Source organism: Temnothorax longispinosus, chromosome 9 (genome assembly GCF_030848805.1).
Source record: "Temnothorax longispinosus isolate EJ_2023e chromosome 9, Tlon_JGU_v1, whole genome shotgun sequence".
Classification (NCBI taxonomy): domain Eukaryota; kingdom Metazoa; phylum Arthropoda; class Insecta; order Hymenoptera; family Formicidae; genus Temnothorax; species Temnothorax longispinosus.
The window spans coordinates 16,750,871-16,872,766 of NC_092366.1; the positions used below are offsets into that span (position 1 = coordinate 16,750,871).

The window sequence follows — 121,896 nt, forward strand, 5'->3', positions numbered from 1 at the left end:
AAATAAAGAGTTTACCGTCCGTCACTAAAAGCATCATCGTCCTGCACGATGCATCCCAGGAAATCCCCGAGATCCGTTTCCGCGGTTGTGCGGAACGCACGCCTCGTAATTATGCATTATATACTTTCCGGCTGCGCTGCTCCCGGGTGGACGCCGCGCGCGTCGCCCTTTTTTTTCGCTCTCGGTTTTTCGCGTTTTCAGTCATCCGGTAAAATTTTTATTTATTTATCGAAGAGAAACCGAAAAAAACTCCAACTGTCGCGAGAAATGCTATTATATCGGAAATTTTTATTTAGAACGCTTACCAGCGGCAATAATGCTCTATTAACCACACAATTCCAACCGTTTCGTACTAAAAAAGAAAAAGTGAAGAAAAAAATGTCGGAACTCGCCAACGCAACGTCGAAATTCCTTCCGGCCGATACCACCAAGAATTCCGTTCTCTACGAGAATAACCCTCGATATTCCTTGCTCGACCATTATCGTCGCGGCAAACTTGCTCGGTTACAAGAGCGACGCGTTTCCGTTTTATTAGTGTTATTAGGTGAATGGTTCTCCCCCACGGAAACGTGGCCCGTCGTCGTGAATCGCGGGGCCGATCAAATCGAAATTTCCTGGGGGCGAGGGACGGGAATATGCGACATCGGGATCACTATATTCGCCCGACGCGACGGTCCGGAGGTCGAGGGGCCGTCGCTTTCAACGGCGGCGGGGCAATCCATACTCAGGATGCCACGGCGATCGTGTGGAAACTGTAAGTCGCGGACGTGAGCCATCGGCGATACGTGATCCCGCGAAGTGGACCGTCCCGTAGCACGTACGGCTATTGCAAAGTAAAGCTGGTTTATACCCACCCCATCCTTCCCGAAGCACCCTTTAAGCCACTATCGGCGATACACGACTATCGATTGAACGTCCGTTTGAAAAAGAGATTCCACCGCGAACACTGACGGCGCGGGATTAACGGCGGCGAGAAAAGAAATTGAAACGATGACGATACTCGACGGCAATAAATGACATCAATAGCGATGTACAGTTAATTAGTAAAAAGTACGCGGATAATAGCTTTTTAAAGGTGGACAAACGACGAGTATTCGCGAACTATCCATTTCAAACTCGCTACTTTTCGCAGTGTCGCTATTCCTAATAGCCAGACTTTATTAGCACCGGGAAAGAAATTATGGTAATAAAGAGAGTGAGATCCTTCCGTAATACGGAGAATGTATACATGTCGCGTTTAAGCGCGTTCCCATTGCCGATTTAATTTCACCCACGGCTTCTTCCGTCCAAAGTTCGTTCGCAAGTTTAAATATGAGAACGTAGAAAAAGAGAGAGAGAGAGAGAGAGAGAGAGCCTCGATTATCTCCAAGGGAATTTATTTTAATATTTTTTTTATTTAAAACGCAACTTCAATACTTTGATGCTGTTGGAAGTCGCAAATTCTGTAACGTGTGCTGTGTGAAATACACTGAATAATCCAGCGTGCTCTGAGCAGCATACTGACGAGAGAGAGAGAGAGGGCGATGGTACAAAAATGGGAATTTAAGAGTTACTCCATCACACACGACGCTCATGGGATATGAGTACTTCCAGAAAGTATTAAATTTCATTTTATTTATTCATTTGTTACGCTCCGCATATATCCCATTGGATAAAATGCCGGAGTCTTTTCAGTTTGCTTCAGCGTTATACGCGGGTACTTCAGCCGCTTATAGCGAGAGAGATACCAATTAATTTATACGAGAAGAAATCGCGAGGTAAATCGCGTGTGGATGAAATCTCCCTGCGTTCCCGGCGATATCTAATTTTTTTTTTTTTTTAATAGATTTTGTGCCAGGAATATCGCGTCGAGGGATTCTTCGCCACGATTCGCGTTCGCTCGGGCATCAGAAGTCTTCTCGTCGCGGACGTGGAAAACGTCTACGGGAGAGAGGGCACGTCACGGCGTGCGGAAAAAAGAGTGATTTAAGGAAGTTTGCGCCGACATACGGCGACGCGACAGCTGTACGCGATAGCGTGCTTACGTTTCCACTCTCGTTTTAATTTCATCGCGCGGGCCGCCGCGGGTATTGCCCGGCGGGGAAAATTTTGACCGCGCCGCCGGAGCGCGCGCACACTTCGGCGCTTTCTCACGAGCATTTTTGCGCTGTATCCCCGTTGCCGTTGCATTATGCACGCGGCACTGGGACGATATTACGGCGCATCCATCTTGAGATCCGAAACGCCACTACAATACGAATTATCAAACTAAATTCTATCGCGCGACGTTTCTCTCGGAGATTATTTTCCACGGGATTGTAGACGCCTTCCTTTTATCACGTTCCCCGCTCCCCTCCGCCCTGCATTCCCGCGGCTCCACCATTCGCCGTGGCCCACCAAAGCTAGCTCGCAGCTCGGAATTGTCGAAGAAGCCCTTCCCTACCGGGGAGAGAAGTTTTTTAGAATCCCGTCGGGAAATTAAAAGTCTGACGGCAAAGCGAGTCGATGACAGCGCTTCGTTAATGCGAGAGTAAACTATGGGAATATCCTGGCTTGAAAAAAAAAAGACGACTCCGTGAAATCAGGTTAGAGAATTCGACGGAATTCTCGATGCTCGACGGGGAATGCGTTATTCTCCGGGAGCGCGGGAATGCAACGAACAGCGAGGGTGACGTTTGGCGAGAATAATCGGCGAACCGAACCGGGACCGTTACTATAATTTATTAAGCTGTTGCGGGAACACGCGGCATATCGATTTCAATTGATATCATCGTCTCGCGACCGTCATACAAGCATGAGACAAGCTTATATAATGCACGATATCCGGCAATCCAGCACCAATCTCAATCCCCATCTAATGTTATTGATTTATCGGACGACACTTAGTCTTAACGTTCATCAGCATCGGGTTTTCCTCATCTATTGTTCAGCGAGGTATCGAATTTTCTTAATTTAACCGTTTTCCATTACCGATAATTGCGTTGTTTCTTCTATCAAAGTTTCGCTGAAGCTCCGTGCCGAAATGGAAACGGTATAACTGGCAATGGAACCACCGCTAGAATACAAAGTATACCGTATACCGCAAGTTGATAATTTTCTTCGATTACAGAGCATTTCGTTGCTTTCCTTCTCTGCTTACCTCGACAAATTTCACCTCGAACTGCATTTTCTTTAGTATCCAATAAATAAATATCCAAGAAATAAATTATTATGAGAAACATAAATTAATACAATAAAATCTTAAAACAGAATTCATAGAGAAAATTGACACGTTTCGTAATTATCGTTTCATTATTACTTTTAATGATCGGACAAACCAGTAGAATATATATATTGCTGCCAAATTATGAGAGCAATAATTGCGACACGATCGAGATCGCGTTTTTAATATCTTCTCTAGAGTGACCTCATCCAAGCTGTGACGAAAGAAAGCATACGAACATTCATTCGCTTCCGATTTTTATACGAATATAGCCGGGTCCCTTTGGCATCGCGAATGTTAGTTTCAGCGGAGTTTCCGAGGAAAGTACCATGCATCGTTCATCGGAACCGACCCACGACGATAACTTCTCGAGTCGAGCTATCTCATTACGAGAAACTTGGGTCGAAATTCGCGCGAGACGCTACCCCCTCTGGCATCGCCGCCTCGCCTCGCCGTCGGGCTACGATGATACTGATTTAATAACGCGAATGGCAGAGAGAACACTATGAAGAACGTGACGACGAGAGCTGAAGAAATCCAAGGCATTTTGTTCGCCTTTCTTATCTTCATTTATCTAACAGCTATACCTGGCGGAACAAAAACTACTCGCGACAAACAAACGTCGCGTTTCTGTGAGTCTTTAATAAGTCTCACGTGGAACGCGATTTGACCGAGTCGCAGCAATATCTCGAGATCTGAAAGATTCCCATTTTTTTTCCTTTCTCGCGAAATCTAGCGAGCGACTCTCCGCGCTTGTGCCACCACTGCTACCCCGTAAGGAATATCGTGAACAACGGGAAGAAGGACATGCCGTTTCGACGGGCTGTCGCGTCGTTTCGCAGCTCGCAGCGCGGCGGCCGCGTCTTGGGGACAAAAAGAAATGACGTACGGAGGGTGCGCGCGACCGAATGAGGTGGTGGATTCTGCGGAGGTTCGAAAGAAAGGACCGAGAGGAGGAGCGGATGGGTAAAGGGGCAAGGAGGGGGTTGAGAGGGGGACAAGAAACGAACGACGGTGGTCCGTGGTTACCGCGAACTACACAATAGTTGGCCGTCTCACAATAGAGCAGCTCAGGGCTGCGAGCGAGCAGACGGAATGAGTTTTTCCTTCGTTTCGAGTCGCGGGGACTATTTTAGTTTCCATTCTTTCGTTTCGTGCCGCGATTCTTCTCTCTCTTTCTTTCTCTCTTTCTTCCCCCTTTCTCTTCTCTTCTCTTCGGCTCGCCTTTTATCTCACTCTGTGTTTCTCGCGCCGTTCCTTTCACACCATCGCGCGCATTCCTAGGGACGCTCCTTATTCGTCCCACGGCCCTTTCTTTCGCTCACGCGGCCCCGGTCCCGTCTCATTTTGGAGCGTCGCGTCATAAAGTTATTACTTATTTTACGCGATGCGCGCGAGAAATTACGAACGGAAAGGTGAACCTGGCGGGGCCTGTTTCGTCAACGTAGCGAGAGAGAGAGAACGTGAACGGACTGATTCCCAGCGGAACGCCCGCGCGTTAATTTGTTAATTCCGGTCACGGACGCGGACCACCTTGGTGTCTTCGAGACACGACCAATTCAACCTTGCGCCGCGCGAGCGACGACTAAATCGAAGTTCCTAGCTAAAGAAAATAGAATAAAGGGAAAGAGCTTCATTTAGAAGAGGAATTTACCAATTTAGCAATTCTTGATTTAAATAGAAATGTGTATATGTAGACAACAGTGCAATAGATAAATTTAAATATTTTAAGTCAATTAAATTCTTAATTGTGTTAAATATTTTAAAACAAAAGTAGATGTAGAAATATGTAGATAATGTTAGCGAAAATAGATTTTAGAGAGCGAGAGAACCTAAGTACTTTTAAATATAGAAGAAATTTTTTATATACTCCAATTTTTATATGAATTGTAAATAATTTTATAACCAATATTGGTAAATGTTTTATTTCTTAACAAACGGTCTGTTAATCGAATTGATTTATAACATATTGAATTAAATATAGAGATAGGAAGAGAAAGAGATATTGCGTTATAAATTTTTCTTTTTATTCTTTTTAATTTCTTCTTCATTCGATATGGACTTTCAAGTGTAGATTGAAGGAATACTAGAACTATTGACAGATGTTGATCTAAGCAGATTCTTTAAGAAAATTGAAAACTTGAATTTTATATGCATATTAAACTGCGCGTTTGATTTGGTCTTTCTTACCTTATCCTTTCATTTAGGTTCTCTTTCCTTTTCTTAATAAAACGGACGGGAGAGTTATTTAATTAGAGTTTAATCAGGATTAGATCAGAACCGGATAGCTATTATTATGACAGACCGCCTCGAAGAGGCGGAACACGCACGACACGCAGAGCTTGCCGACGAAAGGCGCGTGAGGCCGAAATTAATTTGTTTTCTGATCATTTCGAGCCCGCGGACCACCTGTACGATACATAATTTCTCTATCCGTTGAACATTCTTCGTGTGAAACGTTTTCTCTCTAGGGCCAATAATTAAAGCGCCGACTTAAATTGTTTTACGAAATATTAAACACGCCATAGAAGAGGATACAAATGAATATTCAACATCTATAAATTCGTAACTATTCGTTTATTAAATACCTTTCCAATCTGCGCCTTTCTATCGTGCGGAGGAGAAATTATTTTCCATCGATAAAACGTTCCGCATATATGTTATTTTCTCATGAAGCAATTTTCAGACGAAACAAAGTTATCTTCTTTTTTTTTTAACCCAGACGAAAAATAATCGTTGAATAATTTATAAAATATTATTAAAAGTCGCGATGACGCAAAAGATATAAAGCTGACAATTATTCTCAGAAACGATAATACTTTTGAATATATGATTACGAGAGTTGTGCAACCGCAGCGAACGTGAGATATATTGTTGCACCGGAGAGTCTATTAATATGTCTATTAATTTATACGGATTTATTTAAATGCTTTTTTTTATCGCATTTGAATATTCACGCAATTGCATCACGATCGAGCGATGCTCAGACAACGGATGCTCAGGTCAGATCAGACAAAACGTTTCCAAGTTGCACGCTTCGACACACGCACGTAATTGTATTCCGGATTCGTCCCCGTATATCAAAAATCGTGAATATTCGCTTTGGCAGGTGGACATATCTGCTTAATCGCTAGGTTTCAAGATTTATGACGCGGCGAGCGGTCCGTTACGCCATTCGAAATCATTTTTCGATTGATTATCACCGGCTGCCCGTTCCTCCCTTCCTCCCTCTTTTTTCTCTCTTTTTTTTTTTGTCGTTCCCGCGGAGCTGTCACGGAAAAAATATTTTCCCGCGGGCCGGAGCGCGCGCGGCTTCAGGTACGTACGTATCTGCGAATCTCGTTTTATGAAACAGCGAATTTTCGAGTTACAAATAAAATCGGCGCGGCACGGTAACGAATATCGCGCGCCATTTCACGTATCTATTAACTTTTCGATCGTGACGCGTCGAAATGGAAAAAAAAGGGGAAAGAGAAAAAAACACAGAGCGGCGGGGAGGAAACAAAAACAAGACAAACGAACAAAAAAAAGTAGGAAGGACGGACCGGGTCCATTGTTAACGCGTCCCAATTATTTCACGTGGATCCGCTCGTAAAATATTGAGCCTCGCGCGTCTGTCGGACGGAGATATTTTGCGCGCGCGCACGCCGCTGTTTTCCCTCGCCCTTTCGCGTGACACGCGGAAAGAGTCATAATCTTGGCCGCGGCGCCATCGGCAGAGAGCGATGTGAATAAAACGCATTCTGAGGCATTCTGAATCCCAGCCGAGACTTCAATCTAAGAATACCGTCGGCGTCGTCCGGAGAGGTCGCGCGCAACGTCATTAGCGAAGACGTAATTTCAAAGTGCGTTTCCGGCGCGCGATACGGACCAAGACCGTTTTCTTTCAGATGAATTTTATTTGATGTCAAGCTGCATGGAAAACTTTGATGACATGCCAGTCGAGTCTGAATACTCTGAGTCGCGATCTGCTTTGGTGCGCCGCCGCAATAACGTCCGTCGCTTGTACGCTCGACAAATTGTACTGGGTTTCGTGCCGTTGGTTTTGGTTCTAATGAGAGGGATGCTCAGCTGGATGTTACATGTCGCTGAAGATAGGCCAGTTTCGAAAATAGAAAAATATACAACATATCATTTTTGATATTGCAAGTTATAATGAACATCATTAAGTTGCTCTATTTGTTTTGCAAAGCTTGTCAATTATCATGTAAGCGAAATGTACACGATCCCGAATTGAAGCAGCGTATGCGTTCTCCACGAAATTCCATGCGCAAAGCAGCGTGTTAATGCGAATTTCGTATAATATAACATCATTATTTCCTTTGTTTTCGAATTTACGCGGCGCATGCTTACAATGGAATTTTAATCCCCGAAAAATGTAGATATATATATTTCGTTACATCGAGCAGACGAGAGAATTTCACTTTTCGCATGAGTTCTCATTGACGAGCAAGAGACGACCGCAAGATCGGCGAGACGTGAAAAATATACGCGACCGCGAGGGAAAAAAAAATAAAACTGTATATCCCGTTCATTAACGCTCGACAATGCGTGGACGGAATTATTTTTGGTTTATCGCGCGTCGCTTAATGAATTTTCCCAGTCACGCGAGAAGCGCTTTGCCGCACGGATTGCCAGTAAATTCGCAACAACTGCTTGACCATTGTCACGATGGCCGCTCTCCAATGTGATGAACACGGAAGGGCTCTCATGACGCGATTCGTCACATTAAATGAGAGGAATTTCAATCAAAGTTAAAGGCGGAACAAATGATTGTTGTTGATGGAAACGTGCTCTTGTTACGCATTAAACAATTGCGACACATGTTGCGAGATATATTAGCCTCTCGATAACTCGATAGTTTCTCCAACATGCAATAATATATTCAAGACCCAGTTTCAAGTTATCTGAATCACGTGAGAGACGCATAAAAAATGATGAATTTTTTTTCATTTTGTTATGTATTATTATGCGAGAGGAATTGCGACTTTTCAAGTTGCTACTATGCGTTCTTGTACTTTTTACTTAAACGAGAATCCAATTATCTATTATCCCATTGTTCTTTACACGTCTCGCAACGTAAATTTATTTTCTTAATTTTCCCGAGCGCGGTGTCGCGATACGAATAAAACGTCACGGTGAATATTACGAACGAGTGACAATAAGCAGAGACACTGTTCGCGAACAATCCGCACTTTCGTACAATTCGACATTTATTATAGCGATACAGACGATGGTGCGAGAAACTTTCTCTCGACATTCGAATTGTTTAGAGCGCGCCGTGAAGACATCTCCTCCCCGAGAAGATTTCGCCAAACTCTCGGTTCCAGAGTGTTCAGACGTCTTCGCGCTGCGTGTTAACTTTTTGTTTGCTCGGCGTGCTTGGCTGCACGTTTAAACGTAGGCAGAGCTTCCTTAATGCCTTCTCCATTTCTTCGGGGGTGACGCAGCTTTTACCAGCCAACGTGGCTAAGTTCTTGGCGTCTTGCAGACACTCCTCCAATATGCTCTCGACGACGGCCGAGAGAGCGGCCTGTGCTTTACCGGATATGGCATACGGTTGACCTGTTATCCAAAATTAGCACGATTGATATGAATTCCTTGATAAGGCGTAATACGATCAAATCACTGTGGAGATATCTGGAAGGAAAGCTTATTAATATCTACCACACATCGAATTACGCTTCATTATATAGATATCGTATTCTCGTAAACCATAAAATCGTTATGATATAATTTCCTTTTGTACGAACGCTCTTTCGTTTTCACGATTTGTCAGAGGTGAAGGATTCATCAATACATTCTATAATTTCGTCGATAGAATATGAAGTGTGTTTTATCCAATTTTAGTTGGCGCGTGCAGATAACGGTTCGAGTGCAAGCGAGAATCCGTGGTATCGATTAAGATTGATGAGAAAATTGGTTAAAAATTAACATATTAAATTTAGAACAGATTTAGACTAATATGCGACAACGTATTCTACCTTTTTTAAGACTCCTGTTCACTCATCACTACTGTCCCAGATTGTGATGTCAGAAGCGAGAAAATATACAGTAAAAATTCTTGCTAAATATATTAAAATGCAAATGTATTAAAATATACCAAAAACTGTCTTTTTGTTTTGTTAATTTTTAATAAATTAATAAATGACCATGGCACGTATCTAGAAATAAATTATGCATAACCAAAAGAAAAATAAGCTGTGTTCACAGCTAGTGACAACTGTCAAATTAATACTACATGGAAATAAATGATTTAATTTCTCCTCGAAACAAAAAGATAGTTTTCGGTATATTTTACAAATCGGGTCTATTGATTGTAAGTGTTGCTTTATTGAAACATTTTTTCATTGTAATAAATTTAGCAAGAATTTTTATCGTATGTTTTCTCGCTTCTGACGTCACAATCTGAGATAGTAGCGGTGAGTGAACAGGAGTCTTAAAACCGCTCGCGTTTCTAACGACGAAGACATTTTAATGGAACGTGAATCTGCGCTAGCGAGTCTTCCGCGATTGATTGCGAGCGGAGAGGGTATCGCGATACGATACGATTGATCGACAACGGTTTCGGCTTCGCACTCGGCGCGCATTGGCATACATTTTTTATTTCCACGTGGATGTACTCCACCGCCCGCGTGGCGTATTCGACGGACGGAAAATTGCGAGATGGGCGAAGAGAAAAGCAGAAATCGGTCGCGCGCGAGGGTGTGCGCTCACCCCTCCGGGGGGAGGGGGAAGGAGGGAGGGGAAAAGCGAGCAACCTCGCGGGAAAATGGTCCTTTCAGCGCTCGATGAAATATGGATCGTTTGTTACAACTTGCGTGTAGCATACGCCGCGGCGCCTCCGAAGGCGTTTTGGGCGAACACGAGAAGTCCCTTTTTGGTAAGGAGATACGATCGGGGCTTAATCGTCGACGGATAAATCGATATCGGGGACGCGCCCCGAGACGCTATATACCTTTGCTGTGCTCGAATTGACGATTAGAAACGAGAACGGGTAAAAATTCGCAAACCGCTCGCTGGCTCGCTCTCGCAAAACCGAAAACCGCAACGTTTGATACAACCGCGGTCGTTCCGCAAAGAGATAAGGACGACCGATCAAAAATTTAGTGAAAACGGCGGACACACGTAGCATGCAGAAAAATAAACGTTCGAGCGCGATAAAAACTGGATTACTGACGTTGGAATATTGACGATATGTCACAATTAAAAATAGAGCGATTATCAGTCGTAAGCAAGCATTTCTCCTCATACTTCCGATATTAATTATCGTAACGTAATTAAAACACTATTCGCAAATTGGCAAGGTTGACGAGGTGAAATCGATCGCCGGAGACAATCACGCGTTCGACGTTTTTTTTTTTACGCTTTCTCTGCTCATTAATCGCGATCCGTACAACACAAACATGTCCGAATGTGTATCTAACGTCTCCGGGTTATCCGAAGAATTCATCATTCTAACAAAGGGAGATAAGGAGTTTTTGGACGCCTATAAATTCTAGCTACGTGCCGGGCAACGTGCTGCAATCTTGAGCGATAAAAGCGGTCCCTGCGATTACACGCGCCTCAACCGATGGCGGATTGCATTTCTCTCGGCGAAATGCACGGCGAACTATTAAACGCGTCAGCGGATTCTTACTTTCAGCCGCGCCGTTAGTTTGCCGCCGCCGCCGCCGCCGCCGCCGTTCTTAATTCCATCGCTATATCCATAGCGCTGTACCCTGATACATATAGGTGTGGTCGCGTTTTATCGGCGTGGGTGTATCTCATTTTGTAAAGTGCGCGACCACTTCACTTCTCACCCCCCTGTCCCCCTCTCGTTCGTTGCTCATTCATCCCCCTCCGGCTTTATACCACCGTGATTTCCGCCTGTCTCGCCCTCGCTCTGATCTCACCTGTCTCCGCTCGATCCTCCCTCACCCTCCCGCACCCTCCCTCGAAATAAATATGTCGCAATAATACGTCGCTTCTGACGTGTTCTACGACTCCGATGACAACGTACCGGAAACGATGCGGGCTCGATGGAGCGTGCCGGCGCGCGAGCTCATCGCTCGCGCAATTTACGAAACGACCAAACACTCCCGGGCGACTCGCGCGATCGAAACGCGCCTCGAGATACCATTCTTGTATGTACCGAGATTAATTGCGCGTTCACCTCGCAAAGCATCGCAGCGGGATACGAGGGAGAAAGAGAGAGAGGGGGGGAGAGAAGCAGACGGGATGGGGAGTGTGCGTTCTTTGAAGCCGAGACGCCCCGTATATTGTATGATACGAGACGCGGGCGGGAAAGATTGTAATGGATTTTCGTAGCTTGGAAAGTGAATCGCGTCCGAGATGGAATAAACGCGAGAGCAAGGCTCTCCGCGTCGCGTCGCAACGCATTTAATAACGCGCGTTAAATTATCTTCTGTCAGGGAATAATTATCGCGCGGCCGACGACGGGAAATTGAAGTGGAGCGCTATTTTCTTCCCTCCTAAGAAACGTTCCGCTTCTCAAAATTTATAACAGTTATATTAATTGAGTACTAAAAATTAATGATAATAATTAACTTGTAGGTTAATTTCATTGCAAATATTTTACGCACCTTGACCCTCCCTGATATCGGGATATAGCTTCCTAATTCGACGCCACTTGCCGGGTCGATTTTTACGACGCATGCTGTGACATCCAAAGCTGTTCTTTGGTTATTAATTTAAAGCATAATCGATAAAGCAATTTGGAAGGTAGGTCCTAATTGAAATGTCAGATCAACGTTATCTGCGAAACAAATGTTTGACGTCGTTCAGCTTCTCTTACACCACACTTCAAGTCTCATGTACGGAATTATATATTTAATTTATGCGTAATTTGCATGGATTTTATAAATACGATTATTTTACTTTATTTTATCAAGTCGCTATCTATTGTAATTTTCAATAGCGTCTTGCAAAAACGCATTTCTATTATTGGGCATTTTCGCATTTCAAAATTGCAATCGCATAAAAGTTTCTGTTTGGTGACGTGCCGTGGCATCTTGGTCGGAGCTGAGACGATACAATTTTTCTCCGGATGTGTCTGTGTACATACATACAAGAAAGATAAAAATGTTGAACTTCGGAAACTGTACAAACAAATTGCTTAACACAGAAAATATGCGATTACACAATATCGCATTATTATGTTTAATTTTAATTTAATTCAATATAACGTTTTGATTCTTTATTTTGACGCTTTTTAATAAAGACAGGATCGTTATAAATAAAAGCGTTCAATTCGTAAAAGACATTTATATCTTTTAAGCAGAGGGCAAATTATGCAAAAGCAGAGATCGCCTTTATTAAACAACGACGAACTGGTTGGTCGGCGATCGTAAATTAAGAAGTGTAATATGGTAAAAAATATAAAACGAGTCGGAATTTAATATCGCAACAGATTGGTCGATCGTGATCAGCGGTTTATTCGCGGAAAATCCGCACCCGGAGGTGCAAGGTGGAATTTCGCGGCTGGCGCATATTTACACCCCTTACGCGAGATATGCGGAGGGAACATCTGCGAGATGTGGCGCGCGCCGGCATTACGAAGGATTGCGGTTGCATACTGCAGTTGATGCGCGGCGATAGACAGGCGGCTAAGCTGATGGTACCAATCTGTCGCGCCCTAGTTCAGCCCCTAATTATTATGCATTGCCATGCAAATAGGTGGCATTTAATCGACTTCCCATACGAGGTGGTACATACACGCCTCGTGCGAGCGGGGTTCTTTGACCACGGCCACGGAAAAACAACAGAAACGAAGAGGAAAATGAAACGAGATCTATCTCCGGTTGGACGGCGACACTTGCAGAACCGTTGTTGACGGCATTGCCGGCGATGAGAGAACACCTCTTTAATTGTATTAGTTAGATTGCGCGAAGTAGGCCGTGGAAAACGGGAAATTAAAGGAATATCTTAGGAAACGGGCTCTCTCTTTCTCTCGGTCGCCCTGCCTCTGTCTTCCGGCACTTCTACTCTCCGTAAATCTTTTTGATCGGGAAATTCGACGGCGCGCGAGATGAAATTTATGAACTGGAGTGCCAGGACTTTTCTTTTCCTCGCAAAAGGAGGAAAGCAGATCCGCGAGACACTTAACTCGGTAACATCAGGAGATCTATCGGAAGAGAGGGAGAGAGAGAGAGAAAGAGAGAAGCCAATTACTTTACTCGGGGATGAGGCGAAAGAGTAAAATTTGTAACGGAAGTTCGGCAGTAGTACGGCCAAAGGCAATTCTGCGTTGACGTATCGCGGCGTCGAGTTTCGAAATGAAATATCCGGTTTCCGTACATTCGATCTTTCGTCGGACGTATATTTCAACTTTGTCTAACGACTGCGTTATTAGGTCGACGCTTCTTCGCTCATATCCTGGAGGCGATAAAGAGGGATACGCGATCAGTGAAATGTTAAACCTTTCAGCGTGGCGTCGGCTGCTATTTATACCATTATTGTTGAGAAGGGATACCGAAGAACTAATGAAACTTCGATGTATATTACACGGAATAGGAAGAGTATCACATTTCCTTCGACAACGTGCCGTTTGATCTATGCTGTGAGCGACAAAGAAATTCAATACGATCATGATTAAATTAAATAAAGTTTATCCAAAACTTCTCTCGTATAAAAATCTCGTTACGTGCATATTACACGTATATGCATGCACGTATATGCATACGTAGAAAAAGTTACAACGCCAATTTCGGAATATCCGTTTTCCCGATTCAGTTCCACAGCCCCGGTCTAAATTTACAAACTAATATTATATAACATTAAAAAATTAAACTTGTAATTTGAAACTAATTCACATCAAATCCGCCGATATTATTCTCTTACGCTCTTTTTCTCCCTCTGTCGTTCTCTCTCTGCCTGAAATTCGCCAGGTACATTACGCGTCACGTTACGCCGCACTTTTACGATAAGCACGATTACTCTTTATGGCGGGTCGCAAAATCTATATTCCATATACGCGGGCTTTACAAGCTTACGCCATTTTCTCGTAAAAATGGACAAGAAACGAGACTGCCGTTGCCGTCATCGAGAAACTTCTCCCTTTTCGTCCGCGTAATTTCGACGCCGCCGACACTTCGGGAAACGTCGCGCGTCCGCATTAATAGCTTCCGCGTCGCGGTCTGCGGACCGCGAGAGAAAAACGAGTCGGTTTCGTCGTTTCGACGCGAAAAAAAAAGGAAAGAGAGAAGTCGATTTGACGGACGTAATTAGCCGCTTGCGTCGTCCGGTCGGGAGCGCGTAACTGGCGCGTCGAAAATTTTCCTCGAGAAAATTACTGCGATCGCGGCGGCTGCTCCCGGCGGGTACCATGCCGTAAAATTTCACGGTATCGTACCGCGAACAATATCCCGATATTCCGGGCTTTCGAAGCCCGGCGTCGCGGATACGACGCCCTGAGGGCTTTTTCTCGTGGTTACTTTTGTTCCACGAACTAGGTTCCCCGCCGCGCCGATCTCTCTCGTCGTCATCGTCGTCGTCGTCTCTGTTACGCGCTTTCCGATAGTCGAAACGTCAACGCGCGCATGCATGTTAATGCATGCGATGCGCGCATAACACGAACGTAACGCGAGGCGACCGACGCAATCAATATATAACGAGGCGAACGCAACACGGAAAATAGACGTGTAAATTATGCGCGCCTGAAAATTATATATTCGCCGTTCTGTTAATATGAGAGGAAGGTATAATTTCTCGCATGCATGTGTATCGGCGACATAATAGATATCGTTATGTCGGACGCATAGATTGCATAATAGACTGAATTTTTTTGTCTTTCGAGAAAATTCGAACGTCGAACGACCGGAAAAATGATTAACGAGAAAGGAGGGGACGAGGAAATGTAAAGATTGAAAATAATCGAGCGGTACTTTGAACGATAGTATCAGAAATCTTAACGAAAAATATGAAATTTTTCACGGTATATCGTTTCGCGGACGGTATTCCCAATATTCTCCATTCCGCAGTATGGCTGATACGATACCGCAGGGGCTTCCATTACTGTTATTCTCGACCTACAGTCGTTTGAGTTCACCACCGTGAATAAATACAGTCTTTTCAGCCAGGAATTTCGAGCCTTTACACTCTTAATACAACGCCTTACAGAAACCAGCGAAACATAACGTTTTTTGTGTTATCACTATATTTTATGCAAATTTATTTTACGTAAGAAAATTTCACTTTATATATAGATCATGTCACTTTTCACAGATGTTTTGTGAACGTTTTTTAGGAACGCTTGATTTTTTTTTCATAAATGGTCACCTGGGGTGATTTTTGCATCCCAATTAAAAGTGATGGTTATTAATTACATATTGTATATTTTTCGTTGTTCTATAAACAATTAGTATTTGAGGACAATATGTATATTTACTCAACATTTTCTGAAAAAAGTAAGGAGGAACAAAGAAATATTAAAAAAAAACAAAAGGAGCACATTAAAATTACTATGAGCTTTATTTTTCGATACTGGGGTATAAAAATTACTCGAGGAGCCCGTTTCTGGGTTAATCAATTACGTGTTTATTTTTCAATGTTTATTTTTAAATGTTTATTTTTGACGAAATCGCAACGTGTGTTACAGGATTATCAATTTGCGATGAAGCAACGGTGGCGAGACACTAGCAGGTAAAGGCCGTCGTCGTACGCCAGGGACGAGATTTCTCAAGGTAAACACTCAAATTGTCGACAACAGGAACCAAGTAATATTCCTGACAGCACGATCTAAAATGTTAATTTGCCGAATAGTCGCGCGAAACGGACGAAGAATCTAATTCACGGTATAGCCGAGTGCAAATTAACGACGCCGTTCAGCGTTCTATTCGAGAATAGGATTAACGAAATACTTAATGCAATCGTGCTCAATCTTCATTTAGTCGCGCATTCACGAAAACGAAATTAAGTCTTATGCAAGAATAACGTCTATCATTGTCAGAGGGAATAATTAATTTCTCCGCTTTGACGCTTGAAATCACCGCTGTTCTCCAGATAACAAGAGGGTCTCGACGGCGGGAATTTCATGAATCTGTGTCTAAATAGAATTTCTCATTCGTACTTTCTCTCATGAAGGAACGGGTTTACCAATGTATGTAAACGCCTCAACTTGTAATTTGATAAGCTCGGATATTAATCTCTTGAGCGCTTTAGCTTCAACTGGTTGAACGGCGTCTGAGAAATCAATGAACGACTGGTCTTTTCAAAATTTGGGCAAAAGTAACAGAGGAAGAAATTTTCTATTTATTTTACGTATATATAACGTCTCTATTCATTTTTAACATTTTAATTATTTGATGAAGAAAACGACGCTCTTCAAGAATATTACAATTACAAAAAAGTACATGTGTCAAAATGTTAATTTTTTTATGACAAAATCTGCATTGAAGTTCCTTAAATAGAGAGTAAAACTATTTTTGAGCTGTATTTGAAATTTGAATGCCGCTTAATGGGCCGCTGGTAAATAATCAATTATTAGTTGTGCGAAAACGGCACTCTGGGATCGTTCGCCGTCGCCGCGCGCGAATCTCAAATTCTTCGCCGCCGACATTTCGGCGTCGTGACGATGCAGGGATTAGTCTCGAGGGGCCGACGTGGCGCAAGCGCTACGTGTATAAGAGTCGTCAAATTATTCTGGACGTGCTTGTCGACGACGTGCATCCACCTGACGGCGGGGAACTCTCTTTGGGATATATCGTGGTTTGTTTACCCGAAACTACTGTCCCAGGCCGCGCTGCCAGGAGATCCGTCTCTGTCACTTCGTATACAAAGGACTTGGGGGACGGCGGTGTGTTGGCGAACGACGACGGGATAAGGGGACGTCCGGCGACGGGGCGGACGGAAGAGTGTCATATAACGATAGCTTATTTCGCACGGCGTACCTCGGACGTCGATGACCAGGGTGACCGATAGATAGACGAAGAACTGGGAACGGGGCGGAAGAGGTGGCAAGGGGGGAACAGGGGGCAGGGGGAGGGTGAAAGACCGAACCCCCGAGTTCACATCGAGCGATCGAATCGCCTACTTCCGCCGACTCGCCGGATCGCTGGCAGTTTATTTCCGCCCCGACGTGGAATCGAGAGTCGATGGGCTCGAGGGGCGCGTTGTCCTAACGATGTGATTTATCGTCGTCTACGAGCCCTGACAGGTCCCCGTCATCGTCGGTACACAGACAGCAGCGGGACGCCCTGCACGTCGATTTCTAGCTTATCGCGCAACCGGCGGCGATAAGCGGCTTACTGGAAGTCTGTCGAAGAGCAAACCGTCGCGGCGCGGCGTTGCTGAAATAGCGCAAACAACGGAAGTGGCACGGCTTAAGGACGTGGTTGCAGGCGGCTGCGTCGCGTCGCCTCGGCGATCAGATACACGACGATCTATATACGCATGGTATAAAGTCGGAGATCGAGCGCGCTCCACGAACTCTCACCCACTCTCGGAATTTCCGCTATATCCTCCCGTAATGTAAATCGTAAACTTCTGAAGAAAGATTGCCTTAGCGCGCACATCCGGCGATATTATCCGGCAATGTGCGATACCTTTCGCCCCCGAGTCAATTTACCTATAATTGATCTGGGTTAATATTCTATACAGCTCTCGGCCCCATTCGTATCACGCGCGAATATTGCCGTATGACGTTGTTAGTGAGTGCCAATTTAGCGATCGGTCGGCGAACCAATTCACCAACCTGTCAAACTGTCAGCGTGGCGGGCACGCGAACGTTATACGCGAGAGTGTGTCCGACGAATTCGTATACCGAGCAGCGCTCGAAGCGTCGAGCGGCGACGGACAATTTTTAGTCGCGTCGAAGCGTCTCGTTAACCGAAAATAAGTTCGAGTCGTGGAAAATGAAATGTCAGACTTGTCCGGAAGTAATTAATCCCTCTTTAATACTTACTCCAACTTCGGCGTACCGCGCGAAGAGCTTTAATAGCTAATGCTAATCTGCCCGCTAATGACGACCGCGGTGCATCGCTTGGGAAAACGTGTGTAAATAACAACAGCGAGGATGTGCATATTAAACAACAAGATTTATTTATCTATATATACAAACGTTTATATTTGACCATTTAATTAACCACGAAGCACGATAAAACATCCGTGTAGACAAAACATTTATACGCTCCTTCAGACATTCGCGAGTAGTTTTAACGGGAAGGCTTCCGACGAGAGATAGAGAGGTGACGGGAAGTCTGTTTTTCTTTCTTTTATTTTCAACGGCGGAAAATTATTGTCTCTGTACACGCGCATGATCGCGCCCTGACGTTCCAAGTATCACGTTTCCCTTAGAAACGAAGCTAACGAGGCTACCTCTTACAGGCTAGGTGAAAAACAAGAATAGGAATGTGTCGAATCGACGTGCCGGTCAGGTGGGGGGGGGGGGTGAGTCCTTAACGGTATTTATTGTCTATTTACAAGCGTCGTTTAATCGCGTACGACGGTTTGGCGAGCATCGGAGGGTACTGACCCGGATAATCGGGCGCAAAGACGCTATACCTCCGTCTATATACAACTCTCCTGTACACGCAGACTCCTCGTGTAGATGTCGTGGGTGCGATGCACCGGCAGCGTGCTGGGCCGCATCGGGCTCAGGCACCTCTCGGTCCTCTCCGCGTAACCGTTCGGATAGATCCAGGAGTCCTTGGCGTGAAGCACCGACGAGGGCGACGGATAATCGAGGTCCTCGAGGCACCTGAAGTCCTTGGCGCGCTCGGACGACTTGCCGGACGCGTAGCCCGGCTCGAAGATGTCCGGCCGCCTCTCCGCGGTCTTGCTCGGTATCACGTCCGGATCGTCGTCCGGCACGTCCGCGTTTATCTGCTCCTTCAAGTTATCCCGGTGTGCCCCGTTCGTCGCCGGCGGCGCCGCCGGCCGGTCCTCCTTGCCCTCATACTGCACCGGCTCCACCGCCTGCGTCTTCATCGTCTGATGCATCGTCGGATGGTTTCGCCGGTACAGGGTCAGCGTTATCCCGACGATCAGAATGCAAATAGCGGTTACCCCGCCGGCGAAGCACGCCACCAGGAGGCTGTAATCGGTCGTCTCGTCCGAGATACCGCGACCTGCGAAACAAGCGTAAAGAAAAAAATCGTGACTTGTGGGAGGGTCCGATGTACCTTTCTAGAAATAATGAGCGCTTCGATCTCTTGGAATATATATCGCTGGATTGTATGCTGATAGCGTGACCTGTTTTCCGAATGATAATCAAGTAGGAGATAAATTCTCGAGGCTAGATTCCAAGCAAGATTTAAACGTAAGAGAATCGGCTTAATTCGAAAGAAACTAGATCTCTGCCTTTCGATAAAATATTCGATATCTGTACGGGGAAAGAGAATTTTGCTGCCGTAGCAAAACCGTCGCTGCTGCTGCTGCACATTCGACGTGAGCTTGACCAATTTTACTAACCAATTATTCGATATTGCAGCAAAATCTGTGTTTCGCTGATAAAATAAAAAGAATCTTATTGCGTGCGTGTGCGAGTAAATTTGTTCGCGGAAAGCCAAAACAGAATGGTCTGTTTCAAACGAATGTCATTTCGCTATTAATATTTAATAAGTTTTACGTTCTCCGCGCGCTCGACATAATTAACGAACGTGAACATTAACAGCGCGACGATGCAAGGAGCATTTTATCGATCCCGTCGCCGTTTACGTATGTTAAAGTATGCACGGCTTTATTGGTTTATCCGATGATGACGATACTTGGCGAGATGAGCACGGCGCGCGCATTATCGATCCCGTACGAATGTCAAGTTAGTTTTGGACCATCGACAATGCGCGCACATCACAATTAAGCGGCAATCAGCCACATCGGATTAGTGCGTAACGATGGGAACGCGCTTGGGCGTTTTCTTTTTGGATTCCAGCAAATCGATTTCCATTAAACGGCAAATTTCGTATCGGCAATTCGCGTCTCTCTCTCTCTCTCTCTCTCTCTCTCGCAAGTGACGTTTTATCTGCCCGCGCGCGGTGCATTACAGCTTTTTAACATTACATGAGACGAAAATCCATACGAGGGGGAATCGTCATTCAAATTTCATGGGATAAAACCGGTAATAATTCCTACGAGGTCTATTCTTAATCCCTCGAATGCGGGGAAATAAATCGAGTAACTTGTGGAATTTGGGAAGAATATTTTACATTAATTATTATGTTTCCGTTTTATTTATAACGTCGAATTCCGGATTTACGAGGGTCGGTCAAATATATAAACCAAACTTTTATAAAAAAAAATAAACTCCTTATTCAGTTAAAGTATTTCTAATGCACATACAAGTTATTTTTGTCAATTTTTCTACATAGTTTCCCTGAACATCTAAGCACTTGCGCCACCGGATTGGCAGCTTTTTCATTCCCGTGTCATAAAAAGAAGTAGGACGTGTCCGAAGCCACTTGCAACGAACGCTTCTACCTGTTCGTTATTTTTGAATCATTGTCCTCCCAGCGCCACGATAAACATTTGATGTGTCTTCGACGTCTCATTACTGAACTGTGCGCGTAGTCTCTCCAAGATCTCGGTCGGAGATCGGTTTAACATTTTCTTTGGTCAAAAATTTGATAATAGAGCGTTGTGCAACGGCACTCGGTACTGCTTACTCGCTCATCGTGTTCACTAACTTGCTCAAATGGTCTCGGCCTTGCGTGATCGCTTGTTCAGCGGTGGAAAAGTTCGGTTTATACTTGACTGACCCTCTCGTATTAAAGCGTCAGCTTGGGATATCGCGATATCTAATTCCGCTGGCTGCATCACACTCGTCGCAGGATTAACGGCTGGTCGTTGCGCGCAAAACGTGCGATTTCCTAACGTATATCCGTATATATTCTCGACCGGCAAAGAACATTCATCCTCATCAGGATGGACATTCGAACTGATGGCGACATCAACAGCCAGCGTCCGGTAGCGTCGTTCGTCCCAACGTGTCCGGTAAACGAGATTCGCTTTTTCCGTGTACTTATTGGATCACGGAGGAAACGCAGGCAGCTTTCGGAAGCAAAGATTAAGAGGAAGGCGGAGGATCGGGTCCGCGGACAGAGATGGCCAGGCTCTTTAGAATTCAGAAAACGCCTCGGTTCGTTAGCCAACGAACGGTCTCCTTACGAGTGTGTATGTGTGTGTGTGTGTGTGTATATGTATGGGCACACATGCATATATACCGTGACGCGCATACACGCGCGCGAACGTACACGATCGAGAACGAAAGGTGGACACGCGAAACGCGATTGTCTGAGTCCGTCATCCCGGGGTCTCGAAAGCTCCTTTCCCACCCCGCGCGCGTTTCTCCATTGCTGTACCGTTAAGAGGGAGTATTTGCCACCCCCGCGGGAATAGGTAGAAGCTACTTGGGCGGGAGGGGAGGGGTTGTCTGAGAACGTTTGAGGGGCTTCAAGCGCTTGCCGATACGCGACGGTGGTGGTGATACGCAGCCAGGATTCGGGATGAGCTTTGCCGGTCGCGGGATGTGCGCGTGCACTCGCGTGCGTGCACGTACACACGCACACGGGACGACGATATATATACGGGTTGCCACACGTTCGCGTTACCGCACGGCGGAATCGTGCGCGAGCCGGCATGAATAACCCATGAGGATGGAAATTAAAGACGATAAATGCAGCTGAAATGAGGTAGCGGCGAGGAAAGAGACTTGGGCTTTATGGGATTTTAATTCAAGGCCCGCGCGGGACAGCGGTGATACTCGGCGGGAGGCGTCGCGGCGCGCCGGCCGCGTTTTCTCAAAAGGCGGCGTCGAAATTTCGTATAATTACATCGGGAAGTTTTGACGGAAGTCGCTGATTAGTAATGTCAACGCTCAACTTGGCGCCGCCCACCCGTCGATATGCATTAATATTTGATCAAGCCGATATGTCTCGTACTTGATTACAGAAATGTCACGGCAAGCCCTCGATTCCACCGAATCCGAAATAGATTTAATCGATGTCAGAATTTGAAAGTCTCTATTGCCAAGATCGATAACCGAACTAGTGAAACATTTGTTAAATATTCTACCGCTGTGGCGAGAGTTAAATTCATCGCTCCATTTGAGTAGTTATAGTTTATGAAGACAGCAAGGAAATATAGAACCGTAAAATAGAACTGTAAAAGGGACTGTAAATAGAGCTGTGAAATAGAACGACGAAAATTTAAAAAAAATCTGTGTAGATGAGAGATACGAGGAGACATGTTAGACATGAGCAAGTTTCCTTGGCCTAGAATTAAAAATAAGGTTGATCCAAATGCGCATACAATTTCGTCGAAAGCAAACAAAAGCATTTACGATGTCCCGACGTGTATACTTAACTCCGTCGTGCAATTCAGTCCAATTAAGAACCCCAGCCGAACGTTTCGGAATTCTTTCCACAACGGTCGTTAGCGCTTTATTAACTCACCTCGTTATTATTTTGCCTCTAACGTTAAGATTACGTAATGAAAGTAGGAGGGTTAATCACGACGAGCAAACACTCTATCGACGTAATACAATCTACATACATTAAGACCGATAATAATGACTGGAAATTACACATGGGAAAGATACAGCGAAGGTATTCCCAAGAATAAACTCTCGAGAGACGTTTCGTAATCTCGAGCACGGTTTCATCGGGATTGTGAATTTTGCCGGTAAAGATTTATACGTATATCATCGTGTACGGCGAACATTCGTTTAATCAGCTCGCTCCGGTTCTAAGTAATTGCCGAAACATGTAACGCTCGTCTCTGTGTGCCGTTCGGATCGCGGGTATGAAATCGCTACTTTGAAATAATAACAACGTTATTATTTCATTTAGAATCTCAAGAGGCGCTTTAAAAGAAAAATGAATAAAAACTCACCGGTGGTGTACATCGCTACTCCTTTGAGCGTGACCGGTTCCAGAACAACGGGATCGCTCCGGCCCTTCGCGTTGACGGCATAAAGATGAAGCCTGTAATTCCGTCCCGGCTCTAAGCCGGAGACCTCGAAAACTGGACCGGATGAGCCGGATCTATCGGTGTGGTTCAGGTAGATGGTATTGACATGATAAACGCTCTCCTCGCTGTAGACCTCTAGCTCGTAATTAGTCAAGGGCAAACCACCGTCAAATCCCTCGGAGCACCTGACGATCAGCGAGTCCGAATCCCTCGAGTCGGTGGCTTTAAAGTCTTCGTGACCTGTTTCACACGGACGCACACATATCGAGGCGGTTAAGCTCCTTCCCGGAGGAAGAAAAACATTCGGACTCGCTAGACCTAATTGCTTCCCGGCGCGAGCGTCGTCGTGGCAAAGCACACTCGATAGCGTCGATTAGGGAGAGGGGGGGGGGCCAGACCGAATTAATTGGATAATAGTTTTAGCTAGACTTGCATAATAAGTATATACCATATACCGGCGGACTGTAATTAGCAGTGCTGATCGAAAATTACTATTCTAAATAACTATAAATCCTCAAACACGGTCATAAATCAGAACGAATGTGAAAGCCGACATTTAAAATGAGTTATGTTCGAGCGCTGCATTGTTTGCCAAAAAAAGCGAATCTTATTGTTAGTTTAATTAAAATCGGAGTGAATAAAATACCTTGCGGCTTTTCATTCATCTTATTACCCACAGAAATTAGAGAAAATAATAAACGTTCTGTAAAAAATGTAAATAACGATTTTACCACAAAGCCTCGCGTCAATTATCTAATCGAATTATAGGAGAAAAGACACGAGTCCCATTCGAGAGCATTGATGATCGATAAAAACTAATTTCACGGGCGTTTTCACGGTTATCATGTTTTTCGAGGGGAAACAAGGAAACAAGCTGTTGAACGCAACAAGGGCATCGACCATAAGGCGTCAGCCACGATGATGGCCGGTGTAATGGCGCAGTTAGCAGGTCGTTGCGAGGGTTCCCGGGGTACCCTCCCGGGCTAACGCTTACCCATTCGGTACGCGTAGGGTCCGGTGGTCGACTGGAGGGCCGTACAGTTCTGCAAGGGATAGGGCTTCCCGGCGACGATGATCTGAAAGAGACAGGGCGTCCTCTGCGCCCCTATCCGATTTCTCGCCCAGCAGGCGACCGTGCCGTAGTCCATGTCGTTCTCCGGTGTGTAATTCAGTCTGGAGCCGTGCCAGTGACTCGTGATCAGGCTGAGCGGTTTGACCTGCGCGTACCTCGTGGCCGGCACGCTCATCAACTCCCCGGAGTTGTTGAACGTCCAGTGGAAGGTCGTGGGCGGCGGTTTCGACTGTACGCCGCAGACCAGCGAGATCGTTTCGTGCTTCAGGGCGCCGACCACTTGGGTGGAAGAGCCGTCCTTGCAAATCGGTGCGTCTGAAAATACGAGGGCGCCGGCTGGTAGATTCAATTTACCGCGGTGCACGCTCTCGCGCTCGTGAGCGTCACGGGCGGGGAAAAATAAGGGCCGGGCCCGTGAGCCCGTCGCGTCGGCGGTTTTCGATTTCCATTCCTTACAGGCGAACGCCGATAATTGACGCTTCTATGTAAACGCGATTTACCAGCGACCCGACTCAATATCGACGATGTTGCGATAAGAAAGTGAATGTATTAATAAAATTAGAATAACGACGTTATTCTAATCGTTATACCAGATGGGCTCGAGATGATGAATTAAAAACACTTCTGCCGAATTCCCCGATATCAGTCACGCGGATCGATTCGGATATAGAAAGGGATGTACTCACACATCACTTCGAGGGTTACCGGTCGACTCATGGATTTCCCTTCGACATTGACTGCCATGCAGGAATATTCCCCGGCGGAGCTTTTCGTCACGCTCTGTAATACCAGGGATTGTCCACCAGGAAGAATAATCCCCGCGGTGGCGTTCTGATGCAATTCCTTGCCGTCTTTGAACCAAAGTAGCTTGTAAGACTTTGGATTGGCTTGCACGTCGCACTCAAAGTAGACGTCGTCGCCTTCGTTTATGTCGTTCGCCCTCAAGCTGGAACCCAACTTAATGCTCACCCGCGGTGCGTCTGAAAGCATCGGTAGCGAGAAATGTCTCTTATTTATTATAATTTTGTACGCGATCGACAATTAGAAAATGTGTCGTTGAAAGGAGAATGTTAACAAGAAAAACGAGAAACGTATCAAGATTTATAATAATTTCAAGTCGAATATCGGATACTAATAAAAGTTTCTATGAGTAATTTAAAGTAACTTAGACCATGAGGGGGAAGGGATATAATAACTTACAATACACCAACAAACGCCATTTGTCCTCCAAGCCACTGTTAGGCACTATGGAATTTTCCACCCTGCACGTCAGAAATTTTCCATCGTCCTCGATGGTCGGCACGTAGCTCAGCACACTTTTCGTGATGTTCGGATTGTCTGAGAACTACGAAGAACTCAGAATCCATGCCATTGCAACGTAAAAAACGACGAAGTCTTATACATCGTAAAACGATAATTCCGTCCGTTCGAGGAAGATATACTCACAGTTCTAGCCATGTGCCTAACATGATGAGTCCCTTTGTACCAGCTGAATATCACTCCCGGTTTAGCACCCGAGGTTTCACACTCGATATCGTAAGTTTTATATGCCGACAAATGAAATAGCTTATTCGTAATGTTGACCACGAGCGGCTTCACTGCGATGAACAATTATGCACAAAATGAGTTTTGGTATAAAATATCCATGATACTTCAATTTTCTACCCCACGTTATGCATCATCAATTTATTAATTTTACTAATAAACCTCGGATGAAATTATAGTGCAATGAGAAATAAATTAATTGAAATTAAATTACATACCTAATTACACAAAATTTTTCAATTCCTTTTTCATCGAATTTCAACATAATAAACAAAAACGATGGGGAAAAGATGAAGTAAGAAATTATTACATAAAAATTACTTCACTATCCATAATTTATTTCTAAGAATTTCTAAAGTTTCCAATTAATATGAATATCGAATATCTCAATTACACTCACGGTTCATATCTATAATGACCTCAGAGGTCAGGGGCGTCATAAGTTGAGTATTGGTCGCCTTGCAAATTAGCCTCGACCTCAGAAACTCCCTGGTGACACTCGGGATATCCAACCGATTTGTCGTTACGTCGTGCATATACGTATACGTGTCGTCCAGGACTTTGTCGTTGAGGTACCACGTGACCCTCGGTGGGGGTGTACCTCCGATCACCTCGCACAACAGGAACTTCTCGCTTCCCTCGTTAAACGTTTCCAGTATTTGAGCTGGAGTCCTTTTAGTGTCGGTATATATCACCGGCTTTTTCGGCGGCACTGTCAGCAAATTGAATTCCGATCATAGGAATTTATTTCCGTGACATCGGCATGCGCCGCGTGTCCGTTATATCGAATTATATATGCGCGATTTCCTTTGTTATCGTTTCCTAATAAGATCGATTTCATTCGCCATAAATCTATAATATATCCGACACCTGGTCTCCGTACGATGCAATAATAATTTGAACTGTGTTTTAATGGCTCTCGATAGACGGAAATTGAATCGAATACGTTAAAATATCTGTGTCCGCGTGGCCAGGCAACGCTATCGAATTTCCGTATCGCGAAATGGTCTGCAGCGGATAGCGGCCGCGAAATGAGAATTAAGACATAACGGCCCAGGTCTTTGATTCTTTTTTTTTTCCCGCACGTCGGCGACCTCGGATGAGGCTAGCACCTGTTGAATCGGTACTATGACGTTGAATTAATTGATTCAGAATTGCTGAAACTGCAGCGACCTTATAACTAAACGCATCAAACCGCAATGATCCGGCTGTTTGTTTCTACATCTCGCTGGAATTGATCCAACCGACTTCGCGTAACTTCATTTCGTCTCATGGCTCTATTTCCACATGACTGTCCGCTGCGCGCGGAAGGTTGAGGTTGAACGAATCAAACTATCTTTTCGATTTACTATACTGTTTTCCGCGGTTACGCACCGCCCGCGTAAATCTCACCCACGGATATAATATAAAACGAATAAATCACGAATGAATGGAGAGATAGCTGCTCATACGTGCCGCCTGATTAAAATCCCATAAAACACAATCTGTCCGCCAACGTCGCTTGATAAGCCACAAAATTTGCGTCATAAAATGCCACAGTCCGTCGTAATAACAGATAATTGGAATAATAATGGAAAATTAATCCTAAGAGAGCCTTCGCGATCAATCGAGATTACATATTTCTAGATTATTTGTAATTTATTTTGTTTTTTTTTCTTCATTTTTAATTATGCCTCATTGATTTGCATAAATTATGTTTTATATCGAAAATTTTTTAGATGAATGGCAGATGTAAATACTATCTTATACCTCTATATTCGTGCATATAATTAATTGTATTTACAATCAATGTGTTGGTTAACTATAGTCATTAGTCTCAATTTTTGCATTTCTCTATAATTTAATGTTTAATAAATTACATTTTTATAATTTTATATAATCTCAAATAATTTATATAAAATTACATATCTATATTTAAAGAATTTTCTATTTGCATAAAGGTGTCACTTAGTAAATTTTATTCAGTTTTTAATCTTAATTTATTTCTATATCTATCACAAATGAAAAGATTTTAATGATTTTTATAAATAACGTATTGCGTTTCTTCTCAATTGCTCCATAAATATCGCGAATCAACTTAAGATTCAATAAAATCTAAAATTGCTCAGTAAATTTTGATGAAGATATCGAATTGTGATAATAATCACATTTGACAGAAGTGCTTTTAAAGTAATAGCTGTAATAGCAATTGTCACTTATGGAGTTATATATACGCGGAAATAGAAATACCAAGTTTTCGTTGAAACTCACCTATGACCGTAAGATTAATCTTCTGATTCTTCGTGGGACTATTTTTAAAATCCACTCTACATCTGTATATACCACCGTCCGTGGACTCCAAAGGATCTATCTCCAGCTCGGCGGGCTTTACGTCCGTCTTCATAACCGCCCTTTCACCGAACACATACGGATCTGACCAAAGCCTTGCCTGAACTAGCTTCCTTCCCCGAACGTCCATGCGATATATTGGTTCACTGTCCTTTTCATCTTTGTACCAAAATACCATGATGACCATCTCGTCTTTAATCGGCGGATCGATGTCGCAAGGTATCCGAGCTTTGAAACCGGCCACAGCGCTAACGTCTGATATAGGCACTGAAAAGTACAGGAAAGCGACAAATTATCCTTACGGAAAGGATATGTATATATATATATGTATAATTATAATAAATATAATTTTTTAAAGATATATATATTATTTTAGATTTTGATATATATATCTTAAGATTCAATCTCATATATTTTAATGATAAATTTTCCGCAAGTTTTTTGTAACTCTGCATAATAATATGATTAATTAATATTCTCTTAGCATAAAACTAATCTTACGTTAATCTGCAACCAATTCTTTTCGATTTCGCATTAAACAATCAAATATTACCTCTAAATGAGTTCAGACGCGTTATTACGTACATTCTCACCATAGTTACGCGATTGCAACGCATTGCCGACCCACCGTACGCACGACATGGCAATTCTCCAGCGAGAAACATGCGCATTTTCGGACAAGTGCCTCGTTGCGTTTCTGCGGCTGCGTTAACGGGTCCCGTATCAGGTAACAATGCGGCCCGATATCGTATACGTTTTCTCACTGTGAGAAGCACAAATTTTGGAGTTTTAGTCAGTCACCGTCGGCGCCGATCGAATTACTGCAAATTGGTCGAACGTTCCCGGACCAAGCGAACTCGGGCCGCACCCGTACCCATGCAGACTACCCAGAGAGAGAGAGAGCGTGTACGCGCGTGTGTGGTCGTACATAGAAACAAAACGCGGAGAGCGCGCGTTCACTGAATGGGGGCTGCACGATCGGGTGAACCCAATTAATCGGTCTACTTGCCGATTTATAACGGCGCGCCAACCGTCGGGGGCGCGATTTTATTGGCTTTCATAGCCGTTTCATCCATCGTCCTGGCGTCTAACGCCCGACCAACCGACCACAGTGGTCTCATTATCTTTTCCCTCGTTGACCTTAGGTGTAACGGGTACCGAGAGAGAGTTACCTTCGAAACGGGCATCCGCTACCGCCGCCGTCGCCGTCGGAGATTAATTGAGCGCGAACACGGCTGACGTGTATCGGCTTTTTCCACTGCGAGACTCGGCACCGGGCGCGGCGCGAGAAGAAAAACGCAACTTGGGATAGTCGGCACATAATCTACAGGTTTTTGACGGTGTTAAATCTGATTTGATGACTGTGGAGAAGACGGTTTTAGAAAAGAATTCCGTTACACGGTTTTTCGATCTGATAACGATTGACAATTATTTATTATAACTCGATTATACATTAAACGCATCATCTAATTATCGTTGGAGGGATTTCTGACGTTCGACGATACGCGATTCTTATCGCTGAAGTTATTTTGATTTTTTTCCTTAATAAAATCCTTAAATATGATACATAATAATATAAGATCCTTGCATTATTGTATATAAGACCCTTATAAATATATAAAATCCTTAAATATGATTCCTATTTTAATATCAATAGAGAGCTCAACCGACATGATGCTCTCGCGTAACGACAGCCCGGATCTCGCGCGCATTCAAATTCCGCGTTGACGTGAGCTCTGAGATTCATCACAGACGATGGCGGTGTTAATGATACGATGTAATTAATGCCAGGTGATGAATGGCCGTACGCACGAAGTAACTCGTTAACAAACGGCAACGAGCACGTGGGCTCCGCTCTCGCACCTTTGCGCCCCATTGATACGTGCCTCTGAATATTCACACGTTGACGCGTTTGCATATCCGTGCATATCACCGAAGTTATGCTCCGGAATGAAAATTGCACGAGATAGCGATTACTTTATCGGGAATAGAATGCGTCACGTAAACATTTACGAAGAGCAAACCAAGGTACGTATATATACGATAACATCGCGCGAAATGTTGTAATCTTTCTGCGAGCACATAAACACGGCGCGACTGTGGCGAGCGGATTTTGTAAAAATTATTAAAAGTGATGTGTGACATAAGTTCTCTTTCTTTCAATACTTGGAAGCCCCAATACTTCGAATCCGCGCCGTTAAAATTAATCATCAGTGAATCATTAATCGTTAACAGTGAACCAACAGTGAATCATTACAAGTATGATCGGTTGCGAACGTGCCGATTAAATGTTACGAAAGGCGGAAGGGGATCGTTAATGCCGCAATTAAAATGTTAATAGCGCCGGGGCGAGTCCTATTACCTCGTTAAATCCTCTCGTGAACCTAGCAAATTGATGACTTAGACAATGAACCATCGACAGACTCCGGCGCACGCAGACGCTTACGTATTCCATATGCGTGCACGCGTGCGTCGCACGTACGTGCGTCCGTCTACGGCGCGTGGTACGCGCCGCGTATATGTGGTTGTGCTTTCGCACGCGCCGCGTGTATCGCGTTTACTTGAGAGCGTGGCGGAATATATCCGTTTCTCGGGTAACGCGGGACGCATACGTATATCCGCCGACACGACGATCCCGGAGTAATTATTCAAAGCAAACACGAACGCCGTCGTGGATTGGTAATACATCGCATTACCAGCGCCCGTGTATACACCGGGATACCGCGTATACGGATTTAAACGCGCTATACGATGCGAAGAGCAGATGCGAAGTAGCGCATTGATTCGTGGCATATTGATTGGTATATACATGGATCGAGTTTATTGACGCCGCTCCGTTAACAGGAATATAAATTTAGCGAATCAGACTCGCGCGTTGATCGTTGGCATCCCGATGCGCGTACATTATTGCGCTCTCTCGGCGCAGTTTCAAAAAAATTCAGAGCTCGGACTTTAACGTATAATTTATTATTGTACATTTATTATTGTACATTTATATTGACGCAATAATTGAAGCGCGACGAGTTGTGATTTCAGCGGCAGTGATATTGGGCGCGTTCAGCAGAACCGCTCAGTAGCAATCGAACGTGAATGGCTCTTACTTTTAGACCCAACAAATCAACGTAGCGTATGTTGATAAGACGACACTCAACAGTTGTGTCTGCTGAACGCGGCCATTTTATTTTCATAAAATATACACCATTTTTCTTTGTTTTTCTTTATGAGCCCGAATGCATCATGATATCGATATTTTCGCCGACTATTTTCTAATACGCAAAAATTCAATTTGCGCCGCAGTCATTCGCGAAAGTGCAAGCCTTGTAATTTGATCAAAGTACCGCTGTAAACATCGCGGATGCGCAAACGTGGATGCGACTTGTTTTCTGTAGATTCAGGCATCGCTGGCGAACCGACGAATTCCAGCCAAACATACGGAAAGGTAGAAACCAACACATCCGGAAAGCAATAAAAAGAAGACATAGGTGGATAGCGATTGAAGGACGAACTGGCGCGCGAGTCGCGCGCGCGGAAATTGTATTTCACATATTTTCATATACCTATATATATATATCACGCTGAATATAGGCAAAGGGAATGGAATTTTCGAGTGCACGTACTTCTTAAACGATATTCACCGCGCCGTTAAAAGTCGAACGTGCATTTTAACACTTTGGCTGCCAAGCTGATTTCGGCATTGAGTTCCGGGAGACCCCAAGTCGAGAAAATATGCGGCTGTTTGCAAAATATGCAGAGTTGGAATGCAAAATAAATCATGCCGAGAGAATAAATAAATAATAAATATATAAAAATACGTACGTATATTTAGTAATATAATTTCAGATGGAATAAATAAAACTGTCATTCACAAACCGGAAATAATAAATCTTTTTGAAATGGAAACAAATATAAGCAGAAAAACATAAAAATCAATCATTCTGCTTTTATTAAATCTAGTATATTAGCTTGATACTTTATTGTTTTTTAATGTCTTAATCAATACTTATTATTTAATAAAATCATTCTTAACCGTGCAAATAAAACTGTCACTCACGAATGGATGACTGAGTTCCTTGCGGAAATTCATGTGTCACCCAGATATGCGTGATATAGCAGTCAAAGTGTTAAATGTGATAAGGAACGAGAATTATCAAGGTAAAACTATTAATCTTCAGACTAACAATCGCGCCATTGCGTATTCTCTCGAATCCATAAAGAACGAATGGCCGGTATTTTCGCGCACGAGCAACGCGCCGTTGTGCAAATACGAGGTGCAACTTTCTTGCCAAGGTAAAGAATGTACTGGGAAAACTTTGACAAAATGCTCTTTACGTACTTTCCCAGTCGCCGCGAAAGGGGGAAAAGATGGAAACAGGACATTGAACGAATATTCCATTTCTCAATAGGGAATCGTCGGTTACCTCCCTTTATCCCGAGCACGCCAACTTGACCCAGTTTGCTGATAAAATGCGTATAAACGTTATGCAAGCACGATAGATAGACTTTGATACGTAGAAAAACGTGAATGGTCTTAACTTATTTACAGACATTTAGAATTTTAATTCTGTGCGATTACATACATCAATCATAAAAAGCAATTCATCAATTTGATGTATAATCTATTTTTCTAAAGGAACAAATAATTATCTCTTGAAAGTTTGGTGTCTTGAGTTCTAAGAGAACCGTGATTCTCGCTTCCCGAGGATATAGGTAATTTCTATTGTGCAAAATTTTTCCACTCCCAAGTTCATCAGGGAAGCGCGGGTGTCTGTAACGACGGAGGCCGCTAATGAACAATGATCAAACTCATTAAGAAGCCATAAATTTCGCTTGTCCATGGCGATTATTATCACCGGCCTGTTTAACTTCGTAACGTCGGTAACTCGTCCGGAGCCGCGCGTGTAAACACCGAGCGGTGTGCAAACGTGGTGCCGGCTCCTTTACCGCCGCATCCGGGGAAAACGACGTCACAGCGCACACCCCTCCTACCCCTGTGCCGAAACCGCCGACTGAACAAACACGCGCCGGGGTATGACGAAGAAGGCAAACCGAGGAACCGGAGGGTTGAGGGTGGTACACACGGGCGGATGTACACAAGCGCACGCAGGGAGAACACACCGGGGGTGTGTGGGTGAGTCCCCGCCGCCGCGCACCGGTGCCGGAGGTATACGCGGTGGCAGAGAATTAGACGGAAGTAGATGAAGCGATAGAAAGGCCGCGAAAGTAGGACGAATATAGGCAATGTCGGCGCGACGCGGGCCAATTCGTGGTAAATTATTTAACAGGTCCCCGCGAAATGGCGGATACGGAAACCGACCGGTGGTTTGCGCGCCTGTCGCCGCTGTAGCCCCGATGTTTATCGTACGCTTGTCACAACAGCGACGATAACGGGAAAGGGCAACAAATGCGGTAAGGCGCGTGTGTACGGGCGACAGAATTCACTGGTATAATTGGCACGTTGTCGGACATCAAGATGACAAGTAAACGCCGCGCGCCGCGCCGCCACTGACGCCCAGGGTGGCAAAAGCGATCGAATCGGTGCGATCTCGCCGATGACGATGAGAGAGGATCCATTTCGCCGTTGCATTTCAATGGTCCTCCCGACTCACACTGTTTGCAGGATCGAAAAATGCTTGGAACTGGGGCACGCGTTGCGTAATTCGCCGCTATCAGAATTCCTGGCGTTTTGTGACTGCGCATAACACTCCGATAAAGTTCCGGCTACGTGCCCGCGCCACGTTTGTCGACCAATAAAATCAGATTGCCGCGCGCCGAACGCAAAATCCGAACGTAGGCAGCTCCGGAATGCTGTACTTTGATTATACTCCTTTTCGTATACCTTCCGCGAATACGGCGTCTCTAAAATTAAAAGGGAAATTGGAGATTTGTATCTTTTGCATTTTTATCGAAGCAGACTCTTTGCGAGTCAAACACAATGAGAGTTCTTATTGCTTGTTTGTACTAGGATTGCGGAATTATCAATGTCGGATGCTAGTCAGACGGCCGTTGATAAGAAACGAGGAAACGGTTTTAGAAAAAAAAAAAATACGACGTTATGATGTAACGTACTCCATTCTTCTTACCTACGGCCCCGGCCTCGGTGTTTGAAGCATTAAACACGTCCCGCTGTGACACAATATTGAATTTTATGGCGAATCAAGTGCGCAAGTTTTTTTTTCCCCGCTCGCTCTATCCGGCCATATACGCGCACTGCAGCAGCGCGCATCACGTCTCCAACTTTAGTTCGAAGGACATATATGTCGTTTTACACCCTAATATACGACTAGCGATGCTTCGCATTGTGAGCACCGCAATTCTTTCGCTGAAGCAACCGGAAACATCGCGTTATAGAGATTCATGCTACTTTCTAGCAAGAATACGGCGCGTTTTATGACTCTCTGAAGGATACGTTCATCTAAGGAAAAATAAGAAAGAGTTCCTAATCTCGTCGTAACGTCGCACGTTAATGTTTTGCTTGCTCGCATGATTCTACCACGCACATTTGTTTGTTAGATGCTCGTCGTATTGGAATCCCTTCATTGCTTATATATAAATCATGTCGATAAATTTGAACGAAACTTTGTGATGCAAGTCGGCAAATTCTGTCGAAATGATTTGTTTTAAGCAACTTTTACTTTTAACTCCCATCGTCGAAAGATATCGCAAAGTATCTTGCCAAATTTCCATCATGGAAATTAGAAAATTAATTCCGCGATCTTTTCTGAATCTTTTCGGCTTTCCAAACTCAAAGTTTGAAATAGCGAAGTGCCTCTTTCCACGTTCCTGGCAACGGCACTAAAAGGAAAACGTTGTAAGGACGTACGCACGTCGGCCTAACGTGACAGCTGAACGACACGCGGTATCCTGAGGCTTTCTTGTAGAATGGTGTCCGAATATTATGTTCCCGTGTTCATTTATACGATTGAAGTATATCAAGCTTTTTTAACGGCATGTAAAACGAAATAAAAATAGACATCAGTAAAATATATCTAACAAGAGGTATTTACCGTATTGACGTGCGTCTGAAGAGAACGGAATGATATAATCGTCGAAATACATGAAAGTGAAATATTTAACGAATAAATTGCACACTAAGCGTCTACGCGTGAATTACGTTCGCGCTTCTTGCAAGGACAAGGCGCAGCGGTGCATCACATTTAGGGACGTTTTTACAAATCAAATTACTGCGCAACGCCGTATATAGTTCGACACGTGCATATGCATCGTAACGTGACACTTCCACCGCAGAGGCAATTACGTTTTGCTCGCTCCCGAGTCCCGAAAATTCGGCACGCCGGCGTAATCCCTGAAATTACGTGCCGCGAAATAGTAGCGACGTCGCCTTCGTTAGAAATAATCCGCCGTGTCGGAGGCAGGAGAGCCTGGCACAATCTAACGGACCCGAATTGTCAATTCCAGCCATACGCTGCCTCTACATTCGACATTATACACGGCATTGTATACACTGCGGCTATGTTTGTCCAATGTGATAGCTGCTGGCCGAGAGAATCGTTGGAGCAAGGTAGCGCATGTTTTATACACACTTGATTGAACTTTTATTTGTCTTAACGAAAATTGCGTTTTATTCAAGAACGAAAAGCTATTTTTTTAATTCTTCATTGGTAAACTCGTGGCGCGTACAAATATAAACGGCAACTTCGGCTATGCCGTACAATGTTAAATGCAACGCAAATATTAAATATATCTGCACTTACAAAATTAAAGTTGTATGTAACTCCGTAATAATAATGACAACCGTCCATTACAAAATAACCGGTACGCGTCCGCACATACGCGTATCTTTACTCCTAACAATTTGCGCAGCGGTGCACCAGGCCACGTGTATGCGTATATACACGTATAATGGAGAGCTCGAGAAAACGAAGACTGCCGTAGAATGCAGAAGAAACGGCAGCGGGAATAAATTGGAAGGACGGGATACCGACGAGAATGCACGTAGAAATGCAAGGTGCAAAGTGCAGGCGAAGACCGAAGGTGGAGAGAAGATGGCGCGAGAAAGAGAGAGAGAGCCACCGAGAAGCGAGGAGAGTGGATTGTTATGCGGGATAGCGAATATATAGGGGCAACGGGGGGAAAGGAGGGCAAAGGAGGAAATAACTCCCTGGAGCAGGTGCGACAGAACCGGTCGCCGTCTCTGCGCCGCGCGGCGCCGTATTTACTCGCCATCAGATAGGCAGTAACCTTTCCACCTACCAGGCATTCAGGTTTCATCGAGCCGCATATAGGTATTTCCTCGCGGAGGCAAGGCGGAGCAGAAAAGAAATCCCCGTTGAGCGTCAGGCGTATCGTCAGGCGGATAAAGTATCGCCGGCGAGGGAGTGTCGCTAACCGCTCGGCGTTATAGAGAGATTCGTGGTGCATTATCGCGCGAGGGAGGAAAAACAAATATCTTTATCTCTCGCCCCATTTCGCTTTTGGTAGGATACTAATCACCCGGTTTTGACGACGTCGGTTAATTTTAATCGCAGTTTAACCGTTTCCTCGCAATTGAACGAGGATTAAAGTTAATTGATGCTGATGAAGCCGGCCCATGGAAATATGTATCTCGCCGGTATGTATTATAACTCCACTCGTCGTGATCGTCTTATTTCGAAATTAGTCTATCTCGCGAGAAGATCCTATATATCTTGTACGAATATAAGTCGCGTCTGTCGTCGCCGAGGCTAAAGATAAACCTAGCAAGATCCAGACGTCATTTCGTTGCATAATGAAAAGAGAATCAGATAGAAGTGGCACGAGCTCCTTTTCTTGGCCTTCGTGAACAAAGGAGCCCTGTCGCGAGGAAGCGTAGCCGGGCGTACCTACGATTGTTTCGAGGATCTTCAGCGATTCGGGCCGACCGAAAGGAATCCGCGCTACTTTCCGCGCTGCGATCGATGCCGGGCGACGGTGTTTCTTCCGTCCGGAACCGCGCGCGTTTGGTGGCCAAGAAGCGTATAAAGATCCGGGCATTAGAGTAGAGAGTAGCCCGACGCCCGACTAGGTTGGCTGGCTGTCCGACCGAATGAATCCAGATCCGCGGGATAAAACGAGAAAAGCGAGGCTCTGCTTTCTCTCCCCTCGCTTCTCCCGATTCCTCGCCATCGTCCGCGGTGGCGCGTTCGCGAAATCGCGCCATCATTTTCCTTTTTCCTCTCTTTTCTTCTCCCCCTCTTTTTCCTTCGCTCACTATTTTCCGTGTCCCTCTCCATATCTTCCCCGTATATGCCACCTCCTCCTCTTTTTCCTTCGGGACCTCGACGTTACTCCGGCCGGATTTCTTCCCATGGAAACGTTTCCAAGACAATCGGGGGACCACGGATAATCGCGCGAGCCAATCAGTCCCGCATTGAGTTCCGGGACTTTTCCCTTTGCGCCGTGCCGGGGCGCGGAGGAGCGAGGAACATATGAAAAGGAAAAGCGAGATAGACGGAGGAACAAAGTAAAGAGGCTCCGACGGGATTCTTTCGGCGGCGGACCGAAAGCAGCTTTTCCGAGTCACTTTTGGCGTTTCACGGAGGAGAGCGGATTATACGGGGAGGCGGCGCGGGGCGCGGATAAGGAACGAGATACGAGGATTAATAAGAAGACAATCGAGATCGCGTGGTATATCGTAAATAAAACGCAGGACTATATAGAGAGGCACGAGATCGCTGATAATTTTTTCGGCCGCAATTTCGCCGGTCGCAACGGCACGGCGAGCGCAGAAGGAGGTCAGCTGCATTAGCCCCCGATGGAGACTTATCGGGGCCGGCAATTCCAGTCGTAACGCTCCTTCACGGAATATTTTTCACCGCAATCATGCGATCTGCGTGCGATCAACATACGGCGATACCGCGCTCGTGAGAAAGCCATTAGTCGCGGCCGACGACATTCGCCACGGCCAAGAAAACGCGGACGCGATCTGTAATCTATGGATTATATGCGATTCAAATGAAATTACTCTATATCCGCGCGCGCGGGCGCGCGGATTGCCGACGTAACGGGGTTTCAGGGATTGCCAAGCGGAGTCGTAGCTCTTCGTGGAGCACTGCCTGATTGCCTATTAGTCTTCGCCGGCGGTTTTATTCAAACACGTGTCTGCCATAGATAGCTGTGTAACTGGATAAGCGTACGTCCGGGGTAATCAACAATTACCTGCCATCGAAACGGCATACGGGAGGAGAAGCGTCGATTTGCAAGCCTTAGTTTAGGAAATTCAACCAAACGTTCAGTTGCGCTTCTCCTTTGACGATCGGGAAGAGATAATCCTGTCGGGTAGCGATAGTGTTCGCACCGTCAGACGCGAATCTATCCCGTCTAATGCCCCCCCCCCCCTCTTTTTCCTGCTGTCACTTTTACTCGGGGGAAAAAAAGATTTCTCTTCGGTAAAGTGACTTTATCGCTCGGGCGGCGGCCGCGCGCGTTGAAATTCAGGAGCTCCCAAATAACTCCGGGCGAGAGATTATGATCAAAGAGGTCTCCCTTCCCCCGCGTGAGATCGTTTAAAGAACTTTCGGACTCGCGAGAGAAAGGTGGAAAGGGGAGGGGGGCGGGAGAGAGGAGTTTTACGGGAATTACGACTTAGCGCGCTTTGTAAGTAAGTAACAGCTCTTCGGTCGGCGAGGGGGTGGAGTCGCGGAAATGTAATTTGCCGCGAAACGTTCGCGTAAGGACGGGCTCCGCGCGCAGCTGCTCCCGAACGAATTCGCGTGTACGATATCGCCTTACTTACGCGCGCGCGAGGCGAGGGGTGGGCGAGAGGGATAGAGAGCAGGGACCGGAACGGGGACCAGAGAGCGGCAAATGCAAAGCAATAATGACATCATGTGCACGAGGCAGGTTCATAGGTCGGGCGTTTCTTGCTTTCTGTCTTTCGCCGCTATTGCCTCGCTTTTTGTCGGGGGTGACGCTCACCGGGGCATGCGCCACGCCCATATTGCATGTATCTATCGTTCCTGTTCTCCGCGAATCTCCGCGCGGTACATATCCTTTTTATTAAAGGATCTCCTTTATTAATTTTCCGCATACGTATTATATATACATATATAAGTAACTGCAGCGAGAGAGAGAGAGAGAGAGAAATTGTGCTCGCGCACACAGTGCGATTTAGCCTTTGATAAGCCGGTACCGTAAGCGTAATTTTATTGCGTTGCATGCGTATACCCTATTTATTGTACATTCGTATTCTACGTATACATCAAGTCAGACCAAAAATTATGATTACAGCGCTAAGGGAAGAACTTGAAGCTTTGTGGTAAGCGTGCCGTGATAAAAGCATAATACGACTAGACATTTACAAGGATCGATTCATTTAATCGAAAAGCCTACCATTTGGCGAACGGCCAAATAGAAAAGCCATGAAATGTACGTAACCCAGACATACTCTCCCCCTCTCCTCCACCCCAGAGAGGAGGGCAGAGAGCCGAGTCTTTAATAATTCATCAAGATTCCTGTGTAAAATTAGCGCTGTTAGTATTGAATAAATTTTGTCGGTCGTGCTGCGGCATTGTAACGTCGCCGTCGTTCTCCGCATTATTCTAATTAGCTATAGAATGCATACTCGGTACGTGCATAACGTAGCATAAATAATTGAAAACGCGGATGGTCGAGGCGTTTTATGCAGATGCTGCGCGGGGGCGCATCCCATCTTCTCTCTCGGGCGATTATTTTCAACGATTAACGTAGTCGGCGGACGTCGCGTGTAATATTTAATATTAATAATATCAAAAATCGTCGTTTACTTTCGCGAATAAGGTAAACTCTTGCGCGCGCGAGTAGGTATGTCGGGGGGGTTGCGCAAATAAATAAAACGATTATATTATTCGGCCGCTCCCTTTGGGACCCTCGCGCTCGCGCTCGTTATCGAACTCCCCCGGAGCAACGAGGGTTGTATTACGCGCGACAGATCGCTTATTGTGCATGCAAATCTCCGGCGTGTTCCGTTCACCGTGAGCATATTATAGACAGGCAAATAAATACGGCGTGTGATCCGCTGGATAATCAATAGTCGAAGCGGAAACATCGCCTGGTGAGAGAAGAGTCAACGCGCGCGGCTACGCACGATATCCGTGTCTTTCGCGATTCTCGAAACGCAACAAAGTGTATTGATTTAACGAAATTTCCAGAGGGGGTACTGATAATCGATGCTTTAAAGAATTTGGAAGTCGCATTTGTGATAACATCAAGACATTATCGAATGTTCGTTATTGATTCATTTCTGAGATTAAAAAGGACAATTGAGATGCAACTTTGTGCACAGAAAGGATATTTTTAAGCATCTAAAGACAAATGTGTCTGCTTGTTATTAAGATATTCTCAAAAAGATATGCTAATTTAACGACAGACAGCTTCTCGATAAATATCGTAAATACTTACTTTAAATAAAATCTCTTATTGTTAGAATGTATTTTAATCTTTTCATTCCCAAATTATTTAACAGTTTATTTAACAAAAATAAATTGTTTGTGCATGACAAAGTGCGATTTATAAAAACATTTTGATATTTTAAAAACGTATAAGGACTTTTCCACGTGTTATTTTTAATAACTATGTTGCAATTTACAAAGTTATTATACATAATAAAATTTTTTTACCTTTGGTAAATCCACTTAAAATATATTTAAAAAATTATAATTCTGCAAACTTTTGTTATATTTATAATAACCTTTATCATTGAATCGCATAACACGACATCAAATGAGAGACGATAATACTCTACGTTACCGAGAAGTTTTTAAACACATATTAAAATTTATGTTATCTATACAAGCGTAAAAACTTTACACTTTATTTATAAGGAATTAAACATATGTATATTCAATATGTGGTGTAAAATATAAACCACAGTTAATATTTTATTTTATGATTCGTAATACTAAAATATAACCATGTAGCTCTAGTGAAAGAACGAAAGGATTAACTATCATATTAACGCTGTTAATGATGAAAAATATATATTTAGCGTGTAATTAAAAAAAGAACGCGTATTACGCTCGAATTAAAAGAGTCCGCGGAAATGAGGCAAAATATCTGTAAAAACGGAACTTCTGACATTTTTTTTTAATTATAATTTTTTTCACAGAATAGTCCTATCGTCAGGAAAAAAAAACGGAGAAACGCATTAGTCACAGCTCGCTGGAGCCCGCGGAAAATTTTCGCCAGAAGGTTCTCCGTCCGCGTTACTAACAGGAAAGTTTGACTGGTCAGTCGGCCAGCTAGCCAAGCTAGCTGGCCAGCCAGCCAGCAAGCCAGGCAGCCAGCCGGCTGGCTACGGGGTCGTTCGTTAGCCAGGACTTTGAAATACCGCGGTTTCCTGTTTTTCTCGTGCTACACATATCGCCTAGCCGCGCCGACTTATTTCGCGCCGGCGTGCCCGACCGAACGTTGTACACCACACCATTGTGGAAATAGTTCCCGCGATGTTTCTCCCGCTCTTCTCGTTTCCCGTTTTTATTCTTCTTTCACTCTCCCTCTCTCTCTCTCTCTCTCTCTCTCTCTCTCTCTCTCTCTTTCTCTTTCTCTTTCTTTCTCTCTCTCTCTCTCTCTTCTCTTTTTCCTCTCTTTTCCCCCTTTTTTTCTATTCATTTTTTCCTCCCTCTCGGTTTTTGCCTCTCGCTTTTCAAGGCCGGATATCCTTCTCTTACGATTGAGTCATCCCCCCAGCTCACGGAGCTCTCGCTCTCCCGCTCTCCGCTTTCCATCGTCGCGGCCGCCGCTGGCTTTTCCTTTCTTTTCCGGCGTTGCGGTCGAAGCCGCCACGGCGCGGTGCGGCGCCGCCATTTACGCGAACATCCTCGATAATAAATCCCGTCGAGTGATTTACGAAGTATCCCCCTTCAGCCCCCCCTCGCGAGCGAGCACCCCGCGGACCGCCTTCCGGGCGTAACCCCCGTGCAGTTTGAAAATTAATAACGCTGACGACGATAGGCGCTGTAACGCGGCTTTTATGACTCTGCGATTGCGGAATTAAATATCGCGACAACGACAACGTACCGTCAGCGGCGCATCGGTATAATCATCGATTATTTCTACACATGTTCGCTTAGTAATTGTGCGAAAATTGCATATTTTCAGATCGCTGACATTAACAATTTTCCATGTAAAGTGATATCCATTTCTTCGTGAAAATATATTGTATCGCTACGACGCTTTATAATATTAATAATTGGCCACAGCACATAATATCAATTAATTATCGTTCATGACTTCACAATACGATAAAAAATTGTAATTGTATAATTAGCTGAATACTTTCTGAAAAGGATTAAATATCTAGGAATATATATACATATATAGAATATAAAGGAGAGAGAAAAAGGGAGAGATTTTGATAGAGAAAACATTACTTATCAAATGCGACTAAAATTCAAAAAGCGGAGACAACCTCTGAATGGACGTTATTTATCGGGGACGAAATGCGACTTCATATCAAATCGACGTTGCGCGCATACGCTGATTACACGTCGTAAAAGATAAAAAGGGACACGATAAAAGGATTAATATTATGCATGCGCCTTTTGTTAAACGTCATTACGAAATGCAGCAAGAAGTAATATGCGAGGCGGAAAATGACATCGTCTGGGCCTTTACGAGCCAGGATGCGAGAGAATCGTGATATCGAGGAGGATGATATGATCCTGCATTACAAACAGAAACTGTTACGACATTGGTGCGCGCGCGGGGGACATAAACGCAATGGCACGGAAACGAGAGGCTGCAACGCGGAATTTCGACGCGGCGAAAACTCGTTGAGCGCGAAAGAGTGGCTCTGATAGCTCGGAACTTTTATTAAAATCTACCAACGCCTCTTGCGCAACTTCTGCCTAATATCGATATCTCGATAATTTCACGTGTTATTTTCGCGAGGTTAAGCTATTGCATATTTTCACAGACCGTGCTCCAAATTCTAACGTTGGTCGTGGGATTTTTTTCCCCCGACCACGATAAACGTGGCTATCTCGGCAAAAGTAATATCGTAATTCTCAATTGGAAAGTCGATAAAAATTAAGTTTAAAAATTAAGTTTGTAGTAAAGAATTAATACTGTAGAGATATCAATACTACAAAATTAAGAATTGCAAATCAGCACAGCATTTTAGTTTTAGCTAATAATATTTTAATCTATTTAGAGAGCATGTATATTTTACTAAAATTTTCAGCCGATTTGTTGATATTCATTAACTGCTGAATAAGTGTCAGAGAACCATTTTTGGTTTGGCAGATTATAGCTCGCTTATAATTCTAATCGTTTATAATTGAGAGACTCCATATATATTTCGTCCTTTTTAAGAGAAAATTGACTCTGAATTGCTCAGAGAATGTGCGAGTGAAGTTTGTTGGCCACGTCATGGTGCGCCTTTTATGCGCATGATGAATGACTCCGTAACGACGCGTCAATATCGAAATAAAACCCCCGCATCCTTTCCAGCTCGTTCCCTATTACGTATGATCGGGATAAAAAAAAACGCACTTCTGTAACGCCGGTTTCCCTACGCGCGGCAAAATTGCACGGTAAAATCGCGGCTCTAAGCGAAAAGAGGAGAAAAGCGTGTATATAGGGGGTCGAACAATACGTCCCTCCCGTACCAAAAGTACGCCTTCCCCGACTCGACGGCGTCACGTACCGACTGCAATTGCATCGCGACTTCCGAATAGGCGACGAACGTGCGCACCACCCGCGCCGGGGTGTGTGTACCCCGAGATAAACCCGGGTAAGGCGCCGTCGTGCGGATACATTATCCACGCGGAGCTTCCTGTTATCTCGAGTCACCGATCGTTACCGTGTATTTCGCGGCGGACGTTGAAGCCTATTTTTTTTCTCTCTCATTTTCCTCTTATTTTTTCCCCTCCGATCTGTCCTTGTCTCTTCCTATTTCTCCTCCGGCGACGTAGACGCGGATGACATCCCGACGGGGGGGACGACTGCGCTTTCTCGATTCCCACGACGCCCTCGTTCTCTTCCGTACCGTCACGCCGCTCCGCGACCGACGCCGCGGGCTGTAATTGCAGTTTCCTTTTATTTCGAGTCCGCGCAACGCTCGCGGAATACTACTGGTTTAACCGTGCTTTATAAACTTCACTGCGTCTTCTTACAGCCCCGATATGAAACTCGAGCCCGAGGGGGAGGGTTGTCCGCGACCACGGCCGCGAGCAGCGCGGGCGGCGCGAGACCGCGCGCCGGCGAAAGAATTTTAAGTTTCCATCGAACGAAGTTGCACTCCCGCGGAATTTCAATATCTTCGCCCGTAATGGACCGTTACTGTACGCATTACGCTCCATTACGAACACGCGGTTCACCGCGAGGAGATCTGTAGTCGTTTAAGCGCATTCGACGCGTTGCCTCGAATGGTGGTGCAACGTATACACCCTTATGACTTCGAAGAAAATAAATCTTAAAATACGTAGCGAGTATAAACGCTTGCTTGAAACAATTTGAAAAATAAAAAATTCGTATATTATATATTTTTTTTATTTTTTTAACCAATTTTTCATATTATTTTTTATTATTTTGATTTTCACGTTATTGTAATCACAAATCCAAACGGATCTAAAAAATAAACGAAATGAAAAGAGAATAACGAGTCATCGTGTCTTTTATAATTGTCACGTGCGCAATCAAAGTTTGTTAAGTCAATTTAGTCATTGCGCGGTTATCCGTGATTTACGGGAAACCTTCCGTGAAACAATGTGTCTCAATGTGCAATGTGCATATACATAGAAATGAATGCTCTCGCGGGTCACCGCGATGCTTCTATGGTTTTTACATATTTCAGACAAATGGTACTATTTCTCGTTTGTAATTGCAATGTACAAAATTTAGCAGTAGCTCGCATTTACGAACTATTGCCTCTCAAGTAACTTTTGTAGAGATCGTTAAAGGTAATAATAATGACAATAACTTTATTGATTGTGATGTATAACACAATAGAAAACAATAGTGAACCAGATAACGCAAGTTGCAGAGAAAAAGCGAGACTATAAATAATATGCTTAATTGTGAATCGTATATCGCCGGGATTCTTTCCAATGGGAAATTCTAAATATTTTCTCGGTAATCGCTTTAAGCACTCGCCTTTTAATCTCCATTATTAAAACAAGCGAAGATTAGAACTATACCAACTTTTAACTTAAACTTTTGCCACTACTTTTGCTACAACGCTACGCGCATACATGTATGCACGTGGCGTATAATGTGTACAACTGGGAGTCCGCGCACTTTCATAATTTGCTTTACTGTCAGCAATACAATGTGTAAAGTCGCCGGCTATGATACGGCAAACGACGGGCACGATATATGTACGGATAGCGTTTGATGCCGCTGATCGTAATCTATACAGTTTAACGATCGAGTGAAAATTTTATGTTCTACGTACCGCGGCAATTGAAGTATAGATAAGGTAACGCTACTGCAAACCGTTCCACATACCTATTAACTTTACAATCGTTCCACTTTGGCGTAATCGGCGTTTAAACCATGACAAGGACGTTGCGTCGATGGATGCTGCTAAACCCTTCATTAAAATCTCATGCGCAGTCTTCGACTATATCACCGTTTTTGCTTTATTTCCCTATAATGAACAACTTGGAAACCCTTGACCAGTTTAAGTAACAAGTGGTACAAAACTTTAACGTGACTTGGAAGTTTAGCCGCACGATTAAATCTGATTCGTCACAAGAGCGAAACAGATATTTTCAAGAGTATAAAATGAGTGAGGATAAAAATCTATCTCAGGGTAAGACGGATTTAAGAGAAGTTTGAAATATAAATTATAAACCAAAAGCTAACAGAACGCGGTGGAATAACGGTGACTTTCATATATCTCTATAACTGACAAGAATTGTGTAAAACAATCGAAGCCGTAAATTTGTGCGAATCCACGCATCGACGCTATACATGAATTGTGGGGTACATTCTTTATTATTGAATTCTCTCTTTCTTTGACGACGCGTTTCGCGCGCAACCGTTTTGTTTACAAAAAAAAATCCCAACGAAATAATTTTACTATATATACTCGCATGCTGTGTTTTTCCCCAAACTCGTGTGTTCCCCGACCTATACGGTCCCCTCCCAGCGACATTCAATTCCGAACAGAACAGCCGTATGTACGGCGTACAAACCATTATGCATTTGTGTGCGCGCGTTACACGCCGGGGGTCCATCGTTGGTTCCTGATATACACGAGAATTCGCGGGGCATGGGGTGAGAGGGCAATGAGGGTCAGGGGGGGAGGGAAGGGTGCACATACAGCGGCTTTGATTTTCAGCCCACGATACGCTACTGCCAATTATTCAGCGTACATGTTGGCCCATTGTGAATCTGTCGAGAGATGGCGGTCGATTACTGCATCCGAAGTGGAGCCGTTATGTCAATTTGCATAATGCATCGATTAAATAAACGGGTTGCGGTCCTGTCCGATGTCGTGGAGCACGACGGTGGCGAAGGGCGCGTCCCCCTCCCCCCCCGCCAACGCCGCCGTCGTCCGCAAAACAACTATTGACAGGCGGCGAATTCTCGACGCCGTTCACGTCCTGTGCGTACGTCAAAATTAATGTACGTTCCGCCCCCTTGCCCCCCCCCCCACCCTCCCTCCCCCTCATCTTTTTCCGGCGCTCGCGCGCACGCGACACGTCACATCACGCACGATAACGATTATGAGGTTGTCGCCGATGTCGCTACGATGACGGTCCCGCTAAAACTTGTCCTTCGCCATTAATTAGCGGCGTAAATCGCGGCCTGAAATTCCATCGTGTCCTTTTACCCCGTGCCCGTGTCGTAAATCAAAACGCATCATTTGTCACTTGCGCGCATCGGCCTGTCCCCCCGGTACGTAAATGCCGAAATATATATATATATATATATCGGATCACCGAATAAATTGTCGTCTTGCTCGATTTAGTTTCGCGTTTAATGCCGCTATTTGCCCAAGCCGTTGTTGCATGATAATTGCGGCACGATCCGACGACGTGTTCCGCCGACGCCAATAATTCCAGACATTGGCGAAACGATTGCTAATCGTACAATTATTGTCCGCTCGTTTTATTGGCACATGCGATAAATATCCGCAGCGTCCCAAAAAACCAATACCATAATAATAAAATGATATTTTCTATCGGATACGGAGATAATTTTTCTTTAGCGGAATTTTTGGAACGTTCAATAATAATTGAACTTTACCCCGATTAAATATTGAATCCAAAAGTGTGAATAAAATAAAAATGGTAGATTTTTTCTTTCTCTCTGTCTCTTCTTTTTATCTGTAGTTAACTGATTAGATGAGCGTCTCGCTAGTATATTTTTTGTCTGATACGGAAAATATTCATTGTAATTTCCTTTTAGAGACACAGTCAGTGTCGTTGCAACCAACCGTGTTAATTAGTTCAATTATTATCATTTGATTAAGTTTTTACGGTATTATACTTATCAAAGTTCTCTATGCGCGACTACTAGACATTCGCGATAGGAATGAAGAGAAAGTTTCATCAGCTGCATAATTGTGCACGTTTGATATTTTCGTACTATCTAGCGTCACGTCAAATATATAAACAATAACTGTCTGACATTATTACAATCTCAATGCATTAATATTATCAGATACCTGCGATACAGATCTTTCAAACTTCTTTAATGAAAATTAAATTGATCATATCTTTTTCGATAGAATTGATCACAATTTTTTTCAGTTTTAATTCTCTGCATCAAATATTTTATTCAGTTGCTGGCTAATCAACATAAAAATCTTACTAAGAGAAACCAGCTGTCCGTCATTTGTGTCCCTGCTACGTATTTCCTCACATTTGCTAGTTCATTATCCTGACGTTGTGATATGGAAAATCGATACCTATACGAGCATCGATATGAGCGATCCTAATGCAAGCGCGTAAATATTTTCACTATGTTGAAAGCAGGCGAATATTGCAAGCGTAAACATTTTCCCGGTTACCTGCGAAAGCGACGTACATACAAAATACTTAGCCTTAAACGTGTGCCGGCGTGCATAAGCGATGACGGAAGTTTCGTAGAAACATAAACTGAAGACTGAAAGGAAGAAGCCTTACATAACAAGAATAGAAAAGTACCGATCGATCCGAACCAATTATTTGTTTTCACCAATCCCATTAGCGAACGCAAACAGACGAAGAGAGAGAGAGAGAGAGAGAGAGAGATAGCGAAACTCTTTCGCAATTATACATTATATTTTACTCCTCTTTCCGCGTCCCTATCCCTCTGCCAGGAAACCCCCAAGTTTTTCATTCACTTACGTGGCTCGTCGACGTCGCCGAGCAGAACTTCCGCTACGACGAACCGGGCCAGCAAGCTCATCAGCAAAAGCATCCTCTCCATTGTAAGCGGAATGAATCCTTGCCTCCACCTCTTCCTCCTCCTCCTCCACCCCCTCGTGCAGGTACACCGTTCTCCTTCTTAAATCCCGTGCTTAAGTGGGAGCCGACGCGGCTGATAACTTTCAATGAAGACGAGAGCGATCCCCCGGTGATCCGTCAGGTCATCCGGAATCTCGGTTCTAACGGGCGCATCTCGTCATAAGACGCGGCAGACGACGGAGGAGATCCGTCGCATCGATCCTGACCCCCTGGTCGGCGAAAGAGAGAGAGAGAGAAAGAGAGCCGGTCCTCCGGCGTCCGATTTTTACCGGCGACGACCCCCGATAAAACGTCCGATGTACACTTTTAACGGTAACGAGCGGGGGCGACGGCGGGGCGGTCGCGACCTGCGCTTTGAGAGGAGGCTTAAGTGCAGTTGACGGAGCACGCGAGGCACTTCGCCGGCAGATTCCCGACATAAAACTGCGGGATTATAAGTAAGTCGCCGTAACTTCTTAAGGGCTCCGCGCGCGATTACGCGCGTTATTTATGTACGCAAACTCTCTCTCTCTCTCTCCCTCGAACGTCGTCTAACGGGGTTACTCGATCGGGTAATAGTACATCCTTGCACAGTCTATTGGCGTTCATTTCATACACCACTAAGTCTCACACGCGCGCACGCGAAACCACCCATCCCACGTCTCTTCTCCGTCATCGCTCGGCGGATATAATGACGTAATGATGTTTTCGAGAAACGTGGGACGGAAAAATCGATATCCAAGCTTATAGATGACTCCCGCGGTTCGTCGTGGTCGCGCGATCACGGGTCGAGCGTTAACGCGGGCGTTTTAGTTAGCACGCCGCCGTACGCCACGCACGAAAAACATTTTCACGTTGTTCGCACCTTGGTATATCGGGATTACCGCCCACCCTCGTCCTCGTGCATCCTTCGTCCTCCGCAGAATTCACGCCACGCCGCTCTTAATAATTACAGCGCGAAGGTATGAGCGATTAGGCGGCGAACGCCGAAGCGTTGGCATCTCCCATTACGTCGGATCGATCGGCAGACTTCAATCGATCCGACGCGTGATTTCAGGTACAAGTGCGGAAATTTATCGATCACCTGGGGAGAGTCGTCTGTGGGGCTCACATATACGTATTATCTGTTCTGTCGCGAAAATATTCTCTCATTCTCTTCTCGAGGGAGAAGGAATTCCTGTCCCCGGCCGCGTAATTCCGCTGATGCCAGATCGCGATACTTAGGGTCAGCGGCCGACGACGGTGGCGAGAACTCGTGCCGAGTTCCCTCTGGGACACGTCTGTAGAGCCACCGCCGCGTGAGGGTGGTCCCGTCTCTCACCCGCTGTCGTGGGAAGCCACTTTCACCTGTCGCGCATGGATCCCGCTTCCGATCCCGACGATCGACATCCGGATCACGCGCGGGGGCGATCAGCGATCTCGGAGATAATCCAATCGGCGAGGTTCCCCAAACCTCGGAGGTGGTCCTCTCAGAGGGAAACGCGGAACCCCCTGCTCAAGGTGGAAGGCGCGCTCACTGCTGCGTTGCGGCAGGCCTACTGACGGTGCCGTCGTAGCTTTCGGCTCGGCTCGGCGCGACTCGTGCGGCTCCGTCACCCTCCGGTGCGGCGGCGGCCGCTTAAAGCGCCCGCCGATCACTTTTCATCCCCTTTCGCGCCCGCGCCCGCGCCCGGCATCGTCCTACTCCACTGCGCCGCATCCCTCCTTTCGGACTGCCCGGTGCACTTCGCGAATCGGGGGTGAACGTTAGAAAACGACTGCTGTCTCGCGAAAAAACGCTGAGACCGCGGGAACGATACGGAACAAAGGGGAACGCGGGTCGTTTGTGTTTAGCTTGTAGCTCGGGAACGTGAGAAATAAAGGTTAATGACTCGAGGAAGTAATCCGCGCCGGCCAACGACGAGCGAAGAAAGTCTTGAAGTGCTACGGATAGAATTACGAAAGTATATGGAAATTTAGAAGGATTTTACCCGTATAGACTCAAGTCCCGGCCTAATGTCACGAATAAATTAAGGAATTATTATTACTCCCCCATTTCGAGTAGAATTTTATGTTTTTAAAATTAGTTGGCTGATGAAAGCACAGTGTGCAGAAACGTACCAACATTGTATTTAAGATATTCCAACATTGTATGATGTTAAGATATTAATTTTGAATTATATTATTCGTTATTGCTCGTCAGTGGCCGTATTTACTCTTGATTTTTGTTATATACACACGAGCGTGTTATTTAGAATTTAATAATCTTTGTTTTTAAAGGGATACATATGTAACTTTAACTTTCCTTCTTTAATATCCAAGACTCGATATCGCCTTTCGAAGCGTTGCATAATTATTTCCTGAATGCGAGAACGAGCAATTCTTTGCCATGTGGTGTTAAAAGGGGGTTTATGTCAAATACACGTGGGCACAGATGGATATTACGTGCAATACAAAGCATTTTGTAACTCTCTGCGTTTCACGCAAAATGACAACTGCTGCGCGACCTAGGACCGTCAAAATGCCGCGGTTTGCTGCGTCCTGTGCGTCTGACCGACCACGTCCACGACTACTTCGCGCCTCTCCCTTTCTCTCTCGATCGACTAAAACTATACTTGCGTGTTATGCGAACTTCAGAGAGAAAATATTGGAAGAAAGTATTATTTAAACAGAGGAACAAATTGTTTTAGAAATAAGAAGGCCACTAAATCTAATTCTATAATATAAAGTGTTATACTTTTTGACATTATCTACAATAGACGTACGTCATTTCAGACTCGATCGACAATAATTCTGAACTTCTACTTATATTGACCGAGAGAAAATTGAATTGATATAAATATTGGATAAAAAAGCGAAAAATATAAAGAAATGGAATATCGTGTAGAATATATATCTATAACATTATTCATATTGTTGAACATAATAAATAGCGAACGAATGCGTTCGTTTAAATGATTATTAAAAAACAAGAACAATAAGATAGCAATTAATTAACATAAAAAATATATACGTTTTATATAAATAAAATTCAACAATCAGAATATGTGGCCGCGAATTCCTTTTTTTTTATTATTACATTCCTACCAATTAATCCCTCATATCCACGCGTATACGCTGCACGCAGTTTTTTTTTGCGTGTATTTTGCGTTGCAGTGCAATAAAAAAAATTCAAGAAAAATGACAACTGTCAATGCATAAAAGCGCGAGTATTAAAAACTAAAAATTGAATTACAGAACAAGCCGGATTTAATTCGTGCACCCCGCGGGCAGTGAAAGTGATTTACGTGTACGTCGGCTAACCGAAAAAAATTACACATGTGTACACGCGTGAAGCGCATGCATTGCATTGGGCACGGACATTTGAAATTCGAGAACATAACTGGAAAAACGTAAAACGTTAACTCTTTGTCAGCTGTCTCTTTTATCTTTATTTAAAAATTTTATAAAATTTGTATCGAAACAATCCTAAAATGGCTCAATTCCGAAATTGCCTCTCCCCCGCGCCGTGTCAATAAAATTTCCCCTCCAAAAATATCTTCTTTTGAGCAGAGCGAGCTTGCAATTGTGCAATAACGCTTAACCTTATGTTTATACACGCAACACGCAACTTGTATTGAGTAGTCATGCCAGCTATCCACGTTTGCCATAATTATTAGTATTCGCTAATAGCGCAGGTGCGCAAAGTGTACTCACATTAAGGTGTACTCAGGACGAAAGTTTATTGCTTCCGCAACAAGTTTCTAGAACGCCATTGTAGAACGATGATTCGCTCGAGATATTACACTTGCCAAAATGAGAATAGTCCGAAATACCCGAATATTATCTCAGTACTACAGCGAAATATTGCTATTTATCTCATGTATACAATATAATATGCTTATATGTGCACGATTGAAGATAAATAGCTTATTTATAGTTATTTCTGGGTTTCACTAAACCAGCAATGAATATTTAGTGGAAGAAGAAATGTAAACGTTACATTAGCATTTAAAATTTATAAGACTAGATCTGTAACACTGATAGCCATATTAAAATATTACTGTACATATCTCCGTAATTAACACAAAGAGAGTGCATGCTATTTATAAAATTTTTAGCATCTATAATTAATTAGCAAAGGTATGGCAATATCTCAGATTAATCTAGTATTAACCAATTTTAGGTATATTCTAATAAACGCACGTAGGACTGAAAGCGAGGCTGATAACCTAGTTAGATAAGCAGCAAGAAGAAAATAAATCTTTGATAAGGATATTTTTGTAAGCGCCAGGTCTTTTTCGTTAATAAAAGAATTGAGAGAAAGAATAAATCTCTATTAATAAGAAAACCTTTCTATTTTGTCGTAGACTTTTATTAAGTAATTATTTATTGTTACCTTTTGGAATATAATTCCTTTGTTAGAAGTTATATAAAATCAAAATAATTGGTAGTGGAATCGAGACCTCTTCACACCGTGGACTTTCCAATAGGTGTATTTTGCGGTGATATAATAGTACGCATCGTTAATTCCCTTTTAGCAGCAACGAAATTTAATTATTAATTTTTATCCGAAAAATGACGTAATAGTCGCTACAAAATTGCGCTCTCAGATCGCTATCGTTAAGATTCTAAATTCGGTTACTATGCATAGTATGCATATTTGCTCTTGTAAAACTTTAAAGTCGGACTTTATCAACCATTATCTTTATCTTACATAAAACAGGTGCGATACGGTGAAAAAATACACTATTTGAAATTATTTTGGCGCAACTTATGCGAAATATCCAACATTGTTTTTACCGCAGTGTTGAAAGAAAACATTTCCGTGTTTTCTTCTATTATCTTTATCACTGCAAAATCAATATTAACATTGAATGTAGATGTTAAAAACAATATCAAACATTGACATTCTTTAAGCAACAGATATCAAGAAGCACGGTACGCACAACGAGATATGATAATATAGATAATATATCTCCTTATCTTAAAATATTTCGTTGACATGGAAAAGTGTTTAGTAAATGTTTGTAAACACATTAACAGTTTACTCGTCTCAAGAACTAATATAACAGCACAATGTCAAAATAAAGAATATATTGTTTTTTTTAAATTATATTAATTAATTAAAACTTCGCTCTAATAATTACACTTTTATTGTTAAGAAGTAATTGCTGTGTATTGTAAGTAAATAAATTTGTATTTATTGTTTATTATTATAAACGATATAAAAAATTATTAAGATATAGAAAATATCATATTTTAAATATAATCTCAGATTGTGTATATGATCAATATATAATTAGTGTGTGCACATATATACATACACATATTTTTATAATAAGCAACAATCGATGTACTTTTATATTATAAGAAACTACGCTCCAGAAACTTTTTCTATTTTCGCGTTTATGTGTGTATATATATGTGGATGTGCAATCTTCATTTTAGAAATTGTAATCCAAGTTTAACTTCTTATATAATAGCAGAAACTGTGTATAGAATGTTTTCAGTTCTCAGTATTTTAAAATGTTTTATCTTTTATCATAATTTATACTTTATAATCATTTAAAATCGGTTCTTCTCTTATAAAATTAATTTCAACATTTATAGTAAATATAAAAATTAAGCGGTAATAAGAGTACTAGTGTTATATATGATAAGAAAAAAATTTAACATAATTAGGAAAAAATTTCATACGTTAGTTATTTTATCAAATATTGTAAGATATTCAATGGTAGGTTAAATTTAAAAAATATTACGCAATTTATATAATATTATTTATTTCATATATTTTTTGATTAATATTATAATTTTTATACGTTTGTACACACCCGCCATGCACGTAAACTCAAATGTGTCAGAATAGCATCGTCTATATTTACAGTATCATGTGTTATTTCTAAATAAAAAAATTTCGCATAATTGCGAATATGATATTATTTTTGACGCGTGATATGATAGAGAGGAGAATATTATTGAAATAAATGTCAACATATATTCAAACTGAAACGTTGAATTGTCGATAATAATATGATTCTTTTCAATTGTTCTTAACATTATTACCGATATTATGTAGCGTATTATGCTGGGTTGCTTAATTAATTATCTAACACGTAATATCGTCACGTATTCTGTAATCTGATATTGTAGCAAAAAACAGACAAGAGCTCAATAAAGATTATAATAATCAAGTGTACATATACCATTATCTGTTTATTTGATTACGCAATTGGAGCATTATTACGACTAAGTGATATCATGTCAATGACACGAAAAAATGCTGTTGAAATAATGTACTCTTACATGATTTTGCTAATGTTCTTACAAGTCATTCTTAATATTACTGTATAGTATTGTATACATGGCAAATTTATCCAGATGATTTAAAAAACTCGACTCTTTATTCACCGTGAGCCTTGTTTGTCGCGATTTGCGACGCTAAATTATCTGAATATGATTTATGAGTTCTAGCATTACAAAAAGTTCTCGATTACACGTTTCAATTTTTGTTTTATTAAACGTTATCTTAATGACTAAATATACATTGTAAACATGTACAGCAAATGTTACGTAATGGGACACGATACGTCCATACATCATTTTGCATTGCTTAATTTACTAATAAGTATACATATATATATATAAAGCACAATACATACAAATCACATGACGTTGTAATTATCCTGTTAGGCGAGTTTGGTCAATTTTACATATATACCGTGAGTTGTTTGCAACATCAAAGAGCTCAGCGGGGCATGGACAATTGGAATCTGGGTTTTCTCGCAAACGTCTATTTTATAATTCATTAGCACTTTAATTAGACCAATCTTGGTCTGATTAATGGCGAATCTTGCCCCTAAAAAAATAACGCATGAAGTTTCAATTATTTCTCAAGTAAAGTGCTTATGTGTGCATGTGCGCGCGCGTGCATATGTGTAAAATATAAAATGAGCGTACGCTTATTTAAGAAAAAGTAAATATATTAGTTTCTTAAATTACCGATGCAGTTTCTTGGACCATCTCCGAAAGGTAAATGATACATGGAATTCCTCTGGCCCATATTTTCCGCGCTAAATCGTTCGGGATCGAAAACTTCCGGATCTGGATAAATATTCGGATCATTATGAATAGCAGAAATAGGTATAACCACTTCTAGTCCCTTTCGTAGATCGATTTTAGTCCCTTCAAAAGTGTAATTCCTTACAGGTTTCCTCGTGAGAAACATTACTGGCGGATATTTCCTGAGAGTCTCTGCAAGGTAACACAAACACTTGACTTAACAGAAAGATATTTTCGAATACTAAATCGAGTTTATCGAAGCTTGAAAAATTATTTATTGGCGGAAATTATCGCCTTTCACTTGCGGGAGATCTTATCGAAAAGGAATGTGTAAATTTGCAAATGTTTGCAGATAAACTTGACTCACTTAAATTTGAATTACTACAGAATTATTTTTTGAGGGATAAACAAACCTTTAAAAACCATTTCTAAATAGCTCATCTTTTTGATGTTATCGTATGTTATTGCTCCGTTATTACTGTTAAGGACTTCCTTAATTTCCTCTCGAACTTTTTCTTGAACTGATTGATTTTTGCGCCAACTCATATATTGTATAGGACATTGTAGAGGAAGATGTCTCGAAACCAGCCGCGAAAAATACGAACGATTGAAAATTTCACATAATTGCGAATATGATATTATTTCTGACGCGTGATATCATAGAGAGGAGAATATTATTGAAATAAATGTCAACATATTCAAACTGAAACGTCGAATTGTCGTAATAATATGATTCTTTTCAATTGTTCTTAACATCATTAAGGTAAAAGTACCAATGACGGGCCATGTCCCATTACTTGGCCATTGATGGATATTTTATTTTTTGTTAAGCTATATACATAAAGTAAGAAAAATATTTTTACTGATTTATGTTATTTGGTTATTCAGTGTCTTATATAAAAAATTATGCCACTAAACATTTTGTTTAAAATATTTAAAAAATTGTTTGAATTATCGTAGTCAAATGCACCGTGAGTCTTCATAGATTCTTTAAGATATGGCTAAGGAAAGTGTGATTCTTGTTAAGATGATAATAATCATAATATTAGATATTTCTGCATAAATACAGTTTCTACACAATCTTAAGAATATTTATAATAAATAAAAAATGAAAAATTGCTCATTTAAATTGTTTTTTCAATAAAAATTTGCATGGCTATGAATCGGTATGTGACAATCTTGCCTGCCCGAAAACTAGCCGGCTGTCCAGTTATCGGGCGAATCGTCATCTCAAGTGCTTACTTGTGTGTCCTAATATCTAGCCGCAACACGCGTTCGAGTTTTTGTGCTTTGTTTTTAAGTTTTCTGTACGAAATTTGTAAGTATATTTATTGTAAACATTACTTATTGTAATGATAGTGTACTAAATTCTATATTTTTTCTGTTTTATGCATTTCTTTCGTTCATTTTTATTGACATGTAGTATATAACCTCAAATTGTAAATTCTTTGCCTGTCTGTTTTTGGAACCAAGAAAAGAGAACTTTCATCTGACAAATACTTTGACAGATATGGATGTCTAGTAGATTTAACTTTTGTAAATGTTCTTTTACTTTTCTGAACTAATTCTTTAAAACATCTTAATTCTGTTGCTGATGCTGAATTTATTGTCAAATTTTGAGTGATTCTTGGAATCACATCTGGATGTCTACGACAAAAACTTTTCCTATCAGTATCTGCCTAGTTCATTATCCTTGAAAGAAGACTCAGTGATCAGTTTCTGCACTGCACACTGAAGATATTGAGATTTTGTTACAGGGAAACCTCTTTGGCTGCAATAGAAAATCCAGTCAACATCTTCAATGTCTGCAGAAACTTATCACTGAGTCTCCTTTAAAGGATAATAAACCAGGCAGGCACTGGTGGAAAAGTTTTTGTCGTAGACATCCAGATGTGACTCCAAGTATCGCAAAAAATTTGACAATGAATTGAGCATCAGCAACAGAAGATATTTTAAAGAATTAATTCAGAGAAGTGAAAGAACATTTACAAAAGTTAAACCTACTGACATCCATCTATCAAGAGTATTTGTTTTAGATTAAAGTTCTTTTTTCTTAGTTCCAAAGGCAGACAGTGTATTAATGGCTCGTAAAGGATCAAAGTCTTTATAAAATTGTACATGCGTGCATGGTGATGAGAAAGAAAGCATAACTGTTTTGTTCAATGTAAATGCTAAAGGTACTATATTAACACTTATGTTACCACTTATGATCCTTTTCTGATATAAAAGGGCACCAACAACTATTATAAACAGTCTGTTAAAATGTGTTGTATTGAAGTTTTAAGTGATTTAAATCTAATTATTAAATTAGTAGTAAAAATAAATTATTTATTACATTGTAAAATTATTTTTTAATTAATAATAAATAAATTTATTTATTTAAAACATTAATAATAAAAATAAATCATTTATTAGACTGTAAAAACTTTTTCTAAGACTAGATATTTTCTAACCTCTATATCTTTTCTAACCTACTAGCATTTCTTTATCCAATATTTTTATATTTTTAACTTTTCTAATGTTTTTTTATTAACTTATTTATTATATTCTTCTTGTTTTTACTCTGCAAAATAAAATTCCTTTCATTAAAATTATTTTAATACACTTAAAAAGTCATGGCTAGTTACTAGGACCTCATAATTTGGACGCTGGGACAATCGCATTTTGGCTGGTCATGTATTGGGACATCGATGTCTACTACATTTTTATTTAATTTAAATAAAATACCGCAAAAAATATCACTTTTTTTACTCGTTTAAGTAGAAAATAGTTATAACTTCCTAAATAAAAAGTTTTTTGTAGCATAAAATTAATTTTATGTATTAGATTTAAGATTTATTTTCTTCGTATGCTTAAGTGGCCAGTTATTGGTACTTTTACCTACCGATATTACATGTAGCATTATGCTGAGTTGCTTAATTAATTATCTAACACGTTATATCGTCACGTATTCTGTAATCTGATATTGTGGCAAAAAACAGACAAGAGCTCAATAAAGATTATGTAGTAATCAAGTGTACATATAACATTATCTGTTTATTTGATTATAAAATAGGAGCATTATTATGACTAAGTGATTACATGTCAATGACACGAAGAAATGCTGTTGAAATAATGTACTCTTATATGATTTTGCAAATGTTCTTACAAGTAATTCTTAATATTACTCTATAGTATTGTATACATGGCAAATTTATCCAGATGATTTAAAAAAACTCGACTCTTTATTTACCGTGAGTTTTGTTTGTCGCGATTGGCGACGCTAAATTATCTGAATATAATTTATTACAATTCTTAGCATTACAAAAAGTTCTCGATTACACGTTCCAATTTTTGTTCTATTAATAAACGTTATCTTAATGACTGAATATACATTGTAAACATGTACAGCAAATGTTATACGTGATGGGACACGACACGTCCATACATCATTTTGCATTGCTTAATTAATTTACTAATATAAGTATACATATATATATTTATATATATATATATAGCACAATACACATACATAGCACATATATATAGCACAATACAAATCACATGACGTTGTAATTATCCTGTTAGGCGAGCTTAGTTAATTTTACATATATACCGTGAGTTGTTTGCAACATCACAGGGGTCAGCGGAGCATGGACAATTGGAATCTGGGTTTTCTCGCAAACGTCTATTTTATAATTCATTAGCACTTTAATTAGACCAATCTTGGTCTGATTAACGGCAAATCTTGCCCCTAAAAAAATAGCGGATGAAGTTTCAATTATTTCTCAAGTAAAATGCTTATGTGTGCATGTGCGCGCGCGTGCATATGCGTAAAATGAGCGTACGCTCATTTAAGAAAAAATAAATCTATTAGTTTCTTAAATTACCGATACAGTTTCTTGGACCATCTCCGAAAGGTAAATAATACATGGAATTTCTCTGGTCCATATTTTCCGCGCTAAATCGTTCGGGATCAAAAACTTCCGGATCTGGATAAATATTCGGATCATTATGAATAGCAGAAATAGGTATAACCACTTCTAGTCCCTTTCGTAGATCGATTTTAGTCCCCTCAAAAGTGTAATTCCTTACAGGTTTCCTCGTGAGATACATTACTGGTGGATATTTTCTGAGAGTCTCTGCAAGGTAACACAAACACTTGACTTAACAGAAAGATATTTTCGAATACTTAATCGCGTTTATCGAAGTTCGAAAAATATTTGGTGGAAATTATCGCCTTTCACTTTCGGGAGATCTTATCGAAAAGGAATGTGTAAATTTGCAAATGTTTGCAGATAAACTTGACTCACTTAAATTTGAATTACTACAGAATTATTTTTTGAGGGATAAACAAACCTTTAAAAACCATTTCTAAATAGCTCATCTTTTTGATGTTGTCGTATGTTATTGCTCCGTTATTACTGTTAAGGACTTCCTTAATTTCCTCTCGAACTTTTTCTTGAACTGATTGATTTTGCGCCAACTCATATATTGTATAGGACATTGTAGAGGAAGATGTCTCGAAACCAGCCGCGAAAAATACGAACGATTGGGCAGCAATGAATTCATCCGTTACATCTATAAAAATAATAATTTTATATTAATCTCCGTGATTCTTATGTCTATTTCTATCAATGTAGATCAACTTTAAGCTCTGTTTAATTTACTTTTTTTTATAATTCTTACAGCTGGAAAAATATAAAAAGCAAGTTAAACCGATATTAAAATTAATCTACGTTAAGAAAGAAATAGACACTAATTTATACTGTTAGTAAACGGCTTTGTCAATGAATATTCGATTATCTCTCTCAAAAAAGAGAATATAAGCATGTTCTAGAAAATTAAGGAGAATTAAGGACATATTAACGCATTTGAAAGTTGATAAATTAAGATGCGAAAGATGGAAAAAAAATGTTCCTACTATTAACGCCCAGCTTGTCAGGATTATCCTTGAGATCGATAAGAGTATCGATAAAATCGTGTCGGCGCACGTTGTTCCGCTTCCTGTACTTTATAGTGTCGCGGGTAATGTTCGTTATGAACTCGGTCACGTCATGATCGTCCAAGATATATCCTAAGTGCTTGTAGATCCACGGAATTTCTCTGAACACGTTTCTAAACATGATCTTTGGAGTGGCACGGAACATCCTACGACCTATTTTCTGGAACTTATTATTTTCTTCTTTCAGCGCATTTATTTCGAGGCCGAAAGCGCACGATCCGATCACGTCGACGGTGAATTTGGACGTCAGATTCCGGCACTCGACGATACCGTCTTTAGACACTGTCTCGTTCAGATACTTCTCAAAGTGATCGGAACAATTCAACACCAAGTGAAACATGTCCTTCAATTTCCCGGACGTGAAGACGGGCGAGAGCCTCGTTCTTAATGGTCGCCATCTAACAGAGTCGAGCCTGAAGAGCTGCATGGTCATGGGTTCGGCCTATAAATTATGCATCAGTGTATCAGAAAGCGGGAATTATGTTAGAAAGTTTTCTCTCATAAGTTTCCGTGTGATCAACGCCTGCCCCCTCAAACTTATACATCAGTTCAACTTCGTGCTGAAGAGAAAAAGAGTCATTCTTTCCAACTCTTAATTTTCTGAGTTATTTATTATACCTGATACGTACATTTCGAAACAGAAAGAGAGAGGAGCAAATTAAAAATAACTATTTTAAATAATTATACTGAAATTATTATTTTTGGTATATTTTATATCACGTTTTATTTTATTTTTATCATAGTTCGTCGCTCTATTTTATTTATTATATATTATTATATGTATTATATATCTATACATTAAATTATTAAATTATACATTAAAAATGTTTTCACGAATTGTTCATTTATCATGCAACATGCGGAAAAATACAAACGAATATTTCTTTTTATAACTGTTAAATAATTTAGGAATGCAAGAGTTAAAGACTTTTTGAAGATCAACTTGTAATATTTTATTTTGTCTATATATATTCCATTCTAATATTTTATTCTTTTCTATTTAAATGACGTTTTTTTTCTCGTTTATCTAGAACGGATTGATACAAATGGACAACCATCTACATTGATATTAAGTATGATTAATTACTTCTGGAGAATCCAGAGATAAGAATCAACTTAATCGTGAATGTTCTTGTTGCTGTTGTTGCGTTATACCACAGCGAAATGTTTAATTAAATATCGATTCTAGAATCTCAATCTCAGGTAGAAAATATGGAAATGCAATGAGTTGTGCACGCCGGTAGATACGAAAGATACGCAAACTCAAACTAAGCTCATAAATGCACGAAGTCATTTTTAAACTCTCATAAATCTTTCCGTTGCGATTCCTCACTAATACCACGTTGGTACTTATATATCTCGTACAATCGCTGTTGTTATGCGGAAAATCTCATTGCAATCAAAATAAGAACAAGCCGCGTAACTAACGATTACGTCTTCCACATATGCATAATGCGTCTCTCTAAAATTTTACAAGTGCGATGCAAAATTGCAATTATAAAACAGAATTACACGAGACTACATTTTGGATAAAGATAATCTTCTTGGGAAACTTCGTCACATAAATAAAAATCAAAAATTATACGTTTGAAATTTTTTGTCTCATTCATATTGTGTCTCAGAATAAATATATGGTTAAAACTATATTCTAATTAAGAAAATATTTTATATTCTGTTTATATTTCTCAACAATCTCACCTGTGACAAGTCTCTCTTTGTAATGAAAATTTTAATCGTATAATACATGAAGTTTTATGAAAATTTTTTTGTTGTATGACAGAATCTCATTATATACACGTAATTATTATTATTATTATTATTATTAGCATTATATAAATTACAATGCATTTTTATTTAATTGTCAAAATTGGTTTTTCTCAGATTTAATTGCATGTTTCACTCAATCATAGCTCATCTTCGGCGATTGAAACAAAAATATCGCTAAGATACAAATTCACACGATCATATCGTTATCATCTTTTAACACGAAGGTCCTGCCACAGCCACAGTTAATTTCATAACCATATCTGTTATAGCACATGTGATTCGTACTACGTGCACCGAGATTTCAAGCTGAGAATATGTAACTTAAATGGAAAAATACTCTTCATCCTGGAAAATGGAAGAGAGAGAAAATAGGAAAAGGGGAAGAGGGGGAAGAAGAAAAGATACATCTTTTGCAATCGTGAATCCGTCGCATTGATGCACCTGCTCTCACGGCGGTTTGCTATCGGCGTTTTACGAGTTTATTTCGATTCTATGCGATGGACACACATTTAAACGGATTTCGACAATTCATTCACCGTTTGATCTATACCCGCGCATTTCAATTATATGTTTACTCTTTGTCAACGGCATTCGCCTTCCTATTGAGCCCGCGTAGCACACCCGCGCGTCAGCGGTCGCACGAGCCGACGTAAAGTCGTGGGGTACGGATGCGGTGCGGTACCTACAATTGAATTAATCTCGATCGAACAACGCGACCTCCCCGAAATGAAACAGGAAATCACGTTATCGCGCGTGGCGGCGTCCACAAGCATGCGCCGCGAAACAAGCGGCTCTCATTAGTTGTTATTGTTCGATCGTGATTAGCAACAAAACCATGTTGTTGCTGAATATGGTACGTTATCGCAATTATATCGCCTAGGAGATTGTTGCAGCCATTCGGAACGTGAAAGCGGACCGGGGGTCTTTTGCACTGTTAAAGGTTAGAGGATGAAATTTAAACCAATACCATGAGTTAGATTTATTTTGTTATTTTTAACTACCATGTGCGTCAAAATTTATTAGTTTGAAACAAAATAGGATTATTTTAACTCCATTGGTTTAGTCAAATTAACATTGTTTTAGTTAAATTAACTAAATATTGAGTAGGAGCAGTGGCGACCTATGGAATAGTTAAAAATTACTCAAATTTGAATTTAATTTAACCCTATGAATTTAACATGAAAGAGCTGTAATAATTGAAGAACGCCCTATTTTATTTCGCCTCCCCGGGATTGCTTATATAATTACAGAAATATCATTCAAAAATATCAGACGGTCTTAAACGCAATGTTATTATTCTTATTTACATATAATCCTTTGAATATCGATCGAATTCGTTTCCTTTCTTTATTTTTGTACAGTGTAATCCGAAGAATTAAGGAATATAAGGAATATATATTTCGCCTCGTTGCTGCGCGTCCGGCAACAAGAACTTGCTCGAAGCAAGCACCATTTTTAACATCCCAGCTGCGATACTGGGAAAGAAAACATCACGATTCATCCATGGTGAGGTGGAGAGCCAAGTTGCGCCTTTTTTCGAGATTCATCCGGTCGGAGATTCGAATCAGGTTTGCCTGCTCGAGACGAAGAGCCCGTTTTAATTCCTGCAGCTTCCACCCCGCCTCAATCTGCTTCTCGGCTATTTGCTTCTGCAAGGCGGCGATCCGCCGGTTTAAAGCATCGTAATCCGCCCGCAGCCGATCGCCACCGTAGTCCCGATTAATCGCTGATCGATCGCAGACCGCAGGGCTATCTTGTTGCACCATATTTGAAGTCAGTAAACAGATCTTATCGTGCAATTCGGCCAGTTGCGTTAGTGTCAAGGACTGGAAACGATAGATAAAGATATCTTGTATCAGCGCGGACGAGTTATATTTCCTGTTTATAACTTATTCCGACAATATGTATATCTATATATTAATGTAATATAGATAATTAAAATAATGTAAATAATTTTCTATATATACATGTATAGAAAGTATATTTTTGTTTGAACCAAATAAGAGACGGTAAAAAAAGTAACGCGATTGTTGGTGAGTTGTGAATATACTTTGATTTTTAATTACATATATATGAATTACAAAAACGAATAATCCGACTTCACTTTCATTTATTTATTACACTGAAAAAAAATTTTTTAGATCAAAAAAATTATTTATTTACAGATTGTGGCCAAGAGATTATTTACTTAATATAATACACATATTTATTTAGAATTAGATATTTTTACTTAATTTAAATAAAAATATTTAATTCTAAATAAATATGTGTATTATATTAAGTAAGTAATCTCTTGGCGACAATCTAAATAAATATTTTTTTTATGTAAATATTTTTTTCTCAGTGTACAAGCACTGCGCGTCGATACGGAGAAAAGTTGACGTGAGATTTAATAAATATAAAGAAGCAAAACGCGAACCAGCGGAATGAACTCTTATCACCGCACGTACATACCTTCAACCAAGATTCAGGGTCAAAAGCTGCAAGCTCATCGCCATTATCCACACCTGCAACCTTGGTAACTTCCGCACCAAGCTCCTAGAAATGATTCATTTGCAGCGTTAATATGCAAGCCGGAAAATTCAAATTATCCTCCGAATAAATTATCAAACAAGACGTGTACTAGACTAACGTTACTTGTTATTAGCCTCACCGATAATTGCTTCATATAATTCTCATTGTCTCTTTTGCATTCGTTGAGCAGATCCAGCAGTCTGTCGATATCCTGCACTTCGAGCTCCGTCAGATAAATATTCTCGGACAGCTTTTGCGATTCTCTCAGTAGCTCCACGATGGACGGCACGGTCCAGCGCTCGATCTCAAAATCGTCGTCCCACGTTGTCGCCATCGCGGGTCTCGACGGAATTTTGCCGTCCACAAATTGTATATAATCACGCACGCGTCGCACGGCTATTGTGTCGCGAGAACAAATGCAGAACCAACTTGCAGAAATTATGTAATCAGAGTTTGTTCGTGTCACTTTCTATGTATCTCGAAATTCGTCTAGATATTGTTAGATATTGTTCCCGCGCGCCAAAAACTCTGACACGCGGTTTTTGTTGACATCGCGTAATTAATAGATTATAACGATTTGAATAACGTTGACTTCGAGTGTTCGCAAGTTTATGGAAATGCTTGACTTATTAAGGATATTAGCCGGACTAATTACGGGCTATGAATAAGGAAATTCGCGTCTCCACGATGCGATAAAAACTGTCGCAGTGACAAAACAGTTGAAAAAGTTTTTATGCAAGTTTTTACCGTCATATTGCTTTTCAATTTGCTTCTTCAGTAATTCATTCGCCTTAACGAAGTCGCCGCATTCATCCGGTTTAATCACGCCAGCCTCTGGAATTACAAAGATGTCTTTCCTTTAATGCGAATGCGCGCGGCCCAATTCAATGGTGAGAAAAAGATTCGCCAAAAACCAGCGAATATGAATGAAGCGCGTTACACGACTAAATTATATCCATTGATTTATAAACAACCGTGCTAATATTTTCCAATAATATATTGAAAGAACCGGTACAAACCTACGGTCGGAGGGAAAGATCTCAGCAATTCGATTTTCTCACTCTGCAAACTGTTAATTTCCCCTTTCAAACGCTCTTTCTCCTCTTGACAATGATCCAATCCGGATTTCAGCTGCGTGTTTTCAATTTTCAGCGCATTATTTTCGACAAAGAGTTTTCGGATTTCGTCCTCTGACCCATTAACTTCTACATCGATTCGCTCAGGATAATCTTTTATTTCGTCTTGCTGCGCTTTCAATCGACCTAGTTCTAATTCGAGACCGTCATTGATCATTTTTAATTTATTATTCTCTTCCGTCGCGCGCTTTAAATCTTCTCTCGCCTTGTCTATCTCGATCATCAATTTCTTCAATTCATTTTCAAACCTGTCGATATCGTCCACATCCTCTGTAAAATCGCCTTTCGATTTCTCGATATTCTCTTTTAATTTATTGATCTCATTCTGTGCCCTTCTTAGCTCGTCCCGCAATTCCTCATTTTCTGTCCTTAACTTTTCTAAAACCTGCCGCTCTTCATCACGCGCCGTCCTTACTCTCGCCAAATCATCTTCTCTTAATTTACCGTTTTCAGTTTCGATCGGTTCCAGATCTCTCTGCATCGCTAACGCTCGATTCTCCGAAGCGGCCAATTCGATTGTCAGACGTTCGTTGTCCGCCCTGCATTTATTCAAATCGTCTCGTAATTGGGCCAAAACATCCTTTAAGGCGTCCAATTCCTTTAAGGCGGCGTTCTTGCTCGTTTTTTCTGCGTTCAGCTCGTTAATTAAGTCATCAAGCTGCGCACGTGCGTCATCAGCGCGAGCCTTTAAAATCGCAGCCTCAGCTTCCACGTCGTCCGTCACTCTCGTCAAATCGTCTTTTCTCAATTTGCCGTTTTCAGTTTTGATCGTTTCAGCCGTCTCGAAATCTCTCCGTATCGCTAACGCTCGTTCTTCCGAAGCGGCCAAATTCGATTGTCAGTCGTTCGTTGTCCGCCCTGCATTTATTCAAATCGTCTCGTAATTGGGCCAAAACATCCTTTAAGGCGTCCAATTCCTTTAAGGCGGCGTTCTTGCTCGTTTTTTCTGCGTTCAGCTCGTTAATTAAGTCATCAAGCTGCGCACGTGCGTCATCAGCGCGAGCCTTTAAAATCGCAGCCTCAGCTTCCACGTCGTCCGTCACTCTCGTCAAATCGTCTTTTCTCAATTTGCCGTTTTCAGTTTTGATCGTTTCAGCCGTCTCGAAATCTCTCCGTATCGCTAACGCTCGTTCTTCCGAAGCGGCCAATTCGATTGTCAGTCGTTCGTTGTCCGCTCTGCATTTATTCAAATCGTCTCGTAATTGGACCAAAGCATCCTTTAAGGCGTCCAATTCCTTTAAGGCAACGCTCCTGCTCGTTTTCTCCGCGCTCAGTTCGTTAATTAAGTCATCAAGCTGCGCACGTGCGTCATCAGCGCGAGCCTTTGAAATCGCAGCCTGAGCTTTCACGTCGCTCGCCTCTTTTTCGAGTCGCTCTTTTTCATTCGACAAGTCAACAAGCTGTCCATCGAGAAATTTAATCTTCGTTTCGACATCGCCGAGTACTTTCTTCAATTCATCGATCTTCCCTTTTAACTCGCTGTTCTCATTTTGGAACTTATCGAGGTCATTCCTCGCCACTGTTAAATCCAACTTGTAGGAATCGAGTTCCGTCGCTATTTTAATATTTTCGATTTTCAACACGGCATTCTCGTTTTCTAACGCGGCGTACCGTTTATTCGCGTCGTTCAATTCCAGCTTCAAACTCTCATTTTCCACACGCGTCTTATCCAGCTCCGCCTTCAGGTCCATTAATTCACCGCTCAGAACGATCGCCTTTTTCTCACCAACTTCCCGCGCGGCTTTATCCGACACAACTTCTTTACCTAATCCACTCACTTCCGCTCGTAAACCGTCTAACTCGCTCAGAAGTGCCTCCTTCTCTTCCAGCAACGCGGCCACATGATATTGCAATGCGTCCACCTTGTTTCGCGCGTCGATCGACGTTTTCTTTAAATCCTCCACTTCGCTGCTCAGCTCGCCATTCGTCAATTCGAGAGCATCTAAATTCTTCCGCAGCTTCTCCGACTCTGCTCTCAATCTATCGTTTTCCGATTGGCTAGCAGATAATTCCGATCCAATTTTTTCTGATAATGCCTGTTCAGCTATCAGGCTGGACTTCAGACTTTTAATTTCGGCCCTCTGCCCGTCACCCTCGCCTCTCAGTTTGCCAAATTCTTCCTCGAATTTCTGTCGTTCTTCCCTCAGGCCCGCGTTCTCCAGTTTCAACCCGTCAACTTCAGATATTAGCCTATCTGATTCATTTTTCAATTTGTTGTTGTCGGCTGTTAACATATTTGCCTTGGACTTTAACGTCTCATTGTCTGATCTCAAAGCTAATATTTCATTTTTCGTGTTTTCTATTTCTGCCTTTAACATTAATACTTGGCGCGACAAACTGTCTTCCTTATCTCTTATCTTATCGTTCTCCGTTCTTAATTTCGCCAATTCAGACTTCAATGTTTCAAGTTCCTCTTTCAAAGCGACGACTTCATCCGTAACTTTCGTCAGTTTCTCCACTGCCTCTTCTTTAGCGGATTTTTCGGCGAATGAAGACAGATTCAGTCCTTCTAACAGATTTTTAAGTTCCGCGATCTCTCCCTCGAGCTTAATCTTCTCATTTCTAAGATTCGTTATCTCCTTCTCTAACGCTTGATGCTCAACCTAGATGAATTTCAATGTGATTATTATCAAAGGCATAAAAAGTTACACAGGAGGAATACGTAACTAATTATCTCTACCTTACAGACGTTTAAAGCTCCCTTTGTCCTTTCGTTCTCGGCGGATAACTTATCCGCCTCCATCTTAAGCTTGCAATTTTCCAACTTCCAATATTCAATATCTTCTTCCGCTTTAGATAATTGCGATCGAAGATCGGATATGGCCGGTCTTAAATTATTAATCTCGCTCGTCATCTCGGCATTCACGGCCTTTAGGCTCAACGACTCCTCGCCCAGATTCAACAGCTCGTTCTTAAGGGCGTCTCTCTCCTCTTTCAGAACATGATTTTGCACCTTCATCTCGTCGATCTTTGCGATCAAATTTTTCATCTCGCTCTTCAACGCCGCTAATTCCTCCTGAATGTCTCGTTTAGCAGTAGTTTCCGCACTTAGATCTAGTTTCAGTTTGCTGATCTCATTTTGCAAAGCGTTGATCTCATTCTGCATCTTGTCCCTACCGGTCTGCAAACTAGCGATCTGAGCATCGAGAAACTTCATTCGAGCCTCGGCGTCGTCGAGCTGTCCTCTTAATTTATTTACCTCGTCCGTCGATAAATTTATTTGTTCCTGCAGTTCGTTTAGCTTCGCGTTTAGCCTATCATTTTCGTCCCTGTAGTTATTCATCTCCGTCTTAATATTTTCGTTCTCCACTTCTGTTCGGCGAACGTCTGCCCGTAGCTGTTCATTTATAACTCTCGTCTCTTTCAGTTCGTTATTTAACCCGGCCACTTCTTGCCGCAAATCTGCAACTTCGTTATTTGCCCTCGTCAATTTATTACTTGTATTATCCGCTTCCTTTTTCAGAGTTTCTATTTCGGACAATAACTTTCTTAGTTCTTCTTTCCCATCATCCGCTTCTTGTAACAATTTTCTGTTCTCCGACTTCAACTTTGCCATTTCGCTCTGCAAAGTATTGAAGTCCGCGAGTAGCTTGTTATTATTTACATTAGCCCTCTCCAATTCTTCCGTAAGAACTCCATTCTCGACTTTAAATTTGCTCAATTGTTTCTCTGCGTCGTCTAACGCTACATTTGTCTTAGACAAGTCGTCTTTAAGAAGACCATTCTCGGATTTCAAGCTGTCTCTTTCACTTGCCAGACTGTCTCTTTCGGTTTTAACAACAGCACTTTCGTCCTGCAGTTTATCGTTTTCAACCTTTAATCTATCCATTTCTCGTAGCAGTCTATCGAGACCGTCCTTCAATGCAACTCCTTCGGACTTTAATTGATCCGTCTCCGTCACTCGCTTTTCTAATTCACTCGTTAAACGCTCATTCTCGGATAATAATTGATCTACCTTTGCCTTAATATTATTATTTTCCTCTCTCGAAGATTCCAATTCCTTAATCATATTATCAAGATTGTTTTTCAAAGCAACATTTTCTTCCTTAAGTTCGTTAGTCTCCAATTTAGCATTTTCCAATGTCTCCTTCAAGAATTCATTTTCAGCCCCGAGACTATGCAAATCGTCCCTCATGCCCCCCAGCTCTTTTTGCGCTACTTGAAATTTTTCTTTCTCGAGACGCAGGTCAACGTTCAACTTATCGATCTCGCTCTTCACCTCGTTATCCTCCTCCTTCACTCTCGTCAAATCGTCTTGCATTTTTCGAATTTCCCTATCTAACAACGCACTCTTAATATTTAATTCGTCGCGCTCGGATTTTATTGTCGCAATCTCCTCCTTCAGGGACTCGCGTTCATCGTTCAGCTCGTTTATTTGACGGTCTCTCTCGGACACCGCGCTCCGTATCTTCCCCAGCTCATCGAGAAGTTCCTTTTTCTCCGTCTCAAGATTATACAGCTGGGACCTCATATCTTCGATCTCGCTCTGCAACTTACTCACGCCCAGCACCGCCAGTTCCGACTGCCGCAGGCTTTCGAGTAGCTCCGTAATCTGCGAACAAACACCCAATTGTCCATGAATACTATTGCGGGAGTTGGACAAGTATAAACATCCTCCTGGCATTTGTCTCATCTCGACGAAACAGGAGTGTAACGTGTCTCGTGCATAAAACATTCATGACTTTTAACGTATCGTAACGCGCGAGCGTACGACAACGAGTATTTACAAACACGGGAAGAAATAAAGGGAGATATATACTTTATCGTCAGGTTTCTCAAGTTCCTCCTTCATCTCGGCCATCTCATCCATCATGGTCGCAGGGCTGACGGTCATCTGATCCACATCTAATGCAGGTGCGGCGGCAGAGGCTCTCTTCTGTTGATCAAGCTCACTTTGCAGAGCCTCCACGTGAGCTGTCTTCTCGTCCAAATGCGTTTTTAATTCAGCCAGAAGCGTCTCGCAATTACGTAGCTGACTTAGCAGCGCCGACATGTCCGTTTCTTCGTCGTCCGTAGGTAAAGGTGGGACACGCTCCTCTGTGACCGGTGTGACAACCTCCTCCATTGAACGACGAATCTGCGCCAGTTCGGCCTGCAGACGCTCGTTCTCCGCTCGCAACAGATCTTCGTGGCTCTTTGATAGATCCACCGACGTCTGCATTGATCTCTCGACAACCGCGGGCACCTGTTGATCCACCTTCTGACCATCTTTCATTAACTCACGAAGCTTTGCCCTCAAACGATTTAATGCCGCACAGGAAGTATCCTCCTCGGCTTCCGCCAGTTTCAGCTTCAGATGCGAAATCGTGTCTCGCATTCTGTCACGATATTAACAGCGTTTGCACGTAATTATATTGGCGTACCGTATTTAATGAAGATAGATGGTTTTCGAGGAAATATCGCGACCGACGAACTGTGATTAATCTCCTTTTAAAGCTATATAACTTCGCGGAGTCTAAAACAGAAGTCTGTTCTTGCCATTACGATTATTTCCTCAACGATTAATTTAATATTAATTTTATAACAGCCCTTTTTGCCATTCTTTTTCTGTTTATTGCTCAATTATTTTTCCGCTCATCAAAGCAAATTGCAAAGAGAGGGAGAGGGAGAGAGGGAAAGAGAGAAGAAAGAAAGAGAGAGATTCATTAAACCGTCTTAGCGAAATTTCATAGTCAATAGGCATTACGTACTGTTTTTTTTCGGCAGCGAAACGATCTCTCAGCGCAGCTATTTTCTCCCTCACGTATTTAACTTTTTCGCACGGATCGTCGCAGCAATCTCGTTCGGCGAGGCTCTCCCCGAGGTTGCAAACTTTTTCCGCCAGTTCCTCATTTGCATTCTGCAGCCTTTCGTTTTCCTCGCGGTAATGCACAAGCAAGGGATCAGTGCCCAATACCCCGTCGGGCTTCACACCTATATATGGAAATTATTTGACCGCCCGAAATATATATTCGGTACTTTCTTTTATATGAACTAAGAAAACGCGGGCCTCTTACGGTGAACCGTGCACATCGATGGTGCTACGCAAACTTAAAAGTAAAGAACGCGAAAGAGGAAACTTGTGAAATAGTGCAGATATATACATCGGAGAATCGTTTACTTTGATAATCGAAATATTTTCATTTGATAGTTTCGCGAAATATCCAAAATCAATATGGAACAGATTTTATTACAGAACCGTTCCACAAGTGGAATTCCCGGCGCGCCGGGAAAAGCGCAACGTGCTAAAATTACTCTTCGTATATATACTTGAACGTCCATTTCTTATAAAATTTATTCCATAAGAGATATAGCGTGAGGGGGAGGGGAGGAAAGGTTCGGCTATGAAGTGGAACACCGATACCGAATGATCGCAGAGCTCGTTTCAGAGACCTATTTTCGCTCTCGAGCTGCAGCCGCTCCATGCGCCACTTCTTCATCTGGCACTTCATTACCGTCAGTTTTCGCAGGGCGAACGGCAAGTCGTAGATCTCCGACTCCTTGGAATTGTCGCTGAATGGGTTGTATTCGCAGCAACAGCACGGCTCGTGCGGCGGCGATTCGATCGGCTTCGCCGGCCGCGGTGCATGGCATCCGCATGAGCAAAACGGCGGTGCGTATCGATCGTCCATGACCCGGTGCAATTTGGAGAGAACCACGTTTTAACCTTTCTGCATAGCGTATACGTTCCGCGACGCGAATTTATTCCTGAAAATGCCCTTACAATCATTATACGACGTACTTTCGGCGAGCGCGTAAATCGGATAAAAGATGTAAAAGTTACTTGGTATCCGGCGCTAGTTCTAGATAGTACCTCTAACATTATCGGAATGAAAAACAAGTTATTTATGCCTCGGGTCAATTCACGGATAACCCGTGACGGTGCAGCGTGCTATCATTGTTTCGCAAAAAGAAGCTTTGCCAAGATAAAATCTTTTTATGCAGATATGAGGTCGCGCGGAAACTCGTGAAATGTCAGGCAGTATTGGCATATATACTAATCTCAATGAGCTCGACACGTGACTCAGCGACATTGATAGGGAGATCGATATAACTCGATTTTGCAATTCCAAATTAAACTTCGGATAACTTAGTTTCCAAAATTGTATGTATGTATATATACAAAATAAACAGAATCTTCAGCGGTTAACAGCAAGCTCATATTAAATAAACTGTCTCGTCGCGAATTTATATCGAGAATTTCGATCGCATCAGAGAATCCTATACGTGAGATTGTTGTCGATAGAGATGGAGATGCTCGATGCGGAGAGAACACGCGCATTATTCACCGAGTTTCCCACTCGCGAAGTTCTCGCGCGCTCCCCGGGAAACCGGAAGTACCGATTACGTACGACCCACATAATTAAGCGGTCGCTATAATTAAATTGGGCGCAGTATGCCCCGGCGAAAGTCCTCGTTAGAGCAGTCTTATTAGGTGTTCCGATATTGAGGGCCAGGCGCAGCGATACTGAACGCTTCTTAAGTTTCGAGAGTTTCGAGAGCACTTGGACCACAGTTCGGTTCTGTTGGAGAACTTATCGAGAGGGCCCGTCATCAATTAAATCTGCGCGGTAATTGCAAAGGAAGGAGGAAAACACGGATGCGGTGCGAGGGGTTAACGGAACTTTCACGAAACTTTCCGCCCCCTTTTTGCTCGCCGCGCGCCGTCCGCCGCGTTTACTCGTGCAAAATCACCGTTTCGTTAATCGAATTGCCGTAACAACGGCCGGGCTCTTAGCTCTTACAAAATGTATAATAAATAATGTGTATGTATGTATGTATGTAACATACTGCATGTTAACAGCTTGTCAAACGTGAAGATATCTGTGCTCCCAGTACGCATGAAAATCGATTTCCTATCTTCCGAAGCGCCGCTCATTAGTGACAATTCGATATACGAAAATTCTCAAGTATACAAGTTGATGAAACATTTATAGATAATTGGAAATTGTTGCAAATTATTGATATTATTGTTACCGTGACATGCTGTACGCTTAATAAAAAATAGCAATCGATATTTGTACAATGTAATTAATAAAATAGCGTAAATTAATTGACATTTAAATGGATTTATTAGCGGCACAGCGCTAACCACAACGGAACATTTTCAAAAATTTATAATGATTTAAATGAAAATCTGCATATAAAGGTAAAGTCGTAAATAATTTTATACACGTATAAACATGTACATAAAAGATTTTTTACGTGAACTTTTAATAGCTATACCATCGATGTGTTTAGCGAAATTCATTATCTCCCGCTCGATGCCGCTCTGTCACGTGTTACATAACTCCGGTGAAATTGAAGAGGCAGCGATGAATGACAAATATCTCGACGATTACTTGTCAGTGATCGCGATTGACGTCGCCGTCGAGGAGAAGACGAGGATCGCCCGAATGGCTGTTGCGACCCTGCACAAGCTGCATAACGTGATGCGGCAGATGAGGGACTGGCGGGACGATAGCGCGAAACTGAAGAGTAATATCTGGCGGATGAAAATGGCTTTGCGTGTGGATGACAAGAATGGGAACGATAGCCAGCAGATCGACCCTTTGATCGCGCATCAGAGGGAGGAGATTAACCGGTTGGAGCAGGCAAACGGCGCACTGGAGAACGAAGTAACGAGCCTGAAGCGTGCCCTGACGAAAGCCGAAAAGGATCGCGCGCGTGTCACCGTCTGCGAAATAGGCGATAAGATCGCCACGCTCGAGAACGAATTCACGAGCGAGCGGGAACGTATGAACGACGAGATTCTGTGTCTGAAGAGGCGGCTGAAGGAGGCCGAGGAGAGCGAGACGAGCGTCGTGCTGGTGGAGCAACTCAGGGACAAGCTGAACGAGTTCGCGAGGGGCGATCGGACGATAGAAATAATCTTCGCGAACGCGATCGGCAAGACCGTCGAGATGATTATCGGCCTGTCGGAGGAGCTCGTGAACGTTAGCGAGAATTTGTACAGGTTCAAGACCAGGAACAGGAATCTGCGTCACAAGCTCGATCGATTAAGGGCGATGCTGCGATTGAGGTGCGGTAATAGAGCGGAATATCGGAAGAGGATCGGCGAATTGAACAATCTCGCCGAACAATTGATGGGAGAGATGGGCCGGCTGAGAATTATTCGCGAGAATGCGAACCATAGCGAAAGTTTGGACGCCACGGATATCCCGGACGTTGTTAAGCGCATCGAGCGCTTGATGAACGACTTGAGGAACAATTTAAAGAGCGATCGCGAGGCGATGATCGCCGCCGGCGATCCCGACTGTTTGAGATACATGAAGAAGGTGGTTAATCTAAGAGTAAACCTGAAAGTGCTGTCCGTGGAGCTCGGACGATCGGACGTGCCGATGGATGAACGATCGCGCGAGAACGTTCGGTACGAGAGATGCTTGGAAACCGCTTCGTCATTGAATGATTTCCTCCAGGAAATCGATAGCGAGATTGAAAAGCTGAAGATAAAACCGATGAATAAGTATTGCAAAATCGGCGGCGTAAGCGGCTCGCGATACATGACCAAAGTCACGGAACTCGAAGATATCGTTAAAAAATCAATCGCGGTAATCGCCATTTTGAAACAGGCCCCGCCGGAAGTTATAAGCACCAACGAGAAAATAACGAAAGCGCTGGAAGACCTGATTGAGCGATTGTGTTGCAAAATGAGGGAACTCGAAGTTTTCGATGATCGCGCGAATTTACGTGAGAGAATCGAGCAGCTCGAAGCCCTGGTCGTGTATTTAAAATCGGAATTGTTGAAAAAGAACGAGCGTATAAGTGGGCTGAACGACGAACGTGCGAGCATCAGATTAACGTCGGAGAGAGATCGTGAGAAGTACGAGAAGATTATCGCTGACATGCGCGAGGTAAACGAGACTCTTCGGGAGGATATAAAAAGGGGGAAACAAGAGTTATCGGAACTTGAACGCGATCATTCCGAGCGGCGTGTCGCAGAGATGCAACTGATGAAGATTGAAATGGACGCAGCGAGGAAAGAATTGCTGGGCCTTCGCGAGGACAGAGAGACGTTGTTAGGGGAAACGGGTAGGTTGCGTAACGCTCTCGAAGTGAGAGACAAGGAAATTGAGAATATCATTACTCAGGGGGACGCGCTGAAAGCGGTCCTTAGGGCCGAGACGGAGGACCTGAAGACTAAACTTGGGATCGCTTCCGACGAAAATGTAAAACTGAAAAGTATAATTGAGGGACTTGGGAAACAGGAGGTACGCGACGAGCGACTGGGCAAATTGAAAAGTTCGATGGAGAATAGCGGCGGGGGGGAGCGAGACAATGCTGAAGAGCGTGCACGAAACCTCAGGGAAGAATTAGAGTGCTTGAAAGCCGAGTCAAATGAGCCTGAAATAAGTCCGAACAAGGAATCGGACGAGCGAATCGGCTATTTGAAGCCCGTGCCGGATAAAGCCGTCGGTGACGGGGCCGGGTCGGAGGGTGAGATTTCTGATCTCGAGTCTAACGAGCAGTCGTTGACGTATCGATTGAACTGCCGGACGAGCATCGGCGAGGAAAGGTCGAGCGAATTCGACAGGCTGATGGCGGAGTACAAAGCTTCGGGGAATAAAGTCAAACAGCTTCGGAACGAGAAAGAACAACTTGAGGGAGAGTTATCGGAGTTGAGGTCCGAGAAAGGATTGTTGGATAGGTCGATGGCCGATGCCAATAACAAGTGCGCCGCGCTGCAGGATCAAGTTAACAAATTTAAGTCCGAGCGTAACGGCCTTCGGGAGAAGATAAGCGAGCGCGAGGCTGCCGCGGAGAATTTAAAGTTCGAGCTGGAGAGAATGCGGACGGAGCTGGAAGACGCGGCCGTTGAAGCGGCGCGTTTGCGATCGGAGAACTCGAGGGTCGTCGGCGATTTGGATATGCTGTCGCTACGGAATGCCGAGGCCGAGGACCGTGTACGAGTGCTGTTGACTGAAAAGAACGAGTTCGCGACGCGTATTAACGAGCTCGATGATGAGAACGTCGCCCTGCGAGACCGGCTGAATAAGGCGAGAGAGGAGAATGAATATTTTTCCATGGAATTGAATAAATCAAGGGTCGAAAATGACAAAGCGAAAGCGGAAAATACTCTCCTTCGGGCTACTTGCGACACGCGGGAGAGGGATAACGTCGAGCTCAGGCGGGAAAGAGACGACGCGAGAGGGAGAATAAATGAAATCGGTAACGAGTGCCGAGCACTCGGTAATCAACTGAAGATTCAGCGAATGAAGTATGAGGCATTGCGGCTCGCTGCGGCCGCGTTGCACGACGAGAGTAACGATCGTAAGAATTATTTAAAGGAGATCGATACGCGGCATCCGCTTGCGGGGGACCACGAGCGGGGATTCGTCGGCGCTCATAACGAGATTAAGCAGAAGCAAAATTGCTCGGATACCTCGCGCACGAGCGAAATTGGCGAGCAGAGGGACGGCGGAACAGAAGTCAAAGTAGAATCTGACACACGCGTCGGTCATGATAACAAAGCGGGGATCAAAGACGAACCAAAGGGCGAGCTAAAGAGACGCGGGAATAAGCCTTTGAAATTGGAGCGGGCAAATTTGAGGTCCGAAAACTCCGAGGTTGCGATGGAACCGACGGAAGGCAGATCCGAAGGCCCGGCGGCGTGGGCGAAAGTGTCGGACGACGAAGAAATCGTCGATCCTATCTTGAAGAAATTTAAAATCTCGCATGAAAAAGGAGCGAGCAATTATTCTAATTATCTCGCCGATCCGAAGATGTCATCAGGGAGTAACGAAAGGACCGCGGCGCTCGATATCGATCAGCCCGAGAATAGGGCGCCGAGGATGAAAGCGGATATCTCGCGCAGTAGTCGCAACTCCTGCCTGGACGGTGAGAAAACGAGGGCGGACTTCGGTGGAGCGGCGACGGTAGAGGAGATTCAGGCTTTGAAACTCGAACTGATGAATCTGAGGGACGAGAAGGCGGCGTCGAGGTCGCAGCTCGAGATATTTAAGGAAGAATTAAACGCATTGAAATCGGAGAGAGCGGCTTTAAAGGACGAGCTCGCCGCTTCGAGAAAGTCGAACTTCGACCTTAGGCTCAGAGTAAACGACCTGCGAGGCGCTAACGAAAAATTGAAGGAGACGAATGCGGGATTGGGGCGTCGTCTGCAGGACGCGTCGAGAGGGACGGATGAGTACACCGCAATGTCGGAGGTGTCGGATAAAAGGTCAAAAAATAATTTCGAAGGCGAATTGAGCGACTATCTGAAGAAGTATATCTTCACGGAGAGAAATCTGCGGATAACCAACAGGCGAAATCGGTTCGATCGCGTCTCTCCCAAGAATCCTGGACTACAATCCGTCGAAGAGAATCTACAACATATAGAGGGACAAAAATCCTGAGATTGAATGGATAATATTAAATTCTGTACATATAATTTATTAAATTTTCATATCTGCTAATTTATAATAAAATTATTTTTATTTAATTAACCCTTAAATGCCACCCGGGGTCCAGCGGACCCCAGACCCTTTAGAATGATATATTTTCAAATGTTCCCCCCAAAAATGGAGCTCATGCTCCCATTGATGATAGTTGAGTGATTGACCTACCCGGTTGTACACTTAGCAGTACTCAGTTTACTTAATTTTTTATACTATGTTAAAATTGAAATTTTAATAATATAAGCATTTTATTCTCTTTTCTACGCCTTGAACAACATTGAACATAATTTTCATAACTAAATATCAAAAAATCAATGAGTAAGGAGACATTTTTCATGCTGGGGTCTTTTAGACCCCATGTGTCATTTACGAGATTCTTGAGAGGTGTGGCATTTAAGGGTTAAGGAAGGAAGTAATTGACAGAATCCTGGACTACAATCCATCGAAGAGAATCTGCAGCATATAGAGGGACAAAAATCCTGGAGGTGGAATGTATACCATAAATTCTGTATATGTAGTTTATTAAATTTTGTTATTTTTACTCGCTTTATTATATCTGCCAATTTATAATAAGATTTCCATTTAATTAGGGAAGGAAGAAATTGAAGTGCTTATAGCAAAAAATAGCTTGTGAGATTGAAAGATTGATTTAAATACAATGCTTTGTTAATTCATTATACTTTGAATACATTTTATACTTTATTTAGTTTCTTTTCTTGTTAAAGATTTCCATATAACCGGCGGCGGTTCTTTTAAAATTTATGAAGGGTAGCTCATGTTCTCTCGCCGGCGCGAGCGCCTGGGAATCGTTTTAAGAGCAACTGACAAAACCTCCTGAAAGCACCGCGCCGCTACTTCATCTTCAGCTTTTAGGGCGACGAGAGTAGTTAAAGCCAAACAGGACAATGACAACGGCGCGGGCGGCGTGACGGCGATAAGGATAAAGCGGTGTCGGTGGAGCGCGTAATAATGCATTAATCGCGCGCGCATGTCGGGCCATTATCGCATACTCTACGACCACGGGCATCACGTCGAAAATCCTTGTCTGAGATTATTCCAGCAAAAAGGTAAAGCTCGCTTTGCGCGCGGAATAGTTGGTGCTCATCTATCATTCCCCTGGACTGCCAGAGTGCGACGTGGCACATTGCAAATGAGTGGATAGTCCTCGCAGGCACCCCTGCAATTATATTCTTCTTACATATCTCGGTCTTTGACCTCTCTGTTCTTACTCTATTAAACAGCCGCAATTATATTTCGCGAGATACAGTAAATATTACAACTTCTTTCTTATATTCTTTCTTACAGCATCAAAAATTGACTGTTTCTAAGTAGATTAAAAAAATAAAATAATAGTATCTCTAACGACAAGATAGCATCTCGTTTGGATTGCGATCAATAATTCAGTTTTATTAAAAGAGAAATTTTTTGTTTCGTCAAAAATTCGTTTTATGTAAAAAAAAAAAAGTACACAGTAACCGCGCGTACGTAATAGCTTTATGTTCAATTATGCTCCGCGCGTAATTTTTTACTGCAACACGCACATGGCATACGCGCGAGATGAAAGCGCGTACTCGATATGAAAACGCGTCCGGATGTATATTTTGTAATATCTTTCGTGATAAATCAACTGATCGCGTGTATAACAACGGACGTCACACACGCGCGAAAAACATTGGATTGTCGTAATGACAGATGTTACAACGGGCTTGCCCCTTTGTTTTGCGACTCTCTCCGCGCGTGAGATACACATTGATGCCGGATTTTGGTGTCTGTGACTCTCCACATTTTCGCGGATTAAATATATTCGTATATAATCGCGCATCATACGAGCAATCTCAAATGAAGAGACGCCTTTTGCGCTATTAATGAGAGTAATGCATCCTCGCCTTGTAAATATATTATGCCAGATATAATATGGGTTTAATTTCAATATTTATCTCGTCTAGCATTTAATCCATTAATGACGAGTATCAATGTAACTGTATAAGTGAATTAAAAAGGACCGTTCCTCATTGCAAACGAGAGATTCAACGTTAATAATTACCGTAATTGCAGTGACTTGCGGATATTACTTTCACAATATCGCCGATATCGCGAATACATGAATAGAATATCATTCACGCTCGAAGAGAAGTGTTACAATTTATATAGTGTCTTCTCATATCTAAATGTACAGTGAATATTTTTGGATAATTGATTGATAATATTTAGATATCTAGATATCGGGATTATTTATTTTTATATAAAGTTTTCGTATGTATCATATAACCAAATTGTTAAAAATAAATTATGTCATGTCGCTAAATCAAGAAGGAAAAGTATTTTTAAGCGAAGCTAATCATTTTCGATTTACTTATTAATTCAAATTAAAATTAAAAGGATTCTGTGCACGGGCTAAATAATGCAGAGAAAAATTATATAATATATAAATTTATATTTATGTAATGTAATATATATTTTGTCATACTTGTATCTTTTGTAGTACGCGTAATCTTATTATACTAATAAAACAGTTACTCATGTCAAGTAATCGATAATATAAACCTGATATAAATTAAAAATTATAAAAATATTCCTTTTCAGTATTTTCATTCGAAAGACATTTATGTTCTAATAAAACATAATGTGCGCAATTTACAACTAAAATTTCATGAGATTAACACTTAACTCAAATGTTAATTCAATTTCAAAATAAATAAAAAAAATATAGTCGTATGGCAATTTGTTCACAAATTTATGAGAAAGGCTTTTTAAAGTTTATCAAAACTTGAAGAGTATAAATTTCGCTTCTATATTTCTGAATTGGCGTTATCCTCCTTGCGTTTATATTTTTGTGTTTTTCACATAGAGGCAAACAATGAGCGCAGACTGTTGCAAATAAAACGCAATGCGTCGAGCTGCACTGTCAGATGTGTTTCGCGAACGCAGTCCACGTACTGGTCCATGACTAAACAGACTTTAATTGCGGAAAATCACTGTAATCACGAAACGCTGGCGTAAGCTCGTTTTTCTCTCCCTATCCTTTTCCTACTATCATCCCCATCGACATCGACGAATATATCTAAATAAAGGCTGAGAATAATCGCTATTTTACAAAAAAAGGAGCTATACAATTATTGATGAAGCAAATGAAGACTTAATCGTAGCGCTAACCGATTCTATTTTACAAAAATGTTTATATATTTAAAACGTTAAATTATCCACTACCTGAACTTTTCAATAGATTGATAGATTCAAGAGACAATTTATCATAATAGATCAAATTATATATATATATATATCTGATCTAATATATCTGATTGTATAATAATATTATAGTCTGATCTATTTAAGCAAATTTGATTATAAACAAATTATTAAGGAACACTGTCCCATTTTATTAAAGAATATATATAATATTTAAGACATCTTAATTATAAGACATAATAATGTTCTTCGGGATATTCAATTCATATTCAATTAATGTCTCAACGGCAGCACATTAAAACAAAATAATATTAATTTACTAAATTTTAATTGTTAAAATCAAATGAAAAATATTTTAACTTCAAGACATCATAATGTTCTCCAGGATCATATTTAATTGATGTTCCAAAATGACAGTACTGAAACAAAGTAATTTACTTAGTTTTGCTATAATCAAATCTACAAATAATAAATTATTAATAAATTTAATAAAATTAAGTAAAAAATACCTTTTTTTTCTCTGGAACAAAGTAATTTTAATTTACTTAGTTTTAATTGCTATAATCAAATCTACAAATAATAAATTATTATTAATAAAATGTCCAAAGTTACTAGATTTAAAAAAAGATTTAAAAATCACTAGATTTGAAATAAATTGAGACTTAAAAGTTACTAAATTGAAAGGTTGGGATTTTAAAGTTACTAGATTCCGAAAGATTGCAAATATTATTAAATTCTGTATGTTTTTGAAAGTTACTCTATTTTAAAAATTATTTCTGAGTTATTAAAATGACTAATTTCTACAAACTAATATTTCCGCAGTTATTAGACTCCAAATTCACTGTCAAACGAAGGAACCAATTGAATTCAGCGGACATTTCGTTTCCAACAGTTTCCAAGCAACGCCGCGCGGCGGACACCGGCGCCACGGTACGATGTCCGCGATATTGGCACCGCTGGGCAGCGTCATTGGCGAATAGTGACGTTTCGCCGCGCGACGTTGGCCACGTCGCATGACGAGAGATCGACTCGGGGACAAGTGTGTGGCTGTGCGCTTGGCTTCATTCGTTCGTGTTCGTTCGGTAACAATGGCGGCAGACCTCGACCAGTTTCAACAGCTTCTGAATACACTCCTCAGCACAGACAACGATGTCCGGACGCGGGCGGAGGTACGTGTAAACGCCTGGGTGAATTCTCGCGGTCGCGCCCGCTCGACGTCGATCGCGCGCCGGGATGCTGCCGCGGGCCGCCCGGCGGATCGCGGCACACGTTCCGTCGTGCCGAGCACGTTGCCGACGTGTTGTGTGTCAGAGCTCGGGTGCGGGCTGCTCCGGCCGGCGTCGGTCCGCGCGACACGGTCCGTCGAACGGCGACGTCGCCGGTCGGTCCATCATCGTCGACCGCGAGGAATCCGTCGAGCGCGACGACCGGGCGTCGAATTTCCGCGACGCGCCTACCCGCGCGCGATCGGTCAAGAAATCCAAAATGGTGGCCCCCCCGCACGCGGGCATCGCGCGCCCCGCGTGCCATCCGTCAGCTCCGCGTGTACGGGCGACACGGATGCCGACGCTCGCCGGCGTGCTCGGCTCCGAGCTCTTTTTTTTTTCACGGGCAGCGCGACTTGCTCGCGATCAACGCGATGACGCGATTAACGTCCGGCCGTGCGTCCGTCCGTCCCCCGCGCGGCACGCGCGTTCCACGCGAGATGCGTCTCGGTTTCCCGCCTACACACGCGAGCCACGCGATTTCCGGCGACATCGTGGCGTGCACCGCGTGTGCATCGTCGTTCCTCTGGTTCGCGATGTTCGCGAGCCGCCCGAGAATATCGGCTCGCGAATCGCGACTTTGATGCCGCTCGACGCGCTCTATATATGCCTTTTACCTTGACTCACGGCACGATCACGTGTCGAGCGTAATTCGTCGAATATTCATACGTGCGTCGATTACGATATGTACGCCGCACGAAATGCGTCAGATCCAGCTTGGTAAATTTAGTTCGGGAGAGAGGGAGAGAGAGAGAGAGAGAGAGAGAGACTGAAAGAGAGAGAGCTTGGATTTTGGCATCTATGAAGATAAATATCTGTAGATATATTCATTGCACATTGCTTTGTATATAACATATAATGTATAACAACAGGATAAAGACATTACAATGACTTTACAATTTTCATGTCGCTTCTTCTTTTGCACTTTTGTAAAATTTGATTTTTCTTATAGAAAATTATGTGTTTCATTCTTCAAAGGAAAAATTGATGCTTTTTAGATAAATATAAATTTGTAGGAAATTTTGAATAAAGAAACTTTATAGCTTAACTTTCTAAAGGAATTGTATTATTTGATTAGAAGGCTTATATTATGTCGTCAGGAATTAAACTAAGATCTTAAATAATCAACGATATTTTTAATGAGAAATTGAAATTATTTAGGAGGCGTACGGAAATCTTCCAGTGGAAAGCAAGGTGACGTTTCTGTTAACTACCGTTTGCAATGGCACGCTTGCAGAAGAGATGCGGGCCATAGCCGCAGTGCTGTTGCGTCGGTTATTCTCTTCAGAATTTCTGGACTTTTATCCTAAGGTAGTCTAAAAAGCTCCTTTCCTTAATTTCCAGTTGCTGCATAAAATATCTTTCTTAAAATAAGCTTTTTTTCAATTTAGCATTATTGCTACTTTGTTTCTTAAACGCTTCTTATCGAGAAATTAACTTAATAATCATCTACCTTTGAATCAAAGGTCAGTTAAAGATAAATTTGATATGCAATTATTTCACAGATTCCACCGGAGGCGCAAATCCAATTGAAGGAACAAATTTTACTATCAGTCCAAACCGAACAAACCGAAAGTATCCGACGTAAAGTTTGCGACGTTGCAGCCGAAGTTGCCAGGAATTTAATAGACGAAGATGGTAATAATCAGTGGCCGGAGTTTCTTCAGTTCCTATTTCAATGCGCGAATAGTCCGTTGCCGGCATTAAAAGAGAGCGCGCTTCGTATGTTTACGTGAGTTTTTTTTTTATATTTATCTTGTATGAGTGGTGTATTTATTAAGAATATGAGAGTAAAGCGTATTAAATGTGCATGCAGATCCGTCCCAGGCGTATTTGGAAATCAACAAGCAAATCATCTCGATCTTATAAAACAAATGTTACAACAATCTGTTTTGGACCCGACAAATTATGAGGTAATCTGAAATTTACGTACTCATTTATTTTTCGTACTTTTATTTAGTCTAACGGGAGATAGATACGCGAGTCTCGACAAGATGAGATTACTCGTCACATAATTTCTCCAAAAAAAATATATGCCTTCTGATGACTGTAACTTGTGAAGTATTAATTTACAGACAGATACGGGGCATACATTTTATATGGAATAGTTACATTTGTGTTGACGTCCTAAACAAAATTTTTTTTAATTATCCCAAGTTTTCTATAAGAGTAATTGTAATAATTGCAATTGTTTTTGTCACACAGGTCAGGTTTCAAGCAGTAAGAGCAATTGGAGCGTTTATAACATTACATGACAAAGAGGAAAATATACACAAGCATTTCTCAGAACTAGTTCCAGCGCTTGTACAAGTAACCGCCCAATCTATAGAAAAGCAAGATGATGATGCTCTTATAAAAGTGTTGATAGACCTTGCTGAAACCACGCCAAAATTCCTCAGGGGACAATTAGACAATGTTATGCAAATGTGCATGAATGTATTCTCCAATGAAGAGATGCCTGACTCTTGGAGGCAATTGGCACTAGAAGTTTTGGTAACTCTAGCAGAGACTGCACCAGCTATGGTACGCAAAGTTGGTGAAAAATACATTGTATCTTTAGTACCATTGGTATTGAAGATGATGACTGATTTGGAAGAAGATGAAAAATGGAGTTTCTCTGATGAAATTATCGAGGAAGATAACGATAGCAACACTGTAGTTGCGGAAAGTGCTTTAGATAGATTGGCGTGTGGCCTGGGAGGGAAGACTATGCTACCACAAATTGTGCAAAATATCCCTACAATGTTAAATAACAATGATTGGAAGTATAGGTAAACAATCTTTATTTTTTATATATTTAGTTATAATTTATATATATGATATTTATGAACGTATTCACAGAAAAGTCAGCAGTTACATACTTTTATATAATTGCGTTACGTCTGTGATAGAATAACGAATGAGATAATTCTCTTTCCCAGCTGCCGTTTTGGCAGTTGGTCTGAGACTCTCATTGGATGTTTAAAACGAGAATTGGCAGTTGTACGATATGACTGCTATAATTACAAAAACATACAGCTTTTTAAATATTTGTTAAATAATAAAATTTTATATCTTTATCCTTATCTATTGTGTATATAAAAATATATTTTTTATTATTTAGACATGCAGCACTTATGGCTATCTCAGCTGTTGGTGAAGGGTGCCACAAGCAAATGGAAGCTCTTTTACCACAAATAATGGACGGAGTCATACAATATTTACAAGATCCGGTAAGTACAGAGACACGCTTTATAATTTTATTTAACATCAGCTATTAGTTTGAAATTATTTCTTCTTACATCAAATTATATGTATGTAATTTACTAAGCCACAAATAAATCCGACAGTTGTATTTATTTGGATATGACTAGTGATACAATTGTGGCAAATTAAGCACAGGACACAAATTCTTTCAATATTACTGTTTTAGTAATACAGAAAATCAAAATTTGTTCCTTGCGGTTCCTGAGAGCTGACTACTGCTAGTAGTAATAGTAGTCATAGTTTTGGAACATATATTTCCATTCACAAACATAATATAATATAAAAATAAAATTTGTGGATAAATTAAGTAATGTTGGATCTTTTTTTTTTTTTTAGCATCCTCGTGTAAGATACGCTGCCTGCAACGCAGTAGGTCAAATGTCTACAGACTTTTCGCCCATATTTGAAAAGAAATTTCATGATAAAGTTATCCCTGGATTATTGATGGTGTTGGACGATAACGCAAATCCCAGAGTTCAAGCTCACGCTGGCGCCGCTCTTGTAAACTTTAGCGAAGATTGTCCCAAAAATATTCTCACTCCATACCTCGATGCCATAATGGCTAAACTTGAATCTATCCTGACTGCTAAATTCCACGAATTAGTTGAAAAGGGAACTAAGCTCGTACTGGAACAGGTAAGTTGATTTATCCTTAGCTCTATGCTTTTTATATCCAGCCGTTCATGGGAGCTGTTGCTTTATGCAGATTATGAATTTAAAATGAGGAATCAAATCCGAAATCCGCCAATTATAAGTTTGCCATTTCCACATAAAGCCACGTTAAATCCTCGAGTTATAATAAATTGTAAAATATAAATAAACGTTTACGAAAAGTTAGGACTTATTGTAAAACTGATTCTTTTTTTGTTTAAACAGGTTGTCACGACAATTGCTTCTGTTGCGGATACATGCGAAGAGCAATTTGTAACTTATTACGACAGGTTAATGCCTTGTTTAAAATATATTATTCAAAATGCGACTCAGCAGGAACACAAAATATTACGAGGCAAGACTATCGAATGTGTCAGTCTTATAGGCTTAGCTGTTGGCCCAGAAAAGGTGATTAAATCTTCTGATACCTTGAAGTTTTCTGAATGAAAATCTCATAATTATCAATTATATACTGTTATAATATTGTATATATTAATATTGTTTAATCTCAACAGTTTATTGCCGATGCTAGCGATGTTATGGATATGTTACTCAAAACACATTCAGAAGGTGATCTTCCTGATGACGATCCGCAAACCAGTTATCTTATATCTGCTTGGGCCAGGATTTGTAAAATTCTTGGTAAGATATTACATAATGAAGACTTTTTATGCACTTTAGAACATTTCACGTTCTATCGTACTTCAGGAAGTTTTTATAATCACACAATTCCTTAAAAACACTTGTATTTTTTTTATAGGGAAACAATTTGAACAGTACTTACCATTAGTAATGGGACCCGTATTGCGAACAGCCGCTATGAAACCTGAAGTTGCATTACTAGACAATGAAGACATGGAAGGCATTGAGGGTGATCTTGATTGGCAGTTTGTTTCACTAGGAGAGCAACAAAACTTTGGAATCAAAACAGCTGGTTTGGAGGACAAGGCTTCTGCGTGCGAGATGTTGGTTTGTTACGCGCGGGAATTAAAGGAAGGTTTTGCGGATTATGCGGAAGAAGTGGTGCGATTAATGGTGCCGATGTTGAAGTTTTACTTCCACGACGGTGTCAGAACTGCAGCTGCGGCAAGTTTGCCGTATCTTCTCGACTGTGCTAAAATAAAAGGTTATTAGATAATAGATATTTTTATTGAAGAACTACATAACTTTTCTATCGTCAACTGTCTTATCGCACATATCACAATGTTTACAGGTCCACAGTATCTAGAAGGCATGTGGGCATATATTTGCCCAGATCTGTTGAAAGCTATCGATACAGAACCAGAATCGGAAGTGTTGTTGGAATTATTGTCCTCTTTAGCAAAATGTATCGAGACATTGGGCGCAGGTTGCTTAAGTGCACCGCATATGACTGAACTTTTACGACTTTTAGATAAGTTACTTAAAGAACATTTTGAAAGAGCAGTTGCTAGATTGGAGAAACGAAAAGATGAAGATTATGATGAGGTAATAATTTGTGATGAGGTAATAATCTATGTATAGTAAGCTATAAAGTCTGTTGTCTATAAAACTTGACAGAAATTTTTTAAATAATTAAATGAATGTTATAAAAATATATTTATCTGTATTAACTATATTTATTGGTTTAGGTTGTTGAAGAACAACTTGCTGATGAAGACAATGAGGACGTATACACGCTCAGCAAAATTGCTGACATTTTGCATGCCTTATTTACAACTCACAAGTCTTCATTCTTCCCATACTTTGATCAAATATGCGTACATTTCGTAAAATTACTGAGCCCCGAAAGATCGTGGGCGGATCACCAATGGGCTTTATGCGTCTTTGACGACGTTATAGAATTCGGAGGACCTGACTGCGCAAAATATCAAGATCTCTTTTTGCGACCCATGATTCAATACGTTTCTGACAAGTCTGCAGAAGTTAGGCAGGCAGCAGCTTATGGCTGCGGAGTTTTAGGCCAATTTGGTGGAGAAGGCTTTGCGCAAGCGTGTGCAGAAGCTTTACCAAAACTGATGGAAGTTATTAGCGATCCCGAATCTAGGTCGCCAGAGAATGTAAACCCCACTGAAAATGCTATTTCAGCAGTGACTAAAATTCTCAAATACAATAACAAAGCAATCAACGTCGATGAGATTCTTCCACACTGGTAAATTGATATTTTAAGAAATTGTTATTTTTAATAAATATAAACTCATAAACTTCACTCTAAACGCTTCTTTACAGGCTAACTTGGCTGCCAGTTGTCGAAGATGAAGACGAAGCCCCTCACGTATACGGATATCTATGCGATTTGATCGAAGCAAATCACGCAGTAGTTTTAGGAACGAATAATGCGCATTTGCCGCGACTTATAAGTTTCTTTGCCGAAGCGTTGTTCAGAGAAGCCGTGCCTACCGACCATCCCGTTATGTCTAGAATCCTTAGTATCGTTAGAGAAATACAGGTGTGTGGGAAAAAAAGTCTATACTTATCGTTGCAAGCTTTCGGATAATATAATAAATATACATAATAAATGACAAATGATTTTATTTCTTTCCAGAAAAACGACACGATATTCCAGGCGATCATTATGCAGTTAACAACAGATCAACAACAAGCGCTTCACGAGGCACTCAGTGCACTAAGTTGAATTTTTAACATCGTAACAAATGAAATTATTGCTCGTGTTAAATAATCTCCCGAAAAAAAAAAATCGTAATTAAAATCGCAAATATTGTATATAGGTATATTGTACCTATAAAACATTTGCTCCAGCCTAGTTATATATACACACGCAGATATATTTAAGCATTCTACATATTATTATCCACATACTTGTTAAGTATGTATTTCTGTATCATTATCAGATTTGATTAGTTTTCTATTATCAGGGATTGTTGAATAATTGAAGTAAAATTAGGGTTTGTCACTGTTCGATTTATAATGCTTCTACGAATGAAGCTAAGTCGACAGAAATTTTATCGATTATGAATGAACTCACATTGGCAGAATTTAAAACTGTATATCCCTAAAATATTTTAAATCCAATATTTTATATGTATATATATATACTTGTTGTATATATACCTCTTTTCTTTCTACATTACATTGGTGAACATTTATTAAAAAAGTTTATGAATAATGACATCGACTTAAATCAGACATTCAAACGAGAACATTCTCCTGCCATTGAGAGTCGAACGATGCTAAATCATCTTTTAAAAAAATGGCTTTGTAAAAATTGCATAGTACATACATATAGCTTTGTTATGCGAGTATAACGTTAAGGAATTATGATTTTGTCACTGTGATCTTTCTAAATTGCGTCAACATTCTCAAGCTATCCCACGTTCCGGTAAGGTAACAAAGCTGATAATGCAAGATAGACTGGAAAGCCTCATTGTAGCCATGAAGTGAACGCGTGACATTGTGATTTAGGTATTTTTATTATTAAATTTAGATACATGTTATTTAATGATGCAATTTAATGTTGCAATGTTGAGCTCTATATACGAATGCCTTTTGAATGAAACGTAATGAAGAGTTTAAAAAATTTTAGATTCGAGATCAGTAAGATGTGACTCCGCGACTATAACGAATACATTTTTTTTCTTATTTAGATAGAGATACATTAAAAATTTATGTCTTCAAGTGCCGCAAATTTTTCTTGTAATCTTACAGCTAATTCGTATTGAGTTATGCTTACTACAACATTATTCTTATCGTAAAACCAAAATGTGTTACTCGAGAATAAAAAGAAGAAATATGAAAGATATGCCAAAAAAAAAAAAGCGATTTGATAATACGGAATGCATTACGTTTCCTTCGGCTGATGTAACACGATGAGAATTGAGATGTTGAAAAGGACTGAGCGAAATAATCCATTTAAACGGCTCCCGCCTCCGTTTTTGTTGCTATTTATTTATAAAATATGTACTCCGATTACTTGCGACTGTCTCGAAATTTCACCGATGGAAAAAATTTTACCTCTAGTACACCATCGCGGCTACTCTTACCGTAAATGTTCCAAGTAAATAACAACCTTTTTTTACTAAGACGTGTAGAGGAGTAAAAGTAAAGAATAAACATTTATTTGTACATACGTCAAAGTATATAAAAATATCGCGAACACGTATAGAGTTGAAGTATCCGATTGTTAAGTATCCATGATATACGGTAGGCACTGCCTCGTTATTTCACCGAAAGTCAACACGATCTTGTAAGATGCACATAATTGCAGCAAATACATACGGAAGAATCGATACTGGACTGTTTATGACGTTTATGCGATACACATTTGCGACAGAGAGAGAGAGAGAGAGAGAGAGAGAGTAAAAATCAATGTGAAAAGAAAGGAAAAATTATAATTCTTATATAGAAATTATTTTAAAATCATTACTAGCTAAAATAAATCTCAGCTTTGTAATCGTTTGTTTTGCTTCACCTACATTCATATACATCTTAATTTTAATAAATATTAATTTAATGGCCAGTATGTATATTTTGTGCAAAACTTTGCGTTAAATAGAACGTATAATATACATCGTACATTGTTGAATTTTTTTGCAAGAGTTAAGTCGTCTTAAATAATCAATAAGAGTTAACTGCTCGTCGTCGTTTGACGTTTATCTCGCCCAGTATAATTATCTTCGAGTAAAATTTATTGCAAGGCTATACGATAACTATCCTATAGGCGTTTCCATGACGTAAAAGCGTAAAAGCCGATAAGAGAGGCAAAAGAAATGCGTATTAATTATCGGCATGCAATTCAAACGTTTCGTCGAAGTTGGAATAGTTAAAAATATCATGCATATCATTCGTATCAATTTACGGAGTGTCGCTTTATCGATCACACTGTCGCGAACGATAAAATATTTTCGTAGATGCGGTTGACGAGCGTGGCGCGTATGATTTCCCAAGGCATTAACACTTGCATCGTATGTCACAATATAACGGGATATTGCAAATGCATTTATTTATAGCACTCGCATTTTGCCGTTTCATTTTACATGAGTAATTCATATTTCAATATCAATATATTGGGAGGGTGAGACAGGTCAACGTGAACGGACAGCTCAGTCCTGATATCGAACTTTTTATACGGCCGATTAACATATGCATTTATAATTAGCTAGTGAAAACAGGGAAAAGATTAAGCTGTCGTCAATCAAAATAAAATGGAAATCAAATTTCGAATGTATCTCAGACTCTTCATTTCTTTTTATTTTATTTCATTTTATTTTAAAGACGACCGGAAAATGCGGTTAACGGAAAATCGATACGCTGCCTTTTTCTTCACTCGAATGCGTGAAGTGATGAAATTTACGGTGCATTATGCGCCCGCAATTTTGCGAGGTAAGCGGCCGGTGATCCGCCGTAAAATGAAAACGCACACATGTTTTAAAGTAACGGAGGAAACCTGATTTGAGAGCGTAATTCGCGTAACGGTAAATACTTTGCATCTCGCGCTTATATACGCTTATACAGTAAACTGTCTTAAATATTTTTCGCGCTCATGCTTGAATATTGTTTTCTAAATCTTTTCTTCGCAAATTGAGCTGAGAATCAAAAGAGAATAGGCGAAACGCTGAAGCATAACGACTGGCGTTCCGATACGGAAGGCTGCATCTCCAGTCGTGGCCGTTGATCTCCGATTCAAGTTTGCTCCTCGCGGCTGAAATTCTATGCCTCTCATTTTCCTTTCTTTCCTCTGTAATTATGTAATTATATACTTCATTTCAAATGCAGAAAGTACAACAGCGCCAGCTATTAAAACAGACTTACGACCGTCACGTTCGCACTCATTATGTGTGTATCAGGTGACCTTAGATGAATAATACGGTACTTGCACGATAAAAATTGTGACAACCTTAGTTTTTTAAACAGTTTTTTTTTTTTAATATTCCCTTGAAACCAAATACCCAATTTTATCTGGAACCTTAAATTGCACGGTTTTCAATAACACAGAACTAATTAATCGCATTATTCGAGGGTTGCCTGTATAATCATTATTAATAAACTGAATACGATGCTCCACATACACATACAAAATAAATTAAAAATATGATTTTGTGCATGTACACAATCAGATTTATTTTACAAAATATAAAACATGAGTATATATCTATCGCATTTATATTTCAAATTTGATAACGTAAACCGAGAGATCTCATTTCGGATTCACCGATTTACATCGCGAGCGGTGGTCTCTCGAACGGAAAAACTCCGACGGAAAAATTCCGAGAATGCTTCGCGTCCGCTCTTTTTTTTTTTTTTTTTTTTTTGTCTCCGCTTTTTGCGGGGCCGTATTCCACATACATACGTACGCACATCCGCGCGCGCGTCGACGTATGTATACGTGCAGGCCGGCATGCGGAACGCGGCCGGGCGCGCACATGACGCCGGCGATCATCCGATATTACGTCATCGTCGCCCTCTCGCCCGAGAGTCGCGGACGCGGATAGCGCCCGCTCCGCTCCGCACTATCGCCGCTCCGTGCTCCGTCGCGGCGGCCGCCGCGCTCATACGTGTCCGCGACGATAAAGCGTACGTTAAAGCGGCGAAACCGGACGCGGACGCAGTGCGCGGCGAGGTGTCGATAAAATAAAGAGCGCGAAATATCGCGGGAGGATCGTCGCGCGTATCCGGGATTATCGCGTGCGCGCGCGCCCGAGCGATAAGCCTCTCTAATCGCGCGACTATAGAATCGCGGAAATCTCTCTCCCTTCCCCGCGGTGGGGCTATAGCGGAGGCTCGGTTGCGAGAGATCGCGCGTCGACGCTCCCACGCTCTCCCCGTCGTCGCGACGCCCGGCAAATTTCGAAGGCCGCCGGACCCGGACGAATGCGCGCGGCCGTCACGAAGTGACCAACGGTAAGGCATTCTGACATTGTCGCGCTTTTATCTTCGAGATTTCAAGATAAATAAATAATGCGACGCGCGATGAGGGCGTCGGAGAATCCCGGTGATGCGCGGGACTCCCACGACGCGGTATACGTGTGGTGCCGTCGTACTTCCGGCGACGTGTCACGCGCGCGTCCGAGGGTGGACGTACGCCCGTGATCGATGCAACGCGACGTGGGAGCCGAGAGCGGGTTCCTTCGTGACCCGTTCGTGACTCACGGGGCAACATTGTCACGTGTATGCCAATGACAGTTCTGTTCCTTGTAGCTGCGCCGCGTTATGCCTATTTCCTGCGCTTGAAATGTGAAACAATTAGGATACAGTTGGACGTTGGATCCCAGCGCGCACCGAGGGACGTGCAACTCAGGCTACGGTCAACGTGACGCTACAAATGCTTTGGAGCGTTCTTCTTCTCTTTCTTTCTTCATTGAAAGAAAAGAGAAGAGGAATGCTTCGAAGCATTTGTAGCGTCACGTTGACCGTAGCCTCAGACAGCACAATGTCCAAAATCGTAACAGGACGTCTTTATCTTTAAGACATTGTGCCGTCTGGGAACTTACACGCTAAGTATGATTTCCTACTCAGCAATGTAAATAATGCATTATAAAATACAGGTATTTACATTGTTGATTAGGAAATTATAACTGGCATGTTAATTGCATGTTAATTTGGTGTTTACTGAAATGAGGAAAGGAGGAGAGAAATGAGCGGAGCGAAACGTTCGGCTGCACTGACGTTTCACCACGCAGACGCCGGGAGCTGCCGGGAGCGGTTTTGTTTGCGAAACGTTTGAAATTGACTTCTGTTGACTTTCTTTGTTCGCTGAATGGGGCGCGTCCGGTATTAATTAGCGCGGGGCTAATTCAGCGAAATGTCGATGGAATGTAACGGTACATACGTGTCGTAAACGAAAGAATGTAGAGAGAAAGCGGAAGGAAGATCGCTGGCGACAAGCGCGGCGATCGCGAATATATTACGGCGAAACAAATCATGCGCACAATGCGCGTAAAATCACGCGTTGCGCGGAGGAGCTCGCATATATGCATATATGCGTGGCAAATAAGTTTTGAAAAAACTTTCGGCTTTGCGTTTTCTTTCTTTTGCCGGGCGAATGAGATCGCGTTCAGCGAATCCCGCGCGAAAGAGATTAGGTGGACTCTGTTCCCGGAATTGTTATACTAACCCTAGACAGACTCACTTATTTTTCTCATACGTGAATGACTCACTGGGGTAATACGTTACCCCAAACTTGTACCGCGTGTATAATATTTCCAGAATGTTCTTCGAAAACTTTATAATAGATAATTTTGTTTGTTGTTTAATAGGGAAGACGATAGTAGTCATCAATTTGCGGTAGTAAAAAAAAACAGTAAAAAAATTTCGAAAAACAAAACAAAGAACCAAAAATTTGGCTGAAATAATGCGAATTTGAATTTCGCGTGGGGTAACGTATTACCCCAGTGAGTCTGTCTAGGGCTAATGTCCATTTCTATCAATAAGGATTGACTTTATCTCGGTTTGACTTGCTTTTTATCTTTTTCTAATTCTTAAAATTAGAAAAGGATAAAAAGTAAATTAAACCGAGATATAAAGTTAATCGGCATTGGTAGAAACGGACATAAAATCTCATGATTGCTAAATAGATGGTGATTCAGAACGCGACGCGAACCTTTTCGCTCGGTAAATCTCTTGCTCTTTAGGCGTTTGTGCTATTTTTTATGTCACAACTGAAAAATATCGTCCATCGTATTAATAAAATTTGAAGAAATTAAAACATTAGAATTGGACTAAATTAAATTAAATTTTAATTCAATGTTAATTTAAATTTAATTTATATTATTAAATTCAATTTAATTTAGTTTGAAATTTAATCTTAATATATAGATATCTCCGTGATGAAAGAAAGAATGACAGATTTTATTTCACCACTTTATTTATCGGGATATTTCTTGGAAGTTTATCTCTCTCTAGAAGCTATATCTAATAACATAACACAAAGCTGGCGCCAGACTTATAATCTCATACATCGGTTAACTATTATATAAGTCTATGCAATTAACAAAAAAGCGAATCTCGAATCGTGCATTGTCTACCGCAAGAATCCCCAACTTACGGCTTTCGAAATTTTATCCAACCCACCAAGAAATTTCGACGTTATGCAATGTATACATATTTGTGCCTTAGAGGAAAGGAATTGTATCTCCATTATTATAAATTTAGAGAAAACAAGATTTAAAGTTCATTATTTCTATGAACATTACTTCTATTTCTAATATGACTTTTTCTAAACATTGTATCTTAAGAACTAATAATAATGGACCCTTTAACAATTATACAGTTTAAATCCTGATATGTTGAAAAACAAATAAATTCCATTTTAACAAAAACTGGAAATACGATTTTTATAGCGTTTTCTACTGGGAAAATTAGTGGCACACTGACAATGAGTGCAATTTTATTGTTGCACAGTGAAAATCATTTCACATATTTTCAATGTTTAAAATTTGACAAATTTATGTCAATAGAACAATAAAATTGCACGCAGGGTGCACCGGTGTTGCACTAGTTTTCCCAGCAGAAAAGAGAAGCGCTTTATAAACAAGTAAACAACACAGTTATACACAAATAATGTTGCTCAGTATAGCCGTTGTTATTTACACAGCGCTCCTCCCAAGTCGCAGTGCCTCGCAACTCGCCACGCGCGTAGCAAAATGTTAAACGCTGAGCTGTCTCCTCGCCAAATTGCGCAAACGCACGCTGACCCGTATATCTTTACTAATTAATAATTAATTACTTATCGCCATAATCGCAAAACAGGACTTTTTTATTCAGTTCAACCCATGCATTCTACTCCAGTTTGAAAATTTAACTTATAATATAGACCAGCTATGCTATACTTTCTTTATAATAAACAGTATATAAACACGCAATTTTCCTGGATTGACTCACTACTAAAATGATAATCAAAACCAAGGAAATTCCCCGTTTTGTCAATCTTCTACCAAACGGAGAACGGACTACGGAGCTAACGCTCCGTTCACGAGTTCAGATCCACCAATCGTCAAGCGCGGCGACGCGGCGTGCCCTCGTTGAACGTGCGATTGGTCAGTTACTTTTTTCTTCGCGCACATGTTTCACGCGATACAAAATACGAATACCCGTTTCAGCGACTCCAAACAACGACGCGCGTCAACTTTCGTCATTGTCCCGCGTAAGCCGTTAGCCTCTAGGCCTAGGGGTCCCGAAAGAGGTTGCACGTTGCACTCTTCCCGCACCCGAAACGAGACGGATGTACGGGCGAGAGCGACGGGCGAGAGAAGGAGGGAAGATGAGTAGGTGCGAGGGGCGCAGCTACGCAAGGAATCAGACCATTCAGCAGACCTATCGCGGCGAGCGTCTGCTGGGTCAGCTGTCGAGGCGACTCGCGCACGAACCACGAACACGTTGCGGACGCTTCCACCGAAGTTGCGTTTGCGTCGCGAGTTCCGTCGCGCAGTAGTTCCGTACTCCGTTATATCGTTCGATCGCGATCGCGCTCATCCGGGCGCCGAGGAGAATCGCCGACGTGGAAGCGTCTTTCCAACCTTTCTTTTCCATAGCCGAACGGGGTCTACGCGAAAAGGGTCTACCGCCGACGCGTAAGTGCCCCATACGAGAGCGACGCACCACCCAAGGACCCAAGGCCCTTCTTGGTCTTCTTCCTCTCCGAGACGATCGCGTCGCGCTCCGAATGTTTCCTTCTGCAACGGGACGCGCGTGCGGCCGACGGCGACGGGCCGAGCGTGCGTGGCATGCCGCTCGCAGGCGCGGCACCGCCGTGACGTCAACCGGCGAATCGCGGATTCCGAGAGCCGCGTTCCCCCGAGGCCCACGTCCGCCGACGCGAGGATGCCGCGCCGATTACGCGCTCGCTATCGCGTCCGCGATAGCGTGATTATCCTTGGAATTTTTCTTCTATCTTAAACCCTGGTCCCTGGAGTCGATCTCGACCTCCAGCGAGGACGTTCCGCTCGTCGCGGAGCCGTCGCGATTGTTCGATCCGAGAAGCTTTCTTTTCCCCCTTGCATTTGTGTATCGGTAGTTATTTAACGATAGATCCCGCATCCCGCGTCGCGGAATCCCGTAAATTTGCCAGTGGGCAATCGGAGTAACCAAGTGCTTGTTCGTTTGCAGTTAAATCGAGGCTGCATGGCAACACCATTGCAAACGTAAGAAAATGTCCAGGAAGCGCACCAGGGAGGAAACTATGCTGACTACTGCGTCCCATCAGAACAGCGTTAATGGAGAAAAAGCGTCCTGCTCCAGGGAAGACTCTCCGGTTCACCCTGTAAGCATTCCGTTTGTTTCTTTACGAAGAACTTCCTCAACTGCTGCACACATTGGTGCGATAAATAATAAATTAGAATTAGAGCGAAACGAAATATACTTGTCCAATTCCAATTTATTGCATTAACGTGCATCAGTTCGGGAAGGTCTTCGAAAAAGAACAAATATCATTGATACGGAATCTCGGTGCAAACAAATGAACGCAAAAGTCGGCGCTATCGGTTCGGCGTGGAAACGTAGGCACGTGGCAAGGCGTTTTACGCAAGACTCGCGTATTTCCCAAGAGATCTATTTTCGCTACTTATGAATGTAACACAAATGACCTTTTCATCATGCACACATGTATATTTATGTCGTGCATTAGATTAACGTACACGTATATACATATTTATCTCATTTGATTATTCAGTTTTGTTAAGACTGCAACGTTAAAAAACATGTAACTTGCAATACACGTGTTACGTTTATAAACTCTGGGTATGTTGGGTCTACTGTTATTAAATACAATACTGAGGAGGGGCTAATCTTTAACGTGGAAAGTGTTGTCTACAGATAATACGTAATATTGCTTTTTAACTGATAATAAGTCTGGCGTGATTTCAGATTGGCATATCCAATAGTGATAAAAGCTGAGGAAATGCTTTATTGCTTCTAGTCTTGCCCAGTAACTTTCTATTGAAGCATACCCTGGCATATATTGAATTTAAGCATATTGAGTACAACCCGACTTTTTATTTATATATATATGCGGTAGTTATGTAATATCTGAAAGTGGTTAAATGCGGTCTGCAGGGTCTTTATTTTTAAATTATCAAGTGCTTTTAATATAAAATACTAATTACAATATTTGAGATAGAAAAATAAAAATCACATCTCTATTATAAATATATGTAACTGAATTGTATTAAAAGAACAATGACTTGGGGATCCCAACAGAATTACAACGAAAGTAGCAGTGCGAGTTTAACGTTTTTGAAGGATTGTAATGGTCAAGTTTCTGTTTGTCAGGAAAGATTTCCAGTAAGTTCTTATTTATTTAGTATACTTATTTCTTTCTTTACTTTCTTTCTTTCTTTATTTCGTATAATATATTCAAAAGATAAGAATAATGTTATTTATTATATAACATGACAAATTGAAGGAATAATGATAAATATAGTGTAATCCTAAAATAAAAATTCAAACTTTGTTACGTTAATTATATGTCCTGACTATATAAATTTAAGAACGTGAAAAAGAATTTTGTTTTAACATTACATATACGTGATTACTTGCATACTTTAAATATTAACAGTCTAATTTATTTTTTTATATGGATTATTATTTATCATCTCATTAATGTATTCTCTTCTTATTTATTCTAGTCAATCTGTAAAGAAGCACCTTTCAGCGATGATCCAGATGCTATCGCGGAGAGAAATGCATGCGATTATAACACGCGAATTACTTTAAAACAAGCAAGAAGTGGTAAAGGTACGTTTTAACGTGACTCTTATTAAAAATATTAAATATTATTTTATTTTCTTATTTCTATATATCACTTAAATAATCCTTTTCTTAGTTCCTAGGAAAATTAGAGTTTATGCTGATGGTATTTATGATCTCTTTCACCAAGGACATGCACGGCAACTTTTACAAGCAAAGAATATTTTTCCAAATGTTTATCTTATTGTTGGAGGTAATTATGCAAAATTGCTTAAGAAAACTTTGTTATTTAATGCTTATATCTTAAATGTTTCTTGTAATCATAAAATATTTATTTTACATCGCTATTCTACTATTAAAATAAAATATAAATATACTTATAGTATGTCAACTCCATAATTTTATTTTACAGTGTGTAACGATGATTTGACACATAGCAAAAAAGGAAGGACTGTAATGACAGACCTAGAAAGATACGATGCTGTTAAACATTGTAGATACGTAGATGAAGTTGTTCGAGATGCACCTTGGGAGCTTGATGATGAATTTATAAAAAAGCACAAGGTACGTTTATATTTTTATGCCTTTAAATTTGTGTAATAAAATGCGCATTTTATTTTATATAGAAATTACATGAACTATGTTGTATTACAGATTGACTTTGTTGCTCATGATGATATACCATACATGACGGATGATGGAGAGGACGTTTATGCTATATTGAAAGCTAAAGGCATGTTTGTAGCCACACAGAGAACGGAAGGTGTTTCCACGTCGGATATAGTTGCGAGGATAGTAAAAGATTATGACATATACGTCAGAAGAAATCTCGCACGAGGCTACAGCGCAAAGGAACTTAATGTGTCTTTTCTCAATGTAAGTGATTATCAATTATTATGTAATATTCGTTTGTCACACTTACATTGTTACAAACATTATTAAAAAGAAAATACTACTTTGTAATTATATTGGAAGAATGATACAAGATAGTAGATGTAAAAAATAGTTATAACAAATACGCTCATGAGACGAATCTTACAGGAGAAAAAATTTCGCCTACAAAACAAGTTTGATGACCTAAAAGATAAGGGGAAACGAGTAATGGAAAACATTGGCGAGAAACGAATGGATATGATAAGCAAATGGGAAGAGAAATCTCGAGATTTTATCGATGCTTTCCTCTTGCTGTTCGGAAGAGAAGGCAGATTGGTATGTACGTTCATATGTACATGTGCGTACATATGGGTACTTTCAATATGCTTTTAAATATGCTCTAACTAGAAAAAGTGAATTGTATGAAGATATATTGGTTGCCACAGACCTGAAAAACTAGGAAAACCAAGAAAAATCAGGGAAATATATAAAGGAGCCTAGAATTTTGAACTTTGCTCACAATTTCCATAAATGTTCTTATTCTAAAAAGTACTTATACTTTTTTAAGTTTTTTAAATATCATATATCTAACATTTATGGTCAAATGTATTCAAAACTTGTGCACTTTACCAAGTCCTTTCTACGTATTACTACAAGGAAGCACTTTTGAGGCGCTCTTGCGTCCATTTTTCGTTTCGTTTTCCCTGGTTTCCCCCCTGCAATATTAACCAAAATAATTAAAATATATATTTTATTCAGTATTTTTATTCAGAATTATTTATTTCATTTAATCGCCCTTTTCTCTCTGAACTGCATTCTTTTTATTAATACTTATTTATTTTATGTTGGCCTGAATTTGCATTCAGGATTATATAATTATATTGTGTTAACCAAACTTCCAAATTTATGTTGCTCCTAATAATATAAACTCTCTTGTAATCCTTGCTCGTAAATGTTAAAATTTAAAGCTCCTGGTACTCTTTATTTGATGACATCAGAAGCGAGAAACGTTGAGAATTCTTGCGTGCAATTTCCAAATAAAAAGATACGCAAGCATAAGATATCACTTCAGCACACTTTGAAAATACTCTGAGGTCTATCCCTTTCCCTTGATAGTTAATAAACAGCTGTACATTCTCAACGTGTCAATTCTCAACGTTTCTTGCTTTTAATCTCATTAAACAAGGATAGAATTAGCTCAGGAATCTTAAGATTATTAGTCATGGGAAAAATTCTCCATTATCGTCTGCAAAACGTACAAAAGTTAGAGAATTTCAAAATTTATTTTCTATGGATTTTGGATTGGAATTTTTTTATTTATATTTGCAGTCAACAATTTGGAATGAGAGTAAAGGTCGTTTAATGCAAGCGTTATCACCACCGGCAAGTCCGCAAAGGGATAGCAGCCCAAGCAGTAGTAACAGCAGCCACAACGATGAAGACCAGACAAGGTACAGTTTTTGAATATACTCTCTATATGAAACATCTCTCATGCGTATCTGAGTATGTATGTATAACTATGTATGAAATTATTTTATGTATCTCATTTTGCAGTCCACCACCAAAGAAAACGGGACGCTTTGAGTTTTCACAAAATAATCATTATTTAAGTGATGATTATAGTGATGATGAAGAAGAACATCTACACTCCAAATGATAACTAATTACATTAAAAAGGCATATATACTCTCTGACCAAAACAAACGTGCAATTTTTATTTATTACCTTAAAAGTTTAGATGTATTTTCATACAACTACATGAACTGCTGATGATGCTATGCTTAACGGATTTTGTATATTATGGTATTTAGCTAGCAGTATACATTAAACAAAATCGCCTGTCGTGATGTGAGAGTTTAGCGTGTTTTTGCAGATTTTATTAAATAGATCGTAAAAAGGATAATAGAGGTGATACATGTAGATTATCTGAGCCATGTACTACTCAATGTTTTTTTAACGTTATTGTTTTTGAGATACTGTTACACCGTATTTTAGTTCCTATGTTACTTAATGATGTATTCATTATTTATCTTTAATTTGATACTTTCTCATAGTTGAAAATTGAAGATGGACATATGTATCCATAATTTCGAGAGCACGAAATATTCACTAAAATTGTATTTAATGTAAGATAATAATATGTACTATTATTTTATGATTAATTTTGTACAGAAATGTTTTTATAAAACAATGTTAGTTAATTGCATAAATAATTTATCTTTTATCTTTGGATATGCAAATTCAATTATAATCTGATTCAAACAAGTGCAGTTAATATTACGAGTTAAATTTTATTTTAACCACGTAACTTGGATATTTTGTGTAAATACCAAGACGTACAAAACAGATACTTTTAGGCTCATACAATGGAAAATTTTGTTGTATTTTGTATTGCAAATAAATGAATATTTGGAAAATCAGGCATTTAGATTATTTAGAATATTGTAATACATATATTCTGAATATCATATGTTCCTGATACTCCCGATTATATTCTCTTCAGACTTAATATTCATGAATTAAAATTCTGAATTCTCGAAATTGTCCTTAGAATTTTAAATAATGCACCTTGTTTGCTTAGAATAAGTTAGATACAAATTATTTATATTTATGCGCAATGAAATCTATTGTAAAAGAGCTATCAAGAGGTAAAAGAGCTATTAAGAATTAACGTAGAATCGGAGAATTTTTAAGTGCCTGGCTAGATAAAATTATTTTTAAAAGATGGGTGAGCTCCTCATCCTGTAGAAAATAAAGCTATATTGGCATTCTTTTTCTGCCAAATAAAATATTTTATTTTGAATCATGTGTTTTGTTCGAAATTATTTCAGCATTCTTTCAGTCTACCTTTAATTTCATTATTAAATACAGATTATTAAACTTCCTATATTTATATGTATGTTATTATGTATATATATATATATATATATATATATATATACATAAATACTTTTTATTATTTTCTTAAATTTAAAATTTTTTATTTATGTACGATCAACGGTGCATCCTTTTTTCGTATTGTGTTTCATTCACTTTATTGTATTCGCCGCGCATGCTCGAAAAACCGGACGCGATTCGCAACACTGGTCGCGAATACCTAGATCGCGCACGTTTTGAGCATATGAAATAATGGACGCGTTCAGCAGAGCTGCGTTCGAGAACCACGCTCTTCGGAAAAATTCACACCTTGGCAGAATAGCAGAAAGCAGGAAAGCCAGAAGACAATATCAGAATTCGCGCTAGTAAGCAGAAGGGACCGTCCCGTTTGAACACAGTGATTGATCACAGCCACTCACAGCCCCGGATGCCTGGAGTTTTCCCCTGAACCAACCAATCAGATATTTTTATTTTAAATCAATTGACGACGTAGGCTACGGTCAACGTGACGCTACAAATGCTTCGAAGCATTCCTCTTCTCTTTTCTTTTAATGAAGAAAGAAGAAGAAGAAGAAGAACGCTCCAAAGCATTTGTAGCGTCACGTTGACCGCAGCCGTAGTCAATTGAGTCCCGCCAGAGAGAAAACCTCTCTGTACATACTTACATACATAAAACTCCCTAGCATAAATTAGAGTTCTTCAAAAGAGTTTGAATTTATACATGTAAATTATTGAAATAAATATATTTTTTATTAATAAATTGACTCCAACATTTTTGAAAAACGTTTCATAATTGGCCCGCAAATGACGAATTGGTATTCAAATTCTGACTTTAGGAACTCTATCCTAACTTTGTTCTCCGTTTTTACATTCCCTCCTTTTCTCTCCGACAACCAATCGCCTATTTTGCTTTAAAATGCAGAAAGCAAAGGGATGATTCAATGCAATTATATCATTATTATCACAAAAGAACAGATCCTACTCGCGCTCTCGAGTTTCTTGCCGTTAGCTGGAATAGCCGGGTTGGAGGGAACTCAGGAAACCGAGGAAACGGAAGACTGCGCGCAGGCGCGAGTGGAGTAGCGCGCGCGCGCGCGCGAGAAAGAGACGACGCGAGTTTCGGCAAGATCTCAACGAAAACGGTCCCGGTGGTGGGGTCGGGAACAACACACACGGGACGTACATACGCGGTACGCGCGGTGCGGCGGAGGGAAGAAGGACGAGGCCACACAAATCGTGCGGCGGATCGTGCCTTGCCCAGCGCTGTTGGTCGATGTCGTCGACGCCGCCTGGGTTGCGCCTGTGCGATTTTCGGGAAAGGCGAAAATCCCGTTTTCCGGACTCGGGCCGCTCGGGGGATACGTGAGCGCGAGCAGCCGCGAGGCGTCGGGAGTGCGAAAGTGCGCGGTTCGGCGCGAGTGAGGTTCATGTTGAACACGAGGGTGGTGCGGTGGACTCGGCGGCGGCTCGTCGCCTGCGCGACGGCGCTTTAAATGATCAACGACCGGGACCGGGACGAGTGTCGTAGCACGTCGGAGACGGGAGGACACGCTCGGCAAGATCTGCGCGTATACACGGGAGGAGTGAGACTCGGGCCGATGTTGTAACGTTTTTTTTTTCCTTTTCGCGGAGGGGCCAAGATGGAAGAGCGTAGCGTCCACGGCAGTATCGGCGATATAAATAGTGCGGAGGCGACCAAAAGTAAGCGCGGATCTGTCAATCTTAAATCGTCCGCGGCGCTCCGTCAAAGCGGAGAAAGAGAGAGAGGACGGTGACGTCGTTTTCGCCGCCGAGATTTCGGGGCCCGCTCTTCTCACCCGTCGCTCATCCGTCCTGCGAGCATCTCCACGCGATTTTAAAAATCCTCGACTTCGCGTCGGCGACGATCTCTCGGCATTCCGAGAGCGGAGAGAACCCCGGCTCACGGGGTAACCTCGTGAAAGCGGAAGAAGCCCGGCTTGTATACACGCTTGTCCAACGGACCGATCCGTGTCGTTCTCTTCTTCGCTTTCGAACTTTGCGAAATTCATTCTCGGTTCGCCTCGCCAGGTAGCCAAGGCAATGTCACGGTACCCTTCGAGCTTTCTGGAATGAGCCGAATAGGCAAACGGGCATTGTTTTTCTCCGAAAAAAGAAGAGGACGACGCGGGAGGGGGAGAGAAAGAAAGAGTCTTTTGTAACCCTTGTCCGTTGGAGTCTTGAAAAAATAAATTACATTTCAGAGGAGTGTCCTCAGGCCTCGGGATACTCCTCGGGAATTACAATGCTGTTTCTCTCGCAATAATTCGTGACCGTCCCCCGTCCCCCGTTTTCTGCCTCTGGTTATCTCCCTCTCTCGGGCCTCTGTTTCTATCTCTCTCTCTCTTTCTCTCTCTCGCGTATCCGTCCCTCTCTTTCTGTCCTTCGGGCTTTTCGCGAGTTTAATTATCTTACGCCGAGCACGTGAATGGTGCGTACGCGCACAGATGTATACGTTACACGTATATACGCGACTTCCCGTTGCCTATGATACGAGATAGTGCCTGTGTACTTTGTATAACAGTGTTTAAATTTTACAGGAGAACGGCTCTGACACGACTAAAAATAGCGTTTTCTAACAAATCTTTCTGCTGTAGCCTGTCGAAATTTACGGCCGGTATTCGTAGTGATTTATCGGCGAACGAAAATATGCGGGCCCACGTGTGTGAATAAAAAATTCCTAATCACCGAGAAATAAACTAATTATCGCCCTTAATCGCTTCTTGATCAAATAGCGTTGTTTTGCAATTATTATTACCGTACTTAAATAGTATTCGTAAAATAATATATTATTTTTGCATATTTTTAAACGTTAAGCTATAGAATGAAATGTTTAAAACGTATTTCTTGGCCTGTTGGAAGTTCTCTTTAACAAACTTGATACCTCTGACAATTTAATCAATGTACGATTATCGTAAGCCACGCGGATGATAGGAAGTTTGATAACGAGGCGATTTATTTGTTTATCAGCTTTAATAATACCACGTAAGAAGAGGATATGCTTGGTTGGTGCAACCTGCAATGATCCTGCGCTTAATGCTGCTGCTCAGCAATTCAAAGTGCCTGTACTTAAGTCTGAAACCGGCACGGAACATGTTGAGGACACTACTTACAATACTTATTTCATACTCAAACAATTTGAAGGGTCCGAATATGATGCTTTATGCAAGAGTGCTCATAGGTTTGTACATAATGGTGCATTATACTTTTAATAATGTGTAAAACACGGTAATTTATACGCGAACTTGCGTTGTGTAATATTTATTTAATAATTTAATACAATGTTGGAATTTTTCTGATTTTTTTCTCTCGAAATTTGCATTGGCTTTGTCACATTCAATTTTTAAATACTCATCTTATACTTTTCGGAGAGCTTGAGATGATTTAATTTATTTATCACCGGAACGCTGAAGATGACAAAGTAGATCCGAAACGTATGATTTATAGTTTGTATTAAATCGCGTTTTACTATCATAGCCCAATTTTCCTTTTTACTCATTAGTTATATCGAGAATAAATAAAACGGTTGTGCAATTAATTTTGATATAGAAAAAAAAGTTCCAGAGGTTATTCGCGTGACTTACGTTTTTCTTTTAGAGTACTGGGACCTACAGCTTTGCTACAACTGGCAGAGAAGAAAGAACCTCTGCCCAGTATTAAAAGACCAATGTACACGCAAGCTATGGTAGGCACAATTGTGGTGTTTAGCGGCTTTCGGTCTAGAGAGGATGAACTGGTCAGTCCATTATTTATGATTTTTGTGATATACTATTGATTTATGTGTATTTCATATTTTTTTTTTGTAACATAATATATTTCTCAACAGCGCAAGTTAGCTAATATGATTCTTAATATGGGAGGTAGCATCCGAAAGGAGATGGGTATTAAAGTGACGCATCTTATTGCAAATCATTGCAGCGGAGAGAAGTACAGATACGCTGACACATTTGGATTGCCTATCATGTCGATAGACTGGGTGATAGCATTGTGGAATGCTAAAGATGATATCTCCAAGTACGCGAACGACGAGAATTTGGTGAGCGTTATCATATAGGAAAGTAATTCCAAAATACGGCTTTGTTTCATGTGTGAAAAAATTCGTTGAATAAAATAATTATAACATTAGTTTGTAATATTTATAATTATTTTATTACGTTTAGCACGTATAATTCTGACAAATTCAAGCCGCTAACACGGCACGTCGTTTGTTGAGTACCACTGAAAATAGCAGTAAAGAGATAGAGAAAATATGCATGTGTATGTATGTGAACAAACAATCGTAATGCAGAATCTGCGTTGCATTCTCTGTCTCTCTGTTGTTATCTCGGAGCGCTTAGCGCGATAGCGAAGCAGCGAAGTGTTCTCATTCGGGCTCTAATAATAACGTGATAATTTCCTTTTTCTTAAAAACATTTAATTCTAATTGCAGATAGCAGCTTATAAGTTGAAGCCATTTTATGGTGCAAAAGTATGTTTCTCTGGTTTTCCTGACGACGAGAAGAGACATATGTGCGAGATTCTGGAGCAACAGGGTGGCGAACCCACTGAGATTGACGATCCGTGCTGCACTCATGTTGTAAGTAAACGATACAATTTTCACATTATTCATAAATTCTTTTCTATATATAAATATGTTCACACGACGTTACATCACACAGCTTATATATTACATAAATACACATGCTTTAGGTGATAGATATACCCGGTCTTTTCCACAAGAGAGCCAACGATGTGGACTTATATCTTAAAAATACATCCAATAGTCCACTTTCCTTAACGTATATTAAACCAATTTCCTCTTCTTTCTATAATCCTTACTTGAACACGATTTTTAATACAACAAAATTTGATCATAGCAATATATCTAGTTATTCGTCGAAAATCAATTCGTTAATCTCACGTACAAACGATATAGAACATAGTGACCAGTGGAACGATCTTGTTTCTATATATAATGTCAGTGTAGATTCTGCTATTAGTATGAATGATAACTGCTTTAATTTGCAAAATTCAATTATTAAATCTAAGAACTTATTCCATTCTTTCACGGAACAAAGTGATTCTGGCGTAGACACGACCAGATCATCTAGTTCTTCTGCGGTTTTTATGTCGAATAAATATTCGATTCCAACAACGTCGACAATGATAAACAAAAAGAACGTTAAATTCTGTATTTCTGAAAGCTCTTTGTTCGATAACGAAGTATCTCTTTGTGAAACTATGTTAAACTTTCCAGATAAATCAAATGATTATAAATCGTCGCCATCTTATGAAAAAAATAACGAATCTAATCTTTGTATATCACCAACGAGCAATAATGCATTATCTTTAAAATATCGTAAAAATGTTCATTACGTGCAGAATAATACATCGAAAAGTAAAATAATTCCCAAACGATATATAAAATGGAGAAAAACTAATTCCTGCACATTTGTTCATAAAATGGCGACGCTTGAAAAGTATAAGTTCACAAAGACGCTCTCGTACCCGAATATATTAAAGCGTAACGAGGAACAGTATAGCGATACATTTTTACACAAGGCATTAGATGAAAGGAATAAGCATTTGTCTAAATCTAATACATCTTTTTTCTCAAAGATCAGCCACTTTTCTTTCTGTCCAATATTTTCTGACAATAAGCAAGATACTTCCATCAGTTCATACTATTGTCCACCCGAGAAAAACCTTTTTAAAAAGAAATACACATTTTTATCCAAATCTTTCCCAGTGCCTACAAAAATTTCAAATAGTAAACACAGCTTACGAAACACTTCTATATTTGATGGCAAAAGTAACAATGTATCATCTGCATCACATGACATGAAAACTGAGTGCACAGATTTGAAGGCAGTGAAGGATAAATCATTACTCACGGTACTTTCTTTCTTTCTTTTTTTTTTAATGTTACGGGGTTTGGTAATTTTCTATGTGAAGTAAAATAATTTTACGTGGCTTTAGTTATACGTAATGTTAAGGAGAAGCGGATGAGCAAAAGATGGTACTAGTATAATACATGGGTTAAACATTCATCTTGGTAACACAGACAATTTGCTCGTTTTTATGTGAACGTCCTGTATATTTATCTAGAATTTATATTTGTTTAAAAATATTAATGTATGGTATATACATGATGGTGGTGGTGGTGGTGAGATGTGGTAGTCGATCATGACAGAGAGTTGTGCGCTGGTTTATGTACCAAAGATCCGGGTCAATCCAACAATAAAAACTGTTTTTATTTGATCGCCATCTTCTCGAAAGGAAGAGGTAACCACTGAGTATCTCGTCATGAATACCCCTCTATAGCCGTTCGGAATCGGCGTTAAATTGTAGGTCCTACATATCTGATCCACAGATACATGCAGAAGAGGTCACGAGATTCAAAATCGAGCAAAACGACTAAAGAGAGATTACATTAATTATATGATATTGTCTTTTGAGATTTTAGTATGTGTATCGTGCTATAGAAGTATTGTATAAAATTGTGTGTAATTATGTAATTGTCCTGTGATTCTGTTGTTTACTGTGATATAATGAAAATTATAATAGTCAGTATTATTTATCACTTTTGAAAGTATATTTCTCACTAACTCTATTCCTGGTTACACAAATATGAAATAATGGGAGATCGCATAAGAGGAAAAGTGGTACATAACATGACTATAAATGGTTCACTATAATGAAATATAATAATGTCGATGTTTTATTATATTTGTTAACTATCAGATATTCCTGAGGTGGAAGCTGTTGATACAGAATATTTACCGATAGATAAAAAAAAAACTTATCGTGACGTCATAAAGTTTTTCTTGAATTAGTAGAGACTGAGGTCAGTTACATACATAGGCATCCTTAATAAAATCGAAATTTTTTTATTACAGGTCGTAGATGAGTCCAGCGTAAATGTTCGTCCAAATTTAGTTTCAGTGTCTGCTTTCATAGTCAAAACTGGATGGTTTTGGACATCTGTACAAAATGAGGCAGCCGCTGATGAGAAAGAGTATCTATTCGAACATGTAAGTTCATAATAATAAATTCTTTAAATATTCTAATTACTGTTTGGTATTTAAAATTGTATGTTGTTTAGTATCTAGAAAAAGTTCTGTCCCCTACTGCGACGGGTAGACGAGACAGTCAACAGCTCGTACCGCAGAATGTGACATTGGCAAAGCACCCCTGTTGGTTAGATGGTCCATTATCTAATTTATTACAAAACGGAGCGGATTCCCCAGCCAGTGTCAGTGGAAGCTTTCTGGACTGCACAGCAAGTCCGGATAAACAGTTGCTGGACGGTATGTATCTAATGGTACTTTTTATAATTTTACACATATTTGATTTTGTATAAAATATAATATCGTAATAACATTTTAAATATATATGTCGATTAACGCTTATAATAAAGTTAACAAAAGTACACTTTGATATTAATAAATCACAGTCTGTATTCAGTCTCTTCCTTTTCTTTAGTTCATTAAATGGAACAAATATGGCAACAAGTTTTGATATATTTTTGTATTATACAAATTCTCGTTTTTTTTCTTAACAAAACAAGAATGCTTATATCTTTTAGCATAACACATAAAAAGTTTAATGTCAGATTATTACAAAAATTAATGCTTAAAACAGTACATGCTTTTACTTGATCATTGAACTCGTAAGATGAAAGGAAAGATTGTATAAAAATTATTTATTTCTAATTCAGATTGATATTGTTACAGAACATTTGCCGATTACTTATGTTCAAGAAAACTTGTCGCAACGACATAAAGTTTTTCTTGAACTAGTAGAGACGGAGGGCAATTACGTCGGTATCCTCAATACAATTATGACGGTGAGTATTTACTATGCGTTAAATGTTTCATATTTTTTAATAATTTTTAACGATCTATATACATTTTACGGTTACAGTTATTCAAATTGCCACTGGAAAATCTCATAGGCAAAAGTGGGAAAGAGTTGCTAAATAGTACAGAAGTAAAAATTATATTTGGTAATTTCCCACCCATTTATGAGATTCACAAACAATTGTTGGAGGCATTACATTGTAGTGCTTCTCACTGGACAGAGGATATCAGTATTGGCGAAATATTTCTAAAGTTTGAACCAGATTTAGTTAAAGCGTATCCTCCATATGTTAACTTTTTCGAGAATACAAAGCAAATGTTGGAAGAATGTGATCAAACTAAGCCAAGATTCCACGCCTTTTTAAAAAATTGCCAGACAATACCGGAGTGCGGTAGACAAAGCTTAAAGGAGCTGTTAATTAAACCAATACAAAGGTTACCCAGTATTAGTTTATTATTAAGCGGTAAGATTAATTACTTTCAAACAATGTTAATGATTTGCTTTTGTTTGTATAAATTTTTGGACGCTAGCAAAAAAAATGCTTTTATTTCCTATACAGATATTCTTAAGCACACGGACAAAAGTAATCCAGACTATAGCGCGCTCGAAGCTTCTATTAGCTGTATTAAGAAAGTAATGACGTATATAAACGAGGACAAAAGGAAAACGGAACGGCAGGTCGCAATGTTTGAAGTCTTTAAAGAGATTGATAATTGCCCGCCGAATTTAGTTTCCTCGCATAGGTCATTTATCAGTAAATGTGATGTAATGGAAGTTACGGAAGGTCTTAGTGGACGAGGGGATCATTTAGTATTGTTTCTGTTTACCGATACTCTCGAAGTATGCAAGAAAAGATCGAAAGCTTTTAACTCGTTAAAGAGTCCTAATACTATAAATGGTTTGCAATCAAATAAATTAAGGCCATATAAGCATATCAAAATGTTGTCATTAAGTACTATCAAAAAAGTCGTGGATATACGAGAAACTGACGGTACGTAAATATTGCTACGTATATGTAAAACGCACTTTTCATAAAAATTCTAGCTAATCGTGCGATTTTTTCAGAATGTCATAAAGTATTTGCACTTGTGGTACGAAGCACTCAGGAACCGAAGGAAAAATTCTTTTCGTTTATAATTACTGACGAGGAAGTAAACAAAACGAATTATCTACAGACATTATGCAGGCAAATGGCTCTTGCAGCTCGTGTAGCTGATGCTGTAAGTTATATATTATTTGTGATTTGTTGCTCGCTTCATATATAAATCCTCAAACAATCAAGAACATTTTCTGTCTTTCTCGAGAACAGATTTCGTAAATTGTTTTCTGTAAATTTTGTTGGCAGAAAAGCTAGAAATTTGATGCAGAGTTTGTCATATGTAATGCTGTTGATAGAATGTTGGCAGAAATGTAGCAAAGTTTCTCACTTTACCTTTGATGAATCCTACTCGGTTTATGTCATCAATATTGCATCATGTCTTAGCTCTGCCAGCAGAACATAAGCGAACTCAATGCAAATGCACTTGATGTCAATCTGCTGCAATTTCTTATATCTACTGGCAGGCTGTGACGAATAGTTTTGATTTAAATGTCATACTATAATTAATGTATGTTATCCTTTTTATTTTTTGTTCATCAGGATATGTTGCTCATTAGATATGATTCGCATCAGCTTGAAGTTGGTACTAGCGATGTGGCATCAGGAACATTAAAGAAAACAATTAAGTGAGTATATTTGTGGTTTGAAACTAGAATCATGCTCTTTTCTTCATTACCTTAATATTTTAAGTATATTGTAAATAAATAATAGTAAACTAATCTTCACATATTAGGATGAGTAGTAAAATATTATATATAGAAATTTTGTTTCTTACGGGATATATTTGTCAAATATTATAAAAGGTGTAAGACCTAAGAACTGACTTCTTTCTTTTGTTCTATTATTTGTAGTTAGATGATTCTATTACTAGATCACATGTCAAATGAAAGGTGTGAGAACTGACTTCTTTCTTTTGTTCTACTATTTGTAGTTAGATGATTCTATTATTAAATCACGTATTGACAGAAAGGAGTTTAATTCTATGGATATACAAGGTTGTCCGGATATTAATGAAAATTCTAAATTTTTTGTTCAACGAATATTTTGGATGAAAAGATAATGTGATGATTAAATAAAAATATTATTATTTAATTATCAATGACTAAAAATGTTGATAGTATATATGTAACTAGTACTTATTGTAATTAGAATTTTAATCTGCCATTGTATTCAGATAAAACGAATAGATTATTTGTTAAACGACAAATTTATGAGTATGTCGTTAATATTCGAACGATCTAATTATAAATGGCACTGACATATTTCTACAAGGCACAATCAAAAGATTTATATGTGCATTAGTGTCAGGGACCCGGACAGAACCGGAATCGAAACCGAAAACTGTCCCATAACCTTTTTTTTAGCTGAACTGAAACCGTAAATAGTATCAATTACTACAAAGTTTATAACACCGATCATAACCGAACCAATAAAATTATTTTAAGTTTTTTTTTCCCCGGTTTTTTTGCCGGTCCTTAATTTATATATTTATATATATATTTTTTTATTATTTTTATTATTTTATCTATTTACGTTGTTGCTTCAGTTTTTTTTTCCCCCCCCGAAGAGAAAGAATACCAATTTTTCATCGACCAAGAGAGAAAAAGAAAAAATTACTTAGGTGAGAAACTAATCGAATTCACATCATCGTCGCAATTGCGACGATTTTAACTCGTGCACACATACACAAAAGAGTTTTATTATTTGAATACTTTGGGTATTATTTTTTTCTTATCTTTTATTATAAAAACATATAAATTTTTCTACATTTATTATTATTTTATTTTGACAACAAATAATATTTCTTAATTTTTTTCTCCACACACACGCACACGCACGCACATACAATTAATGTAGAAAAAAAAATATTTTAAACCTCTTCCCCTCCACGCGAGTAACTATAACCGAAAAAGACCGTAACGGTTTCGGTTTTCTTTAGTGGTCAAGAACGAACTGAAACATCTTTTCGATCCGGGTCTCTGATTAGTGTACATATTCTACTGTATTGCATGATGTAAAGGAATAATAGAGCAACCCGTTTGGTTACAGGAGCCTATTTCATAATTTTTACCTGGAGTATATGGACCCGTATGTCTTCCTACTCAATAGCATGTGTGAAACCACGTTACATGTCCCACTACCGTCAGTTTTCGCACCAAGGCTGATTATATTTTTTTACTCGCTTTTTATTCTCAGTCCCTTACTCAGTGGCATAATTATTAAGCGCGAGAAAACGATACTTAATAGCTCGTTATATTAGTAGACTTAAAAATAATTAAAAGAATTAACATATTTATATATAAACTAAAATATCTAAAATTTTGTGAATTAAATGAATGTTTAGATAAAAAATTAAAAATTTTTAAACATTTGCAGTCTTGCAGATAGAATAGTTTAATTCTTTTGGTTAAAAGGCTGAAAATTTGTAATTACGCTACTGAAAATTTTTGCTTTAAGATTCTGTTTTGTGTTGTGATGAGTAGATATAATTTTAGTCAGAAATAATTCCTCAGCCAATTCAAGCATAATGTAATATAATTATAAGCTTTATTAAAAGCTTTTTATTATATTTCTTCTTTAAGCAAGAATTAGGTGTTGTATATTTTTCACATATTGAAATATATATATATGTATATATATGTTTTTAACTTATTGGGATTTGAATTAATTAATTAATTATAATTGACATGGATAAACATTATTCTGCATTACGATTTAATTTGCAATTTGATTGCTTATTTTGCCTTGAAAACTAATATTAACAATGTTTACTGCTTGATTTTATTTCTTACTTATATGTACATAATTTTTGAGGAATAGTTTTACATAAATTGTGTATGTCTATATGCGTAAAGAAAAATACAAGAAAATATACGTTAATGTAAATTTTTCTCTTTTTCGTATTAATTTCTTTTAATATGCAGCCATGGTGCAATTTTCATTGTCTCTAATTACTACGTGTGTGATTGAATGAATTGAATTAAATTTTATTATATTGTCTTGAAAACTCTGCATGTATATCTTATATTTTCTTTGTATCATAGCAGATGAGAGTCTGTTGCTTGAACTAATTTTCGTAATATGACAATGTCTTTGTGGATTTATAACGCAGGTTTCTCTGTTTGTCCGCAAACTTTTTTTCCTCCGGGCGAAATAAACTTTATTATCGTATAATCAAATGTCATTTTAAATTATATGCAAAAGTTAAAATTATTAACTCGAACGGAGGAAAAAAAATTTTAATGTTTTATTTTAATAATCTCTATAAATAGATAAAAAATTTTCAAGTCATATTTTTCTCTAGGTTTGCATCTCGTACAAGAGCGAGAGTTGGTCGAGCGTTTAGTTTCAATAAAACGCCAAGCAAACTAAATAGAGCGATGTCTACAATTATGTCCCCATTTGGAGTAGCACAAAATCTTCCTCCCACAAACCAACAAATAGCTCAGATGCGGCTAGGAAGTTGCAACAACATCAGCGTTAGTTGACAATCTTTTTTATATATATTTTCTTCTGTTTATTCTTTCCTTTTTTTTCTTTTGCTTTTCTTCTTTTGCTTTACATCTACCATGTATGTGACTAAGTAGCTGTTATTTCTTACACTAATCTTATTTTTTAATACATGTACCTTACATATGACGGACTGTAAAGGAAACTAAGTTCAATTATACTTGTAATTTTTTTAAATATTTGCTTTCTGTTATATTAAATAAACTTTTGTGTTAAAATATTACTTTTTATTATAACATTTTTATATTTTTGAAATAATCATAATAATTTACGTTAAATATTTTAAATCCTTATATCAATTGTACAATATTTTTATTGCAAAATATATTTTTTTTTCTGTTCTATTAAGAGCAATATCTTTTGTTTTTTATTTATATGTTCTGAACTTTTACTTTATTTTACATTACTACTTTTGCTTGTGCAGTTTATTTTTATTATTATATTATTTTCATGAAAAAAGAGTATATTAATAATTATAATAAACTTTCATGCCGACTTAAAGTCAATGGATGAACTATATTAAGGATTTCATGTAAGTACGTTATATTGAATTCGACTTGTTTAATTCCATAAGAATTGAGGTTTTCCTTCCACAAAATTTTTCACAGACTGTAGGATAATATAAAATAAAACTAAGAAACGTAATTAATAACTATATTGCAATTACATTTTATGTGGCAGGTTCTATTTTCTCTTTCTTCTCTTCATCTCATATTTATAATCCTACCTTACTAAATTATCACATTATTTTCTATACTATTTTTAATCTATCGATGCATAAATTAGTATAATTCAACATATTATTAATTTTTTATCGACTAAAACTTCAAATATTCTTTTTTATTTTATTCCAAAATAAAATTTAAATGTCAAAGTTTTTATTGCTAGTTTTTCAAAATAAAGAATAAATATATTAAGTCTTATATCTTTCCAGGAGTTGGATAATGGTGGTTCGAGTTCTCCAAATAGAGAGGATGTTCTGGTAGCGCCGATGTCGGATCAGCCGACTCGAAAAGCCCTCAGTATGGCTTCGCTGCGAAGGTTGTAATTAGTATGGAAGAAGTCATGCTTTCTTTTGCTACAGTCATTTAGTATTCTACAAAGAGACGTGCATTTTTAACAGACCCCACTGTGGTATGTTAAACTAATATATATCGTCTATAGTGATTAAGACATTAATTATATCTAACGGAGCAAAGCCCGAGACGTGCTGTAACATTTTTAACCATCACAGTTCTATTTCAAATAATTATAATTACTTCATTTCTCATCATTATTATTTTTATAATAGAGTTCAGTACAATTTCCTGAAAAATGCCGCCTTATCCTCGGATACATCATTATAAAAATGATATTACTGTTATTAGTGCCAATAATGCCTAGTTATTATTGTTACATTACTATTATTAACATCTTTTATTTATTTTATGTATTATCTCTTGTAATTATTGTATATGCCTTCTTACCTTCCACACTTACTCGCCGATAAGATACGATAAAGAATTATCATCTTTTTATATAAATACAGCTCGCTCTTCGCGTCGAGTTAATTGAATTATTCTAAGAGATATATCTTCAAATTACATTGTTTCGGAGACATTTTTTCTAATCGCTATTTTAATGACAAACAAAGCCAGGCTTATACTGATAGACACTGCAGGCACGTGCAAAAACTTTTCTTAATAAATGTACCGATAATTTGTAAAAAAAAAATAGCATTTAATGTCTCGTTAATTAATATTATCCTATTGCATTTGCAATCTCAATGCCAAAAATAGACAGACAAAGCATTTGTTTGTTTAAGAATGAATTCGGCAAATATGCTAAATTTATATATATGTTAACATCACAGCATGAAATAAACATGTCCTCCAACTAATAAGACTAATAGTTTTTATATTTTTGACATATCAAAATTTTCTACAACTTCAACATTTTACTCACTATTTTTTTCATTTCTGTTTTTCTATTTATTAGAATTTGTTCAGCGGGAATCATACAGAGGAGGTCTGATCTTTAAGATATAAAAAAAATTTACACGCAGCTTTATTTCACTTTGATCATTTATCAACGAAGATACCGATGCTGTAGATTTTTTAATAAGGCTTACAAATATTCATATTTAAAATAAAATTAATTTTTGGAATAAAGTCTGGCATATATGTGAAAAATATTCATATTCAGAAATGAAATTTATTGTTAAACACTAATGATAAAATGCATACCTGCTATGTGCCAATATAGCCAATATACTTAATAACAAAAATATTGTCAATTATTACGAGTTTGATAGGTTTGCTTAGATAATATTATATTTCAATGACCTGTGATTTGATTGGGTTTATCACGAGGAGAAACAATGCAATTTACTTATATTTTATACGTCCAAAATTTATTAAAGACAAACGCACAAAAGAATAAAAATTCCACAATTTTTTAACATCAATATGGAATTGAAATAAGAGAACAGATTCATAAAATGAAAATATGTACTATTTCATAAATGTTTGTACAATTTTGTATCTTTGTACTTTTTTCATAATTCTGCATAATTGATTGTATGAAGAAAAAATGAAGAATTGCCAATATTAAAAATATCGGAAATAAGGATTTAAACAACGAGAAACATATTGCTTTTTTCTGTATAGTTAATTACATAATGGTAAGATATATATATGATAGAGAAAATAATAATGTACTAAACATAATCAATAATAACCTTTAAGTAATATGCAAACAATATATTTGTCTTGGAACTTTCGGTGCTCTATTTGATGATTATTTATTTCTATTGTATAAATATCTAAATGCAAATTCTTCATTACTTAGTCTTCAATTTATTTGTTTAATCCACGGGCATAATTTTATTGCATAAATTCTCCTTTATGTAATTAATACACGCATAAAAGTAACAGGCTCTCGACAATTTGCTTTCTTTATAGCATTAATTATTCATTTTGATGCTTAGTTTGTGAAATTTTTCTAATTACACATATTCTAAAATATTATCGACTATCAGCTATAATTAAGCAATTGACTGGAGAAACATGTAAATAAAATTATACGTGAAAAATAATTACGATATGTACCAAGTATATCGGCGAACAGCGAAAACAATCACGACTGATAGGCTCCTTTTGAAAATTTAATGCATGATTTGATAAATATTAATTCAAGGATTGCAGACATACATCATCATAATTCTTCAAATTTTCAACGCTCTATAAAGAGTATTTTATTTTTTACACATATTTCGTTATATTTGATTTCATGCAACATTAATAGTTTAATTATTAACGTTGCAGAACTTGCGTTGCCTACAGCAACATCTTGCCATTGTAACTATGTTTGTAAAAATTGAAGACAGGCCATGTATGTGTAAGATTGTTTCACGAATGCGTCCACGCGTATTCGCTATTGTGTTATAACGCGAATATTCCTAAGTGTTTCGTTCGGCCATGATTGTAATATTCCAGCTCTACGTATTAGCATTTTCTTGATGGTTCATTATTCGAAGCCTAACTAAAGTTTATTTTCTAATCGTTAAGACGAGATAAAAGGAAGAATAAATATTTAGTTTAATTGCAGAATAATTGATTAGTAAATGTACTTGGCAGAAAATCTTGTAGGCTTAGAATGATTTCTTCTCTTGCGATCTTTCCTAGCCTTTACTCAATCAATATAATACGGTTCTCCTGTTTTTACAGAATGATACCAGTGCCACTTCTAAAGTAATTAAATAAAATGCTGAGCGAGGATTAGAGCTTTAATATTTTATATTACGTATGAGCGACATTTTTTACAAGCATTACCGCATGTGAGTCACAAAAATCCGACAATATGGTATCGATATAGGTTTTTATCCATTGCATGTATATATTGATTGATTAAAGAAAACCAACGCGAAATCGGCTGCAGAGAAAGTGGAAGAAAGTAATTCGATCACTGCTTATAAGAATTATACAGTTTTATATTACCGATTATATATTCTCTCTTGTCATCTTATGATAAATATAATTAGTGCCTTGAGTATGACAACGAGTACGAATAAAACTTGTATTGTATGATGAAATGTACTTTGTATATGTGCCTGATTCGCGAAAGAGATAAATTGGAGACGTATCCTTTCTCTTGATTTCGTCTCTTGTATTCTCTAATATTTTGTGCCTCTTGATTTAGACTATTTATTAAGAATTCCGACTTTGCGTACTGCGCTCTGTCTTATTTCAAACCAGTGAGAGATATGGTACCTTATACTTTCTAATAACGAAATGTTATCCCGTAATAACGAAAACGTGCTTCTTTCAAATGCCATTCGCGTGCATGCTCGAAATAAGCACGCTACCTATTTATAATAATAATATTATTATTATATAAGAGCCGCTAAGTAGAATAGTGGTACGAATCGCGGGGAAAAAATAAAATTTCTACACATATCAGTTTCCGTTAATTAATCTGGTATCGCGTAGATGGTTTGACATAATATAAAAATTAAATCTTATAATAATTGCTGCAATTTTTCAACGTAAGGATCGATATAAGATATACTACTACTATTCTTGCGAGTCCTCTTGTGACACGTAGAAAGTTCGGAATATCTATACTCGGACACCTGTCTTGTGCGTATTTTCCAATCTCCTGTAAAAATATTTAAAAAAAAATGGAAAAAAAATTGGCGGGTCAACTGCATCGGAACGCGTCGACCACGCTTCATGCGCAATCGATTTATTTCTATAAAGAAAAATTTCCTTTTTCTTTATTGCAGAAAGTAATATAAGAATCGCATGGTGATATGCCAAAACAAGTGTCCTTGATTTAGGTGCATTGTAAATAATTAAAGTTAAATATCTCAGAAACTAATGTAATGTAGAGAACATTTTTTACTATATGCCTAAGATTATATATCGTCTTACGATTCTCGCGCAGTTATTATTTATACATTATTAATACTGTAATTGAATGTATAAATTTAACATATATTATGTAAACCTAAACTATTGTTTCTTTACTCATTCACCTTTTCCGAACTCGTGCAGATAATAATAGTGAAGAGCAGTTAATATTAGAAACTTTTTTAATCTCGAAGAGCGTATAATTAATAATTTTATCAGAATATGTATATTATGCGATCTTCTACAAGAGATAACAATGATAAAATATATTCCATAACTATAAGACAATGGGAAATCAATTAGACTACAGACTTGAAATAGTAGCTGCTGCTCAGATGCCATTTAAAACTCGCATAAAGTATTTTTATTTTATATTATTACATTGATAAAGAGAGTGGTTACCTTTACTAAATTTGCAATTTTACGAACGTATTTTCATAATAGAAGAAGTTAAATTGATGTGGATCGGCGAATTGTTCCTCCATTGGTTTGGGCGTTTTTTTGAAAAAAAAAAAATCGCACATTCATCAAAAACTAAATGCAAAGTTTGCATTTAGACAAGATTTCGTTGATTTGTTTTACATACGCATGAAACAAGTTCAATAAATTAGATAATTATAAATGTAAATTATTATCTTCTTTATTTCTCTTTTCTCTTCTATTTATTTGATATATTTTTAATAAACAGATTTCTTTTATTTTTTTTGTATTTTTTAAGGAAATATTGAAAATAGTAGTTGCATAAATGTTAGCTTGCTATAATAACGCAGTAATTAATTATTGAATTAACATTATCGAATATAGTGTAATGTTACTGTTATTCTCTTCTATACTACCATTATTCATAAATTATTTTTATGCAGATAATATTCATACATCGTCATAACGCGCTCCGAAATTAATGAAATAATGAGATTTTTTGAGATACGAATAACACGAGCTTTTCAACTATTTCTCTGATTTGCATGCTCCTGCAGTTTGTAGATTTAATGAAGATGCAAAGTATAGAATAATGTGTTTCAACATTAAAAATTTATTTAAACTTTAGTACTTGTTATTCCTATTTACTAATTCTCCTCAATATTTTTTACTAAAATAATATGTGAAAATGTTGACAGGGACAAAAAAACATTAAAGAAGGAAAATGTTCTTAAAAATATTCTGTCAAATATGAAAAATATGTTAAAGATACTTGTCAACTTTGCTCGCTGATATTTCGACAGTAATTTATTTCCACGCTTATCTGAACGCAAATAAAGTTAGATCGTGTTTATGCATGTTGCTATATATTTGATCCAACGTCATCCATCTCATTTTTTAACTATGACTGTTCAGATGCATAAATGTTAGTAGAATTAATTGCTGAAATTAAAAATTTGTAATTTACGCAATAAATCACTGTATTATGTACATATGTATATTTGTGTGCAGTACGTATATTCTGAACACAGTTAAAGCTAGAGGATGAGAGAGGAAACTGATAACACTGCATTAAATATTTGAAGAAACACAAACTTGGTCCTTAGCTTCATTCGATCTCGGAGGAGCGTGGAAATAAATACTAGTTGCCGAAATCAGCAAGTGAGGCTGAAATCGAACATCAACAAAGGCCGTAATGCGGTTGGAATCGCTGATGCACGGTCTTCATCGCGGAAAT

The 121,896-nt window shown here is 40.0% G+C and overlaps 7 protein-coding genes, 1 long non-coding RNA gene and 1 other non-coding gene across 26 annotated transcripts; 5 read left to right on the forward strand and 4 right to left on the reverse strand.

Moving 5' to 3' along the window:
* Positions 1–18,197: 18,197 nt before the first annotated feature.
* LOC139819314 (neural cell adhesion molecule 2) lies at positions 18,198–49,914 on the reverse strand. Of its 2 annotated transcripts, none has more exons than XM_071788556.1 (10): positions 49,452–49,914; positions 48,269–49,308; positions 27,954–28,298; positions 26,104–26,415; positions 25,605–25,756; positions 25,359–25,503; positions 24,845–25,138; positions 24,081–24,473; positions 23,009–23,326; positions 18,198–19,248 (listed from the first exon to the last, which is right to left on the reverse strand). In XM_071788556.1, the coding sequence occupies exons 2-10, from the start codon at positions 48,348–48,350 to the stop codon at positions 18,689–18,691; spliced, it is 2,601 nt and encodes an 866-aa protein (XP_071644657.1). In that variant the 5' UTR covers positions 48,351–49,308; positions 49,452–49,914; the 3' UTR covers positions 18,198–18,688. The 2 variants fall into 2 exon arrangements, with proteins under 2 accessions (XP_071644657.1, XP_071644658.1); XM_071788557.1 differs by having other exon boundaries at positions 48,269–48,528; positions 48,932–49,914.
* A 4,904-nt stretch (positions 49,915–54,818) lies between these two features.
* On the reverse strand, positions 54,819–60,834 carry LOC139819317 (cytochrome P450 6a2). Its single transcript, XM_071788565.1, has 4 exons — positions 60,291–60,834; positions 59,726–59,947; positions 55,328–55,579; positions 54,819–55,184 (listed from the first exon to the last, which is right to left on the reverse strand). The coding sequence occupies exons 1-4, from the start codon at positions 60,802–60,804 to the stop codon at positions 55,015–55,017; spliced, it is 1,158 nt and encodes a 385-aa protein (XP_071644666.1). The 5' UTR covers positions 60,805–60,834; the 3' UTR covers positions 54,819–55,014.
* Positions 60,835–62,167: 1,333 nt separating this feature from the next.
* Positions 62,168–71,471, reverse strand: LOC139819318 (uncharacterized). The gene is made up of 8 exons (XM_071788566.1): positions 70,548–71,471; positions 68,469–70,340; positions 67,152–68,391; positions 65,672–66,367; positions 65,400–65,486; positions 64,792–65,048; positions 64,593–64,676; positions 62,168–63,964 (listed from the first exon to the last, which is right to left on the reverse strand). The coding sequence occupies exons 1-8, from the start codon at positions 71,103–71,105 to the stop codon at positions 63,629–63,631; spliced, it is 5,130 nt and encodes a 1,709-aa protein (XP_071644667.1). The 5' UTR covers positions 71,106–71,471; the 3' UTR covers positions 62,168–63,628.
* Positions 71,472–74,082: 2,611 nt separating this feature from the next.
* On the forward strand, positions 74,083–78,564 carry LOC139819239 (uncharacterized). The gene has a single exon (XM_071788437.1). The coding sequence runs from the start codon at positions 74,083–74,085 to the stop codon at positions 78,118–78,120; it is 4,038 nt and encodes a 1,345-aa protein (XP_071644538.1). The 3' UTR covers positions 78,121–78,564.
* A 2,090-nt stretch (positions 78,565–80,654) lies between these two features.
* On the reverse strand, positions 80,655–82,294 carry LOC139819319 (uncharacterized). The gene is made up of 3 exons (XR_011733692.1): positions 82,157–82,294; positions 81,858–81,918; positions 80,655–81,767 (listed from the first exon to the last, which is right to left on the reverse strand). It is a non-coding gene; the product is annotated as an uncharacterized lncRNA (long non-coding RNA).
* Positions 82,242–90,900, forward strand: Karybeta3 (karyopherin beta 3). The gene is made up of 14 exons (XM_071788555.1): positions 82,242–82,517; positions 83,775–83,924; positions 84,119–84,345; positions 84,430–84,526; positions 84,819–85,384; positions 85,717–85,825; positions 86,196–86,495; positions 86,736–86,918; positions 87,026–87,152; positions 87,271–87,636; positions 87,724–87,977; positions 88,121–88,641; positions 88,719–88,938; positions 89,035–90,900. The coding sequence occupies exons 1-14, from the start codon at positions 82,362–82,364 to the stop codon at positions 89,122–89,124; spliced, it is 3,366 nt and encodes a 1,121-aa protein (XP_071644656.1). The 5' UTR covers positions 82,242–82,361; the 3' UTR covers positions 89,125–90,900.
* LOC139819851 (small Cajal body-specific RNA 8) lies at positions 84,579–84,709 on the forward strand. Its single transcript, XR_011733828.1, has one exon. It is a non-coding gene; the product is annotated as a small Cajal body-specific RNA 8 (non-coding RNA).
* Positions 90,901–93,142: 2,242 nt separating the features above from the next.
* On the forward strand, positions 93,143–102,571 carry LOC139819315 (choline-phosphate cytidylyltransferase B). 7 transcript variants are annotated; one of them, XM_071788559.1, is made up of 10 exons: positions 93,143–93,347; positions 97,551–97,704; positions 98,640–98,723; positions 99,068–99,176; positions 99,265–99,381; positions 99,541–99,692; positions 99,783–100,004; positions 100,170–100,337; positions 101,331–101,452; positions 101,556–102,571. In XM_071788559.1, exons 2-10 carry the CDS (start codon positions 97,594–97,596, stop codon positions 101,656–101,658), a joined length of 1,188 nt encoding a protein of 395 aa, XP_071644660.1. In that variant the 5' UTR covers positions 93,143–93,347; positions 97,551–97,593; the 3' UTR covers positions 101,659–102,571. The 7 variants fall into 7 exon arrangements, with proteins under 7 accessions (XP_071644660.1, XP_071644663.1, XP_071644659.1 ...); XM_071788562.1 differs by lacking the exon at positions 93,143–93,347 and adding an exon at positions 96,695–96,713; XM_071788558.1 differs by lacking the exon at positions 93,143–93,347 and adding an exon at positions 96,741–97,015.
* Positions 102,572–104,011: 1,440 nt separating this feature from the next.
* Positions 104,012–120,341, forward strand: Pbl (epithelial cell transforming 2 pebble). Of its 11 annotated transcripts, none has more exons than XR_011733685.1 (17): positions 104,013–104,579; positions 105,867–106,077; positions 106,494–106,632; positions 106,723–106,932; positions 107,326–107,472; positions 107,586–108,770; positions 109,775–109,909; positions 109,981–110,185; positions 110,612–110,724; positions 110,802–111,201; positions 111,298–111,729; positions 111,804–111,958; positions 112,378–112,463; positions 113,887–113,979; positions 115,142–115,316; positions 116,282–116,481; positions 117,325–120,341. XR_011733685.1 is itself a non-coding variant. In XM_071788551.1 (17 exons), exons 1-16 carry the CDS (start codon positions 104,519–104,521, stop codon positions 115,868–115,870), a joined length of 3,768 nt encoding a protein of 1,255 aa, XP_071644652.1. In that variant the 5' UTR covers positions 104,013–104,518; the 3' UTR covers positions 115,871–115,879; positions 116,282–120,341. The 11 variants fall into 11 exon arrangements, 6 of the variants coding, with proteins under 6 accessions (XP_071644654.1, XP_071644652.1, XP_071644650.1 ...); XM_071788551.1 differs by adding an exon at positions 115,850–115,879 and having other exon boundaries at positions 116,282–120,341; XR_011733687.1 differs by lacking the exons at positions 116,282–116,481; positions 117,325–120,341 and adding an exon at positions 115,850–115,879 and having other exon boundaries at positions 104,012–104,579; positions 113,867–113,979.
* Positions 120,342–121,896: the final 1,555 nt, after the last annotated feature.

Coding starts and splice junctions, on each gene's coding strand:
- Pbl (XM_071788549.1), top strand. CDS start 104,519: ATGGAAGAGCGTAGCGTCCACGGCAGTATCGGCGATATAAATAGTGCG. Junction 108,771..109,774: donor AGGATAAATCATTACTCACG/GTACTTTCTTTC, acceptor TTTTTATTACAG/GTCGTAGATGAGTCCAGCGT. Junction 109,910..109,980: donor AAGAGTATCTATTCGAACAT/GTAAGTTCATAA, acceptor TATGTTGTTTAG/TATCTAGAAAAAGTTCTGTC.
- Karybeta3 (XM_071788555.1), top strand. CDS start 82,362: ATGACGAGAGATCGACTCGGGGACAAGTGTGTGGCTGTGCGCTTGGCT. Junction 85,826..86,195: donor TACAATATTTACAAGATCCG/GTAAGTACAGAG, acceptor TTTTTTTTTTAG/CATCCTCGTGTAAGATACGC. Junction 87,153..87,270: donor CAGGATTTGTAAAATTCTTG/GTAAGATATTAC, acceptor TTTTTTTTATAG/GGAAACAATTTGAACAGTAC.
- LOC139819318 (XM_071788566.1), bottom strand. CDS start 71,105: ATGCGAGACACGATTTCGCATCTGAAGCTGAAACTGGCGGAAGCCGAG. Junction 70,341..70,547: donor TTGAGAAACCTGACGATAAA/GTATATATCTCC, acceptor GTTTGTTCGCAG/ATTACGGAGCTACTCGAAAG. Junction 64,677..64,791: donor ATTATATGAAGCAATTATCG/GTGAGGCTAATA, acceptor AATCATTTCTAG/GAGCTTGGTGCGGAAGTTAC.
- LOC139819239 (XM_071788437.1), top strand. CDS start 74,083: ATGAATGACAAATATCTCGACGATTACTTGTCAGTGATCGCGATTGAC.
- LOC139819317 (XM_071788565.1), bottom strand. CDS start 60,804: ATGACCATGCAGCTCTTCAGGCTCGACTCTGTTAGATGGCGACCATTA. Junction 59,948..60,290: donor TGACAAGCTGGGCGTTAATA/GTAGGAACATTT, acceptor TTATTTTTATAG/ATGTAACGGATGAATTCATT. Junction 55,580..59,725: donor TTTAGAAATGGTTTTTAAAG/GTTTGTTTATCC, acceptor GTTACCTTGCAG/AGACTCTCAGGAAATATCCG.
- LOC139819314 (XM_071788556.1), bottom strand. CDS start 48,350: ATGGAGAGGATGCTTTTGCTGATGAGCTTGCTGGCCCGGTTCGTCGTA. Junction 25,504..25,604: donor TTAGGCACATGGCTAGAACT/GTGAGTATATCT, acceptor AGTTCTTCGTAG/TTCTCAGACAATCCGAACAT. Junction 23,327..24,080: donor ACCCTACGCGTACCGAATGG/GTAAGCGTTAGC, acceptor CGTGTGAAACAG/GTCACGAAGACTTTAAAGCC.
- LOC139819315 (XM_071788559.1), top strand. CDS start 97,594: ATGTCCAGGAAGCGCACCAGGGAGGAAACTATGCTGACTACTGCGTCC. Junction 97,705..98,639: donor AAGACTCTCCGGTTCACCCT/GTAAGCATTCCG, acceptor GGATCCCAACAG/AATTACAACGAAAGTAGCAG. Junction 99,177..99,264: donor ACAAGCAAGAAGTGGTAAAG/GTACGTTTTAAC, acceptor TCCTTTTCTTAG/TTCCTAGGAAAATTAGAGTT.